The sequence below is a fragment of the Saccopteryx leptura genome, chromosome 2 (genome assembly GCF_036850995.1).
Source record: "Saccopteryx leptura isolate mSacLep1 chromosome 2, mSacLep1_pri_phased_curated, whole genome shotgun sequence".
In the NCBI taxonomy this organism is placed as follows: domain Eukaryota; kingdom Metazoa; phylum Chordata; class Mammalia; order Chiroptera; family Emballonuridae; genus Saccopteryx; species Saccopteryx leptura.
The window spans coordinates 96,039,696-96,183,874 of record NC_089504.1 but is presented as its reverse complement, the minus strand read 5'-3'; the positions used below and the strand labels follow the sequence as shown (position 1 = coordinate 96,183,874).

The 144,179-nt window shown below is 42.8% G+C and overlaps 3 protein-coding genes and 1 pseudogene across 3 annotated transcripts; 1 reads left to right on the top strand and 3 right to left on the bottom strand.

The window, feature by feature from the left end:
* Nucleotides 1-46,197: 46,197 nt before the first annotated feature.
* LOC136394734 (procathepsin L-like) lies at nucleotides 46,198-51,021 on the top strand. The gene is made up of 8 exons (XM_066368346.1): nucleotides 46,198-46,263; nucleotides 46,718-46,853; nucleotides 47,163-47,285; nucleotides 47,747-47,893; nucleotides 48,082-48,306; nucleotides 48,748-48,910; nucleotides 50,137-50,254; nucleotides 50,679-51,021. Exons 2-8 carry the CDS (start codon nucleotides 46,728-46,730, stop codon nucleotides 50,776-50,778), a joined length of 1,002 nt encoding a protein of 333 aa, XP_066224443.1. The 5' UTR covers nucleotides 46,198-46,263; nucleotides 46,718-46,727; the 3' UTR covers nucleotides 50,779-51,021.
* Nucleotides 51,022-62,355: 11,334 nt separating this feature from the next.
* Nucleotides 62,356-94,448, bottom strand: FBP2 (fructose-bisphosphatase 2). The gene is made up of 7 exons (XM_066365721.1): nucleotides 94,188-94,448; nucleotides 89,530-89,692; nucleotides 87,631-87,723; nucleotides 76,702-76,842; nucleotides 74,277-74,414; nucleotides 66,125-66,244; nucleotides 62,356-62,835 (listed from the first exon to the last, which is right to left on the bottom strand). The coding sequence occupies exons 1-7, from the start codon at nucleotides 94,355-94,357 to the stop codon at nucleotides 62,638-62,640; spliced, it is 1,023 nt and encodes a 340-aa protein (XP_066221818.1). The 5' UTR covers nucleotides 94,358-94,448; the 3' UTR covers nucleotides 62,356-62,637.
* A 17,716-nt stretch (nucleotides 94,449-112,164) lies between these two features.
* Nucleotides 112,165-113,448, bottom strand: LOC136393056 (ras-related protein Rap-1A-like; annotated as a pseudogene).
* Nucleotides 113,449-117,641: 4,193 nt separating this feature from the next.
* FBP1 (fructose-bisphosphatase 1) lies at nucleotides 117,642-143,574 on the bottom strand. The gene is made up of 7 exons (XM_066368344.1): nucleotides 143,291-143,574; nucleotides 131,906-132,068; nucleotides 129,940-130,032; nucleotides 124,477-124,617; nucleotides 120,969-121,106; nucleotides 119,775-119,894; nucleotides 117,642-118,128 (listed from the first exon to the last, which is right to left on the bottom strand). The coding sequence occupies exons 1-7, from the start codon at nucleotides 143,458-143,460 to the stop codon at nucleotides 117,937-117,939; spliced, it is 1,017 nt and encodes a 338-aa protein (XP_066224441.1). The 5' UTR covers nucleotides 143,461-143,574; the 3' UTR covers nucleotides 117,642-117,936.
* Between the last annotated feature and the right edge of the window lie 605 nt (nucleotides 143,575-144,179).

The window sequence follows — 144,179 nt, the reverse complement described above, 5'->3', positions numbered from 1 at the left end:
AGCCTTGAGTTTCACTCCACATTCAGCACTCCTGGTTCTGCCCTGGGGCAAATGTGTAGACTTACAGGTAGCCACGGATATGTCCTATCTAGCTCTCCTGTAAGTCTATCGTTCAGGATCACTCCATGAAAATTCCCATTTCATCCCTTTCTGTCTGTGGCCTCAGTTGTGGGTCGTCAAACTTTTTATAAAAACCGCCCACTTTTGCAGTGCTGGTAGACCTGGTCCCTACCGCCCACTAGTGGGCGTTCCAGCTTTCATGATGGGCCAATCGCGGCGCTGTTTGGTTGCACGGTAGGGACCAGGTTGACCAGCACTGCAAAAGTGGGCGGTTTTTATAAAAAGTTTGACAACCCTTTTGCTACTTTTGCTGACAAATCTGCAGGTGTCAGATTTTGCCCTCAGCACCAAATCATGCCTGTCCTTCTAGCAGCAAGGTTATTGATTTTCAGGACCAATCCCACTGTGCCCATGATCAATGTATTACTCTTTGCTTCATATTCATTCTTCATTGTGTGATCTGTAAACAAGATTAGGCCTTTAAAATAGTTTTCCGTTGTCTTTTGGCATGATGTTGCAACTTCGTCAGTAGAGGGCATCAGCGACACATTGCAGAAGGAAAGGGTTTTCCCTCCAGGTTCCCCATTCAGCTAGCAGGATACCACCAGCATGCAGCCCCTAAAGCAGTGGTCCCCAACCTTTTTTGGGCCATGGACCAGTTTAATGTCAGAAAATATTTTCACGGATCGGCCTTTAGGGTGGGACGGATAAATGCACAAAATAAAAATTATGTGACCGGTGTAAAAACTGTGGTATTTTTAAATATAATTGTCGAACTTACGAGACAAGTGTCAAGAATGAGTCTTAGACGGATGTAACAGAGGGAGTCTGGTAATTTTTTTAAAGATAAAACATCGTTCAGACTTAAATATAAATAAAACGGAAATAATGTAAGTTATTTATTCTTTCTCTGCGGACTGGTACCATGTGGCCCATGGACCGGTACCGGTCTGCGGCCCGGGGGTTGGGGACCACTGCCCTAAAGTATTCATAGCTTCTCCAGCACTCATACCTGCAACGTATGCATCTTCCACAGAGCCAGACACCTGTAGCAGGGGCGGCTTCTCCAGCATCCAGCGTCTGCAGTGTAGAGCGGCAGCAGCACCCAGGGACCAGCAGCTTCTCCTGGCACCTCTACAGGATGATCTATGATCAGTGCCTCTTCATAAATAGCTGCCCCCCACTCTTTAAATAGGCAGATTTTCAGAAAGTTCCAGAGGGTAGACTTTTATCCCAGCAAGTTCCATTGGTGTGGCACCACTGTGATTTCTCTGTCATTAATTCGGCTGTAGCTGTGCTGTCTCCAGCAAGTTTGGATTTTAGCCTGGGGGACCGTGGTAGAAAGGTATTAACTGGAAACTTTGTTCTGACAGACTTTAGAATTCTCTTAATTTTTCATTAGCCAACACCTTGTTACCTCAATCATTTCTTATAGCTAATAATTCTTTTTAATAAAGTTTTCCTGATCAAATTACTGTGTGGCTTTTCTCTCCTGACCAGATCCTAAGTTGTACATCCATTCTGGAAAAACAACAGTTCCTTCTGACAGCACTGGAAGTAATGATGGGAGCAGCCCCAAACAAAAACCTCAGAATTTATAGCACTTTACCTGAATTTCTAGCACTTTTTCATGAATAAAGACTTCTCACGTACTGTTTTCCTTTGCTCAGGTTCTAGAGGCCTCTTAATGCTTGCGTTTGACAATTCTGTCCACTTTTATACTTGTTTTTTGTTTTTTTGTTTTCTTTTTTTTTTCTGTATTTTTCTGAAGCTGGAAACGGGGAGAGACAGTCAGACAGACTCCCGCATGCGCTGACCCCGACCGGGATCCACCCGGCACGCCCACCAGGGGCGATGCTCTGCCCACCAGGGGGCGATGCTCTGCCCCTCCCGGGCGTCGCTCTGCCGCGACCAGAGCCACTCTAGCGCCTGGGGCAGAGGCCAAGAAGCCATCCCCAGCGCCCGGGCTATACTTGTTTTTGGTGAGAGAATTCACTCACCTCTTCACATTGTCAGAGTCCTAAGTCTCTCTGATCTTGAAAATTAATTTTAAGAATGTATTTTACTGTATTAAAACTAATTTAATATAACACCATCAAACTTTTATAAGCTTATATTGTATTTTATTCATTTAATAATTTTAAAAATTATAGATATTATTTTTAAAAAGGCAAACATCATATGGACATTGGAATCCAAGATAACACAAAAATTCGTTGAAACAATAAGACAATTCAGCAAGAAAAATGTTAGTGTATTGAAAGGAACAGTTCTCTTACATGCAAATAAGAATTGTTTTGGTTTTTTTTTTTCTTTTTTTTTGTATTTTTCTGAAGCTGGAAACGGGGAGAGACAGTCAGACAGACTCCCGCATGCGCCCCACCGGGATCCACCCGGCACGCCCACCAGGGGCGAGGCTCTGCCCACCAGGGGGGCGGTGCTCTGCCCCTCCCGGGCGTTGCTGTGCTGCGACCAGAGCCACTCTAGCGCCTGGGACAGAGGCCAAGGAGCCATCCCCAGCGCCCGGGCCATCTTTGCTCCAATGGAGCCTTGGCTGCGGGAGAGGAAGAGAGAGAGAGGAAGGGGGGGGGGTGGAGAAGCAAATGGGCGCTTCTCCTATGTGCCCTGGCCGAGAATCGAACCCGGGTCCCCCGCACGCCAGGCCGACGCTCTACCGCTGAGCCAACCGGCCAGGGCCAAGAATTGTTTTAAAATTCTATTGATAACAGTAAGAATCAAATTGAATAGAAGAAACCTAACAATAAATGTTCTCTACATGTGAATCTGTATGTAGAACATGATTAACTTGTATGGAAAGATTTAATGAAGACCTGAGTAAGTGGAGGCACCATGTAGTTCTTAGAAAAATGTCTTTACTTCTCTAAAGACATCATTTCTCACCAATTAGTATTAAGTTAATAGAATGCTAATCAGAATCTAGCAATTATCTTATGGATTGTACCCTAAAAACTTATTCTAAAGTTTATCTTGATTGATAGCACATCAGAATATATCCAGGAAAAACTCAGAAAATAAAGAAATGTTGCAATGATAGACAGATCAAGGAACAAGATTACAGAGCCCACAAACAGATCCAAGTTCATATGGACTTTGGTATGTAATAAAAATGAGTTTTCAAGTTAATAAAGAAATAATTATGGATTATTAAATTATGACACTGTATTAACATTAATTTTGGAGGGGAAAACATGCATTATTCCTTCAATTCGTATTCCAAAATAAATTAAATCTATCCAAAGACATAAACAGAACACTAATACTAGAAAAAATAATAGATGAAATTGTATATATCTTGAATCTGGATGGCCTTTCAACACATCACAATAGTGAAAAAGACTCACTATTTAAAAACTTTACACTTTTACTTGGCCAACAACAACCCCAGTGAGAAGTTATAAATAATGTCCCAAGACAAAGGTCAAAGATAGAGTGCAGACCAACTGCAACCCGTATGAGGAAGAGTTCATTTATAAAGTAAAGAGTGCCCTGACTGGATAGCTCTGTTGGTTGGAGCATCGTCCCAATGTACAAAGGTTGTGGGTCCAATCCCCGATCAGGGCACCTACAGGAACGGATTGATGTTTCTGTCTCTCTATCTCTCTCCCTCCCTCTGTCTAAAATTAATTTAAATTTTTTTTCTTAAGTAAAAAGTGATACAACCCAATAGAAATAGGAATGTACAACATAAGTAGTAAGTTTATTTAGCCTCTCCAATGACATCCAGTGTTGGAAGGGATGATGGGAACAACACAAACTAGCACATCCTCTTTAAAGGCCGTTTGTTAACACTTTCCCAATTTTTATATCTGTACACATTTCAATGGGAAAATCCTATATTTTTGGCATTTGTACCACAGAAATCACACAAATATGCAAAGATATATGGACAAAGGTACTCATTGCATGTTGTTTTTACGATGATAATCGCAAAGGAATTAAGTATTCATCAAAAAGTGTTTAGTTAGATAAATATGACACACACACCTCTACATGAAATAATATGCAGCTCGGGAAAAAAAATGTTCCACAAAGCATGACCAGACATCTGGACCACAAAACAATGTGAAATGTGGAATAAGAGACTACGTAGGCACAGTGCTTTTTGGTAAATGTGGTTATTAGAGTCTACCCTGAACAAAGTGTAGTTGATATTGGTTATGTTTGGGAAGAGGGATGGAGAGTGGGGTTGGGGGAGCTTCCATTATCCCATTTTGCCTTGAAGGACTTTGATCAACTGAGCATGTTTTATAATTTTAAAATAAAATTTTTGCATTGATTTGAGAGAGAGAGAGAAGAAGAGAGGAGGGAGGAGAGAGAAAAAGAGAGAGAGAGAGTCATCAATTTCTTGTTCCCCTTAGTCGTGCATTCATTGGTTGCTTCTCCTATGTGTCCTAACCCGGGATCAACCAGCGACCTGCCAGGAGGACGTTCTATTCACTGAGTCACCAGGCCAGGGCCTAAAAATAAATGTTTAAATGTATTTACATAAAATAAGGGAAACCGGAAACATCTACCAAGTGTTTAAGGAGTAACGGGTCATTAACAGACTTGTTCAGCATAGAATTTCAAGGGGGATGGGAAAGAACCAAATTGCAAAATTTACTCTTGCTTTTCTGAGAGTACATAAAATCGAAGAGCACCCCTTCTGCATAAAATGAGTAAGTGCAGCCGGATTGAAGGTTTATTAAACTACCACCACGGTCAGTCACATTTACCTTTTACGTGAAAAGTTCATGCTTTTGTCTTTCCTAAAGGAAGCGCACATTTTACCGAATAGGGTCCATATTTGCAAACACGGAAGATTCAACCCTATTAAGCGGGCAAATCCACGACTTTCGGGATTCCCCTGGCACAGAGGACACGGTTCCCAGCTGGGTTTGACCGAGACTCCATTCACCGAGGCGCGGGAAGCGGCCTCGGAGTCACCCGCTCCGGGTCGGGTCCGCGGGGACGCTTTCGGAGATGCTTGGGCACTCGCTCGGTCCCAACGGAGCGAGGCAGCACCGCGAGCAGGGAGGGAGGCGGCCGCCTTGGTCGCCGCCCCCACCCTCCTGATTTGCCTTTGGCGGGGGAGGCTGAGGCCCCGCCGCTCTCTGCACCCCTAGGCCGGGCCCCTGGGCGCCCAAAGCAGCTTAGGGGCGAGGTCCCAAGCGCAGGCAGGGGCCAGCGTCTCCTAGGAAAGCTGCCGAGTGTAGGTTTTAAGCTTGTATTCACAAAGATGACACTACCTTCTTGATCTCTCAATTCCTTTCTAACCCCAGTGTGGATAGGATCCAGTTTTGTTTTGTTTTTAAATCTGTCATCGTCATAAAAGAAGTGATTAATGTTGAAAAACAGCATTGTCACAACATATTCAATGTATGAAATTTAGTAAGAAGATGTTCTTATATTTATATATATAAATATCCACCTGTGGAAGATGCGTGGTTTACACAATCATTTTCTTATTTTCACTGCATGTATTTTTGCTTATTCTTTATCTCTGAAAAGCTGTCTTGCTTTTTTCTTTCTTCCTGGAGGCAGACGTGTTGCTCACAGACACCATTCCCTTAGCATAATGTAGTGCTTCATTTTCTACCACTTCATACCCAAGAGATGTGCACCGTGACTTCCCTTGATGGTTTGGAGTTTAGGGGAGTTCTAGGGACGGAGGAAAATCCTTTCTTTTTTTTTTTTTTTTTAATTTTGAAAGACAATTTGTAGTACAAAATTTTGAAACACTTTTTGTAGAAATGCCAGAAAACGCAGACAGTGAGTCTGCAGCCAGAAAGACCCAGGTAAATCATAAGTCTGTCTCCTGTGAGCAGGGGGACAGAGCTGCAGAGAGAGAAGGAATCGAGGTAAGAGTCAGGTTCATTACCTGAAAATGAGAATTTTATGACTATTTCTTGGCACCTGTAAAGCATGTAGCAGAGTGCCGTCGCTAAGAATAAGCGAGAACTTCTTTTCCTTTTGCTGAGTTGTTGCTAAATCTTTCAAGCATCCAGGACGTAGGTACAATTATCTGTGCTTTTTAAAAATAATGGACTGTTTTAAAATATTCCATTTGGTTGGCTGCCTTTTTGTGTTGCTGATGGTTTCCTTTGCGGTGCGGAAGATTTTTAGTTTGATGTAGTCCCATGTGCTTATTTTTGTTGTTTCCTTTCCATTGGATTCAAATTCCTGCTATGCATATAATAGAATTTACAGATATCAAATTATAATGTTGTACACTGAAATTTATGTAATGTTATTAACTCATGTTATCTCAATAAAAAAAATAAATTAAAAATGCCAAAAGAAAATTTAATTAAAAAAACAATGAATTATTTGAAAAACAGGCCAACCAGATGGTGGCGCGGTGGATACAGTGTCGGCCTGGGACACCAGGTTCAAAACCCCAAAGTCGCCAGCTGGAGCACCAAGTTGCTGACTTGAGCATGGCTTCATAGACATGACCCCATGGTCACTGGCTTGAAGCCCAAGGTCACTGGCTTGAGCAAGAGGGGTCACTGGCTCGGCTAGAGACCTCCAGTCAAGGCACATGTGAGAAAGCAATCAATGAGCAACTAAGGTACCGCAACTATGAGTTGATGCTTCTCATCTCTCTCCCTTCCTGTCAGCCTGTCCATTTTTCTCTCTCTCTCTTTTAATCTCTCACTAAAAAAAAGAAAAGAAAAGAAAAGAAAAACAAAGACTCAGGTTGGGGAAACAATATGGTAGGTCAAAGGCTAGCCAACAATGAAACTTACTTTATTTTCAGACTAGTGTGTTTTGCTCCCAAACTCAATCTCTTTCTAGTATCTTCACAGCATTGAGTAGACTGAACTATCCCCAGATGCCCAGGGGTAAAATTCTAAGTGACTGGATGGAATCTTACACATGACAACTGTATTCTGGAACTTCCCATGTCTCTTCAGATCCCTTTCAGTTGCACAGAGAATCCTGACCCTTGCTGCTGCAGGCTGTTTCTGTTTTAAGTCTGGTATTCCGAGAGTTTTCCAGGCCCAGGTCTAGCTCCCATGAAACAAAGCCATGCTTTGTGAGGTTAGAAGAAGGGGCCTCTGTAAACAGGAGTCTTACCATGAAGAGATCACCCCTCCCCTCTGACCTTTGACCTCTTTGCAGAGCTTTACAACAGAGCAATAAGAGCCCAGAAAGCAGACCCCAGATTTTCATGGCCACATGCAGCTCTTGTGCCCCTGCCCACTGTGTGACATTGGAGGGTTTGAGCCAGCCTTGAGAAGAGTAAAGTGAGGTGGTGATCCAGGGCCAGGCTGCTCAGGAAAGGCCACGTGATTGGAGAGCTTGTGAGGGTAAGGTCTGGGAGTAAGGGGTAACCAGAGGGAGGAAGTTCCATCTCCATTCTCCTAAATGGTCCCCAGTCTCCTTGTTCTCCACTCTACAGATTTTATTGGCCAACCTTATAGCCATAGCTGAGCTCTTGAATGGCTAACCTTAGTCTACAGAGATCAAACTGATAGCTCATGACCCAAGGCCCCCACCATAAATCACACTGTTAACATAGACTATCTGGCATAGACCAAGGCCCTCCAGGCAAAGAGAGTCTTAGCAGGCAGGACATTCCAAGGGCCATCCCTCCCTTCATCTATCCCAGTATCCTCTGCCTCCTGTAGGAAACCACTTTCTTTGTAAGTGTTTTCTATATCCATCCATTGTGTAATTATAAATAGGCAAGCAAATATGGATACTTTTATTCTTATTCCTAGCCAACAGTTTGTACAGTATATATCCTGTTTTATTCATTGGTTTTTATTCATTTAATAATATATTCTAGATGTTTTTCCATATTAGTACTTGGTAAACTTCCTCATTTCTTTTGTAGCTGTATTGTATTCCATTATGTGAAAGTACTATTGATTTTTTCAATCAATTTCTTTTAAGTTTTCTTTTCAATTTCAATTGACATACAATATTGTTACCAAACTCAAGGGGTTCACCCCTTGGGGTTGCTTAGCCATTGCTTTTATATGTATTTGGTCAAATACATGTTTATTTCTTCTGTGACTACACTTATCAGGTTGGGTTCCTGTCAGCTCATCCTGTTTACTGCTGATCTGCAAAATACTGCCCTACATTTTAACATTTAGCAAGAACAGCATTTAATGAGAATTGCCAGACCTTGAGACCCTTGTCCTACCTTAACAACATGATATTATTAGTTTCAGTAGTACAACAGTGATTAGACATTGATACAACTTACAAAATGATCACCTCAATAAGTCTGGTACCCATCTGACACCATACATAGTTATTACAGTATTATTGACTATATTCCCTATGCTGTGCTTTACATCCCCATGATTATTTTTATAACTGGTAATTTGTGCTTCTTATTCAATCAATTTCTTAGGAAAGGCACTTAAGTTATTTATAACAAATGACTTTATATAAATATAAGGGGAATTTTTAGTTAAATGTTAGAAATTAACTCATTTAGATATTAATTGCATTTTTAATTTTGATAAATATTGCACAATTGTCCTATAGTGGTTGTAACATTTTGCATTTATGCATACAAGTGTTTGTTCATTAAAATTAAAAATAAATAAATAAAAGCACCTGACCTGTGGTGACGCAGTGGATAAAACATCTACCTGGAATGCTGAGGTCACCAGTTCAAAACCCTGGGCTTGCCTGGTCAAGGCACATATACGAGTTGATGCTTCCTGCTCCTCCTCTTTTCTCTCTCTCCTCTCTCTAAAATCAATAAATAAAATCTTAAAAAAAGAAATCAGGGCCCGGGCCAGTTTGCTCAGTGAATTGAGCATCAGCCCAGCATGCGGATATTGGGTTCAATCCCTGGTCAGGGCACACATGAATAAAAAGCGACCTTCTCTTCTCTCCCCCTTCCTCTCCCTCTTCTGTCTCTCTTCCCCTCTCTCAGCCAGTGGCTCAATTGGTTTGAGCCTGGCCCTGTGCACTGAGAATAGGTCGGTTGATTAGAGCATTGGCCCCAGAAGGGGCTTGCTGGGTGGATCCCAGATCAGGGCACATGCAGGAGTCTGTCTCTATCTTCCCTCCTCTCACTAAAAAAAATATTCGGTAGGTTGGAGTGAGGTCCTGGAGCATGGAAGTTGCCGGTTCAATTCCCCAGTCAGCGCACACACAGGAGCAGCTTGATGTTCCTGTCTCTTTTACAAAAAAAATAAAATAAAATAATGAAATCTTTACAAAAAATTAACAAAGTGTTCACTCATCATTCATTTACTTGAGCATCTACTATGCACCAGTTACCTTTAAGTCAATGGTGAGACAGTAGTGAATACAATAGACACTTGTTGGGTCTGACCTGTGGTGGCGCAGTGGATAAAGCGTCGACCTGGAAATGCTGAGATTGCCGGTTCGAAACCCTGGGCTTGCCTGGTCAAAGCACATATGGGAGTTGATGCTTCCAGCTCCTCTCCCTTCTCTCTGTCTCTCTCTCCTCTCTCTCTCTCTCTCTGTCTCTCTCTCTGTCTCTCTCTCTCCTCTCTAAAAATGAATAAAATTTAAAAAATTTAAAAAAAAGTTAAAAAAAAATTAAACAACAACAACAACAAAAAAACAATAGACACTTGTCTTCATTTAGCATGCTTTGAGGTAAGGAAAAGCAAACAAGATGAACTTTTTATTTTATTTAATTTAAGTAATTAATTGGGTGACATTGATCAACTAGAGTACATAGATTCAGAGAAAACATCTCCAGATCATTTTGACATTTGATTAAAGAAAAGCAAACAATATGAACTTTTAAAAATATATCATGCCGCCCTGGCCAGTTGACTCAGTGGTAGAGCGTTGGCCTGGCGTGCGCAAGTCCCGGGTTCGATTCCCGGCCAGGGCACACAGGAGAAGCGCCCATCTGCTTCTCCACCCCTCCCCCTCTCCTTCCTCTCTGTCTCTCTCTTCCCCTCCTACAGCCAGGGCTCCATTGGAGCAAAAGATGGCCTGGGTGCTGGGGATGGCTCCTTGGCCTCTGCCCCAGGCGCTAGAGTGGTTCTGGTCGCGACAGAGCGACGCCCCAGATAGGCAGAGCATGCCCCCTGGTGGGCGTGCCGAGTGGATCCCGGTTGGGCGCATGCGGGAGTCTGTCTGACTGCCTCCCCATTTCCAGCTTCAGAAAAATACAATATATATATATATATATATATATCATGGTATATCAGAAGTTTAAGAACTGCTGAAAAAAAAGTAAGGCTACATACATAGTTAAATGTTGAGGGTTTGGAAAGACAGCTTTTAATTTTAAATAAAGTAGTCGGAAAGGCTTCCATTAGAATATATTTGAGACAAACTTTAAAGAAAATGAAGGAGTAAGCTGCTTAGATATCTAGAGAATATTTTAGCTTGAGGAAGTAACCAGTGCAAATGACCTGAGACAGGGTAGTTTTAAAAGGGTTCCAGGACAGAATGCAGGACTAGGGCAGAATAAGTGAGGGGAAAGTAACAAAACAGATCTAAAGAGATGGGACATGTAGGGCCTTGAAGGTCATTGAAAGAAGCTTGGTTTCAGCTGGTGTGAAGTCTTGCACCAGTCATTGTGGAAGGTGACGTGACATGGATTTCCTAGACCCTGAGACCATAACTTGAGTGCAAGTGGTTTATGTTGGAACAAATGCTCAGAAAAGAGGCCTGAGAGTACAAGGAATATTGAAACAAGAAAGAAGAGAGAATAGTTAGACTAAGAGCAGTGTATGGAGCCCATGATCCCAGTGGGTTGTTTCTCTGAAAACCCTCCATGGAAGTTCAGGACATGTCCCACAGAGGGTTCCAACGGCAGAGGAGGTAGACTATTTGTCCTACTGTTTCTGTCCTTAGTTGAAAGCTGTCCTTGGGCACACTTGCTGTTGCATTAATCAGTAGTAGCTTTTTTGGGCTAGTCAGCTCCCAGAGTGGCATAAGTGGTCTGGGCACAATGTACAGTGACACTTAGCAGGTGCTTGAGGTGGGTGCTGGAATGGGGAGTTAGGCTGACATGGGCACCTCTGTGAGGATGGTATAGGTGCCTGATTCAGGAGTGTTTTGTTTATTATTAAGATTTTAAAAAATTTATTCATTTTAAAGAGAACAGAGAGAGACAGAGAGAGAGAAGGGGGAGGAGCAGGAAACATCAAATCCCATATGTGCCTTGACCAGGTAATCCCAGGGTTTCTATCCAGCGACCTCAGCATTCCAGGCTGACGCTTTATCCACTGAGCCACCACAGGTCAGGCAAGAAGAATATTTCTTCTTCATCAGTCTGGGTCTGGCATATGCTAATATCATACTGTTGCTTCACATTAACTTTTGAAATCAGGTAATGTTAGTCTAATTTTGTACTGCTCTTTACATTTTTTTTTTATGTTTAGTCTCTTTCATCTTCTTTAAATTTTGCAATCCATTTCCATCACCCAAGAACCTTGCCTCGTGCTCCTTTTTCCTTATTTCCTTCTTCCTTCCTTCATAACTACTGCAGACACTGGTTTGTGTCTCTATCATTTTGTCTTCTCTAGAATGTTTTCTAAATGGAGTCATACAGTCTGTAACGTTTTGTGTCTGGCTATTTCACTGAGCTTCTGAGAGTCCCGCTTTGTTGCAGGTATCAGTGGTTCATCCCAACAAAAGTTGCTGATTAGTGTTCTATTGTAGGGATAAGCCATAATTTTAATATTTACCAACTGATAGACATTTGGGTTATTTCCGATTTTGGGCAATTATGCATAAAGCTACTATAAACATCCAAGGTTCCCTTCTTTGTGTAACTCTACATCTGTAGGATGTACATAAAATGTGGACCTGCCAAAGTAGTCTAGCTGTTCTTTTTTTTTTTTTAAGTGAGAAGAGGGGAGATAGAGAGACTCCCACATGCACCCCAACTGGGATTCACCTGGCAACCCCCATCTGGGGTGATACTTGAATCAATCAAACTATATTTAGTGCCTGAGGTTGATGCACTTGGACCGATCAAGCTATCCTCAGAGCCCAGGGCTGACGCTTGAACCAATCAAGCCATTGGCTGCAGGAGGAAAAGAGGGAGAAAAGAGAAAGAGGGAGGGGAGAGAGAAGCAGATGGTTGCTTCTCTTGTGTCCACTGACTGGGAATCGAACCCAGGACTTCTGTAGGCTGGGCTGATGTTCTATCCACTGAGCCAACCAGCCAGGGCCCATGATAAACCTCCTGAGGTAAAGGATAAGCTTTTACACCTGGCCTTTTCTACAAGCAAAAACAAGGCAAAACACCCTCTGGATAGTTTTAGATGTAGGAAGCGATGTGTCTCACTTGTGTGTACTACTCTGGCCAGGCCCACTTAACAAGTGACGTAAAAAGCTGTTAGTTTTGAGTGAGGCCCAGAACAAGAAAAGGCTCTGCAACAGGTCCAGCCTACTGTTCAAGCTGCTCTACCATATGATCTAGTTGATCCAATGGCGTTTGAAATGGCAGTGGCAGATACAGATGCTCTCTGGAGTTTTGGGCGGCCCTTACAGCACAGACCCTCAGGATTTCCAAGTAAAGCCCTTTCATTCTCTATGGATAACAACTCTCTTTTTGAGTGGTTTGCTACTGTGCTTTCGTAGAGACTGAACATCTAATCATGAGCCAAGAGATCTGAGCTGCCCATCAGGACCTGGATGTGACCTGGTAAGGAAGACTTGGAAGGAACATGACTGGAAAATTAGTGACAAGGAGTTCTGGAGAATGGTATGTGAATAGATGGGAGCAAAGCTGTAGAGATAGTTAAGATCCATGTGAATGCTCCCTAAACAATAACCTCAGCAAAGGAGGATTTTCATAATCAAGGGGACTGATGACCTGTTCTGTGGATACCAGCCAGCCTCTTACTCCAGCAAGTCCTGTCACTGCTCAGCAGGCAATGAACAAATATCCGTGATGGCAGGGAAAGTGGTCAGGCACTTGCTCTGCAATGTGAACTTCCAGTCACCAAGTCCTACCTGGCCATTGCTGAGTCCAGGTATGATACCATTTCCAGGGGTGATCAGCCAACTGCACAAAGGCAGGTTGATTAAACTGAACTGCTTCCATTATGGAAGAGACAATTACACTGAAATAGACACTCCATATACAAATTTGCCTGCATGCAGCCTTCTTAAAGAATGCAACATCTACCATCACCATATTGCTTCTATGGATCAAGGAACTCACCTTACATCAGGGGAAGTATGGCAATAGGCCCATGTTCAGGGAATTCACAGTTCTTACCATATGCCCTACCATCCTGCATCAGCTGGCTTGTTATAACAGTGGAACAGCTCTTTGAATAATCTGTTACAGCACCAAATAGCTGGCAATAACCATGCAGGGCTGGAACAAGGCTCTTCAAGCAGCTGTGTATGCTCTGAGTCAGTGTATATATGGAATCCAAGAGATCCTTTAGGTTGTCTTTTAGTACGACTATGCCTTGTGATTAAAGTCAGAGGAAGACTACAGCAACCCAATTCAGGCAGGACTACTCATCACCCAGACCTTTCAGGAATTAAGGTTTGGGTCACCCTAGAAAGTAAGGATCCACAACCAACTGAGGTACTTTCTGTGGGCAAAGAGAATGAAAACTGGGTGGTAATCTAGTTTACAAATACGAGCTACTGAAATAAGGACTATATTATAAAGAGTATTTTTTCCTTATTTTGTTATGAATATGTGTATATGTATATGTGTGTGTGTTTTGTTTTCTAACCTCTCTCATCCCTAATCAAGTAAGATGCAAAATAATAGTATTGTAGTTATAGGATATCAAAGAGAAGAGTGAACATCACCCAAGGACTTTGTATTTGTTTCTAGGGAAAGGGTTAGTGCATTTTTGGTTGGATGTAGGACAGTTATGTTAGCAGAAGTATGACCTTATTATTGTTTTTATTTGGAGATTAAGCATAGTTTAAAGAGATGTATATGGGTGCCAAGTTTATAAGAGGTAGACAATGATGATTAATTTTATGTGTCAACTTGTCTAAGCTATAGTGCCCAGTTGCTAGGTCAAACATTAGTCTAGATGTTGTGCGAAGATATTTTTTTGAACATGTGATTGACATTTAAATCAGCAGATTTTGAGTAAAGCAGATTACTCTCCATAATGTGTGTGGATTTCATCAATCCATACTGTCCTCAGACACAAGACTGAGCATTCACTCTTGACAGAATTTCTAGTCTTCCACCCAGCCCTACAAATTTCAGATTTACCAACCCCTATAATCACATGTCCCAGTTCCTTAAAATATACACTTTGTTTCTTTTGAGAACCCTGACTAATACAGCACCCCTCTCTTAGTAATACATAGAACAACTAGATAAAAAGTCCATAAAGATATTAAAGATTAAAAAAAATACTTTCGGGTAAGTTGATCTAAACATTCTTTTCAAATGCATGTAGAACATTTACAAAGACTATACATATAGACCATAGGAAATCTGAAAATTTTTTTTTTTTTCTTTTTAGCAAGAGAGAGAAAGAGAGAGGGACAGATAGGGACAGACAGACAGGAAGAAGAGAGATGAGAAGCATCACTTCTTTGTTGTAACACCTTAGTCGTTCATTGATTGCTTTCCCATACATGCCTTGACCAGGAGCTCTAGTTGAGCCAATGACTCCTTGCTCAAGCCAGTGACCTTGGGCTTCAAGCCAGTAATCATGGAGTCATGTCTATGATCCCATGCTCAAGCTGACGACCTCACAGTTTGAAACCTGGGTCCTCAGCATCCCAGGCCAATGCTCTATCCACAGCACAACCACATGGTCAAGCTAAAAACTTTTCTAAAGATTAAAATTTTAGAGACTCTTGACTACAGTGTAATTAATTTCAAGATGTATATTCTTGTATTATTGGCCTCTGGGTTTTGGATATTCAAATATACTCTCATATGCTGTTTTATGGCACATTTCACTGACAGTTTCTTAATCAATAGCCAGTAAAACAATGAAATTGTGTTCAACAGTGTTTATTCTATGAAGGCAAAGCTACTATGTAGATTGGCTGTTTATGGGGTGACCCAACCACATCTGCTAGTTCGCACTTCTCTCTCCCCAGAAACAGTCTCCGCCTGTCTCTTGGGAAGTAACAGTGCTAAGTGTATGTAAAGAAGCCTTATTATCAGTGATGACATTTTGTCTCAAATAATATACTGAGAAAGACAGAGTAGACCACTTCATATACACGGGCCTTAATTCTGAGGACCACACCGATCCCATCTCCCAAGTCTATTTTTAGATGCAGAAGACTTTATGGGAGGGCCTTCTATGTATCAGCCTCCTGTTCTGCTTATAGGGCCACAGAAAAGCCAAGGACCCTTCAGTATCTTGGAGGTATAACTTCCTAATATCCCTTGTATTTTCTTTTCTTTAAAAAATTTTTATTTATTGATTTTTGAGAGTGAGAGGAAGGAAAAGAGAGAATGAGAGAGAAACACACACACACACACACAAACACAGAAACAATGACTTGTTGTTCCACCCACTTATGCATTTGTTGGTTGATTTCTGTATGTGTCCTGACCCAGGATTGAACCTGCAACCTTGGCATATTGGGACGATGTTCTAACCAACTGAGCTACCTAGCCAGGGCCAGAACTTACATTTTATAGTAAGTCACATATTTGCTTATACAACAGGTGAGATTTGCTACTCTATTCCAAAGAAGAAGGAGAACACTGACCAGGACTAGACACGATAGTATCACTTTCTGAATTAAAATGAACCAAACTTCTCAGCTGAGCTGTGGAAAAGAAAGTCCACACTATATTCTAGTAGACATATAAGAGAAGGGCCCTCTTATTGGCCCTTACTGTGGAGTGCCTGGTAAAACACTGAAACATTTAAGTATGATTTTAACAACTGAAGGACATACCAAATGAAAATACACAAAAAACATAAAGAAAGAGGAAAGAATCAGTTTCAAGACATGGCATGATGGGGGTGCTCTGGATCCTGCAGGCCAAATTCATTTGAGCCCCCATTCAGGTTCTATGCAGTGAAGACCAACTTAGCATTTGCCCCTGGAGACTACAGCTAGATATCTTCTCTTCCCAACAGCTAACCCCAGAGATCTGGGCCCAGAGAGAAATGTCCTGGAGAGAGAGCTGCAGTGACCTGCTTGTAGACCCCCCGATGAACCCCAGCTTCCTTTCCTGACTGACTCCTGCTCCCTTGGGAGATGGACACTGGAAGTGTCTACTTGCCATGTGGGCCACAGCAAATGAGTGGCACCTGAAGACAATCACCATATTAAACACAGCACAATATGTTTTCATCCACAAGACACACCCACAACTTAGATTTTAGTTCTGTCTGTGGTCATGGTCCCTGGGCTCAGCCTACAGCTCTCACTGTGGTGGAAGTCAGCATCATATTAGGGGCAGGCCAGGAATTAGATGGTAATTTTCCATCCCCTTTAGAATTGCTGTTTCAAAACCTGCTTTTTTGAATTCTGTTGTTGTTTTGATTTGGATTTGGTGGGTGGGGGTTATAAGTTTTTATTAATGGCAGCACTTTGGGGCTTAAAACATCACAGTGGTCTTTGACTCTTCCCGAATACCTGCATCGAACATAGTTCCGGGTTTATCCCCATATCAATCTGTGACCCCTTTTTCCTTCTTATCTATTTCAACTACTTATACCTAGTCAAGGGCCTTATTACCACCTGCCTCGGTTGTTGCAGTTGCCTTCTAATTAACCTCCAGTATGTTGTTTCTCCAAATCAGTGTTTACTTTGCTAAGATAAGAACCTATTTAAATACAAGTTTTACCATTTTTTTTATTAAAATCTTTTATTTTATTTTTATTTATTCATTTTTAGAGAGGAGAGAGAGAGGGAGAGAGAGAGACAGAGAGGGAGAGAGAGGAGAGAGAGACAGAGAAGAGAGAGACAGAGAGAGAGAAGGGGGGAGGAGCTGGAAGCATCAATTCCATATGTGCCTTGACCAGGCAAGCCCAGGGTTTTGAACTGGTGACCTCAGCATTTCCAGGTCGATGCTTTATCCACTGTGCCACCACAGGTCAGGAAGTTTTACCATTTTAAGTACAGCTTCTCCAATTCTCTTATAGCTCCTTATGCACATGCCTTGTCACTACCCTTGGTTGGCCCAACCTACATTTTTCAGCTCTGTCTTATGCACTGTCCTACTACCTGAAACATGTTTGATTTCAAAAGAGAATATTTTCCCTGGGGTGTTCCTAGAAATTACAGCAGCCATATGAGAAAGTCAGATGAGTGAAAATTCTATTTGTGGGCTTCTAATAGAATTAGATTTAGGAGCTTCTCTTGAGTTGAATGGTATACCTCAAAAAAAATCAAAGTCCTAACTACCAGCACCTCAAAATGTGACCATATTTTGAAATAGGGTCTTTATCAAGTTAATCAAGTTAAAATGAGGTTACAACTGGTATTGTTATAAGGAAGTAAAAATTTGGACACAGTGACAAATACACTAAGGAAACAATATGAAGACACGCAGGGAGAAGGTGGCCATGTGACTGTAGTGATATATCTATGAGTCAAAGAATGCCAAGGGTTGCCCACAAAAACCAAAAGCTAGAAGACTCAAAGAGAGATTCTACCCAGAGCCTTCAGAGGGAACATGGTCCTGCTGACACCTTAATTTGGAAGAGATAGGGATATCCTCTTCAGGTATTTATGAGATCACGAAAGCACGATATTATTGAAAGATATTTTAAATGCTTTGGGAACATCACAAAGTCCCTGTATTTCCCCAAAAGGAATAGGTTTAGAGCAAGGCCTCTGTGTCAGAGTTCCCAAGATCATGTTCAAGCTCAATGATTCACTCACAGCAGTGGTTTTCAACTGCCAGTCCACCGGTCTACCAGAAATTTTGTGCTGGTCCATGAGAAGCACCCTGATGTTTTATGAGTATTATACAGTCTGTAATCATTGGGTCTATAATCTCCATACAATATCAGGGTGGTTAACTCTTGCACACTGGTATGAAATTTCTGGAGAACTGGCATTGGTCTATGATTGAAAACACTGACTTAAAGGACACACAGGCCCCAGAAGTTATTATACTCCATGATTACTGTTTATTACAGTGAATGGCTCCAGAGGAAAATGAGCCAAAGGAAAAAGCACATGGGGAGAAGTCTGGAGGAATCTAGGTGCAAGCTTCCAAGAGTTCTCTCCAAGTGCAGTTGCACAGGACATGCTCATTTTCTTTTGCACTGATGAGTGACAACATGTGCAGAGTGTTGCCAACCAAGGTAGCTCATTAGAAACTCAGTGCTCAAGGTCAGGTGCTGGTCACATAGTTACCCTCAGCCTACCATGTACCAAAAGTCCAGACTCCCAGTGGGAAAGCAGGAATTCAGCATAAACCACTGTTGAGCAAATAAGTTTGTAAAATGTGATTTTTATGTTGACCACTTTTATTGTTAAAAATGGCTACTGCTCAGGTATGTGGTCTGTGAAACTACTAATTACCTTCCAGCTTGGCAAGGGCCATTGTTATGCTAATATTTGCAGGAGGAGGGGTTTTCATGCCAAGAAAAGTTTGTAAAGAAGAAGAAGAAGCCAAGATGGAAGGGAAGGAGAGAAAAGCCAGTTTTGCAGAGTAAGAAGCCATGTTGGCAGATGGGGAACCAGAGGTGACTTAGACTGGTGGGGGCCTTTGATTCTAGGAAAACACAGAAAAGAGTCTACTGGTTGTGGAACCGAAGAATGTGTGAGTGGGTTTTGGTGCCCTGTGTGTTTTTACTCGCCTGCCGGTGCGAGGCTAGAATAAAGGAATGGCCCACCAGTTTTTGGCTCTGCAGTTTCTTTACCGTCTGCTCGAATTTAATGGGAACCTGCACTTGCCTGGCAGCGACAGTGGTCGCGACTGCTGGCCTTACAAACACATATTTCTTTTGTTTGTTTTTCGTTTTTGAGAGAGAGAGAAAGAGAAAGGGAGAGAAAGGGTGAGAAGCATCAACTCATGTTGCTTTCACTTTAGTTGTGCGTTAATTGCTTTTTGTATGTGCCTTGACCAGGGCTGAGCCAGCGTCCCCTTGCTTAAGCCAGCAACCTTGGGCTTTTCATACCAGTGACCTTTGAGCTCAAGCTGGCAAGTTTTGGGATCATATGGAAGCTCTCTGGCTCAAGCCAGTGATCCTGTGCTGACGAGCCCATGCTCAGAGCCAGTAACTTGGAAGTTTTGAGCCAGCAACCTCAGCCTTCAAGGTTATTGGAAAACAACTGTTTTAGGCTTGCTCTCTTGCACTTTGCATGATTAGTGCATGAGCACAAGCACCTGGCAGAGCCACGTGTGCATAGCCTATGTAAAGCTATGGGTGCTTCTCCTTGGCACAGTTTGCTGGCCCGCCACTGTGAGGGAGTGTTTTCCTGATTGCTTCCCCGCTGCTGCTGCTGCTGCTGCTGCTGCTGCTGCTGCGAGAAGAGGTTTCCCCCTGCCTCTTTGCTCACCCGCTGTTGGGAGAATCTAATAAATGGGAATGGCCCACTGCTTTCCAGCTCCGCAGTTCCTCTACCATCTGCCTGAATCCAACATGAGCCTGCCTGGCCATGGCCACTGGCGTTACACAGACCAGTGTTTTCTGCACTATGCCACCACTGGTTAGGCTAAACCACATTGTTTTTACAAAGAGTTTGGGAACAGTGAGCCACCAGTTAGATTTAGGAAGAACTGCTGCAAAATCTAAATTCTCAGATGCCAACTGAAGGGCCATCCTTGCGAGTAGAGCTTTCTAAGGATGATGTCTCAAGCCTGATATATTAGCTCTTTTTATCATAGTCCATCCTGTTAGCCCTTGGACAAACTGTCTTTATAAGAAAATAATTATCAGCTAAGATCCCATTGCCTGACCTGTGATGACCCAGGAAATAAAGCATTGACCTGAAACGCTGAGATTGCTGGTTCAAATTCCCAGGCTTCCCCAGTTAAGGCACATACTAGAAGCAACTATTACTACGAGTTGATGCTCTGGCTTCACCCCCTCCCCCTTCTCTCTTTCTCCTTTCTCTGAAAATCAGTAAATAAAATACTTTTAAAAAACAATTCTAGTCGCCCTGGCTGGTTGGCTCAGTGGTAGAGCGTCGGCCTGGCGTGCAGAAGTCCCGGGTTCGATTTCTGGCCAGGGCACACAGGAGAAGCGCCCAGCTGCTTCTCCACCCCTCCCCCTCTCCTTCCTCTCTGTCTCTCTCTTCCCCTCCCACAGCGAGGCTCCATTGGAGCAAAGATGGCCCGGGCGCTGGGGATGGCTCCTTGGCCTCTGCCCCAGGCACTGGAGTGGCTCTGGTTGCAACAGAGCGATGCCCCGGATAGGCAGAGCATCGCCCCCTGGTGGGTAGAGCATCGCCCCCTGGTGGGCGTGCTGGGTGGATCCCGGTCAGGTGCATGCGGGAGTCTGTCTGACTGTCTCTCCCCGTTTCCAGCTTCAGAAAAATACAATAAATAAATAAATAAATAAATAAATAAATAAAATAAAATAAAAAAAAACAATTCTATACAGCAGGATAATACCAACCTGCCTTAGTGATCTCAGTCATGCCCCTTGAGATTTAAAACAAATCCCATTAATTATAAAGCTCTAAGGAAGCCAGATGTTTTCCGTATGAATCTTTTTTATATGACCTGAGACATCAGGTTAGGCACAGAATAGCCCTGGCCAGTCAGTTGAAACTAACCTGAACACCTTCCAGCTGAGGCAGTGTCATAATGGTCAGAGGACCATTAGGAAAGAAGTACTGTCCTCAAGGGCACACACCCATTGTTAGTGCACCCCAAGCAGGGCGCCCAGCAGGCCTCAGGCTAACAGAGCCCCCGACAAGATCGCCAGCTCAGTTGGAAAAACCAAGTCAAGTCCTTGGTTTCTGAGGGACTGCGAGAAGTCAGTCCAGTTTAGTTTGGCTGTCACAGCAGTTCACCCACCTTGTGAGTCGTGAGTGTGTTTTGCATGATGAGTGCAAGAGCTGGGACGGGCCGCCCAGGCTTTCCCAGCACTGTGCGTGTGATAAGCCTCAGCAGTCAGTCTGAATCAGAGCTTCGCAACAGCTCAAAAAGGAAGCTCAGGAAGTTTTCTTTTCCGGAGAAGGGGAAGCTTCCAGGAACAGCTTTGCAAAGCAACAATCATTCATTCCCCCGCCCCATGCATTTCGGATACTGGGGTTTTGTCATCACCCTTCCTCCTGCCCCATTGTTGCAAAATCAGCTCGTCCTTTTCAGCGATCATAACTCTAACTTTCAAAACCATCCCCTGCTATCATACAGACTTTTGTCAGGAAGGATTGTATGCAAGAGGAATACAATATTTTCACAGAAAAAAACATATTTATATAACTTAACTGGCAAGACACCTCGTGTTCAAGATTCTGTCCAGAGAAAATCTGAATTTTTAAAAAATTTCAAAATGGGTTTTCATAACCACCAACAGCTTTCATCCTGAAGATGTATCCAGTGAGCACCTAGAAAAGATTAATTCCTTGTTGTGGGTAGCTCCACTTAATAATCAACTTGCTTCTTCTGAAGTGTAGGTACCGGGAGAAACGGGAGGAAAGTCGTGACCGTTCATCAATCTATTGTTGCAAACTGCAACTAATCAGAAAACCAAAAACTGTAATCATCAACAGCAGTGAGACGCCCCTGGTGGAAGAGGTCAAGAGTCCACTCCGCCAGAAATAGGCACTGAGTTCACAGTGCCTGTTTTAGGTTCTCTGGGAACTTGTAGTAGAGGGCAGAAATCACAAGTTAGGAATGCAATCAGTTTTTGTGTCAGAAATATAAAGCTGATCAGCAGCCCAGTGTCAGATGACCTCCTCAGAGAACAAGCGCTTTCCTGCAGATGTCCTTCTGTGACCCAAGCAGTCCAGCTGGCATCTGTATGTTCAGAGCCAGTGGCCCCACCCAGGGGTGTCCTGAATCTGCCATGACAACACAGTCTGAATCCTGTGTGGGTTTTTTTCCAGCACTACTTGCACCGAGGGTGAAAGAGCTCACAGCTGATAGTATCAGATTTCAGTTTAGAGTCCAGCGCAGGCAACTAAGATCTGTAAATCAGTATTCCAGGAAAAACAGCACTTTTGTTCAGCTGTGGCAAAACAAAATCCCTACACAGCCAGGAGCAGTGTTCTAAGTCCAAGCGGCAAGCCAGACTTTCCTAAACCCTGTTAATCTTGTTATTATTAGGGTCCAAGTTGACCTAAGTTCAAAAATATGCAGAGGCCAAAATATTTATCAGCCTCTATCAAATGTCTGATTTTATAAGAGCTCATTAGTATCTAAACACTGCTTTTCAAAACTCCAAAAGTAGAGATCACCTCCCTTGTCATGCTGTTTCCCTTGTTTTCAGAGGCTCCAATAGGTAAAAAAGTTATAGTAAAAAGCATCGCTTATGGAAACTTATTTTTAATATTCATAACTTTACTTTGCAATTGACTCACCAGCAACAAAAAGCAAGGAGGTTGTGTAACATTTGAGGTGTTTTTTTTTCTCTTTTTTTTTTTTTAGGTAAGAGGAGGGGAGATAGTGAGACAGACTCCCCCATGTGCCCCATCAGGATAGGGATTCCGGTAACCCTGACAGGGGGCTGATGCTCAAATCAACCAAACTATTCTCAGCGCCCGCCCCGGGCCACACTGGAACCAATTGAGCCACTGGCTGCAGGAGGGGAAGCGGGAGAGAAGCAGATGGTCGCTTCTCCTGTGGGCCCTGACAGGAATTGAACCTGGACATCCATACACCCGGTTGATGCTCTATCCACTGAGTCACTGGCCAGGGCCTCAGTTTTTTTGTTTTGTTTTTAGTTTTATTAATCAGAAAATCATTTATGAAATTATGAACATAAAATATTTTATATTAGTTTTTATCATGTATCCAGATACAACAGCCATAAGACACAAAATACAAAGTCATTGTAAAAATTCTCCTTTTCTCCTCATTGTAAATTCTTAGTTAAACGTCTAAAGGTTAGCATATACAGGGTTAACATGCTAACTGCTAGGTAATGCTAGGAATGGGGAGGGTGTTGAAGTAGCACCTGAAGTGGGATCCCTGCCTTATCCCCCCCCCCCCCCCAGTTTATCTAAAGCTTTGGTCCAGCCTTGAAACCTGATTAAATTTTCTTATAGGAGAGAGCAACACAAACTTTTAACATTTTTGGCCCACATAGAGCTCAATCTTCAGGAATGTTGGGCCCTTTCTCCTCCCACCTGGAGGAAAGAATAAAAAACAAAGGCAATACCAGGGCTGTGTTTTTTATCTAGTTTTGTTTTGTTTTGGGCCCTACTGAAAGGTTTTACCAACTTATCCTTGTACCAGCAGTATTTGAGAGAACTGAATCTTTTAGGCAAGCGTTCCTGACCAGTTGGAGACTAGGCTGTAGGGATAGTGAACCGGCCCCCTGTGTAATAAGTTTGGGGACCCCTGGTTTAGACTCTCCCCTGACCTTTCTTCCCCTGGCATGTTGCTAATCATGTGGTTAGATCACCCAGAAGAGGAAATAACAGAGGTCGGAGAACAGCCGTTCAGCATTAAGCCGCCAGGATAATACGGTTCTGATCCACATCCAGACCTCAGTTGTGTTTTAGCTCTTTGAGAATTTGACTCTACACTGCGTAATATTTTATGTTTTTAAAAAACTGTGGTAAAATAGACATAACATCAGTTTGCCATTTCCATCATTTGTAAGTATATATAATTCAGTGACGTTAACTACATTCACAATGTTGGGCAACCATCACCACTATCTACTTCCAAAATTTTTTCATCATCCCGAATAGAAACTCTGTACCCATTAGGCAGTAATTCCCATTCTTTCTTTCCCTGAGTCCCTGGTAACCTCTATTCAACTATGTTCTGTCTCTATGACTCATCCATTCTAGGTATTTCATATAAGCAGAATCATATATTATGTGACTTTTCACGTATGTTTAGCATAATGCTTTCAGGTTCATCCATTTGTAGCATGTGTCAGAACGTCAGTCTTTTTTTAAGTGAAAATATCCCATTTGTTGACGGCAGTGAGAACAAAAACGGCACCAGGTGTTAGACTGGTGGGACCTCAGTTCAGCAAGCTCAGTACTTGAATGCTGGCTAAAAAGAATTCAGAGGCAAGACCCAAACTATAAAACAAAGTCTACTTAGAAAGTCACAGAGTTAGAAGAAATGAGCTCAGGAAACAAGTTTCAGAGGCAAAAGAAGGGCTCTTGCAGCAGCTTAGGAGAGTGAAGGTAACAAGCCTGGGGGCAGGAAGCAGAGGGGAGGGGAAAGGCGTGGAAGTTCTCCCAGGCAGGAAAGCTCCATGGGTCCACGGGCCAAAGGACCCCAACAGAATACGGATTAGCTTTCCAGGTGTGTTCTTTCACTGATGGGTTGGTGCCGGGAGCAGGGGGTCATTAGTCAATGCAGCTGGTCACTGCTTGTCTGGTTTTGCTGCTTTACTGGACCTGGAGCTAAAACACAACTGAGGTCTGGATGTGGATCAGAACCGTATTATCCTGGCAGCTTAATGCTGAACGGCTGTTCTCCGGACCTCTGTTATTTTCTCTTCTGGGTGATCTAGCCACATGATTAGCAACTTGCCAGGGGAAGAAAGGTCAGGGGAGAGTCTAAACCAGGGGTCCCCAAACTTATTACACAGGGGGCCGGTTCACTGTCCTTCAGACCGTTGGAAGGCTGGACTATAAAAAAAACTATGAACAAATCCCTATGCACACTGCACATATCTTATTTTAAAGTAAAAACAAAACAAAACGGGAACAAATACAATATTTCAAATAAAGAACAAGTAAATTTAAATCAACAAACTGACCAGTATTTCAATGGGAACTATGCTCCTCTCACTGACCACCAATGAAAGAGGTGCCCCTTCCAGAAGTGCTGCAGGGGCCGGATAAATGGCCTCAGGGGGCCGCATGCTGCCCGTGGGCCGTAGTTTGGGGAGCCCTGGTCTAAACCCACATAACTAGCAATATGCTAATGGAAGGAAGGTTATCCTAGGGGCGATGTCCTTGTTTTCCCACTTTTGCCCATTGCTGTGCACCCCGGGCTTTCAGCCCTGCGGGCCTTCGGTACCTGGCCCTTCATCCTTGCTCTGCTCATGTCTGTCTAACTGCCTATCACACGTTTTGTTTATCCATTCTTGTGATGATGGACACTTGGTTTGTTTCCACATTTTTCCTATTGTGAATAATGCTACCATGTACATCTCTGTAATAGTGTCTGAGTTACTAGTTTCAGTTCTTTTGGCTATATAACTAAGAGTGTAATTCTTGGGTTCCCAACACTGTTCTCAGGTGTAAATATACCCTACAAGGACTCCCAGGACATAGAAATTATTGTACTCATGCTTAGGAAAATGGCAAAGGGGAAAAGCACATAGGGAAAGGCTGAAGGATGCAGCTGCAAGCTTCCAACAGCTCTCAAAGGGCAGTTGCACAGGACATGCTCAATTCCTCCTGCACTGGTGAGTGACAGAACACTCAGGGTGTTGCCAGCCAGGGTAGCTCATTAGAGATTCAGTTCCTGCTATGGACTGAATGTTTGAGTTCCCCTCCAAATTCATATGTTGAAACACTAACCCCCAATATGATAGTATTTGGAGATGACTTAATTAGATTTGAGGAAGGGGCCCTTATGATGGGATTAGTATGCATACAATAAGAGACATGATAGAACTTGCTTCTGCTCTCTACATCAGCAGACAGTAGGAAGATGGCCATCTGCAAATAGGAGGCAGAAGCCCACTAGTCACCAGATCTGCTGGCACCCTGATCATAGACTTCCCAGCCTCCAGACTGTGAGAAATAAATATTTGCTGTTTAAGCCAGGAAGCTTATGGTAACTTGTTGCCAGCCAAGGGACAATCTTATAAGCAGACCTTTCTAAATTCCAATCGTCTATTGCTGTTCTATACAAATAGAGTAGACTTTCGTATGTGTACCTATGTCATCTAATTTCGGAAAAAAAACTTATTAGTTCTACGAGCTGTTTTGTAGAGATGTGTTGGGGTTTTCTCTGTAGGCAATTAAGTCTATAGAGAGCTATCTTTCTAATCTGTATGATTATCTTTCTTTCCTTTTTCTTGCCTTCTTATACTAGCCAGGGCTTCCAGTGCAATGTTAAATAAGAGTTGCTTGCTTATTTAATAATCTTATGGGATTGTGATATTAGCTATAGATATTTATGAGAGTAAGTTAAAGAGATTTCTGTTATATTTGTAGTTTTCTGAGAGTTATTTTTATCATGAATGAATATTGAATTCTGTCAAATGTTTTTTCTTTATCTATTGAGATGATCTTATCCTTTTTATTATTTAATCTCTTACTGTGGTGAATCACATTGATTTTCAAATGTTAAATCAGCCTTGAATTCTTCAGATGAGCTTGATTCAGTCACCATGTACTATTCTTTTATATATATATATGTCTGTATTCCACTTGCTAATATTTGGTTGAGAATTCTTGTATATATCACAGTGGGTTTTGGTCTTGAGTTTTATTTCTTGTAATATCTTTGTCTGGTTTTATTAGAGGTAATGTTAGCCTCCTAAAATGAATAGACTATGTAACCATAAAAGGAGTAGCATATAGCAATAAAAAGGAACTATTAATACACATAACAGTATTGATAAAAATCTCAATAAGATTATGTTGAGAAAAAGAAGCCAGACGTAAGAGAGTGCAACTCTGTGTTCTACTTATATGAAATTCTAGGAAAGACAAATCTAATCTAGAGCAGGGGTCAGGAACCTGTGGCTCGGGAGTCAGATGTGGCTCTTTTGATGGCTGCATCTGGCTTACAGACAAATCTTTAATAAATAAATAAAAAAAGTTTAAAATATAAAACATTCTCATGTATTACAATCCATTCATTTTCTACTGCTCATGTTCATGGTTGCGAGTGGCTGGAGCCAATCACAGCTGTTCTCTGGGACAACACCAAATTTTTATTGGATAATGTATAATGTACACGGGTCATTGTGAGGTCAGGAAGTAAACTTCCCTTCTTTTAATCAAGTAGTCAGCTAGCTAATTGCAGAAACCCTTTTGACAAAGAAGATGGCTAAAAAAAAAAAAGATGAGGAGGATCGTACTTTTCAGCAGAAATGGACAGGAATTCGCCTTTGTGGAGAGAGCAGGTTCTGCCTTATGTCTAATATGCAATTATAAAATTGCATCAATGAAATGGTCAAATATAAAGCGGCACTTCGACACACGCCATACTACATTTGCATCGAAATATCCAGTGAGGGACAGCAGGAAGAAAGCATGTCAAGAGCTACTGTGCAGAGTGCAAGCTAGTCAGCAGCAACTCCGTGTTTGGACCCAACAATGTGACTGGAATTTGGCTAGCTTTGCTGGTGCTTTAGCAATTGTGAGAAACGGAAAGCCATTCACAGATGGGGAGTATGCCAAAACATTCATGCTTGACGTTGCCAATAAACTTTTTGACAACTTTTTGGATAAAGACAAGATAATCAAACGAATAAAAGACATGCCTCTGTCAGCAAGAACTGTTCACGATCGTACCATCATGATGGCAAATCAAACTGAGGCAACACAAGTGAAGGACATAAATGCAGCACCATTTTTTTCTCTCACTTTGGATGAGTCAACAGATGTAAGCCATTTATCCCAGTTCAGCGTGATTGCAAGGTATGCCGTTGGTGACACACTACGTGAAGAAAGTCTTGCTGTTTTGCCTATGAAAGAGACAACAAGAGGGGAGGATTTATTCAAGTCTTTCACTGAGTTCGTTAAAGAAAAAATCTACCGGCAGATAAACTTATTTTGGTGTGTACTAATGGTGCTCCGAGCATGGTGGGGAAAAACAGAGCATTAGTAGTGCTTCTTCATGAACATGATAAAAGATCCATCTTAAATTTTCACTACATCCTACATCAGGAGGCGCTTTGTGCTCAGATGTGTGGCGAGCATCTTGGTGAGGTGATGTCGCTGGTCATTCAGGTGGTCAACTTTATTGTTGCCCAAGCTTTAAATGATCGCCAGTTTAAAACACTGCTGGATGAAGTTGGGAATAATTATCCTGGTCTGCTTCTGCACAGCAATGTGCATTGGTTGTCAAGAGGGAAGGTGCTCAGCCATTTCGCAGCTTGTCTGAGCAAAATCCGGACTTTTCTTGAAATGAAAACTTCGAGTATCTTGAGTTAGCTAACACTGAGTGGCTCTTGAAGTTCTACTATCTCGTGGACATGAGTGGAGATCTGAACCAGCTCAAGTGAGAATGCAAGGCATTGGAAATACAGTCTTATCCCTTTAAAAAGCAGTGTTTGCATTTGAAAACAAACTGGAACTCTTCATCACTGACATTGAAAACAGGTCATTTGCTACACTTTGAAATACTGGGAGAGTTTAAAGATGCATGTACAGCAAGTGACCCTGCTCAACATCTTGATCTCCAGCAGCTAGCGGGCTTCACATCTAATCTGCAGTCATTCAAAGCACGCTTTGGAGAATTTCGTGAGCTCATTCGTCTTTTTAAGTTCATCACCCATCCACACGAGTGTGCAGTAGACAGCGCTGACCTGAGTTACAGCCCCAGTGTCTCTGTCAGAGATTTTGAGCTACAAGCTGCTGACCTGAAGGCCTCAGACATGTGGGTGAATAAGTTCAAGTCACTGAATAAAGATTTGGAAAGACTTGCAAGACAGCAAGCAGAGTTGGTGAGCAAACACAAGTGGGGAGAAATGAAAAATCTTTAATCCACAGACCAGTTGATTGTCAAAACTTGGAATGCACTTCTCGTCACATACCACACACTGCAGCATGTGAGTATTGCTGTACTGACAATGTTTGGCTCTATGTATGCATGTGAGCAGTCTTTCTCACATCTAAAGAATGTTAAGACCAACCTATGATCACGTTTAACGATGGAAGTCTCATTGCCTGCATGAAGCTTAACCTTACCACGTATCAACCAGACTACAAAGCCATCAGCAAAACCATGCAGCACCAGAAGTTGCATTAATGGTAAGAAGTACCTTATTCATCGTTGGTTAGCAACTGCATAACAACGTTATTAAAAAGAATTCAGAGACTTATTGTACTTTAAAAGTGTTGGTCTTACATAAAATGCACACATTTACTTGTATTTAGTATTATATTGTATGGCTCTCACGGAATTACATTTTAAAATATGTAGCGTTCATGGCTCTCCCACCCCAAAAGGTTCCTGACCCCTGACCTAGAGGGTTCAAAAACAGAAGTGGCTTCCTGGGGGTTGGGGAAGATTGACCAAATAGGGAAATAGGAAGTCCTTTAGGATGATGGGAAGGTCTAAATCTAGATTGCAGTGAAGATTACACAGCTGTATATATTTTCAAAACTCATTAAAGTATATGGAAAATGTTTAAAATTAAAAAAAAAAAATGACATAGATAAATTTTAGGACTTCATTTTGTCCTAAATGAAGCAGAATCAATTCTGAATTTACTAAATTGCTCGTTGACCTCATGTGGCTGCTTATTCCTGGTCTCCTTCCCATAAGGGCTGTGTGGTCGTGCATCGGTCACATCGTACCCGTAAACTTGTTTCCTCCTCTGTGAAATGGTAGATAATGAGTGTTATTAACTGTAGTTCTTTTTAGGGAATGTTTCCAGAAGTAATCTCTGTCAGTCAGTTAAAACAATGCCTGATGCTGAGTTAGTGATCAGAAAGTAATAACTATCATTGTTATCTATTTTATTAGTGCTTTTTTTGGGGAAAGCCCCAAAAGTCTAAATTCATGATTGATTCTGAAGAACTGGCATGTTGCCTTACCCAAATTTATAAGAGCTTTAGTAGGAGAAACTTACATACACGGGGGAGGCAGCTGCTCCAGTGGTGGCAGGCCAGGTAAAATCCACACCCCTCTCAGAATGGGGTCCCTTGTTATAGGGAGCTCATAGCAAGACCATGTGCTGAGTAGTCACATAGACCACCAGAAAGAACAACGCATTTCCAAGGCAAAAGACCAGGCTGTTGTTACACTCTCTACACTCATTCACCTCCTTCCTGGGACATGATGTTTGTCTTCGGGCGGCAGCATCCCAGCGTTCTGAGCAGTCAGCCCAGCGTGAGGTTGCAGAGAGTGACAGGGCTTCCCAGCCACCTCTGCTGCTGGAGTCATATTGCATCTCTACCGTGAGTTCCCCTACAGTACTACTAAAAGTCAAAGTAGTGATCTGTGTTCCTGAAACAAGACATGGCTCATAATAAAACAAGATAGTAACTTAGGGTTAAAGGAGACACCCTCAGTGTGACAGCTGTGTGGGAGGTCCTCCTCCCACCACAGAGACATCAGGTTTTTGCAAGCACTTTTTATCAGACAATACATTACAAAAATCACACACCATCAGGCTTTCATTGTTCCTGTCTGTTTGACATGATTCATCTCAGAATACTTTCAATGTGTCCAATTCCTAGGAAACTAATTTTCCACCAGGACAATAGAAGCTTCCTCTGCAAGGTTTTAGAAACCTAAATGATCTGGGCGGATCATCACCCCTGGGATCCCTGCCATAGTCCAGAATAAAGGCAAAGATACAGTAACAAAAAGCAGATTGATGATTGCCAGGCCAGGCCTGGGGGCGCGCAGGGCTGCAGAGGGGCAGCAGAGGACTCTGTGAAGAGACGGTGGTGGTGACACCACTGAGTGCATTTTTCAGAATTCACTCGCCTGTATACTTAAAGTACACTTAAACTTAGTGAATTCTATTTTATCTAAAGGATACTGCAATAAAGCTGACAATAAAAATGACTTTGAAGCCTAATTGTGGACTTAAGCAAACTAATAATTCTAAATAGTTTGTCAATGTAAAACAACTTTCAAACCTGTAAGAATTTTTTATGCTTTCATTTGAGCCAAACCGTTGACAATTGCCAGGAAGCAAAGTCTCAGCAGATTGAGAAAGTGCTCCAGAGAATGGTGCTCCACTTATTTTGTACATTAGAATCAAAGAGGCAGTTACATGAGATTGATTGGTGATAGATTATGGAGGCGGGAGAAAGCAAAGGGGGGGAGCTCTGGGATTGGGTAAAAAGTGAAAATGTGCAAGGTGTTGAAACTCTTACATGGGTAGGAACAAGACAGTTAACAGCTAATGGTTCACATAACAATAACAATGAGGGGGTTTGTTGGTTCCTATTCTGGTGGGATGTCTGTCTTGATGGAGGAAACAAAATGACCCTTACATTTCAAAGGCATGTTATCAGGTACCACATCGAAGATGCAAAAGACAAAAGACAGGGGTGAGTAAAAGTAAGCACTGATCTTTGTTTAGAGAGCCTACCTCCTTAGGGCATGACTACCCACCAGAACTACTTTTAGTTAGAAAGATTTAGACCATCCTGTGTGTTTACTTTAGGTCCCTGAGTTTGTAAGGTCACCATGCAGCAGGGCTCATCTGAGCTTGTCAGATTTAGTTCATGGCTCCATCTTTTAGTTTTTTTGTCCACAAGTTTAACACTGATAGGGTTGAGCCCCATCTGGTCCAATTATTCCTTTTATATTTGACCTTTTAGAAATGAAGAAAAAGAGCCCAGAGAGCAATTATGTGACTTACTGAAAATCTCGCAGCTTGCTGGTGGTCAATCTGCATTCAAGCACCCAGACCTTGTGACCTTTAGTTTCCTTTCTATTCTGTCATCTTTTTAGAACATTTAAGTCATAAATGTATCATGTCTTATGTTATCATTCTAATAATTCACAGGCCTTATAAAATATCTTGCAGATACATGGTACTTTTTTGGCACATCCTTATCTACATTATTTTTATTTTTCTATTGAAATGAGGAAGCACAGAGAATCAAATTACTTGCCTAACGGCACACAATAAACTCACATTTTGTTTTTCGATTGTACAGTCAATGAGTAATTTTTACCTCATAGGGTTCTTGTGAGGAGTGAGTTAAATTAAATCATTCTGTATGTAAAGTAGTTGGTGCATGGCTTCTCAACACATGGTAAATACTGTTCACATCACTTATTTATGGTAATAATTATGACAATGATAAACATGATGGTGAACATAATACTTTGGCTTCATAATAACTAACTTGAAATGAAGACATCCAAAAGATGTGCAAATTAAATCACATTTTACCTATGAGTTGATTTATGAGTTTGTGAAGAAATGGAAATTCTCATTCACTGGAGGTGGGAGTACAATTTTGAGTAACATTTTCAGAAAGTAGTTCCATTTCCAGGAATTAATTTTACAATAAAGTTTATAAACATTTATAAAGATACATATACCAACATGTTCACTGCAGTGTTGCAGATGAAAAAAATAATAATCTGCCTGACCAGGCGGTGGCGCAGTGAATAGAGTGTCGGATTGGGATGCGGAGGACCCAGGTTCGAGACCTCAACGTCACCAGCTTGAGCGTGGGCTCATCTGGCTTAGCAAAAAGCTCACCAGCTTGGATCCAAGGTCACTGGCTTGAGCAAGGGGTTACTTGGTCTGCTGAAGGCCCGTGGTCAAGGCACATATGAGAAAGCAATCAATGAACAACTAAGGGGTTGCAATGAAAAACTGATGATTGATGCTTCTCATCTCTCTCTGTTCCTGTCTGTCTATCCTTATCTATCTCTCTCTCTGACTTTCTCTCTGTCCCTGTAAAAAAAAAAAAGAAAAGAAAAGAAAATAATAATCTAAATATCCATCAGTAGGTAAAAAGAAGATTGTTAATGTTAAAGGAATTATGAAATGGTTGAACAATGAAATGTTATATGTATTGACAAGGAAAGATGTTTATTATTAGTGTTGGATCTAAATACAAGAATTTGTATTATTTGATGACATTTATAATCCTAGACACTTAAAAAATTTATTGATTGATTTTAGAGAGACGAAGTGAGAGCGAGACAGAAACATCAACCTGTTCCTGTATGTACCCTGATCGGGGACCAAACCAGCAAACTTTGAGTAGCAGAACAATGCTCTAACCAACTGAGCTCTCCAGCCAGGGCTACAATCCTAGACATTTTGCTAATAATTTGCTGGTGTACAGGTGATGGATTCTGTACTTACTCTTACACTGAGCAAGAACTCTAAGGTGTTGAAGATGTTTTGGTTAAACTTCAGAGGGTGCTCAATTCTGCCAGTACCTGACTTCTCTGATCAGAATATCTGCCTTTGATTTTTCTGTTAACACAAGGGACCTGCAAAATTTAATGGTGAGGTCAGCATAGGGATTTGTGGGGGGAAACTAAGGTCAATGGTACAGTGAGACAAGCCCTTGAAGACTGAGACCAACACAGGTCACAGCTGGGTGAGCTGGAGCAGAGCCAGTCAGCAGACTTTGGACTTGTTATTAGGGCAGAAAAACCCGAATCAACGGGGCATGTTTGGTCCATGAGGAAGGGCACTAAGTAGCCTTGGTTGGAATGCCTTTTATTTAATATCCTTCGGGACTTCTCCGTTTCCTGATAAAATCTGAAGAAGAGGAGGCTGCTTATTATCTGAGGCTCCCTTTGTCAGGGGGATGGGATGGCTACATGTGAACCTCACCACTTGGGGGACATCCAAACTGAGAAACTGCCAAGACTGTTAGGTCAGTGGGGAAGGAGGAAGCACTAGTCTACATGTCTTCGAAAAGGAATATTTGATGATTGCTCCATTGGATGTAAGCTCCCAGCACAGGGCCTATATCAGTGTTAGTTCATCAATGATTCCTCAGCACAGGGTCTGCCTTAAAAGGGACTCAGTGCAGATCTGTAGAATGAATGAATGACAAAACATCATTCCTTGAGTCAGGCCATTGTGCTGTCATTATCCCAAGCCCCCTGCCCTTCCCACTCCAATGCCTCACCCAGTATTGTCAGAGGAAGATAGTGGATATCATTTGCAAAGAAAGAAATGGAGCAAACCCATCCCCACAGATGTGGCCAACAGCTGGTAGGGAGGGCAGGGCCCAGTCACCCCTATCACTCTGGGCTCAGACCTGGCACTCAGGGCCAGGGCTGTGTGAATTAGGCCTAAATTCCACAAGACCTTTTGTCTCACACCCACCAATTTTCCTCAAAGGGAATTGACAGCAAATTGTACAATGCCATTGCCCTTCTTAGAAGTTTTCAAATTCATTCATAGGTCCAAGAGAATCCCTGCAGGGGAAACCGTCCTAGGACATTAGGTGAAGCAATAGAAGAAATTCGGCAAAAGACTATCCTGAAAGGGAGGGATGCTGCTCCCGTGGTTTTAAGATCATTGAGGGATGCTTTCTCTCAATCAACTTAAAATCTTCTTTAATGCCTGACAGTTGGATTCTAGAATCTAGATGAATGGTAAATGCAATAAATGTGGTCAGTAGGCAATATCTCAATGGCCTCAGGAGTCCCTGCAATATTGGTCTGCCTTTGGATTAATTGTCATTTAATCAAAGACATGTCTATTTTCAAGGGAGAAATTCTGGAGATGGCTGGTTCTATCAACACTGGTGTTACATTAATTTTAACACAACCATATGAGGTTATTTGAATTATCTACACTTATAGTGAGTGAAACTGAGACTTCAAGAGTGTAAGTTATCGGCCAAAACTTTATCCCTACAAAGCATGAGATTGAATACATACATTTCAAAGCCAGCACAATTGGGTGGTAAAAGCATGAAGTCAAGGTACAAAAATTGTATCTCTTGGTTTGTCATTTTCCCACTGTTTAAATGCACACATGGTAATATCATAGAAAAAAATTTAAATGGAAACTTTCAGTATTCTGTAATTTTGGTAATCATGTTTAATTGTAGCAAAACATAATTGTTTATTAGTGCTCTCTTCTACCTGAATCAAAATAAATGGGAAAAAGAAAAAGCATACATTATCTTCACTGCTTCTGCAATCCAAAAGGAAAACCAAAAACATGAAACAGAAATGACAGTTCACAGTTCAGAAAAGCCCTCATTTGTGGGTAGAGCACAGAGTGCATTCTTAGCAGCTGTGGCTGATACAATGCTGTAAGAATACTCCAGCTCCTGAAACCCTCCTAGGCACACCCAGGAGGGAGCTCGTCCGCTGTAAGGAAGTAACTCAGCGCTAACCAGGCAGCTCCCTGATCTTTTTAGCCATTGGCTTTGAAGAACATGCTGAACCTGTGTATATAAGCCAGCCTGCTTCCTGAATAAAGCAGATCTACGTCACTGAACCTGGTCCCTGGAGTTGGGTCTCTGCGTCTCCATCGTCCTCACCCCCGGGTGGGCCTTGTCCACATTCTGGGGCCTGAACAGGGACCCAACCAACATCCAAGGGATGGGTGAGTGACCCTCTGAAATAGAAAACCTTCTCCCTCACTCCCGAGCCCTGCAAGCTCGAGCCCTGCATGCCCTATTGCAGAGTAGGCAAGTTAAAGTTAGTGAGAAGGATCTTTGTACCTACTGGGAAATCCTCTCAGGTTTCAACCTTTGGCTCCAGGACGCGCCTCTTTGGGACCCTGATACTTGGGCCCGAGCTTTCCGGCACGTCCGTTTGGCCAAAGTACATGAAAGACAAACCTTCCCTCTTGCCCTCATTCCTGCCCTGCTAGCGATACATGCCTGCCAGACTGGTGCTCCTGCTGGGGACCCTCCACCGGTGCCAAAAATATTACAGGCTACCCACCTCTCTGGGGAGCCCCTACCTTCCTATTTGCCCCCCTCCACTGAGGAGGAAAGTAGTTTAGCCTCCGAGTTTGACAAAATTGCAGCTGAGCATGCAGAAACAAAACCAACCGAATTGCTAACTGCGCCATCAGCTCTGCCGCCTGAGAAAGTGGAAGCCGCCACTTCCACAGTCCCTGTTGGGGCTCAAGGCCCCGCCCCAATTCCTCAGACTATAAACCTAACCCATGTCCCCACTGTAGACCCATGGGCCAGCCTATACACCCCCATGTGTCTTTTTCTTTTCCCCTCTCGTTTGTCTATTTTTCTATATCTCTCGCTCTCTCTCTCTCTCCCTCCCCTCTCTCTGAAATGACACTGGAAGGACCCAACCATGGCACAGTGGCAGGGATCACACCCTCTTCTAATGCAAGGGAGAGGTTATGCTTGTGTTTTTCAGCCAATTTGGATCCCAGGAATCCCCCAACCTGCTTGACAGAGTTTCTTGGGCACCCACTAAGTGGTTCAGTCTTCACCCGTCCAAAGCCACAGCCCTGGCCTCCTCCACTCCAACTATGCCTGAGGGGAGGAGGTCCTCTGTGCTTCAGAAGAAGACCTCACAGCTGGCATGCATGCCCCATCACCTGGGGGGATGTGGAGGCTTTGGTGGGGCAGGCCCAGAGAATGGCCCCTAATGGGCCCCCAGGCCCTGGTGTTCTGTTCCTGCTTGTGTGTGCTATAGTGACTGCTGACTCCCAGACGCAGGTGGAACCCACATCTGGGTTGCTTTTCCCCACCTGGGCATTGCCCTGCCTGTAGAGACAACAGCAGTAAGCTATCATTCATCAAGTCCAATTGGCCCTAATTAAAAGAGAAGGGGGAAATGTGGGTGGAGTGAAGAGCGCATTCCTAGCAGCTGTGGCTGATGCAATGGCAGGTGTCCCCAAACTACGGCCCGCGGGCCACAATTTGGCCCCCTAAGGCCATTTATCCAGCTCCCGCCGCACTTCCAGAAGGGGCAACTCTCTCATTGGTGGTCAGTGAGAGGAGCACTGTATGTGGGAGCCCTCCAATAGTCTGAGGGACAGTGAACTGGCCCCTTGTGTAAAAATTTTGGGGACCCCTGGCTGTGAGAATACTCCACACTGAAACCCTCCTAGGCACACCCAGGAGGGAGCTCGCCCGCTATAAGGAAGTGACTCAGCGCCAACCAGGCAGCTCCCTGATATTTTTAGCCATTAGTTTTAAAGAACATGCTGTAACACCCTATAGGCTGAACCTGTGTATATAAGCTAGATTACTTCCTGAATAAAGCAGATGTGTCACTGAACCTGGTCCCTGGAGTTGGATCTCTGCGTCTCCATCATCCTCACCCCCAGCAGGCCTTGTCCACACTCATTTCCTCCCCTTTCATCAATTGGGCAAAATGACCAAACTATCCTTGCCGAGGTGCCAACTCCCCACTGTGTGAAAACTTACAGAAAGGTTTTGTTGCCTGTCGGGTGCAATGCTGAGGTCCTCAGAGTGCTCAACAGGGGGAAATGCAAGACTATTACCCCATGTGATTCTGTTGTGCTGGTACTCTTGGAAATGACCATATGAGACACTTGGTTGAGTCTTTACCCCATGTTACCATTTTTCCACAACTCTTTCTCTTTCTCCTGAATTTTCCTGGAAGTCTTTTTTGGTGAAGAGTCAGACATTTGTTATCAACCTGTGGGACTACAGCACTGTTATGAGACATCCTAGAATAGCCAATGACTTGAATCAATCCCCCCCCCTCTCCTTTTTTTAAAAAAGATTTTATTTATTGATTTTATAGAAAGGAGAGAGAGAGAGAGAAAGGCATAGGGGAGGAGTGGGAAGCATCAACTTGTAAATGCTTCTAAAATGTGCCCTGACCAGGCAAGTCCAGGGTTTTGACTATTGATTCCACCACCATGGGTCAGGCCCCTTCTCTCTTCTTTGTTGAGAATCATGTATCAGAAATTTCACCATATTAAAATGTACAATTCAGTGGTTTTCAGTACATTCACAGAACATGGAATAAAGGTTGCCAGTGGCTGGGGGCAGGGAGGAATGGAGAGTTATCCTTTAAGGGGTACAAAGTTTCAGTTTTGTAAAATGAGAAGAAATCTGGAGACTGATGGTGGTGATGGGTACAAAAAAATGCGAGTGTAATTGACACTGAACTGTACACTTAAAATGGTTAAATGGTAAATTTTATGTTGTGTATTTCAACACAATTTATATAACAATACTACTAAAAGAGTGAAAAGCCAACCAACAGAGTGGGGGGAAAATTGCAATCATATATCTCATAAATATAAAACATCCAGAATATAAAGAACTCTTACAACTCAACAATAAAAGGACAAATAACGCAATTTACAAATAGATTATTTGAATAGATATTTCTCCAAACGACTTATACACATAGCCAATAAACACATGAAAAGGTATGCAACATCATCATTCATTAGGAAAACGCAAATCAAATCCACAATGAGATGTCACTGTTGTAAAGTAGTGTACCTTAATTCCACGGGTTATGTAGAGACACCAAGGCAGGATACAGAAGAATTTTTAAGAGGAGATTTATTAATAAGCCAGCTGTATATGACTTACATGGGGTATAGCTGACCCAAATTGTGCAGCCTTGAATATAGCTCTGAAGCTAGTTATATACACTTGATCACAAACAGGTTAGGGGAAAAGGAGGGGCCTTGCATGATGTCAGAGGATAAGCGTTTTTAAATTGCCTAAGGAGAAAGAAAGGGGAGAGGAAAGGGCTACTTAAATCTTTCTTCCTTCTCCCTCACCTGGCTAGCTGTTTACCTTCTTCCTCACAGGTGTGGGGAAGAGAGAGGGTCCAAGTCTCCTTCCTCCTTCCATTCAAAACCTAGTACAAAAATGTCTCTATTTACAATATAATAGCCCTTTCTAAGCATGAATGTGATCGGCCATCTTGAGCTGGTGTAAATCACACACAAGTATAAAAATCATATTTACAAAATCTCTCTGAATGCTTGGCCTAAATCATAAAATGCCTTTTAAATCTCTTATCTCAATACATAGTATGTCCTTGTAAGCCAGGAAGCTCCCACTTTCTTCTCCCTCCATTCTCCTCAGAAAGGAGGGGGCAAGAAACCTGACCCTTCCTTCTAAAATATTAATATTAATTTTTGCAATTCTTTGGTACCTTATCACATCACTTCTACCTATTAGCACAAGCACAATTTTTAAATGGACAATAAGATGCATTAGTGAGGATGTGCAGAAATCACAACTCTTGTAATGTGCTGACATATGGTGTAGCCGTGTGGAAACCATTCTGCTTTTTCCTCCCGAAGTGCTACATACCAATTCCTTTGGGCATATGTTTATGCCCAAAGAAATAAAAACATTCCTTCATGCAAAAAACTTGTACACAGATGTTCATAGCAGTCAAAATATTATTTATATTAGCCAAAATAGTGGAAGCAAAACAAATGTCCATTAATTAATGAATGAGTAAGAAATGGTGATTCATGCATTGAAATATTACTCAGAAATAAAAAGAAACAAAGTGCTGGTATGTGCTATGATACGAATAAAGCCTGAGGACATTATGCAAAGTGACAGAAACCAGACAGAAACAGTCACATATTTTATGATTGCATTTATATGAAATACCAGAATAGATTAATCTAGTGGTAGTCAACCTGGTCCCTACCGCCCACTAGTGGGCATTCCAGCTTTCATGGTGGGCGGTAGCGGAGCAACCAAAGTATAAATAAAAAGATAGATTTAACTATAGTAAGTTGCTTTATAAAGATTTATTCTGCCAAACTTAGCGAAAATCTGACATAAAGTACTTGGTAAGTAATTATTATTATATGCTTTAACTTGCTGTAACTCTGCTTTATAAATTTTATAAAGTAAAGTTACCTCCCTGCTTTATAAATCACCATTACTGTGGAACCAGTGGGCGGTTAGAAATTTTTACTACTAACAGAGATACAAAAGTGGGCGGTAGGTATAAAAAGGTTGACTTCCCCTGGATTAATCCATAGAGAAAGAAAGTGGGTTATGGGAATGGAGGCAGGAAAGAATTGGGACTAACTGGGACAAATGAGTACAAGGTTTCTTTCGAGGACAAAAGCTTTGTCTCCTACCTATGGAAATGTTTTGTACTTAGTGCTGATGGTTGCATAAAATACTGAAAAAAAACCCCACTAAAATATTTGTTTAAAATGGTGAATTTAATGTGATGTAAAGTATATGTCAATAACAATAATTCCATATCTATATATATGTAAGAAGCATGGTAAAAGTAAAAATCAGTCTCTATTATGGCAGATGGTCAACAAAGGAAAGCCCTTTGTGCTGTTAAGAAAGGCGCTTGCATGTATATGTGCCAGCAAGTGTGTGCCAGAGGAAGGCATTTCCATCCGTGGGTACCTGGTACTATGGAAATTATAGCAATATTAGAAGGATTTCTGTGATGATGATGGTGATGGAGAAGATGGTGATGATGATGATGATACTAGTAGCTAAGTAACACTCAGGTGCCAGGCACTATTCTGAGCACGTTACACACGGTTCTTCATTTACTCTCCACAACAACCCTACGACCACAGTTCTCAGACTTGAGGGTACATCAGGACCACTGGAAGGCTCATGGGAAGAGATTGCTGACCTGTATCCACAGAGTGTCTGGTGCAGTGTGTCTGGGATAGCGTTCCTGAACTGGCTTTTCTAACAAGTTCCCAAGAGTTGCTGGTGCTACTGGAGACCCCACTTTGAGAACCACACCCCTAGGAAATGGGTACTCCTGTATGCCCATTCTACAGATCAGGATGGTCCTAGCTGTGGGGCCTTAAAAAAAAAACATGAGGGTGGTGCCAGGTTCCTCTCTCCAGTGAAGAAGTAACTTACACGTGCTTTAGGCCAGCAGGGCTTACTTGGAAAGCAGGACTCTGGGTGCCAGAGGGCACCAGGAGGGATGAAATGTGAGCACTGAGACCATCCTGAGATAAAGCACCAAAGCTCCACAAGGCCAGGCTCTCGACTTCGATGCCTGTGTACCTGGTGTCATGCTGAAAGGAGGAAGACAGGTGAGCCACACAGAAGGCACACTGCCACCACAGGGCAGGGCCTCCTCGTCTTCCCCCCCTCCCACCATTACCGGCTTCCAGGAGGGCGGTTAGCACCTGCTTGATCATTTCTCAGAGACAAAGACTGCAGATCATTTAAAGTCACACTGCAAGCCTCCTTCCAGTGGTTTTGCCTCAATGACTATCTCAGGTATAAAAAATGAGGTTCACTCATCCACCAATCCTAAAGACACATATAAACATTCTTTTAAAAAATATGAGAACACACAAAGGAAATAGAACTGTATCAACAAGCATCCCCATTCCCTACCTGATCACCTCAAAAAGTAAAACCAGGAAATCTTCTCAATATAAACTTTGAAATTTTACTGATTCTACTCTGGTGAGTTTTGTTTCTTTTTCCCCTCATGTTCTTTGTGTCCCCACAGCCCCCAGTGGTGCTGCCTCTCTATCCTGGTTTCATTGTCCTCACAGAAGACCTGTAGCTGTGGGTCAAACACATCTACATGTTATCCTCAAACCCATAGGCTCCACTTCCACTTTTGAGAGTGACCCACCCTCTGAATACGGAATCTGATCTGTCTTCGGGATCCCTGCCAACACGGCCAGATGAAATAGCATGTGAGAGCTCAGTATAGGACACAGTTCTGATCCAAGGAAGCAACAACTATTCCCTGAAATGACTTCATTACTAACAGCATCCTGGGCCCGGATGGTGGCCTCCACTCTGGGAGGAGAAGACAAGAGGACGGCAGAATGCACAGGTCAGATTCGCAGAAGAGATGGTCCGGCCTCCAAAGGAGAATTTGTGGATTATAGACTTAAGGGTGGGGGTGAGGAATGTGGGGGAAGTGCCACAGGTCGGCTCCCTCTCCCTTGTTACCTACTGCTCCAAGATGCTTGCCTTGATTTTAATGGCACAAATCTATAATGTTCTGTGTCCATTGCTATAAAATCAATATTACTGTGGTAAGCTTAGATTTTAAATGGAAAAGCTGAGCCCGAGTAACCATTAGGAAAGGGACATGTAGATGTTTTCTAAAGAATACTGAAAGAACACCATGCAGAGGATAATGAGCACAACTCAGAGCTTAATTAAGTCTTGTTGATTGATTTACTTAATGAATGGGCTGACTGTTCAATCCTACAGAAAAAGTACAATTTTATTTTTGTAAATGAAAAAAGATAAATTGTACAAAGTTTCTGGTTTGTGTTCCTTAAATTCTTAATTAGGTACATTAATATTTAATATGTAAATATATTTTATTCCATTTAAAACACTTCACGAACTGTCATTTGAACCCTGACATTAAAGTAAAAATCATTGACGTAAATGTCACTAATGCAATTTTCTTAAATTAAATCTCAAGAAAAGCACTTTGAGGAAGATATAATCTGTAACTCAAGAGTGGGGAGGTAAAAGCAGTTTCTACTTTCCTCCTGTTATTAAACCACATGTTTCTGTAAATAACTCAGAAAAGTCAGTTATTTTATAAGTGACTTCATACAAACATCAAGATTCCATTATTTTTAATTAAAATTTAGTTATTTATTTATTAACTTTAGTGAGAGAGGAACTGAGAGAGGTAGAGAGACAGGAACATCAAGCTGCTCCTGTATGTACCCTGACCAGGAATCAAACTGGCAACCTCTGTGCTTTGGGATGATGCTCTAACCAATCGAGCTATCCAGCCAGGGCACATCGAGGCTCTTTTCCACAAAATTATAAATGGTAATAAACCACTTTACAAATGGATAACTTTAAAATAGTAATTCTTGGTTCAATGAATTTAAACAAATTGGAGGGTAGTGTTATATTGAGAAGAGGTGTTAAGTGGCCTTGGGCTCTTGAACACCACCACACTAGATTTATGCATTCACCTACACTTCAAAACTTCCAGAGATGGGGTAAAGAATTATGTCCTGTGTTCCTAGTAAGCAAAAGAAATCTAGATGGATACAAGCAAGAATATACTTTCACAGATGTTACATTTTAAATAGGAATTGGAAGTCTGCCAACTGCATTTTATCAAAGGCAGAGCTAAGAATTGGTCATTTGACTAAAATGTGTCCGTTTTAATAATAGTGCTCATCTAAGTTATCTGACAAAGAAATGTAGATAGAAGAGTAGAAATAAGAACAAAGTGAATGACTTCGCCTGACCTGTGATGGCACAGTGGATAAAGCATGTCGATCGCTAGTTCAAAAGCCTGGGCTTGCCGGGTCAAGGCACATATGAGAAGCAATCAATGAATCACTAAAGTGATGCAAATATGAGTTGATACTTCTCACTCTCCCCTTCCTCTCTCTGTAAAATCAATCAATAAAAATAAATAAATAAAAAGAACAGAATGATTAGCTACCATGTCTTTCTGTAAAATGCTATTTAGTAGATTTTGTATAAACAGTTGATACAATTTCTTGCCTAAATGGTCTTTTCCTGTGTTTTTCAGGCATTTAGATAGTTCTTGGTGTCCTACATTTGGGACACATTTGGTATGAAAAGAGTCCATGCTTCCTCCCGTGCATTATACCACATTCCAGAAATAGAGGGATGCCATTCTTTGGAGCGGCACCTGTAGCACAGTCTCCTGTCAGGCTATTGCCTAAGGTGCAGGCATTCTCCTCCCCACCCCCGTGTAATCTTACCAATCTGTGACCCAAGGGCGAGTGTAAACCATATATTAGAATATGTACTTAGATTTCTTGAATGATTGTGTTGAACTCCATGGTGTATTAAAATTCTTGACATGAGCAGTGATGGCGCAGTGGATAGAGTGTCAACCTGGTCCACTGAGGTTCCAGTTTTGAAACCCTGAGGTTGCTGGCTTGAGCACAGGCTTGCCAGTTTGAGCATGGGGTCTCTGGCTTGAGTGTGGGATCATAGGCATGATCCTATGGTCTCTGGCTTGAAGCCCAAGGTCACTGGTTTGAGCCCAACGTCACTGGTTTGAACAAGGGGTCACTGGTTCAGCTGAAGGCCTCCCCACCAGTCAAGGCACATATGAGAAGTAATCAATGAACAACGAAATGCTGCAACAACAAGTTGATACTTCTCATTTCTATCCCTTCTTCTCTTTCTCGCAAAAACAAAACAAAACAAAACTTTTTTAACCTCCAGTCATTTACAATACAACATAATTTTGTAATCATCTAAAAGCTTCAACCTCCAGTTGTGTTTGAGCTTCTGTTTCCTCAAAGGCCTTAAAATAAAAAATTTAATGAATTGAATTTAAAAATTGTATGGCATTGTCAGGACAATTCAAAAGGAAAGGATGGGCAATTTCAATAAATGATGCTGGAAAAATGGGAACTCCACATTCAAAAGAATACAATTGGACCCTTACCGGCTTACACCATATACAAACATTAACACAAAATGGACCAAAGATCCAAACATAAAAGTTAAAACTATGAAACTCTAGATGAAAATGCTAAAAAATAACATCATAATATTGAGCCTAGGATAATTTTTTGGTTATGACACCAAAAGAACAGGCAGCCAAATAAAAAAATAGACAAATCAAACTTCAAAATTAGAAACTTTTGTGCATCAAAGGACACTATCAGCTTAATGAAAAACAACTCACAAAATCCGAGAAAATGCTTGCAAATCATATCAGATTGTAACCCTCCCTGTACAATTCTGGAAGAAATGTAAAGTGGTGCAGCTACTGTGGAAAACACAGAAAACAATCAAACATAGAATTTCCATATTCAGCAAATCTACCTCTGTGTATATACCCTAAAAATTGAAACCAGGGACTCAAACAGTTATGCAACTATGTAAAGCAGCTGTTTTTAAATAGCCCACTTGTCCATCCAGGGATGACTGAAGAAACAAAAAGTGGTACAATCACACAATAGAATACTTTTCACCTTATCACACAATAGACTATTATTCACCTTTCAAAAAGGGAAATTCTGACACATGCTACAACATGGATGAACCTTAAAGATGCTCTATGTTAAGTGAAAACAGCCAGGCACAAAAGGACAAAAATTACATGATTCCACCTGTGGGAGGTGGCTAGAATAGTCAAATTCATAGATTGAGAAGATAGAATAGTGGTTGCCAGGGGCTTGAGGGAGAGAAAAATGCAGAGTTATTGTGTAGTAGTTACCAAGTTTCAGTCTGAGAAGATGAAAAAGTTCTTAAGACGGATGGTGGCGATGGTTGCACAACAATATGAATGGATTTAATGCCACGAACTGTACACTTAAAAATGGTTAAAACACACATTTTTGTGTTATGTACACATCAAGACAGTAAAAAATAAAAAAGAAACCTATGCGTCTGACAGTGCTTCAGGAAAGTTTATCATTTTAGTCCTAAGTAGGAATTAGTTTACAAGTCCACATGAAACATGACACCATTTTAATCAAAATATTCAAAATATACATAGAAAATGGTGAAGTAGGAAAGGAAATGAGGTACTGGTAATATTTTTTTCTAGAAATTTTCAAAAATGATTTTTTTTGTAATTAAAAAGGACAGATGTACAATGTTTCCAGTTTGCGTTCCTTAAAGTCTTAATTATGTACATTACTATTTAATATATAAATATATTTTTCCTTCATTTAAAACGTTTTCACAAGTTGTCATTTAAATCCTGACATTAAATCTAACTGGAATCTATGTACTCTTATTGATCAATGTCATTCAATTAAATTTAATTTTCTAAATAAAATTAAAAAAATCATTGAAGTAAAATTCACTTAAGCAAATTTCTTGAATTAAATCTCAAGAAAAGAATGTTGAAGAAGACATAATCTGTAACGCAGACAGCGGGGTGGTAAAAGAAGTTTCTACTTTCCTCCTTTTATTAAACCACATTTTTTCTGTAAATAACTCCCTCTGTTGGTTTTGAGAATGGCTTAAGAGGGAAAACGACTCTGCCTGGGGCATACAGGAAAGGAGCAGTACAAATGCCAGCCCTCCCTGGACACCCACCTACGTTGTCCCCTTGCCTTGCAGGGATTTGGGCCTCGACCATCACGCCCTGTTCTGGGCATTGTCATTTCACTCCAGGTTCCGCCCAGCTACAGCTGCCCGGAAACAGCTAGCACACATCTGTCTGGGATCTCTTCCTTCTTGCGGCCAGCCCCACAGTTTGCTGCTGAATAAACTAGACTAGATTTTAATGCTCGCAGTGTTTCGGAGATTTCAACCCAAACTCTAGGACAGGCAGGTTACACGGAAAATCCACTCGGGGCGTCCAGTCAATTTTTTCCGGTAAACCACACGTCAAGCGCATGCATTCGGGGTACTGAGTTGCTCCAGGTCCCAGGGAGGCGCGGGCCCCTCCTCAGCGCCGACCAAGGCCTCCAGTTCGGTGCCCCCAGTATCCACTCGGATAGGTACCACCCGCCCGGGGACAAGTTGGGACCCAGCCTCGTTACTCACCAGCAGTTCACGCACCCGAAGACCCCGCCCACATGCCGGCGCAGCCAATGTTGGCGCGGGGTGGCGGTGGGGGCGGGGCCAGGACGGGCCCCTTCGGAGCTATAGATAGGCAGCCTGGGGGCAGAGCCTGGCCTTGGAAACCCCTGGACCCGCGGAGCAGACAGTGTTTGTGCAGCCGCGCGCTCCGCGGTGAGCTCCGCACCCTGCGCCCCTGGCCGGTCTGGCACGGCCGGACTACCCCGGGAACTAGGGCGGCCGCCAGTTGGGAGTTGAGGATTCGCGGGTCCTAGTACCCAGGTCTGACGGAGCCGACCGCTGGGCTGTCGGGGGCGCCCCCCTGCGGCGCGCCCACATCCTCCCGGAGCGGCCGGCGGGGGCCGGAGCGGGCGGCGCGCCTCGGCCGGTCCGGCCTGCAGCACCCGCGTCGCCTGGCCCCGCGCTGGTTCTCTGATCCCTGGGAGCCTGACCCTGTCTCGGCGTTGGGATGGGGGTCTCGGGGCTGTTTTCTTAGCTTTTCTCTACAGTCTTTGGGAGAATAAATTGAATGTTGACTCCACGGTGGCTGTAACGTCTCGGGAGAAAGTAGGATGACTTTTTGAAATGATTGCTCTAATCAGAGACTCCTTCCTTTTCTCTTCCTAGGTTTTTGAAACATGAATCCTTTACTCTTGCTGACCGCCCTTTGGTTGGGAATAGCCTCGGCTGCTCCAAAACTTGATCACAGTTTAGGTGCACAATGGAACCAGTGGAAGACAACGCACAAGAAACTATATAATGAGGTTGATAGCATCTGAAACTATCCAGAACCCTCCCCCTCACCCCCGAAAATGGTCCTTGCTGTTGGGAGTTTATAGCAGAGAGTAGCTTCTTGAGGCTGGCTTTTACCAAGGCGTAACTTCCTGGCCCCCATCACTGACACAGTGTAGGGCATCCATCCTTGCTGTGTGGATGCTGGGGAACAGCTCCCAGAAGTGTAAAGCCACCCCTGACAGTGGTTTGTCTTCCTCTCTGTTTGCAAATCCACCTGGTGAAGGTGAGTTGGTTTAAATAGAAATAAAGAAGACAATAACTTATCTCTTTGCCTCTAGAATGAAGAAGAATGGAGGAGAGCAGTGTGGGAGAAGAATATGAAAATGATTGAACTGCACAATCAGGAACACAGCCAAGGGAAACATAGCTTCACCATGGCAATGAATGCCTTTGGTGACATGGTGAGTGTGGTATGGGAGGCTTCACCTTTTGTGCTTCATTCCCTAGTACTTTACTAGAATAATCTCTTCCTTTACAACAGGGGTAGTCAACCTTTTTATACCTACTGCCCACTTTTGTATCTCTGTTAGTAGTAAAATTTTCTAACAGCCCACCAGTTCCACTGTAATGGTGATTTATAAAGTAGGGAAGTAACTTTACTTTATGAAATTTATAAAGCAGAGTTATAGCAAGTTAAAGCATATAATAACAATTACTTACCAAGTACTTTATGTTGAATTTTCGCTAAGTTTGGCAGAATAAATCTTTATAAAACAACTTACTATAGTTAAATCTATCTTTTTATTTATACTTTGGTTGCTCCACTACCGCCCAACATGAAAGCTGGAACACCCATTAGTGGGTGGTAGGGACCAGGTTGACTACCACTGCTTTACAACATTCTCTTTTCTTTTCCTTGAAGACCAATGAAGAATTCAGGCAGGTGATGAACGGTCTTCAATACCAGAAGCATAGGAAGGGGAAAGTGTTCCAGGAACCTCTCTTTGCTGAGATCCCTCGTTTTGTGGATTGGAGAAAGAAAGGCTATGTAACTCCTGTGAAGGATCAGGTATGACAGAACTCAGCAGGTCTCTCTCCAAGACTAAAGCCATAAAGCAGTAGCTCTGTGTGAATTGGTAGACCATGGAACAATGTGCAGTTTGTTGCTGATTTTTTTTTTAAGAGTTTCCAGATATATTGGCTGTTGTCAAAGTCTTACTATTTGTTTTGCAGACTAAGCACTTTTGAATTTTTCAGGGTCAGTGTGGTTCTTGTTGGGCTTTTAGTGCAACTGGTGCCCTTGAAGGACAGATGTTCCGGAAAACTGGCAAACTTGTTTCCCTGAGTGAGCAGAACCTGGTGGACTGCTCTCAGCCTCAAGGCAATGACGGCTGCAATGGTGGCCTAATGGATAATGCCTTCCAGTATGTTGAGGACAATGGAGGCCTGGACTCAGAGAAATCTTATCCCTATCATGCAAAGGTAAAAGGTGCTTGTTATCTTATCATTCTGGCTCTGCTTTTAAACACTTAAAACAGATACATATTGATATCATATTTAGAGTTCACATTTAGACTGTAGAATCTATATCTGCAAAGGATCATAACTGTACAATTCTCTTGTTTAGATGGTTAACAGAGCAATTTCTGCTTCTACGTTACATGGAAGTTTACATACCATTCTATATATAGTACATATTTTTTCAAAGGAAAAAATTTCTTATGGACAGGTAGACCCAAGGAGTACTGCATTGAGTAGACACACCAGCTAGTTCTTCCGTTTCAAAGCAACCAGCAGCACTTCACTTCTTGGGATGCTTTATAAAAAACTTGACTCAGATATCCTTAAACTGAAAACTGTCTTGAACTCATGTTCCCGAGAAGGTAGGTTATAATCAAGTCTCTCCCCTTTCACCTTTAAAAGGATGAATCTTGCAAATACAAGTCCGAGTTTTCTGCTGCCAATGACACTGGTTTTGTGGACATCCGTAAGCAGGAAAAGTCTCTCATGAAGGCAGTGGCAAGTGTGGGGCCCATTTCTGTTGCTATAGATGCAAGCCGTGCATCCTTCCAGTTCTATAAAAAAGGTAAGCGTTTGTCTTTCTGTGCATTTAGGCAGAAAAATTATAAAACCACCCTGACATACAGCAAGACTGACTATTCGGTATGTGGAATTCAGTGTAGAATTTCTGGATGTGTGGATTGAGCATCCTTGTGCTCTCTGAACATAGACTATTTGTGCCAGATGTAGTCTATTTGACATTAATTAAACTGTATCACCATGACTTTTAAGTACATTGGAAATGTATCAGATGGCTACATAATTTGATTGATACAGCTTAATTTACTTTTTAAAACTTGTTAGACCTTTAAAGCGTTCAGAGAATTTTACTACTGAAATTAAAACTGGAAAAAACCCTTGGTTCAAGTAATTTTGTGTTCTGTACTGTTCTCTTAGACTGACATCCTAAAAGTAGAATAAGGTTTCAATGAGTGGTCTTTTATGCTTTTTGACCAGTTTTTTAAAAAAGTGATTGTGGCTCTGGCCAGATAGCGTTAGAGCATCGTCCCAAAGTGCAGATTCCCGATCAGGACACGTAGAGGAACAGCTCAATGTTTCTCTCTCTTCCTCTCTCTTCCTCTCTCTTCCTTTCTCTTCCTCTCTCTCTCTCTCTCTCTCTCTCTCTCTCTCTCTCTCTCCCTCCCCCCTCTTCCTCTCTTTCCTCCCTCGCTGAAATCAATCAATTAAAAAAAAAAGCGATAGTGGCAATTTATATTTCTGTTAGTATTACAGGAGGGCCTGACTCATTAGATTAGATTTAAAAACAAAATCATATTTTTTAATCTTACCTGGGCCCTGGCTGATTGGCTCAGTGGTAGAGCGTCACCCCAGCGTGTGGAAGTCCCGGGTTTGATTCCTGGTCAGTGCACATAGGAAAAGCGCCCACTTGCTTCTCCACCCTTCCCCCTCGCCTTCCTCTCTATCTCTCTCTTTCTCTCCCACAAACAAGGCTCCATTGGAGCAAAGTTGGCTCAGGCACTGAGGATGGCTCCATGGCCTCCACTTCAGTTGCTTGAATGGCTCCTGTGGCAACAGAGCAACGCTCCTGGTTGGGCACACGTGGGAGTCGGTCTGACTGCCTCCCTGCTTCTAACTTTGGGGAAAACAAAACAAAACAAAACAATAAATCTTACCTGGATTTATGTCATCTAATTGAATTTTGAGATGCCTTCCTTACTGTGACTGATAGCTGCATTATTGTCATGTCTTACTTGGAGGTCTTTACCCCAGCATTGACTTTTATTTTCCAAGGCATTTATTATGAGCCAGACTGCAGCAGCAAAGACCTAGATCACGGCGTTCTGGTGGTTGGTTACGGCTCTGAAGGAGCAGAATTGGATAACAATAAATACTGGCTTGTCAAGAACAGGTAAAAAAGGCCAAAAATATTGGAAAGGGAATCCTTTTTGAAATCAGTATTTGGATACAGGTCCTCAAACTTTAGAGCACACAGAGATGAATGTTTGATTATAACATTCAGACACTGTCTCAGCTTGCTAAGGCATTGATAGAGTTATTGCATTTCTGAGTTTGAAAATGTTCTTAATTCTGAAACACATGTGACCCCCAAGAGTTTTATTTTTCAAACTCTAATTTTGAAGTTCTGTGAAAGATTTGTGGATAGAAGTTGTGGGCAGGTTTGGACCTCAGCCAAGAGCAAGAACAACTGACTCTCCTGATTCTTTCTGAAACTGTCTGGGCCTCAGGTGCACTGTTTCAGCATCAGGTGTTATTGTGAATAAACAGAAATGTGTTTGATTGCTTGTATGAAATGGAAAATCCTCTCTTTTCAGCTGGGGTCCAGCTTGGGGCATGGATGGCTACATAAAGATGGCCAAAGACCGGAACAACCACTGTGGTATCGCCACCGCGGCCAGCTATCCTATTGTGTGAGACGCTGACAGAGAGACTTGAAAGAGACAGAATATCCAGAGGAGGAATTCTATCCTAAAACTGACTAGACTTTATTGTGTCGGATAAAACACTTCAGTCACTGAAGATCTAAGCTGTGCTTTGAATTGTGTGACATTTTATACTTCTTTAATTATTGTATAAAGTTTTGTATGATTGACTTGTTTAATAACTTGCGTTTTTGTATTTTAAAAGGATGTATAAAGTTTTATCTTTTAAAAACAATTTCAAAATAGAGGTGGATGTCTCTCTGTTTTGAAAACATTCACTTTTTGTATAGTGAAAAATGTAATTGGGCTCTAAAGACCAGTGGTTCATGGGAGAATGGCTCTTCTGCTGATAAATATGCAGATCTTCTGTTAGTTGCCCATCGGCTATATCTGACCAAACCCTTTTTATAATGTTTTTTAAATTTTATTGACTTTAGAGAGGAAGGACAAGAGATAGAGAGAAATATTGATTTGTTGTCCCACTTATATATGCATTCATTGGTTAATTCTTGTATGTGTCCTGGGGATTGAACTCACAACCTTGGAGTATGGGGATGATGATCTAAGCAACTGAGCTACATAGCCAGGGCCTGACCCAACCCTTGAATGAAACAAAATTTGACAAATGATCCTTAAGGACAAAGGTAAATTATTTTAATAAGGAAAAATTTACATAAAATAAATGATTATACATACATAGGATTTCCAGCCTAGGAAGGGGCCTAGAGTTCATGGTCATTTGACTGAAGATGGTTACAACCCAGCTGAGTTTCAGGACAAATGTCTCAGTGCCAGTTTCTGAAGCATCTTCTCTTAACTGCTCATGAAGACCATGTAGCTATTTTGCAGTTGAGAAAGGACCAGATATAGTGGATTGTTCCATTCTGTGTGTTTAAAATTCTAATGTTGCCTCTCAAGGAAATAGAGGAGGTGAAAGATTTAGTTAATAGACCCTGTAATTCCTTATGAGGAGTGAAGGGTAGCACAGCTGGGCTCTCAGCCCCCAAAGCCTCCAGCAGCCTCTGGTCGAGTCCCTCTGTCCTGGACTGTGTGCCATGCTGCACCCTCAACGTGGCCTTTTGTCATAGGTCCTTAAATACACAACCTTTTGACCTAAAATGACAAATGTGTTCTGTGATTGTACTATCAAGTGTCGCCACAGGAAGGTTTGGGCGGCTCCTGAGAGGAATCAGTTTTGTCAGTTTGGACCTATACTGAAACATCTAAGATTGATGTACCTCCCCCCCAGACACACACATACACTGTCACCGTGTAGAGAGACACTCCCACCCTCAGGTAGGAGCTGGTGCTGTTAGGGAGAGGGAGGTAGCTGGAAACACCAGGAGGCAGAGAAATCTGACATGAACCCAGGGGAGCCAGTCAATTAGTATAAAAGGTGGTGTCTGAGCAGAGACTCGAGGTCAGAATCCCTGAGAAAGGAGAAACCACATTTAGAGAAAGTAGGAATTGAGTGAGCTGACATGTGGGACATGAGGCTGGGTCTACAAGTGGGCATTTAGGATATACTGGGGAACCACTAGGGGGTGCAGTGTCACTGGGCTCATGTCCGAGTGGACTTGCTCACATGGCTGTCCTAGGTGCTACTGTGGACAGAGAATTCAGCCTGTGCAGCCGACCACAACACCTGCTTGGGCCTCTCCATGGCTTGGGATCCCACAGCATGAGGACTGGCTCTAAGAGGAATGTCCCTAGAGACAGTGTGCCATAATGAGGCATCCATGACCTTGTCTTAGTCCCGTGAAATCGCTGCTGCTGTATCATATTTAGAAGATATCACTGGAGAGAGCCCAGTTCCAGGGAAGGGAACTGAGAGTCCACCTTGTGACTAGAAGAGGCAAGGTCACTTAGTGGAAGAGCATGTGACAGAAGATATGGTTGTGGCCATCTTTGGAAAATTGCAAACTTACATTTTGTCTTTGAAAATCCACAGAAAGAATTTCTTTGTGACTGTCACCTTGCTTCACTATAGCAGGCCTGCTCAGGCTGCTGTCCGTGGAACCTGGAAGTCGGGAGAGACGCTGAGAGATTGCCCAGGTGCTAACGTGAACGGAAGTGTGAAGAGCTCTCAGATGTCTAAATGATTAAACACATTAAAAGTTTTCATAATTTTTAAAGACATTTATTTTTAAACTTGGGAAAAGCTTTAAGTTAAATGATTTCTAAACGATTGGACACGTATTAGAAGTCTCTGTAACTTTCAAAGACATAATAATCTTAAGCTTGTGAAAAATTCCAAGCCATAGCTATCATTTTAAAAATAAGCCAATGAGCCCTGGCCAGTTGGCTCAGTGGTAGAGTGTTGGCCTGGTGTGCAGGAGTCCCGGGTTCGATTCCCAGCCAGGGCACACAGGAGAAGCTCCCATCTGCTTCTCCACCCCTCCCCCTCTCCTTCCTCTCTGTCTCTCTTTTCCCCTCCCTCAGCCAAGGCTCCATTGGAGCAAAGTTGGCCCGGGTGCTGAAGATGGCTCTGTGGCCTCTGCCTCAGACGCTAGAATGGTTCTGGTTGCAACAGAGCGATGCCCCAGATGGGCAGAGCATCGCCCCCTGGTGGGCGTGCCAGGTGGATCCAGGTCTGGCGCATGAGGGAGTCTGTCTGACTGTCTCCCCGTTTCCAACTTCAAAAAAATACCAAAAAAAAAAAAAAAATAAGCCAATGAACATAAATGAAATAAAGCTGAAAGCCCGAATTTCAATTCTACTAGTCTTGTCTGAAACATTAATTCACTGTCAGAAGCTGGAAGAGGCAACAAAAGACTCAGCCCCCACAGCCCTCAGGGGGAATATCACCCAGCAGACACTCTGGCTTGGAATCTAGTCTCCAGACTGATAATTAAGCAAATAATTTTGTGGGAATATGGAATGCCAGCTGTGGGGTACTAATTCACCTGTTCTACACAACTAGCCTCATGTTCTCCTGAGCACCCCAGAGGGCATAACTGGACCCATCTGGTCAAGACCAGCAAGACAGGTCAGACTTGCTGAACATCCAAGCAGGACAAATAAGAAATCTGTCAACTCTAAATGGGTCTCACTCATTCATTATATGCAAGACCAAGTTTTATTTTCAGAAGTTTTCATCTAGTTTCTTAGGATTCCGCTGAGCTCCACAAAATGCTATACAATCCACAAAGGAATCAGCTACCTAAGAAAGAAGTTTAAGCGACTCAGTGTGGTTTAGCATGGGCATCACTGGTAGCAGTGAATTTAGGGATTTGCTAAGCAGAGAAAAGCCACAGGAAGGTTTGGGAATCTTTTGCCTCCTCACATGTCTTCTCTCATCTAAATCCAGCACTGGCCAGTGGTCCGTACCAGAGGCCATAGATACCTTATATAAAAGCATTCTCACACATCAAAATGCATTTAAAACACACTTTGCTTCCTTCCTTTTTTATTTAACTTGATAATAATTCATGTGTTCTGTACTCTCTGGTGCCATGTTCACTGAATGGCAATCAAATGTGTTCTTTCTTTGTGAGGGAGAAAAGATCACAAGAAAGATATGAAGGAAACATGGGAAATGATGGAAATAAAACTTATTCTATATGCTCCTCAAAAAGCAGTTGTGACCCAAGATGGCCTACCTCATAACAGAGAATATTGCTGTTCTTTTTTTTTTTTAAGTGAAAAGCAGAAAGATAGACTCCCGCATACACCCCGACCGGGATTCACCTGGCAACCACCTGTCCGGGGACAATGCTCGAATCAGCTGAACTACCCTCAGCGCCTGGAGCCAATGTTCAGACCAACTGAGCCACTGGCTGTGTGAAGGAAAGAGGAAAAGAAGGGGGAGAAGGAGTGGAAGAGAAGCAGATAGTCACTTCTCTTGTGTGCCCTGACGGTGGATCAAACCTGGGATGTCCGCACACCTGGCTAATGCTCTATCCACTAAGCAAACTGGCCAAGGCAATTGTTAGTCATTTTGACACTGAAGTCCTGTCCTCCGACAACAAGTCCTCTTCTGAAAACGCTGCCTCTGAGATTTTATGCTCTGCCCCTGAGTGAATTTTGGGTTTTTCAGAGCTCAACTGCATGGAGATAGGAATCCAGGTCTGCCCTTCCGAGCTTACACCACCATTCTCCCTGGAAGTCTTGGAAGCCTTTGTCACATGATTGTCATACTGTCCTGAGTGCCAATCTAACTTCCAAAGAAGAAGGATAGCTTCCTGGACTGAGCTGCATTTCCCAACAGAAAGCCCTCTTGTGCCCGAGAAACTCCTTTGTTAAGGAGCAGGCCAGAAAACACAGTCTCTGGTAGAGTTAACCATTTCCCTACTGGGACCCTTCATTTCTTTTCTTCCCACTCACCTTCCCAGCTATCAGATGTGGATGAGGCCAGTCCTGAGAGGTGGTGAGAGGGACATCATGGAATAAAGATGCCTAAAAACTTGATACAGTAATTTTTTAATGTTTTGAAATATTCTCTTAGTTTGTCTTTGTGTGTGTTTTCTGTTCCCTTCCCTATAGGCCAGGGGTCGGGAACCTTTTTGGCTGAGAGAGCCATGAGCACCACATATTTTAAAATGTAACTCCATGAGAGCCATACAATATGTTTAACACTAAATACAAGTAAATGTGTGCATTTTATGTAAGACCAACACTTTTAAAGTACAATAAGTCTCTGAATTCTTTTAAATAACGTTGTTATGCTGTTGCTAATCAATGATGAATAAAGTACTTCTTACCATTAATGCAACTTCTGGTGCTGCATGGTTTTGCTGATGGCTTTGTAGTCTGGTTGATACGTGGTGAGGTTAAGCTTCATGCAGGCGTTGAGAATTCCATCCGTTAAATGTGATCGTAGGTTGGTCTTAACATTCTTTAGATGTGAGAAAGACTGCTCACATGCATACGTAGAGCCAAACATTGTCAGTACAGCAATACTCACATGCTGCAGTGTATGGTATGTGACGGGAAGCGCGTTCCAAGTTTTGACAATCAGCTGGTCCACGGGTTGAAGTTTTTTCATTTCTCCCCACTAGTGTTTGCTTGCCAACTCTGCTTGCTGTCGTGCAAGTCTTTCCAAATCTTTATTCAGTGACTTGAACTTATACACCCACATGTCTGAGGCCTTCAGGTCAGCAGCTTGTAGCTCAAAATCTCTGACAGAGACACCGGGGATGTAACTCAGGTTGACACTGTCCACTGCATGCTCGTGGATGGGTGATGAACTTAAAAAGATGAGTGCGCTCACAAAATTCTCCAAAGCGCGCTTTGAATGACTGTAGGAGATTAGATGTGAAGCCTGCTAGCTGCTGGAGATCAAGATGTTGAGCAGGGTCACTTGCTGTGCATGCATCTTTAAATTCTCCCAGTATTTTAAAGTGTAGTAAATGACCTGTTTCAATGTCGGTGATGAAGAGTTCCAGCTTGTTTTCAAATGCAAACACTGTTTGTTGAAGGGATAAGATTGTATTTTCAATGCCTTGCATTTTCACATTGAGCTGGTTCAGATGTTCAGTCATGTCCACGAGATAGTAGAACTTCAGGAGCCACTCAGTGTTAGTGGAACTCAGGATGCTCGACGTTTTTCATTTCAAGAAAAGTTCGGATTTCACTCAGACAAGCCATGAAACAGCTGAGCACCTTCCCTCTTGACAACCAATGCACATTGCTGTGCAGAAGCAGACCAGGATAATTATTCCCAACTTCATCCAGCAGTGTTTTAAACTGGTGATCATTTAAAGCTCAGACAACAATAAAGTTGACCACCCGAATGACCAGTGACATCACCTCACCAAGCTGCTCACCACACATCTGAGCACAAAGCGTCTTCTGATGTAGGATGCAGTGAAAACTTAGGATGGGTCTCTTTTCATGTTCACAAAGAAGCACTATGAATCCTCTGTTTTTCGCCACCATGCATGGAGCACCATCAGTACACACCGAAATAAGTTTATCCATCGGTAGATTTTTTTCTTTAGCAAATTCAGTGAAAGACTTGAATAAATCCTCCCCTCTTGTTGTCTCTTTCATAGGCAAAACAGCAAGACTTTCCTCACATAGTGTGTCACTAACAGCATACCTTGCTATCATGCAGAACTGGAATAAATGGCTTACGTCTGTTAACTCATCCAAAGTAAGAGAAAAGAATGGTGCTGCATTTATGTCCTTCACTTATGTTGCCTCAATTTGATTTGCCATCATGATGGTATGATCGTGAACAGTTCTTTCCGACAGAGGCATATCTTTTTTTTTTAAAGATTTTATTTATTTATTTTAGAGAGAAGAGTCATGAGAGAGAGAGAAAGAGAAGGGGGATAAGGAGCAGGAAGCATCAACTGCCATATGTGCCTTGACCAGGCAAGCCCATGGTCTAGAACTGGCGACCTCAGCATTTCAGGTCAACGCTTTATCCACTGTGCCACCATAGGTCAGGCGGCATGTCTTTTATTCATTTGATTATCTTGTCTTTATCTAAAAAGTCATCAAAAAGTTCATTGGCAACATCAAGTATGAATGTTTTGACATACTCCCCATCTGTGAATGGTTTTCCGTTTCTCACAATTGCTAAAGCACCAGCAAAGCTAGCTGAATTCTGGTCACCTCATTGGGTCCAAACATGGAGTTGCTGCTGACTAGCTTGCATTCTGCACAGTAGCTCTTGACATGCTTTCTCCCTGCTGTCCCCCACTGGATATTTTGATGCAAATGTAGTATGGTGTGTGTCAAAGTGCCGCTTTATATTTGACCATTTCATCGATGCAATTTTATCATTGCATATTAGACATAAGGCAGAACATGCTCTCTCCACAAAGGCGAATTCCTCTTTCCATTCCTGCTGAAAAGTACAATCCTCCTCATCTTTTTTTCTTTTAGCCATCTTCTTTGTCAAAAGGGTTTCTGCAATTAGCTAGCTGAGTACTTGATTAAAAGGAGGGGAGTTAGCCCTGGCCGGTTGGCTCAGCAGTAGAGCGTCGGCCTGGCGTGCGGGGGACCCGGGTTCGATTCCCAGCCAGGGCACAAAGGAGAAGCGCCCATTTGCTTCTCCACCCCCCACTCCTTCCTCTCTGTCTCTCTCTTCCCCTCCCGCAGCCAAGGCTCCATTGGAGCAAAGATGGCCCGGGCGCTGGGGATGGCTCCTTGGCCTCTGCCCCAGGCGCTAGAGTGGCTCTGGTCGCAGCACAGCAATGCCCGGGAGGGGCAGAGCATCGCCCCCTGGTGAGCAGAGCATCGCCCCTGGTGGGCATGCTGAGTAGATCCCGGTCGGGCGCATGAGGGAGTCTGTCTGACTGTCTCTCCCCATTTCCAGCTTCAGAAAAATAAAAATAAATAAATAAATAAAGGAGGGAAGTTTACTTCCTGACCTCACAACCCATGTATATTATGCATTATCCAATAAAAATTTGGTGTTGTCTCAGAGAACAGCTGTGATTGGCTCCAGCCACTCGCAACTATGAACATGAGCGGTAGGAAATGAATGGATTGTAATACATGAGAATGTTTTATATTTTTAACGTTATTATTTTTTTATTAAAGATTTGTCTGCAAGCCAGATGCAGCCATCAAAAGAGCCACATCTGGCTCGTGAGCCATAGGTTCCTTACCCCTGCTATAGGTTTTCTCCCAGGTGTGTACAAGGCTTCTCCCTCTCATCTGAATGTGGCTGGAGTTTCACCCTTTCCACAAAGTCTGTCACTGCCTGCAACTAAAATTAATTTTTCCTAGCACAGCTCTCACCTTCCCTGCTTTATTTTTCCCATAGTATTTATATCATCTGACATACTATTTCATTTTATTTGTTGGGGTTTTTTAAAAGAAGATTTTATTTATTGATCTTAGAGAGGATAGAGAGAGAGAGAGGTGGGGTGAGGAACAGGAAGCATCAACTCCTAGTAGTTGTTTCCTGTATGTGCTTTGACCAGGCAAGCCCAGGGTTTCTAACCAGCAACCTCAGCGTTCCAGGTCGATGCTTTATCCACTGCACCACCACAGTTCAGGCTATTTGTTGGGTTTTTATTGTGTCTCTGCACACCGACTAGCATTGAATACATTCAGAGATCAAAAGAGTTTTGTTTTATTCAGCTCTCTATCCTTGGCACTAAGGACAGGACCTGGCAAACAGTAGGCATATAATGAAATCCACTATCCAAATGAAATGATACACCTAAGTTATATATGAATATACTATCACAGTTTTTCTTTTAAAGATTTTATTGGCGGGGGAGAGACAGAGACAGAGAATGGTGGAGGAAGAGTGGGAAGCATCAACTCACAGTACTCACTTCTCATATGTGCCTTGACTAGGCAAGCCCAGGGTTTTGAATTGGTGACCTCAAGATTCCAGGTAGCCTTATCCACTGCACTACCACAGGTGAGGCAACTGTCATAGTTTTAAGAATCAAGTGATAAACATAAAGCATAGACCCTTTTTAGTATTCTCTTTCCCAAACACACATTTCTCTTTCTTAAAAAGTAACCATAATTATTAATTCAGCAATTTAAAAATTTTTTATTTCTTTTAATTAAAAATGTTTTTAATTATTATTATTATTATTTTTTTTTTAGCAAGAGAAACAGAGAAAGAGATGGACAGACAGAAGGGAAAAAGATGAGAAGCATCAACTCATAGTTGCATCACTTTAGTTGATCATTGATTGCTTCTCATACCTGCCTTGACCAGGTGGCTCCAGCCGAGCCAGTGACCTTGGGCTTCAAACCAATGACCTTAGGGCTTAAGCCAGTGATCCCAGGATCATGTCCGTGGTCCCATGCTCAAGCCGGTGACCTCAGGGTTTTGAATCTGGGTCCTCAGCATTCCAGATTGATGCCATTGTGCCCCCACCTGTCAGGCTAATTCAGTGATATTAATTTTTTTTCTTTGTCTTTGCCCCCAAACACATGTAGTTTTGTTATATGCTTTTTAAAAAATTTATAAAAATGGCGTTGTATCATATCTATTTGCAAAATGCCCTTATCACCTACCATTATAGCTTGGTCATCTATCCTTGTTTGTACTTCAGACTGAGATGGTAAATTTTAAGTGTCAACTTGGCTAGGCTATCATGCCCAGTTCCTTGGTCAAACACCACTCTAGAGGTTGCTATGAAGTGATAAACATTTACAATCACTTGTTTTCAAGGAAAGAGGGAAACAGGACACCCAAAAACAACAACAAAAAAAAAATGAAACACTACCACTATCTTACACCATACACAAAAATTAACTCAAATGGATACCAAGGAGGCTACCACCTTTTCAGAGGTTATTTTTATTTATTTGTTTTTCGTGAGAGAAACAGAGAAAGAGATGAACAGACAGAAGGGAAAAAGATGAGAAGTATCAACTTGTAGTTGCATCACTTTAGTTGATCATTGATTGCTTCTCATACATGCCTTGACCAGGTGGCTCAGAGGTTATTGACTATTTGTGTTTTCTCTTCTGCAAGTTGATTGCAGTTTTAGAGCTTTATTTTATGTCTCTATAGGTAATTTATATTTTTCCTCTTAATATGTATGATTCTTAATACATAATATTCTTGATATTCACTTTTGTTATATGTTACAAATATTTTCTCCTAAACTATCAGTTGTTTTTTAACTTTGAGGTGTGTGATTTTGTTTTGATGTTATCACATCTATCTTTCCTTTATACCTTTTGCTTTGTCTTTTGATCCCATTTAAAGTAATAAATATAATCCCCTTTATCTTTTTGTGATACCTTTATATATATATATAATTATATATACTTATTTATATATATACACACATATATTATATATATATATATAATTTTTTATATATTTAATTCTGAAATTCATCTGTAACATGTTTTGGGGAATCTGGTTCTATCTTTTTTCCCCAAATGGTAGCTAATTACTTAAACACCAGTCATTCTTTCCCCACTAGTTTGAAACAGCATGTTTTCTACTTATTTTTAAAAAAACCTCTTTTAAAATGACCACATGACTTTTCTCTTTTTGAGGTGTTAATGTGTCTACTTCTCTGTTGCCAAAACTTATCTGTCCAAAGTATAATGGAAACCGATAAAAGGTCCCACCTTCCCCAAGTGGGGAATATACACCCACCTATATGGTGTACTTATGAGAGTGCTTAAAAATGGAAAGAACGGTGGGTTTCCTCATGAGACAGACACATGCATCTCCCCTGAGAAGCCAATCAAGAGGAAATGAGGAACCGAGAGTGCAAGGGGGTTCTCAACTCACGCCACAGAGCCCGATCAGTGGTCTTTCTGGACCCTGTCTGTGGAAGCACCAGTCACCCAGGCGCCATTACCCCATGGTCCTGGCATCTTTGATCTGTAGCCTCTGAGAATGGAATGAGAGCCCCACATTCTTCCCTCGTTCTCTGTTCTTGGATTTGATGTGAAGGGACCCAGAGTCTCAGATTGAATAAGGATGCATATGAATGGCGAGTAGATGTTTCCCTGAATGTCCACTACCACTCAGCGAAACAACATTTACCATGACTGAAAGTGCTCTTAGCTTTGGAAAACCTCTTCCTGGCTCCTTAGTCCTTAGACTATGTGCTGTAAACTCAGGAAATCAACGTATTCATGAGAGATTTCAAAGTGAAGATTCCAGTGTGAATCTTTGAGACAGACATTTTAAATGGAGTGGAGTGTCTAATAAAGCATTTGCAGCTCATTGATTAGAATCAAGATTTTTTTTTTAGAGAAAAAAATTCTTTGTTCCTTTTCAGAAAAATAAAATATTTTTTATTTACGTATTAAAATTTGACTGCCTCTATTACTGCAGCCAAGCCATAGTGGACTGAAGAACAAAGTTGAGTCTTGAATCAGAGTCAAGTAGAAATCTGCCTTTGAATTGTATGCAACACATGCCAAACTAAAGTGGGAAAAAGAGCCTTGCTTCTCCTGGTCCCCACCTCCACACTGCTGCATTTTACCTTCACCTATTGCATTACTTTAATAAATTTTCTAATGTGAATCAGTCTTGATTTTCTGAGTTAAGCCTGACATCATCCTAATGCATCTTTGTTTTACTTCAGGGTTTGATTTGTCAATATTCTATTAAGGAGTTTTGGCCTCCAAGTTCATACACATATATAGCAATTCTTCCTAAAATGAGCTTAGATTTCTGGTGCATCGCCATCCCATCCCAATGTTGACGTAATTTGGACAGAGAGTCCTTTACTCAGTGCACACTAGGGTAGCCCTAGGATTGATTAAAATACTTTTCCTAAAAAACACAAAACTGCAAAGTCAAGGGGTTGGAAAAACTAGGTTTTAATTTTAAGTATTAACTTTGCTTAAGATGTTTTTTCAATAGGTGACCTCATTTTTCCATTCAAACTGTTACTAGTCATCCAAGTTACTGTTCCCAAAAAAGAATCAATCTGAAATTTTAGAATTTAATAGCCATGAGGTTTCTAACTTAAAACTGATCAAAAATAAGACAAAAAGCTCTGCTAAGAAATCAAGTCATCCATTTAAATGTATACATCAAGTATGCATATATTCAATATATGTATTAATGGATCACTCTGGGATAAGACACTAGGTTCTAATTTTAAGCCAGCCAAGACAAATTCTTAACAGATCTCTGTACTTTTTTGCCCTCAAGTACATAGCTGCTGATTGCTTGAGCTGACAGACTTAGAATAACAACCCTTTTTGCCACTGTTCATGACAAAAGACAAATCAAAATTGTTCATTTCAACGTGGGTTTTTATTTTTAAACCAGAGTGCCTCTGGCCTCTAGACCTGTCACGAGCTGTTTGCTGCTGCCCTGCTGTTTGTCATTGGATGGATTGGCCTTTTGTTACTCATCACTACTGTCTCTACTTAACTTTCATTTAGTATCCTTAATACAAGGTACAAAACAAAAAGAAGAGGGCTTGCAGGGTTAAGCTCACTTCTTGCCTGTCTGGGTTTTCTGTACACAGGTGAGATATTCTTGCACATCATCTGGGGACCCCAGAATAAGGGGGACTCGTTGGTGAAGGCTCTCAGGCTTCACGTCCAGCACGGGCTGGGTGCCTGTGGTCGCCAAGCCTCCCGCCTGCTCAATGATGTAGGCCACGGGATTGCACTCATACAGGAGCCGGAGCTGCAGAAAAAGAGTCAGGCAGACGAGTTTGCAAGTTGCCAAAAATCTCAAACCATGCCCTTGAAGCTCGGCAAGGAATTCCTACTGCTGAACTTCTATCCCGTTAGTGCGAGCAGGCTGTGTGCCTTGGCAGATGGAGCTCCCAAGATGCAGATCCCCAGAGGCTGGGAGCATCAGTGGGGGAAACACCACATTTGCCTTTGCAGGCACCTCTGGTCAGTAGCTGCCTGACCTGTGACCTTTCTGGGAGACCTGCCTTCTTGCTTAGGAGGATGAGATCGTGGTGCCCTTTTCTTGCTGGTTTCATAATGAGGAAAACTGAAAATGCAGACCTAGGTAGGGGTTCTGTCCGTGAGGAGTGAAGCTAGTTGGTCTCTCAGGACAACTAGTGTCCCAGATAGTGGCAAAGAAGTTCACATCTCAAGTGTCAAGTTGGCTAAGTAGTTTAAGGTATTTAATTCCCTCCCTCCGCCCCTGCCGCCGTTAGACTGTCAATTCCCATTGCATCTTGCACTTCTGTTTTCATACAGTTGTGGGGGTGCGGTTTATTTAACATATGCTTTCCCTCTCAAGGTCGATGACAGTGTCTACCTTGGTTGGTCAGTGTGGCATCTCCATCCCCAGTACTGCCTGACACAAAGAAAGTGTCCAAACACGGCCACCATGTCCCTTGCGCAAGGGCTCCAAGCAGAGGGCAGAAACGGGGACTAAAACTGGCCCATGCCTACTTGCCACGCTGTGCACACGGGCCAGGGCTGAGCCTGTTTTGAAGAAGGAATGCCTTTTATGGAAGGCACTATGCGACTAGCAGGCAGCCTCCCCCTGTGAGTATGCGTATGGTGAACTGAACTGAGATGGGCTGGAATGAATGTCCTTTTGGATCTACTTCTGTGATTATGTTGTGAATCCGCCCCCAGATTCCACCCCCCAGACACTCACACACATTACATTGCCTTAGATCCAAGGTGGCAGACATTCTAGCTGCAATCTGACTCAATATCCTACTATTTTCTCCTTCCTGCCCCCATAGGTGCAAAATCTGTATTTTTTTAAAAGTCTGTTTTCTGTAATCAGCTCAGAAAGTGGTTGACCCAGCTCTGTGCGACCTTTTCTTTTCTTCTTCTTCTTCTTCAAATGCATTTTGGAGACATAATGAAACTACTTAGAGAAACAGTCATATGTGGGGCTGATTTTTTTTAAATTAATTAATTAATTATTTACATTTTATTCATTCATTTTTTTAGAGAGAGGAGTCACACAGAGAGAAAGAGACACAGAGAGGAAAGGAATAGAAAGAACAGAGAGAGGAGCAGGAAGCATCAACTCCCATATGTACCTTGACCATGCAAGCCGGGGGTTTCGAACCGGCAATCTCAATGTTCCAGGTTGCCGCTTTTATCCACTGCGCCACCACAGGTGGGGCTGATTTTTAAATGTTGTTATTGCATGGAGAGGAATAAAGATCTCTGGTCTTGGCAGGAGAGCCAGGCACCCAGGAGAGAGTAAGTTAGGACTCCGGGGCATTTACTTGCCATTTTGGTAAAACAGTGTACAATGCCCTCACCCTAGACCTCTTGCCCTTAGAGTGATGGGCAGCCAGGCGAGGCACAAAGAAGCCCGGTGCATGTGGACATACTTGAGTCAGCCAGTTTGGTCCCTGCTTGTCCAGAGGAGGGACAGTGGAGGCCACACTGTCCCAGACAAGTCTCCAGGTAAACTCTGACCTGGCAACATGGAAATTAAACTGGAAAAAACCTGGAAATTAAAACTGGAAAAAACCCTTGGTTCAAGTAATTTTGTGTTCTGTACTGTTCTCTTAGACTGACATCCTAAAAGTAGAATAAGGTTTCAGTGAATGGTCTTTTATGCTTTTTGACCAATTTTTAAAAAAAGTGATTGTGGCTCTGGCCAGATAGCTTGGTTGGTTAAAGCATTGTCCCACAGTGCAGATTCCCGATCAGAGCACATACGTAGACCTTGGTTCCTCTTTCCAAGGCCCTGGAGGTGTGAGGGTGGGGGGTTGGGGCTGCCAGACAAAAATGTCTCAGGTTATATCCAACTGACCTTTGTTTGTGCCATGTTGATTCAGCTGCTTCAAAAAAAGTAAAATAAAAAGAGCACAGTATCCTCACATAAAGTGTGTCTTGGGGCCAAGGCTTGTTCTAACCTTAAGATCCCACTGTTATAGTAAGCTCTTCTTAAAATGCAATACCCAGGTCTTCATGGTGCCTTGGCCTGCAGGCCACGTAATCTATTTTTTTCCTGTAGTTAAAATCTACATGCTTCATAGAGACAAACACACATAGAAGAAAAGTCACTCCTGCCCCCACCCACACAGAGATGTGGTCACAGAGACCATGAAAGCTAAACCATGGAGGTCAGAAACCAGTGGTACTTTATATATGGGTGGTGGTTATGGTGCTGTTAATATAGGTCTACGTATAGAATTATACCTCCTTCTGATAATGTTTATATAATTATACGTGGGTATTTTCTGACTAATTTTAAATCATTTTAATAATTAGTAATTACTAGTCTTAATGTTCTCCCTGTTGGAACTAAGTAGGTGAGGAGAATAGTTCTATTTAAGAGTTTCCTCTTAAGAATAAGACGGTTCTTTGTTCTGACTTGCCTACTTAGCTATGCTTTCTGTGGTTGGCTAGAAATCAGACACTTTTCCATGGAAGGATTTATTCAAGATAGATGCATTTGGATCATAAGATTCTTACTTGACAATACCAATATTTTCAGTTTTGTGTCATAAAATTGCTTAAGCTCTTTCAGGAGCTACATTTCCAGAAATACTGAATGAGTTCCAAGCAGAAGTTCTTATTCTAGAGTTTGGCAACTTTCTAGGGGATCGTGGATGGCCTTCAGGTCATCTGTGAATCCCCTGAATGTATGTATCGTCTATGTTTACATGCATTTATTTTTCTGGGAAGTAGGTCCATAGAGTCTCAAAGGAGTCTGTGACTTGCAATCAGTTGGTGCTGAAACTAAAAGTCAGACCCAGCATTTGAAAAGTGGGAGATGGACACAGCTGACTCCTGGAGAAGGACGGGCCTGAGACCAGAGGAAGGGAGGGCTAGAAAAATCACCGATAACAACTTTAGCTTTCTCCTCCAAATCTACAATACCCTCCAAATTCACTAATGGCAAATATGCCTCATTTCTTTTCTACCTGCCCACTCACAGAAAGATATGCCAAGGACAAGGCACTAGTCGAAAAGCAGGTGTAAAGAAGAAAGGAACTCCGACTGGACACAGCCAATGGACAAAGGAGAATTACCTTGCCCTTAGGATTTTTCTGGTTCGCTGGGTATAGGAAAATCCCTCCATAGACCAGGGTGCGGTGCACATCGGCCACCATGGAGCCCACGTACCTGGCCCCGTAGGGAGCACTGTCGTCCTAGATAAAGCAGAGAGGGAAGAGACAAGATGCAGTGAGTTCTGCGATTAGCCAGCACCAGCTCAGGGTCATGTGTCCAGTTGTTGTGGCCTCTGAGTTCCAGGTCCTTCACCCAGGAGCTTAGGAATTGAAAACATTATATAATTAAGCATTTCATTTATTAGGAACCCCTGTATCTCTACCAGTGATTAACTTTTTTTTATAGCAAGAGAAACAGACAGAGAGAGGGATAGACAGGGACAGACAGGCAGAAGGGAGAGAGATGAGAAGCATCAATTCTTCATTGCGGCACCTTAGTTGTTCATTGATTGCTTTCTCGTATGTGCCTTGACCGGGGAGCTACAGCAAAGCAAGTGACCCCTTGCTCAAGCCAGCAACCTTGGGTTTCAAGCCGGTGCCCTTTGGGCTCAAGCCAGTGACCATGGGGTCATGTCTATGATCCCACACTCAAGCCAGCAACCTTGGGGTTTTGAACCTGGGTCTTCTGCAACCCAGGCTGATGCTCTATTTACTGCACCACTGCCTGGTCAGGCTGATTAACTTGTTAAATGTAGGACTACTTAAAGATACTATAGCCTGAAACAAACTTAAGAGAGCAGTATGCTGTCCTACATACTGAAGGAGAGCAGAATATGCCCCCCCAATTATGTCACTTTAGTATTTTGATTATTTTAAATTAAAGTTACTTGAGAAATAGCCGGTGCGAGAAGGACACTCTGACCCTCCTCTGTTCCCCTGGAAGCAGAAAATAAATCTCCCAGGTGAAAGGTAACCTACCTAGACCGGGAGACAGGGAATTTAGGACTCAGAAGGCTGTATCAACAAAGCTTATTATTTCCTCACTAATTTACTATCCCTAGACTTAACTTCATCTTGTCAATTCTTCACATTTATGATTTCTTTGTCTAAAAGTTATAAAATCTGCCTACTTTAGTCACTTCTTTTGAGTCTCATGTGTTTAATGGGGCTCTATAATTACAAAATGAAATTGTTTTTCCCTTGTTAGCCTGTCTCTTGTCTATTAAATTATTAGACCAGCCAAATAACCTAGAAGGGAAGAAGAGAAAAGTTTTCCTCCTCTAAAATTCAAACCAGTGCTTGGGAATGCCTTGTAACTCCAAGTTTCAGAGTCCTTTTTAGCTTTTTGAGATCCAGATCTCCGTGAACAATGACAACATTTGCACTTACTCCAAGCAGTGTTTACCAATGGCAAAATTTTAGACAGCTTTAAAAGACATTTTTCATTCAAAATAACATATCCAAATGTTATAATTTCAATGTGTAATTTATAGGAAAGATAATTCAAGAGTTATTTCACATTCACTTCTTCCACTAAGCTTTCAAAATTACAGCACATTTTCGTTCAGACCAGCCACAGTTCACATATTCAATATCCCCATGTGGCTAGTGGCTGATTTAACTATAACCTATTTCTTCTCATATTTCAAAGGCTGTTAAAATGCATACTATTCTGTACTGTCTTTTTATAACTAAAAATAAATCAATAGAGTTAAAAAAATTTCAAATGAAAGAAGTAGAAATAATGTATAAAAACTATTTTTTCAAGAGAACTTAGGTGCTAAGTGTAGGAGAGAGTGGTTAACTACGGTGACACAGGAAAAAAATGGAGGATTGTTTGTTTTCTGATTTTTAATAAGAGACACTTAAATGTATTTATAGGCCAAGGAAAGAAGACAAAAAATTGGATGAGATAAAAAAATACAGAAAGGGGATGTTAAAAATTTGAGAGCAGTCCATCCTAACCCATTGGTTTGGCTCTCTCCTTATCACAGACAAATTCCCATGTATATTTGTATTTGCTCCCAGACTTCCCATCTGACCCATTACTCTGACCAGTCACATACTCGTGCCCTGTTGTTGTAATTGAGGCTTTATAACATGATTGTAACAACTGATAGCACCTCTATTTCTACCATGTTGTTGTCCCTCCCTTTTCTTTCTTTGTATTTTTCTTAAGTTAGAAGCAGGGAGGCAGTCAGACAAACTCCTTCATGTGCCCGACGGGGATCCACCCTGCATGCCCACTGGGGATGATGCTTTGAGCATCTGGGGTACCACTCTGCTGTGGCCGGAGCCATTCTAGTGCCTGAGGTGGAGGCTATGAAGCTGTCCTCAGTGCCCAGGCCAACTTTGCTCCATTGGAACCTTGCCTGTGGGCGGGGAAAAGAGAGAGAGAGAGGAAGGAGAGGGGGAAGGGTGGAGAAGCTGATGGGTGCTTCTCCTGTGTGCCCTGGCCGGGAATCGAACCTGGGATTTCCACACGCCAGGCCATGCTCTACCACTGAGCCAATCAGCCAGGGCTGTTGTCCCCTTTTTAAAGATTTTCTTGTATAACTTATTCTTATTTATTCATTTTTATTCCATATAAGAATAGCTTGTCTAGCTGACAAAAAAAATCTTGATAATATTTTTTACTGAGAAAACTTAACTTTTCATTGGTCAGTTCAACACGCATGAGTTATTGCCTTCCATTTTCAAACTAAATGACACTTCAAACTTTACTTTTGAAGTATTCTTAACAGTAGGAAACTAATGATGAAGAAAAATCTCTGAGATGAGAGGCAAAAAAAAAAAAAAAAGAGAGAGAAGAGTCGAGTCACAGAAGTTAGAGAAGATTGAAGACAATGGCGGTGATCAATAATTCCAAATGTTCAGAAAGAATGAATACTACATAGAAAAGTTTCAATGGACTTGGGCATAAGGAAGTCATTGGTAACCTTGATAAGAACAATTTCCATGGAATTGTAAGGGTAAAAGGCCAATCTCAGAGGACTGAGTGATAGAAAGAAAGAGATTGAATGAATCATGTGTGTGTGTGTGTGTGTGTGTGTGTGTGTGTGTGTGTGTGTGTGTGTGTGTGAGAGAGAGAGAGGGAGAGAGAGTGAGAGTGCATTCAATGCAATATAATGGAGAAGGTTTGAGCATTGGCTGTAGCTGCAAAATTAGGTGAGACAGGGAGTTTTTGGATGAAAAAGACATATGTTCATAAGCTGAAAGGAAATAACTAGTAGTGAGCAACAGGATGAAAATGCAGGAGAAGGAAGGAGCAAGGACAAAAGGTGGGGCTGAGAGCACAGGTGGGAGGATGAAGCTTGGGCCTGAGGTTATTTAAAAAGAAAGAGATTGTCCTGTGTCTGCAGGTATGAGAGGGAGAGCTGATGGAAGGTGTTTTCTTTGTCAGGAGCAAGGTCTGATGTAAGATGCTGAGGGGCACTAACAGACCAGTAAACGTGGTGACTGCATTTGCAGTGCCACTGCTGCTTTGGTGCATGCATTGGAGTGGAGGGTCAACTGGAGATCGACCCAGGGACAGGAGAGTGTAGATGGAGGTAAAAGAGTAGAGTATCCAGATAGAAGAGAAGTTTCTATTAACCATTGGATATAGGCTTTTGGGGTGTCAATGAGGTTAGAAGAGGAACAAAGGACAGAGACAACCGGACACAAACAATACATAAGGACAAGGGAAGAATCAAGGGACATGATAAACTCCAAATCAAACTGGGGACAGTACACTTTGCTATGGACCAAGCATTTGTGTCCCCCACAAAATTCATATGTTGAAATCCTAACCCCAATGTTACAGTGATAGGAAGTGGGCCTTCGAGAAGTGATTACATCATGAGGGTGGAGCCCTCATAAACAGTACTAGCTCCTTCTAAAAGAAACCCCAGAGAGCTCCCTCACTCCCTCCACCATGTGAGGACACAGTGTGAAGATGGCCATCAGTGACCAAGGAAGATATCTCTCACCAGACCCCTGATCTGCCAGCACCTTGATCTTGAACTTCTAGCCTCCAGAACTTCTGTTGCTTATAAGCTGCATTAATGGTATTCCGTTACAGCAACCCAAATGGACTAAGACACAGTGTAAGAAGTATGAAAGGCTAAGGGCCTGTTTGAAGAATAAACATAGTTTACAGTTTCATAATTGAGCAGTTCCTAAGAACTGATAATCCCTAGGATATAGCCATAGACCCAGCTAGGTGAATTGAAATGGAGATGGATAAATCTGGAATAAAGGCGCTATAAAAACCAGCTACTGGATGGACCCATGGACCCTACAACCACTCCAGATGGTGGCAGAAGTCAGAGTGGAGAGAGCTACTGAGTCACATGTTACAGTTTTGATGAAAGTCATGGAGAGGCCACATAGCACAGCAGTTTTCAACCTTTTTTAAAAGAAGAAATTAATTTTATGGCAAAATACAGTGTGCACTCAAACACACATACATGGCTGAAATTAAACAAGTATTTTGCAAAAATAATTATTTTATTTACTAATTTTATTATGTTCTATTCTACTCATTCCATTCTGTTTCATTTGGTTCTGTGATGTTCTATTTCATCTAAAAATAAGCTTGACCTGTGGTGGTGCAGTGCATAAAGCCTCAACCTGGAATGCTGAGGTTGCCAGTTTGAAACCCCAGGCTTGCCTGGTCAAGGCACCTATAAGAAGCAACTACTGTTGAGTTGGGGCTTCCCACTCGTTACCCTCCTTCTCTTTTTCTCCATCTTCTCTCTAAGGTCAATAAATAAAATCTTTTTTTGTGTGTATTTTTCTGAAGCTAGAAATGGGGAGAGATAGTCAGACAGACTCCCGCATGCGCCCCACCGGGATCCACCCGGCACGCCCACCAGGGGGCGACGCTCTGCCCACCAGGGGGCGATGCTCTGCCCCTCCGGGGCGTCGCTCTGCCGCGACCAGAGCCACTCTAGCACCTGGGGCAGAGGCCAAGGAGCCATCCCCAGCGCCCGGGCCATCTTTGCTCCAATGGAGCCTTGGCTGTGGGAGGGGAAGAGAGAGACAGAGAGGAAGGAGGGGGGGGGGTGGAGAAGCAAATGGGCGCTTCTCCTATGTGCCCTGGCCGGGAATTGAACCCAAGTCCCCCGCACGCCAGGCCGATGCTCTACCGCTGAGCCAACTGGCCAGGGCCAATAAATAAAATCTTTAAAAAAAATAAAGATAAATGCTGGTCACAACTCTGCACACTAATCTCATCCCACTAATGGGTTGCACAGCAACCATGGGCTCTGAGTCCAGGCAGTCTAGATTTTAATCCTGGTTCTATCAGCATTTATTTTAAAATAGAAAAATAAATTACAACATATTACAAATATTTAAAAGCTATATTATATTATATCAAGTTATATTAAACATCATAAAATCCCCCAAAAGACCTGCTAAACCTTTTCCCTTTAACTTCTTAAAACTAAATTTTATTGGGGTGACACTAGTTAATCTCCTTTGACTTTTTTTGGTCACATACTCTTTGGCCTCTTCAAATGACATGGTTTTATAATCATTTCTATAGAGAGAATTGCTATTCAGTAGCACATAATCATTGCACATAATCACACAGTACAGAACCCTATAATCTCAACTTCCAGAAACCTCTATTAACAAAATGGCACATTCTTTAAAGACATTTTATACACACAGTATATACATACTATCTATGTGTATTTGTATGCATAAATAAGTATACACACATATATGCTTATATACAAGAAATTATATTTAGTTCTATACCTCATCTCTTTTACTGAATATTTTGTGGACATATTTCAACATCAATGTATAAAGCATAGCTTACCTACTAATGGATGAATAGATGTGTCACAAAATATTCACCAGGATACTGTGGATGCCCGTAATATATTAACCCACCCCAACGAACGGATGCTTTGGTTATTTCTTTTGTTGTTGTTATGAACAATGCTGCAATGAGATATCTTTCTGTATGTATCTCCTTTCATTTATCTCTTTTAGTTTCTTCAAATAAACTACTGGGGGAGTTTAGGATAAACTGCTGAGTCAAACTATATAGATAGTTAGTATTCAAAACCATATTGCTGGACTGACCTCCAGAAGGGCTGTGATGTTTGTTTTCATTAACAATGTATGAGAGGCTTATTTGTCCACATCACTGAACACTATTCATCTTTGTAAGTCTTTGCCAGTCTCATATGTAAAAATGATATCATTTTTACTTTGCATTTTTTATTAACACGTTCCCATTTGTTGACCGGACATTTATGTGTCTTCTATGACTACTTGGAGCTTGCTTATCTTTATGTTATGATTTACAGGGTCCTCATATAGTCAGACTATTCCCTGTTGTCGGTCATACATGGGGTGATTTTTTTTTCAGTTTAAAATTTTTCCTTCAAAAAGATTTATGGGGTTTTTTTTTGTTTTGTTTTTTTACAGAGAGAGAGAGAGAGTCAGAGAGAGGGATAGACAGGGACAGACAGACAGACAGGAACAGAGAGCTGAGAAGCATCAATCATTAGTTTTTCGTTGCGCGTTGCAACACCTTAGTTGTTCATTGATTGCTTTCTCATATATGCCTTGACCACGGGCCTTCAGCAGACCGAGTAACCCCTTGCTTGAGCCAGTGATCTTGGGCTCAAGCTGGTGAGCTTTTGCTCAAACCAGATGAGCCCTCGCTCAAGCTGGAGACCTTGGGGTCTTGAACCTAGGTCTTTCACATCCCAGTCCGACACTCTATCCACTGCGCCACCGCCTGGTCAGGCAGATTTATGGTTTTATTTGTTTGTTTTATTTTGCCTAGAAGTTTTATTGTTTTGGTGGTAAAATAACATTTTTCCTTATGTCCTAAAAAAGGCACTTTTTATAGAGTGGCCAGTTGGCTCCATGGTAGAGCATTGGCCCTGCATGTGAATGTCTTGAGTTCAATTCTCCATCAAGGCACACAGAAGAAGAGCCCATCTGCTTCACCATCTCCCTCTTCCTTCTCCTCCCATAGCCATGGCTCAATTGGAGTGAGTTAGCCCCAGGCATTAACGATGGCTCCATGGCCTTGCCTCAGGTGCTAAGCTCTGTGGCTGAGCAATAGAGCAATGCCCCAGATGGGCAGAGCATCGCCCATCTGTGGGCTTGCCAGGTTAATCCTGGTCTGGGCCATGTGGGAGTCTGGCTCTGGCTCCCCTCATTGCACTGAATTTTTTTTTTTAAAGGCACTTTTTAGCTTACAATTGGAATCACTATGATACCATCTCTAAGACTGGGAACTTGTAAATAAGTTTGAGTTTATCAACCTCACAGTTCATGTTCTGTTATTTTGCCCTGGAGACATGACGGGTTTGTGTGGGCAAAACACTGCCTCACAGAGGAGAGGTCCAGGGAACTGCACTTTTGAGAATATCACTTAAAAAAAACAGACACAAAAAAGAGAAGACAAATCTCTAACATTTCATTCTGAGGCAGCAAAGTGAGGTGCCAGCATCCTGTTGACCAAGTGCCACCTGGTCCCATGGAATCCCACAAGGACCTTCCAGGGACAACCAGGTTAGCATCCCATACGAACGCCTTTCCACTGTGTGGAGAGGAACCACTCTTACCCCCCCACCCCCCCACCCGAGTTTAAAGAGAGAGGGTCCCACTTGTAAACCAGCTTTTGTCCTACTCCCAATTTAGGACAAACTTTACACTTGATCTGGAAATTCTTTGATTATGTTCTCATTCTTGCCTAAAAGCTCTCTCTGTATGATGAGCATGCTTAAAGATTGTTTGGGCTGTATGAATAGCCACGTGATGTCCAGAACTTGCTGATCACATCGAGAATCCAAGAGCTTCTGAAATCTTGAGTTAAACACAAGACCTCACTACCAGAGCATATGAGTGGGACTTTCCAATAGAGTTATTTCATCTAACAGTAAATATAACTGAGTGACCAGAGCCTATACAGGTAGTAGTCCAGAAAACAAGTAACTCAAGAGAGGTTCTGGTCAGAATCTCTAAATTTTGACAATGTGGGCTCATTATAAACAATTTCTTCTGGGAAAACTCAACTGGGGAGTATTTATTGTCTTTAGCAGGTGAACTTCAGCTGTACCAGGCACTGATTGCTCATGAAGGCAGAGTCTGCCACTGTCATACTGATCAGAGCCACGGGCAGTGGCGCCAGCTGCTTTCAGGCAGCCCTCAGAGCCACCACCAAAACAGGAACCCACTGAGACTGCGTCTGCCTTAGGCTTTCTTCACTCACCTCAGGAAATTTCTTTTTCTGCACATATTCCTTGGTGGCAGCATCAAAATACTTGGCATAACCCTCATTGAGGCTATAAATCTTTCCTTTCTTTTTAATTTTGACATCTTTTTCTACCAGCACAAATTCACCAAGAGCCTGGAAAGTTGAAGGAAAATACCAATAAGGAGAGAGATACCAGGAAACAAGCCAACAGCCCACTCCCCAACCTTCAGACAACATTCAAAGGTATGGGCCTCCTGGAAGGACCCCAGGATTGCCAAGTTCTTCGGCAACCTGCCCCGTGACATTTTTATGAGTTGTATAAAGAACAGTGGCAATATTAAGCCTGCCCAGGAAGCATAATCAGTTATTTAACAGGAGATAAAATAATTCAAAGGGAAGAGGGAAAGTTTCCTTTGTAACTTTTACTGTCAGCTAGGCTACTCACTTATAAGGAACCCAGCTGTATTGATCCCCCAAGTTATCACCCTCAGTTAATTCCTAATGTTTTCTGGAAGACGTGGGTCACCAACAAACAGAGAAAGTTATACAGATGGGCTTTAATTTATAAAGGTGGGTGATGTACTTCAACCACTAATTTATGGTCCAATTATTTTATCTTAATGATTCAATTTTGAAAACCATTAGAAGTTCATAAATACAACTCTGAGACAAAAAATAAAATAAAATGAAAAGTAAAAAAATACCTTTTCTAAAATTGTTCTGGAATAATAGCTAACAGTTATACAGTGCTTATTAGGTGGTGAGCAGACATCTGTTCCAAGAAATTTATATGTATGAATGCATTTGCACCTCACAGCTGCCCTGTAAGGTAGGTTCTACTTTTATTCCCATTTTCAGATGAGGAAATTGAGGCACAGAGAAGGTAAGTAACTTGCCCAAGGTCATATTCATAGCCCCGGAGTCAAGAGTTACACTCAGGCTGCAATATTGTGGTTTATAATTAAAAAATATATTTGGTCATTCAGATGACCAAGGTTGTAGGTTTGGTCTCTCGTCAGGGCACATACAAGAGTCAACCAATGAATGCATAAATAAGTGGGAAAAAACATCAATGTTTCTCTCTTCCTTCCTCTCTCTCTAAGTCTAAAATTCAATAAATTAAAAAAAAAAAAAGGAAAGAGATACTCGGTTTCCATACTATAAAGTTTAGTTTAACTCTGGTTTGAAACTTTGTGACTGCCTGCCCTCCACGCACATATATCAACATATAAACTTCAACAGGACTGGAGTGTTTGTTGGCTAGATCAGGGTTGTTCTCTACCTAGAACTGTGCTTTGGGACATATCAGATGCTCAGTAAATATTTGTAAGTTCAAATTAAATTGAAATACTGAATAAGTACTCTTGACTTACTGAATACTAGAAACTTTGAAATAACCTTCAGTCAGAATTATTTGAACTTTCACAAAACATGATTATATTTGGCAAAGTAGTTCACAAGTGACAGGCAAGCCACCCAGCATTTTAAAGAGAAATTCTGTAAGGTACAAATATTTTCCAATATTTCTGCTGAACATTGTTAATGTACACTTGCCAGGAAAACTAGCTTTAATTTTTGAACTCTTGCATCCCTATCCAATTATATCATGTTTTTCATCTACCCTGAGGCTGTGCTTCATCTCCTATCTACTACTGAGCATTTTCTCATTGTGAGAAATATGGAGCACAGCACAGAGCCTAATTACAGTTTCCTATCAGTTGATTGTCCTATTGGGAAGGACATGTAGATTAGGGGAAGTCCTCCAAGCCTGTGCTGTCCAGTAGGGTAGTCATGTGTGGCTGTTTCATTAGCTTCATCACAAGTGTTCAATAGTCACATGAGGCTAGTGGCTACCATGTTAGTGCAGAACATATCCACCGCCACAGAAAGTTCTGTTGGCTCGTGCTGCTCTAAAGAGTTCATGTATCTGTCTGGAAATTGGCAGCATTGGGATACTTAAATCACGGTGTTTCTATAAACCAAAGAGGAATACACTCTTTAAGGACAGGGACTGAGTTGACTGAACCTGCAGAAGCCCTCAAGTTCCCTTACTTTGACAAAAGTCCTTCATATTTTGCCTGACCTGTGGTGGCACAGTGGATAAAGCGTCGACCTGGAAATGCTGAGGTCGCCGGTTCGAAACCCTGGGCTTGCCTGGTCAAGGCACATATGGGAGTTGATGCTTCCAGCTCCTCCCCCCTTCTCTCTTTCTCTCTCTCTCTCTCTCCCCCCCACCCCCGTCTCCTCTCTAAAAATAAATAAATAAATAAATAAATAAGTCCTTCATATTTTTTGATGATGCTGCTGGCTCCCTAAACTAGACTCTCTGGCTCCAGAAGCTAGTATTAAGAATGACCAGGAAGTTATCCCAGGGGAATAGAATTGAAGTACAGAGCCTCATGGAGGCCCAAGCGCTGATACTGCCATACTGGATACTTACTGGGTCAAGCATGAAGAGGTCCACTCCTTGTCCAGTGGAAAGAGCCACCAGGGTTGCGCTGCCATAGAGGGCATAGCCCGCTGCCACGATACTGCGGCCTGGCTGCAGGGCGTCCTTTTCAGAAGGCTCGTCCTCTGAGGTCTGAGGAAGAGGGGAGAGAAACATGGTGCATTAACGTCTCTGGAGAGGACCCTCTGCCAAGGTGTGGGTTTTGTAACCCTCCTGAAAAAGAACTTTGAAGGGTAAAATAATAATTTGCGTTGAGATGGGACTCTATATTTTTCAAGATGCTTTCACATTATGTTTTTGTAAAACAATAGAGAGGCTTGATAACCCTCCTTTGAAAGAGAAGAGGTCAGAAAGGTGCTCACACAACATTTTGAAGTCAGTGAGCGATGAAGTTGGCTCCTGGGGCTAAGCCAGCGTCGTTCTCAACAACTAATGAAACATGGGCATTTTGGCCTCTGCTAGTAACAACCTAACTATTTATTTATTTATTTGTTATTTTGAGAGACAGGCACACAGACATTGAGCTGCTTCAGTATGTGCCCTGACCAGGGAATCGAACTAGCAACCTCCGTGCTCTGGGATGACGCTCCAACCAACCGAGCTATCTGGCCAAGGCTTAATTTTTGTGGGTTTTTAGAGAGACTGAAAAAGGAAAGGAGATAAAGGGGAGGGAGAAGGGAAGCATTCATTTGTTGTTCCACTCAGCCGTGTATTCCCTGGTTGTTTCCCATGTGTGCCCTGACCAGGGATCGAACCCACACCTTGTCATTTTGGGTTGACGCTCTTAGCCAACTGAGCTAACTGGCCAGGGCCCTAACAACTTATTTTAAAACCAAATCTTATCCTTATTTAAAGATATCTTTAAAATGTTACTTTCCTTTTAATATTTTTATTATTTTTATATTTTTTTTAGGGCTACAAGTTAATTTACTTAAAAATGGCCCATTCTGATACTTCGATCAAAGATGGTAGTGGGGTAGGTAGACAGATGTTCCACTTGCCTCCTCCCAGGACTAAATTGGAGTTATAACTAAATTTAAGAACAATCATCCTGAAAAACAAAAATAAGTCTAAATGAAGAGAAGTCAATAACCAAGGAAGCCACACTTAGACTGGTAGGAAGGGCAGAGATGTGGAAAGGGCTGCCCCACTCTTAGGAGTGAGCAGTGGCCGAGGGTCTGGAGAGACTCTCACTTGTGGGGAGGTTTGCCCCGAGAGGTGGGGGTCTTAAGCCCCAGGCCAGTCACCCCAGCCTAGAGCACCAGATGCTAAAGGAGGGGTCCATGTAGCATTTGGCAGTGAAAAGAGGTGAGGGTGCTGTCTGCAAGAAAGAGACAGGAGCTCTTGGAGATGTAGGTACCATCTTAAAGGGCTAATGCAGAAAATCTCATTCATAGCCACTTACCTGGGGGCTCCTGCAAAGGGAAGGCTGAGATGACTAAAGTCATATGAGGAGAGTGTGAAATTGGCAGCCTGGGGAAGGACATGGTAGGGAATCCCTGTGCTGAGTCATTCTCCAATACCACAGTCTCCATCTTTCTTGGGTGGAGCAGTCCCCTCCACACAACATCAGCCTGGGGGAAGGCAACTGCCCCACCCTCGAGAATCTCTCTTGCTCTACCTTATGGAGATTGGGCCCTGTTGAAAGTAAGCAGCCTTAGCCAGAAATCAGGGAGTATGACAGTGACCCAGCTGTCTGGCATTGAGGCCAGAGCTCTTCCCCTTACATTCCCTAGAATATGACTGGTGGTTCTGCCTCATGGGAGATATAGTAGATACTGTCTGGACTGTGGGAAGACTAAATCTCTGGGTTTCAGAGGCCCACTGAACTCCTAGTGGCCACACCCTACTGAGGGCTGAGAAAAAAATCAGGACAGACAACTGGGACCTTGAGTTGGGAGCCACACTCATCACCTTTCCTGATGCCTCATTAGTCCCAACTTCTATAATCTACCAGGGTTGCTTCAGGTGCCAAGCCTAACAAGCAACTAGTAGACGGAGGCAGCAAAAGGCAAATCTCAGGAAACCTTGAGTCTTTTGCTGACTTGACCCCAGGCCCAGTTCTGGCAAAAGAGTGCCAAGATGTGCAGCTTGGTCCTTCATGTGCACCTAAGCCTAGCAGAAGCAACCACAAACTCAGGATACCTCCAAAACTGTTGCAGAGGGGCAGTTACAATCAGTGTTTTACACTGGTATGCACCAGGTTCCCTCCTAAGAGCCCAGAACCAACATATCCAGTGGCCAGCTACGGTCATTAGAAAAGGATTCAACTAACATCACTAGCAGCATATCCAAAGGGAGAGCTTGCCAGTCACCAAACCCAGCTGAGGCAAATTCCACTTTCTTTGCTTAGCACCTGCACAGCTGCCTGCATGCAGTTGATGAGGTAGAGCCTCACACTCAGCCAGCCCAAGTCCCAGATACACTGACCTACTGGGCTAAGTTCCACAGGGGGAAGGGAAAGAGGCTTAGAGAATCAGACATTCAAAGACTGAGTTCACTGGAGCCTGTTGTTGAGACAGGTTGAGGGGCTTAGCCACCTCCTGGGGGTAAGGTCCCAAACAGCACCCATGGAAGACTCTTTCAGTCTTCCTCCCTGAGACTAGGAGCTCCCCAGCTGAAAGAACTTCTGCAGAGGGGACTGTTGGCCCCACCCAACCTGAAACTGCAACTCACCTCTCTAGGGAGAAATAGAATTGGAATATCAAGCAGTGATTGAGGGATTAGGCTGTGAAGTAAGGGTCACTTTCCCCATACTGAGCTCCTGACCAAAAGACCCCCCAAGTAGGGGGTCCCACTAATGTTGTACTTCCCAATTCAGTTGCTCTAACCCACTAAGCTTGAAACTTGTGGAGGGGATGGTGGAGTGAGGCCAGTCTGAGCCCACTCTACAGTCTTTCTACAGGAAAACTCTAGGAAGACCAGGCAGCTGCAAGAGGAGGTGGAGCACCTAAAAAATGGAGGCAAATCTTGGAACTTGGGCCCTTTTATGAAGCTGTTTAGCTCTAACCCAGAGGAAGTTGATCCTTATACACAGGTTGGCCCCTCCCACACACACCCAGGCACAGAAAACACAGACACAGTGAACAGAGTGGTAGCTCCAGAAAGGTAGCCTGTGGCGAGTTACAAACAATGTCTCACATCAACTCGTACCTGAATCCTGCCCTAGAGGTCCCAGAACCAACACAACAGTAGTGGGTTGCAGACCACACCAATGCTAGACTCAAATAACCACACAAGTGGCACACTCAAAGGAGGAGTCCAACAGGCACCAGACCCTGCTGAGAATAACTCTGCTCCAGAGGGCAGACACTATACAGTGTCTAATACATATGTTCAAGGTTTACCCTTAGAGCCAACCAGCCTGAGAGTTAACTCTACTCATGAAAGGGCCAACAGTATTCAAGACTCACGTACAATAGAAGGGTAAATATAACCTTCAAGAAACATTCCTAGAACAAGGAGTTCAGGTGGCTTGGAGGTTTATACCCCTGAGCCCACCTTCCTTTTAAAGACATCACAACAAAATTGAGAGTCAGAGCAGAGCTACCTAATACACAGACAAAATGGGCTGACTAAGAAACTGCTGATAACTGTTCCCAGTTTATCAACAAGAGAAAACCCCAGAAAAGGAATTAAATGAAATAGAACTAACCAAACTACCAGAAGCAGAGTTTAAAATAATGGTTATTAGGATGTTCATGGATCTTAGAGTAGAAATGGATGAACTCAGTGAGAACTTAAACAAAGAGATAGGAAGCATTGAAAAGGACAATGAAACCACAAAAAAAAAAAAAAAAAAAAAAAAACCAGTGAAAATGGCAACTAAAATATCTGAAATGAAGCCTGCAGTAGAAAGAATCAACAGCAGGCTGGAAGAAGTAGAGGATCGAATCAGCAATTTAGAGGACAAGATAAATGAAAGCACAGAAGCAGAGCAGCAAAGTGGAAAGAGGCTCAAGAAGGCTGAGGAAATTCTAAGAGATCTCTGCAACAACATAAAGTGAAACGGCATTCACATCATAGGGGTTCCTGAGGGAGAACAGAATAGACAAGGGGTAGAGAACTTATTTGAAGAAATTGTAACTGAAAAGTTCCCTAAATTGATAAAGGAAAAAGTTATAAAAGTTTAAGAAGCACAGAGAGTCCCATTAAAGATGAACCTAAAGAGACCCACACCAAGACACATCATAATTAAAATGCCAAAGATAAGAGACAAAGAAAGAATACTAAAAGCTGCAAGACAAAAGCAGTTAATTACCTACAAAGGAGCTCCCATCAGTCTGACATTCTGACTTCTCAACAGAAACACTTCAGACCAGAAGGAATTGGCAAGAAATATTCAAAATGATGCAAAACAAGAACCTACAACCAAAATTACTCTATCCAGCAAAGCCGTCATTTAAAATTGAGTGAGAAACAAAGCATTTCCCAGACCAAAAAAGAAGAAGAAAAAAAGGCTCAAGGAGTTCATTACCATCAAACCAGTGCTGCAAGAAATACTAAAGGGTCTACTATAAGAGAGGAAGAAGGAAATAGAGATAAAGAAGATTATAGGTTTAAAGAATAAAATGGCAATACATAAGTACATATCAATAATAATCTTAAATGTAAGTAGATTAATTACTCCAATCAAAAGACACAGGGTAGTTGAATGGATAAGAAAACATGACCCATATATATACTGTCTATAAAAGATCCACCTCAGAACAAAAGCTACATAAACTAAAGGAATGGAAAAAAAATACTCCTTGCAAATGGAAATGAAAAAAAAATGCTAGAGTAACAATACTCATATCCGACAAAATAGTCTTTAAAACAAAGGCTATATAATGATCAAAAGAGCAACCCAACAAGAGGCTATAACCATTGTAAATATTTATGCATCCTACATTGGAACACTTGAATATATAAGGCAGATTTTGATGGACATTAAGGGAGAGATCAACAGCAATACAGTTATACACTAATATCAATGGATAGATCCTCCAGACAGAAAATTAACAAGAAACAGTGGCCTTAAATGACACACTAGATCAACTGGATTTAACTGATATCTTCAGAACATTTCATCCCAAAGCAGCAAAATATATAATTTTTCCAAGTGCACATGGTACATTTTTTAGGTTAGACCACATGTTAGGACACAAAACAAATCTCAATAAATTTAAGAAGATTGAAATCACATCAAGCATCTTCTCTGACCACAATGGCATAAAACTAGAAATCAACTACAATAGAAAAACTGGAAAACATTCAAACACCTGCAGCCTAAATAGCATGTTATTAAATAACAAATGAATTAACAATTATATCAAGGAAGAAATAAAAAATTTTCTTGAAATTAAAATAAACATACAACAACCCCAAATCTATGGAACACAGCCAAAGCAGTACTGAGAGGGAAGTTCATAACATTAAAGGCATACCTCAATAAGCAAGAAAAATCTCAAATAAACAATCTAGTCCTGCACTAAAACAGCTAGAAAAAGAACAAACAAAGCCCAGAAGAAGTAGAAGGAAGGTAATAATAAAGAACAAAGCAGAAATAAATGACATAGAAGCTAAAAAATAATAAAAAGATCAATAAAACCAAGAGCTGGTTCTTTGAAAAGGTAAACAAAATTGATGAGCCTTTAACCAGATTCATCAAGAAAAAAAGAGAGAGAACCGAAATACAGCGATACCTCAGCTTTCATAGATAATCCATCCGAAAACAATTGGTGAAATCTGAAACCCATAAAACTGAGGCAATTATTTCCATATGAGTCAATGTAAATTTAATTACTGTACACAGTAATCGCTTGCATGTAATTGTAGTATTAGCACCCGCAATCAATAAAAGAAAGCACAAAAACACTGGGAAGCAATAGAATTGTTTGGCTAGATGCGCAGGGTGATGCTCACACGAGAAACAATGCCACACTGAGCAGGAGAACGTGTGGGTCACCCTTTGTTTTTGCAAAATTAGCAGTGATGTCACGTGGGCATGCCAACAAAATTTGTGACAAATTTTTTGCAGAAAAAATTGACAAAAAACCTAAACCTACAATAACGGAAGTCAACGAAAACTGAGGTATGACTGTAAATAAAATTAGAAGTAAAAGAGGAGAAATAACAACTGACATCACAGAAATACAAGTATTATAAAAATATACTATGAAGAACTATATGCCAAAAATTGGACAACCTGGGTGAAATGGATAAACATACAACCTTCCAAAACTGAATCTGGAAGAATCAGAAAACCTGAGCAGATCAGTTACAACAAATGAAATGGAAACAGTTATCAAAAAACTTCCAGCAAACAGAAGTCCTGGACCAGATGGCTTCACAGGTGAATTTTACCAAACATTCAAAGAAGTAACACTTATCCTTCTCAAGCTATTTCAAAAAATTCAAGAGGAGGGAAGACATCCAAGCTCATTTTACAAGGCATGCATTTTCCTAATTCCAAAACCAGGTAAAGACACTACAAAGATAGAAAACTATAGGTTGATATCCCTGATGAACAAACATGCAAAAATTCTCAATAAAATATTAGCAAACTACATCCAGCAATACATTAAAAAGAACTGCCCTGGCCAGTAGCTCAGTGGATAGAGCTTTGGCCTGACAAATAATGTCCCAGGTTTGATTCCTGGTCAGGGCACACGGAGAGGGGACCATCTGCTTTTCCCCCCACCCCCTTCTCTACCTCTTCTCCTCCTACAGCCAGTAGCTCAATTGGTTCAAGGGTGGTCCCGGGTGCTGAGGATAGCTCCCTTGGAGCGCATCAGCCTCAGGCACTGAAAAAGAGCTTGGTGTTTGAGAATTGACCCCAGATGGGGTTCCGGGTGGATCCTGGTCAGGGCACATGCAGGAGTCTGCCTCAACTATCTCTCCTCCTCTAACCTAAAAAAGAAAAAGAAAGAAAAAAAGGATCATACACCATGATTAAATAGGATTATTCTTGGGAGGCAAGGCTAGTATACTTGCAAATCAATAAACGTGACTCAGCACATAAAAAAATGGATAAAAATCACATGATCATATCAATACAGGAAATCCTCAGGTTATGACAATCTTGACCTATGAAGTTTTGAGTTTACAACACTCACTCCCATAAAAACTTTTAAAAATTGAGACGTGAGTTTTTCAGTTTATGAGGTAGTCAACCTTTATATACCTACCACCCACTTTTGTATCTCTGTTAGTAGTAAAAATTTCTAACCGCCCACTGGTTCCACAGTAATGGTGATTTATACAGTAGGGAAGTAACTTTACTTTATAAAATTTATAAAGCAGAGTTACAGCAAGTTAAAGCATATAATAATAATTACTTACCAAGTACTTTATGTCGGGTTTTTGCTAAGTTTGGCAGAATAAATCTTTATAAAACAACTTACTATAGTTAAATCTATCTTTTTATTTATACTTTGGTTGCTCCGCTACCGCCCACCATGAAAGCTGGAACGCCCACTAGTGGGCGGTAGGGACCAGGTTGACTACCACTAGTTTACGCCATTGGCATTGTATTTATGGATTACGTGGGTGAACTAGTTTGGTGAACATTGCTTTTGCCTGGGATGAAGTGAGGCAAACAAACTTAAATTATGTGTGGAAAAACTGTGTCCCCAGTTTGTGTATGACTTCCATGGCTTTGAGGAATCAGTGGAGGCTGTAACAGAGAAGGTTGTTGCCATGAGTAAACAGCTTAATTTGGAGGTGGAGGCTGAGGATGTCACAGAGCTACCGGCGTCACATGGAGAGGAGCTGTCTGCTGAGGACCTCATTCAGCTGGAGAAGCAGTTGATTGAAGAGGAAGAGATAGGAACCCCAGAGCCCAAGAGATTTACTACCAAGGATTTGGCAGAAGGTTTTCCTATGGTAGAGGATGAGTTGGCAAAATTTCAGGCTGAGGACCCCAGCGAAGACAGATTCAGTAAGATCTACAGAGCTGGTATGGATGCTTTGCAATGCTATAGGCAGATTTTGGAAGAGAAGTCATCAACCTTCCAGACTAGCCTGGAACAATTCTTTAAGAAGGTAGAGAGGCCTGCAGCAGATCCTGTACCCTCTACATCAGCTGCTTCTTGAGATGAAACACCTGTAGTATAGGTAGAATCATCTCCAGCATCTCTTGCATGTTCCTTAGGCAATCCTGATTCACCTGACCCAGTATCTCCAGAACCTTCTGCAGGTTCTCCTGCCTCTCCAGCTTCCTCCTCCCAATAAATAGGTCACTCTCTCTCATCTTGCAATGCCCCTTCCAGTGTGCAAGCCAACCGCAGGAATAAAGGTAAGGACTTTTTTTATACTCATTTTTTGTCCTGTTTTCTGTTAATACAGTACAGTGTACAGTACAGTATATTTATGTCCTTTTCCTTTTTCTGTGGCTTAGTTGTGTTTTTATGTTCTAGATTATAATTTTACAACTGTGTTAGGATAGGTAATTGACTTAGGCTAGGGTGTGTTTTCGACTTACACCAAAATTTGGGTTATGTCACTGTCATAGGAACGAAACTATGTCATAACCCAAGGACCCCCTGTATATAGATATACCAAATCGTTATGTTGCACACCTAAAATGAATACAATGTTATATGTCAATTATACTTCACAAAAACTAGAAAAAGGGAGCCATTCAGAGCTGTGATGGTGAAGTCAGGATGCCCATTTGAATCCTTGTACCTTCTCTGAGTATCAATTTGTTCATTAGTAAAAAAATAAGTGACTATAGCATGTGTACCTGTCTTGGGGGCTGAGGTGAGGATAGACCCAGGAGCTCTGTGCTGGTGGATATGTAGAGTGACAGCTGACTTGTTCTCAGCAGTCAAGAACAATAGCATGATGAAAACACCAATATTAATCACCTCAAAGATACAACTAGGTGTCTTTTTTTCAGAATCTCATTAATGTCACTTCAGCTCTCTCTCTTTTTCATTCAGTGAGAGGAGGGGAGGCAGAGACAGATTCCTCCTGTGCCCCAACTGGGATCCACTTGGCAAGACCACTAGGGGGAAATGCTCTGCCTATCTGGGGCATTGCTCTGTTGCTCAGCAACCGAGCTCTTCTTAGTGCCTGAGGCGGAAGCCATGGAGCCATCCTCAATGCCAGGGGCCAACTTGCTCCAATTGAGCCATGGCTGCATGAAGGGAAGAGAGAGAGAGAGAGAGAGAAGCGAGAGGGGGAGGGGTGGAGAAGCAGATAGGCACTTTCCCTGTGTGCCCTGACCAGGAATTGAACTCAGGACATCCACACACTGGGCTGATGCTCTACCACTAAGCCAACTGGGCAGGGCTCCAGCCCAGCTGTATCTGTAAGCTGTACCTCAGTAGGAGAAACAAAGATCCTTTACTCACATAGCTCATTTTGGCTTAAATTTGAAGTATAATTTTAGTCTTTAACTTTCTCAGATACCAGAGAAAGTGCTTTGTGGCCTTCTCTCCTGCTCCCTCAACAAAATTGTCTCATCTCTCTTCAGAAAAAAAGTGGGGATACACACCAACTGGGAAAGCAACATCCTCAGAAGTCTCCTCTAGCCCAAGCCAGCTTGGCTTCCATTTTGTTCTCCAGGATGGGGGGAATAGACCACTTATTTGCTTCTTGCTTTTCTTCTCAGAAAGAAAATTTAAGCTAATACATATATTCTGCTAAGTTTAGTTTTCTGCTAAGCTTTTGCTCTGAAAATCAAACTCTTGCCCCTCCTTTTTTGATAATGGAATAGATTTCAGCCAAGCAGAAATATCTATTCCATTATCAATATCTATAGACAGCATATTAGAGACACAGGCATATCCAATCTTCCTCCATATTTGTTTGATCATAAGTAGTTTAGTGGGAGGAGTGTGTACTGTGGAGCCAGAGATGGGCCTTAAAAACTGGTGTGGATTATCTGGTTTGTCATGAAGTTTCTGAATGGTCACAAACCAAACCATGTGATCCTGTCTATTGTTAGGTATGTGGGGTACATGAAATTACCCCAAGGTACCTTAACCCCCCAAATCTGTGACTATTTAGCATTACATGGCAAAAGGGACTTTGTAGATGTAATTAGATGTATTTAGAATAGGCAGTTTATCCTGGATTATCCAGTGAGCCCAAATCTAATTAGATTAACCCTTCAATGCAGAGAACTTCCTGTGGCTGGAGGGCAATGAGGTAAAGTGGATGTTATCAAAGACCAGAAGTGTGAGAATGACTTGTCCTGCCTTTGCAGGCTGTAAGGACATAAGAGTCACCAGCCAGAGAATTCAGGAAGCCTATAGAAACTGAGAATGATCCCAAGCACTGGCCAGCCAAGAAGCAGGGACCTCCACCCCACAACAGAATGGAACTGAATTCTGCCAGCAACCTAAATGAGCCTGCAAGCTAATTCTACACACATAGCCCTGCCTCTCAAGAGGAGGCCGGCTGGCCGACCCCTAGAGCTGGCCGACCCCCAGAGCTGGCTGACCCCCCAGGCTTTAGGAGACCCTAAGCAGAGGACCCAGCCATGGCCACCACACTTCTGACCTGGAGAACCAGGAGCTCGTCTTCGAGTGTCATTTTAAGCTCTCAGTGTGTGGTAAATTGTTATGGCAGTGGGAGAAGTGCGATGCAGTTATATCTGAGATACAAAATTAGAAACAGATGCCGCCTGGAACCTAACACCATGTCTGACATTTGTGTCTCATCCAGGTTTTCAAAACAAGGTGCCCCATCTGGTCCAGTCACTTTCCCTTCCCACCAGTGCAGTGAAGCAGGCACAGGGGAAATGATAGATTCAGTTCCTTCAATAAGGAGTCCGTGGCAGAATGAGGCTCACGATTTGCCTACAGTGACCTGTCTGCTTAGTAAGAGGACAGAGATTAGGACTCCAGACTTGTGGCTCCCAGGCAGGAACTTTCTGGAACCTACCAGAGGAAAGAGACATTAAAGATCAGACTGTCTACTCACTTTTCTGTAGATGGCAAATATGGTTCCAATGGAAGCCAGACAGTCGATGTTGGAAGATCCATCCAGTGGGTCAAAGCAGACCACATATTTCCCCTAAATGCACAGAGGGAAGAACCACTTCTGATCAACACAGTCTGTGTCAGTAGCTGGGCAGGGGCAGATAACACACCAAAAAGAGATAGAGAGCAAAGGGATAATCTTATCAAAAAATTCAATTGCTTAATGAGGGCAGCATCATGAATTGTGCGGTTCAGGGCCAACTTGCCCAGAACAGATTAGTTGAGACCACATAGGGTGATAGAAGTCCCTCCCCTTCCTAAAAGCTTTCCCCCTGCCTACTCTGGCTCCACCCTGCCCTCCTAGCAGGGGCCCTTGCAGGGAGGAGGGGGGGATTTGGAGCTGCTGAGGGTGTGAGAGGAAACAAGGTCTGAAACGGGCATCTTGCAGGGAAGAGGTAGGGAAGCTGAAGGTAAACTTGGACACTCCACCCACACCCACAATAAAGTCAGTTATGGGTTTATTGATGATTCTGATTCTCTCCCAGAAAAGCTTTTATCATTTTGGAAAATTCTTCCCTCCCTTCCAAAAAAATCAGTAAATCTCAGAACAGTGTTCCAGGGCCTCTGGGTAAGAGAGCTGGTATGCACAGATATACCTCAGAAGAATAAAAATACTATTCTGCATTTTGCTGCATCTGATCCACCTGTCCGATGTGAAGGCTAGAGGTCAGAGCAGATGGAGTCTTGGGATACTGTGTCCTTTACACCTCACACCGTTGTCACAAGCAGCTTCAGCCAACATTACAAGTCTCCTCTGTGCAAGGACCTATGGGAGCCTTAGTGATGGGGACTGGAGTCTCCTAGCTAATTAATCATGGTGATAAAACTTGAAGTAAAATGGGAGTCCCTTCTACCATCACTAAATTATTTTTCCCTGACTCTCTGATGGATGATGCTTAAGTTGAGCTTTACTTTATTCCCCCCCCCCTTGCTCAACAGGGATGGCCAGAGGTGGGGGGGGCAAAGGCAAAAAATAGGGGGTAATTCATAAACTTGGAAATTTGCCGTCCTCCCTGTGGATAATCTAACCTAGCCTGTTCATCCATTCATATATTCACTCAACGGATATTTGTTGGGCATCTAGCATGTGTTGGAAAGTATTTAAGGAATTTATATGGGAACAGGCAAGGAGTACTGAAGAAGTAGCATAAGGACCTGTGTATCTCAGACAAGCCAGGGAAGAAATATTATAGATAAGATTGGAGAGAGAATGGACGGTCACATCAGTGGAAATTGAAAACTGGGAAGAATAAATGGGATTTATCTAAGTTATGTGAGATACGAAGAGTAAAGTGCTTTGCACAGCTCCAGGCATAGAGTAGGTGCTTAATAAACTTGGTTTTACCTTTTCCATCCTACTGTTTAATCATAAAGAAATGGCACTTTGTCCTCAAAAGCAATGTATAAATCAAGGACCAATAGTCCTAGCATGTATTTTGTATAATTGTATCACAGCTGGACATGTTTGAATTTGGGGGCCACCAGCAAACCTCTCTTTAGTAAACGGTTTCTGAAACCACAGTCCCAGCATGTATTACCTACAGTTACGTTAACCGAAAATCCGGGAACCCCACCACTGAGGCATCTCCGTAAACCATTTTGATTCATTTCCAAAATGAATCACTGCCCTGATGGAGTTGTCTTTCTTTTTTTTTTTTTTTTTAACTATACAGCATAAGACATCCAACTAAAGAAGTATGCAATTGTTTCCGGAAAGCATAGGTTAAAGTAATAAAGGAAAATCCCAGAAACAAAAGAAAGGGAAAGCAACCATCTTCTCAACTTCAGTACCACCATCTAGTGGTGATTAGTGGGACTGCACCCCGCCTCCCGCACGCACCCTCTTGTCCTTGGCGGTGATGATCGCTTCTTTATTCTCTTCTGAGACCAGCACACAGGTGCTGTAGGAGGACTGTAGCATGTTGATCACCAGGGAATTGGATAACACGTCCAGTTTCTTTACCTCATCCCCGGTCACGTTCACGCTTCCCGCAATCCCAAACCTAAGTAGACCAAAAAAAAAAAAAAAAGTTTAATGACATCACTAAAAGGATCCTGAACTCCAACAAATAAGTCCAGACACTAACAAACCACTAGTGTATCTCCCTTCATGGCTCCAGAGTCTCCAAATTATAAACGCAGACATAGTATGTCATGTCTCATAGCAATGACTCTCAACTTTGTTTCTTTACATCTCAGGGAGAACAGCCCCCTGTTCTCCAAACATGCCAACCAGAATTCAGTCTTACTAAATGACAAACCTGCCCTGGGCACCAGGAGGTTAAGAGTTAGCATTATAAAGTCAATGCTATAATTTTTTACTCCCAAAAAAGTAAAGAACCACGACTTCCTAGCCCTAGAATTTCAATATTTGTTATATGTTCTCAAATAGTGGCCTGCTGTGCTGAATTAAAACTACCTTGCTATAGGATGGTGTTACTTGAATAAGAAAAAAATTTGGAGACAGTCTTAACTAATTAATAGGGTTTTTCACTATCTTTTTTCAAGCATTATCAGAAAGAGCATTACTATAAAATACTATCTAGAGTCTTTTTGTTTTAAATTTTTTATTGGTTTTTAGAGAGAGAGGAAGGAGAGAGGAACATTGATTTGTTGTTTCAGTTTATTTACACATTCATTAGTTGATTTCTTTTTAAGTGAGAGGAGAGGAGATACACAGACTCTCACATGCACCCCAACTAGGATCCACCTGGCAATCCCCATCTGGGGCTGATGCTCAAATCAACTGAGCTATCCTCAGAGCCTGAGGTCAATGCTCAAACCAACCATGCCACTGACTATGAGAGGGGAAGAGAGAAAGAAGGGGAGAGAGAAGGGAAGGAAATCAGGTGGTTGCTTCTCATGTGTGCCCTTATCAGGATTTGAACCTGGGATGTCCGCATGCTGGGCTGATGCTTTCTATCCACTGATGCAACTGGCCAGAGCCTCATTGGTTGATTCTTGTATGTGCCCTGACCCAGGGATCAAACATTCAAGCTCGGCATATTAGGACAACAATCTAATTGAGCCCCTTGGCCAGAGCTAGAGTCTTTGTGTTCTAGAGTGCTAATATGCAAAAATCTCACACCTTCCACCCTCATGGGAGGGATCCTTCTAATATTTGAGTCAGATCACTCATCCACCCAGAGCTCCCAAGTCCCCACAGTAGAAGAACACTTCAGGCCCCTCTGGCAATGCCTGTTTCCACACCGGCATCGTGTCTCATGCCTCTCACGTTCACTTGGCCAGTCTCAGCCTCTGGACCCACTAGATACACCCCTGCCTCATGATCAATCCCTGGGTTTGCTGCCCTGCCCCCATGCTCTTCCCTCCAAGAGCCACATGGCTACTACCCACTGGAGCCTTTTGCACTGAGACAGCCGCGCAGGTCTGGTGGCCACCAACACCAGCAAGCAGCTCCTCTCCTTGTCACCTTCACTCGTGGTGCTCCCCCCACAGGAACACTCCCTGCACACGGTCAGCTTTTTCTTACTGGCCCTCCGGACCTGCTCTGGGAGCTTCCCCAATCCCCCTTCACATTCCCACCACACAGCAGTCACACCTCGGCCACCCCATCCCCAGCAGCTCATAGTTTGTTCACGGGAATGTCTTTCTTGCTAGGTTATCTGCCCACTGAGGCAAAGAGTGCAGCTACTATATTTATTTTCCCAGCATCCCGAGACACAGGAGATGCTCAGGACATGTTCACGGAATGATGAAAGGATGGCAAGGCAGTAACTTCTCTTCTTTTCCCCTTTTTAACACTCTCCTCAGGTGGTCTAACAGGTAGCCAGAGCAGAGAAGCTGGGATTTGCCCTCAGCAGGGACAAGTCACTTCCCACCACTTTCCCTGACTCACAGCCCCGCCCCGCCCCTGCAGCCCTCCACCAATCACTTGATATCTGCTGTGATATGATGTTGCTGAGCCAGCTGCCTTGGAAAACAAACCCAGTAGCCTGAGCCCAAAAAGTATAGCTTCTGGTTCAAAATAAAGCAAATAAACAACAGCAATAGCAAAGCTAGGTTATTTTGCATCGGAATATAAAGGCACCACGAACCCAACCTCTTGTTTAAATGTGGATTCTCGGAGAAAGATGAGTTCGGGTTCCCAAGGCCTGTGGTAGGCAGGGTTGAGAAACACGTTCTCTGTCTTCTGCTTGCAAACTGCCCCTTCCAATGCCACACAAACCACACCCTTACCTACCCCTCTACAGGCCCTCTCACCCTCTCTCCAGGTGCTGGGCATCCTGCTGGGTCAACCCACACCCACTCCCCTGCTTCCAGGCCTAACTGCCTGACAGCTGCCTCGAGTCAGAACTCGGGTGAAGGGGTGTTTTAGAATCCACAGGACAGTACCTTCTAGCATTCTAACCAGCACTAAAGCTTTCCTGACCATTTTTAAGTAGGATGTTCAATCATTTGGACAGTAAAAGCCATGGAGAGGTTTTCAAGGAAGGCATTCTAGCATTCCTTTCTTCTTATAGCAAGGAAAACATGAAAATTTCTAATCACTTTATGTTGCATTATTAAAGAGCCTGTGCCCAGAAATGTCTTCCCACAGAGAAGAAGCTAAGGATGAGGGACTTGAGGTCCCTAAATGGGAAGTGGCAGGAACGTTTGAAAGTTCCACTCTCGAGCAGAATTCCCTAGAGACAGAGTGCAAACATTTAGCTCTTTCAGAAACAATTCCAGGGGACTCTTAAAAATAATCTCAGCATCTTGCTAGAAAGAAAAAATTTCCAACTAATTGGCTTCTCCTGCTGCCACTTTAAGTGTCTTTTACAGATAAGATGGGATGGATGCTGTCTGGATGGGCAGAATGTGGAGCCCTGGCCAGAACAAGGAAAATTCAGCCCTTCAGAAAATGTGGAATGCTGACGTCTTGTTTCCATGGGCTGTGCCTGCCACCTAGTGGCAAGTTTGCAACATTGGCCAGCCTGCTGGCAAAGTTCCCTAGGTCTGGGCTTTGAACTAAGGTAATAAAAAGTATTTACAGAGCATTGAGGATTGGCACTGTCAAAATCATCATCACATAAACTTATTAATCCTTATAATAGCCCCTACAGCTTAGGAGCTATTAGTGTCCTCTTCATTTTATATATGGGGAACCTGAGGTCCTAGTGAGACTAAATCATGCCTGTGATCACATGGAAGGAAAAGCCAAGTCAGATGAGCACTTTAATGATCCAATTTCTGAGTCCACTTCATCTGGACGGTCAATGGCCACAGAGTCAGTTCGGCAGCTGCCTAGTCGAGTGTCCTTCCCAGAGCAGAAGTTAATGGACTTGGGTAAATAACACTAAGATGTCAGCAGGAAAGAGCACCCAGCAAGGCAGGGTCCACACACAGGAAGTGGTGGCAGAGTCACTAGTTGGTGTCACTCAGCAGGTGTCCTCACCTGGCAGGAACAGGACAGAGGCAAATGGCTGTACCTCACATTTGTGAAAGTCCTTAAGTAGAGCTTAGCCATTATTTCCAAATGATAGCAAGACACAGAGTGGGGAAAAAGCTGCTTAATGCCTGAATCCCATTACCGGGTCACAAAACCTTGTATAAATAATTCTGTAATTATCTTGTGATAATTATAACTTGTCTTTTAATGCTATTGCATTTTTGTGTTAAACACACTAAATTGTTAATAATAAATATTTGCAATATTAGACTTTGTTATTTCTTCATTTTTGGAGTAATAATGATGATAATAATTATGAATATAGTAATTAGCATCATTATTATAATAATAACAATAGATTCCTTCAACTAAAAGACTGCTCCCTTTTATTACAAACTGAAACGGACACGTAGCTGTGCTGACCAGTGGCCACAGCCTGAACTTGGCTTCGTTCTGGGCTTGGGTAAAGCACCAAAGAGAACCAAGGATAGAACATTCTGCATTCCATCCACTCAGGCTCAGTACCTCCCAGCTTCCTGCCCACTAAGTGGACAAGATGAACAGAGTCACAGAGAAGAAAGTAAAAAGTTGTTTTAAAAGCAAAAGACTCCTTTTAGTGATAAGAAAGGACATGTGGGTTGGGATCCCGGGAAGTTATTTTGTCTATGATTCCTAGCTCCTAATGTACTGGCAAAGATCATGATAATAAAGCGCTCCTGTCTGCCAAAGGCGGAACGAGTCCTCTCAAGTGTCCTGCCTGTTCCCTTTGCTGCTGAGAATGCAAATACAAGACCTGATTATTCAGTATGTTTTCATGTAACAAGCCTCTGAGCTTGTTATCATTATAATACATGGCAACTGGAAAAATAATATGTATATTTTTTTCTCCAGATCATGTCTCCAAGTATTTTGTTCCCTTCTTGAAACAAGTCAGTGTCCCCTTTATCAAAGCACACACGACAGACGTAAGTTTCATCCAGGGCACACAGGCAAAGTGCTTTGACCAGATTTACTGCCGAGTGCCCACAGCTTTGCCCACACCCGACCTTGGCCCTATCCCCGCGTGTCAGGGCGTCTTGGGCCCCGCACCTGCGCCCGGGACTCACAGGTTGGCCAGGCCGGCCTTGCGCACTGCAGAGGAGATGGCTTTGATGGCCGTCAGCATCGAGTTCAGCAGCTGTGTGAGCTCCCCTGTCCCTTTTGCCTGACGCCCCCTTTCCATAACATAGCGGGTCAGCGTGAGCATGTCTGTTTCGAAGGGGCTTCTGTCCGTCATTGTGGCGGGTAATTTTTCAAATCCTTCTTTTCTCCCTGCAGAAAGCCTTGCTTATTTCTAAGGGCTGTCGCTCCGTGGAATCAGGGCTGGCCCAGGACCTTTAAGGAAAAGTGCCGGCCCACGTGACGGAGGTGACTGGGCAAGCCCTCAAGGATCCCTCTCTGTCGTGGCTGGTCTGCGGGCTGCCAAGCCGCCACAGGCAAGCTGTAAATAGACCCGGGAAGCCCAGAGATACATACCTACTTTCTCTAGTGAGCGCCTTGTGTTAAAGATCCTAAGAAGTAGCCATTTAGTACTAGTAGGAGATGAGAAATCCAACCACTAAGAAATGATCCATAAAACCCTCTTATTCAAGGACTGAGAAGGATTCTTCACATTCATCTACTGGAGAACCCAATTCCCCGGTGGTTTGTAGAAAGCATATTGGCAAATATCTTATCTGGGGTGTAGGTGATATAATAAAGTAACGGCAGCCCTGGGACCTCTTAGCCAGGGTTCTTTCATGTAAGTTTGAAGGAAGCTTTTTATTTCCAAAAGGCATGTGTGACCAACTGGATATGAAAATTTGTAAGAAATAAATTCTATTTCTAGCACAGTGCCTAGCATCAAGGTTACTTTTATCAGTTTCTCTAGATTTGCACTTTTATAACAGAAGTAATATCTGCTTATGGAAAAGAAAACAGTGTAGAAGTATGTAAAGAAAAAAGCAGAAGTCCCCACCACCAGCTCATCCCTAGAAATAGCTGCCCTCGCAGCTGGTGGGAGTCTGTACTGGTGATAGACATGAGTGGGGGTCTGCATAGGGTGGTCAAAGCACTTTCTCTAGGGACAGACAGCTAGTTATCTGCTACTTGTACAAAACCTCGGTTTCCTCACCTGTAAAGCACATGATAGGTGCTCAAAGCTTGTTAGCTATTACTGCGCTTCCAATTTTTTGATGTATATATAACTATTATATATACATATACAATTTCATCTTACAAAATAAAATATGCAGGCCCTGGCCCGTTGGCTCAGCGGTAGAGCATCGGCCTAGCGTGCGGAGGACCCGGGTTTGATTCCTGGCCAGGGCACACAGGAGAAGCACACATTTGCTTCTCCACCCCTCCGCCGCGCCTTCCTCTCTATCTCTCTCTTCCCCTCCCGCAGCCGGGCTCCATTGGAGCAAAGATGGCCCGGGCGCTGGGGATGGCTCTGTGGCCTCTGCCCCAGGCGCTAGAGTGGCTCTGGTCGCAACATGGTGACGCCCAGGATGGGCAGAGCATCGCCCCCTGGTGGGCAGAGCGTCGCGCCCTGGTGGGCGTGCCGGGTGGATCCCGGTCGGGCGCATGCGGGAGTCTGTCTGACTGTCTCTACCTGTTTCCAGCTTCAGAAAAATGCAAAAATAAAATAAAATAAAATAAATAAATAAAATAAAATATGCACAGTTGCTCCGTAGTTTGATTTTTTCCTTTGACAGTTATTTAAATCAAAGTGTGTTTAGCTGCAAGTAATAGAAAACTCAGAGTAATTTAAATACGTGGAGATTTTTCTCCCAGTTTTTCAAGTGCGCTTGGAGGTGGCTGCTGGCATTCATTTAATCATTCAAAGGTTTCATTAAGGTCCTCTGTCTCTTCTCTGCCTGTGATCCTCGGTGCTGGTTTTGTTGCCGTGCTTGTCATTTCATGGGGACAGCTCTGAATGTCCAGCCCATCCTAAAGACCTGCGCAGGAGAGAAAGGGCAGCTCCAACTACATCAGTTCCCTTTTATTAGAAAAGAAAAATCCCCCCAGAACATACCCCATGCCCCCATCCCAGTAGACCTCCTTATACATAAGATTGGCCAGAATTGTGTCATACGGTGATCCCCTTGCTGCAAGAGTTGAATCAACCCAACTGAAATGTCTGCTACAGCAAAATGTCTGGAAATACTGCATTCCAGGGCGTGGAGAGTTGGACTGTTTTAGAAGAGTGTGCTCTTCAGGCAGTGCTGCAACAAGCTTCCTCACTTTTGTTCATGAACTTGTGCAAGGGCTTCTAGATACAGCTCTAGAAGAGAAACATCACTGGGATCTAAACCGGAAAATTCTCTTTTTCTTTCCCTAGAGTTTCTGGGAATCGTGAGGACTGTAGAATGGAAAATTCTTTGATCCTGATGAGTCATGTTGCCATGAACAAACAACTAAGTTTTGTCTTTCACATGGAAAATCAACCATGATGCTTTGAACATAATTATAAAAGGAGCTGGGTGTCAGTTCTGGGCAAGTAAATGAATGCCAGATGAAGAGAGTGGCTTGGCTGATTGGTTTCTGGGTTTCCTTTAAAATCTAACATTGTCATCTAATGAAGGGTTTCCTGCATGACTGGTGCAAAGCAACGGCACATCACATCTCCTTTAGAGAAATGAACATGAACATTCCCCACAAAACCCGTTCACCAACATTTATAGCAGCTCTATTTGTAATTGTCAGAAACTGCAACCACACAAATGCTCTTCAAGGGTGAATGGGTATATCTATACAATGGAATACTATTCAGCAATAAAAAGGAACAAGCTATTGTTACATGTAGTACTGGGATGAATCTCAAGGGTAGTGTGCTGGTGAAAGAAGCCAGTCCCAAGAGACTATATGCTGTGGGATTCCATTTGTATGATATTCTGAGAAGACAAAATTATAGAGATAGGCCCTGGTTGGTTGGCTTAGTGGATAGAGTGTAGACCTGGCACATACAGATGTCTCAGGTTCGATATTGGTCAGGACACACAGGAAAAGCGACCATCTGCTTCCCTCTTCCTCACTCTCCCTTTCTTTTCCTCTTCCGCTCCTGTAGCCACAGGCTCACTTGCAAGTGTTGGCCCCAGGCACTGAGGAGAGCTGGGTTGATCCCAGGATGTTAGCTGCAGACACTAAAAATAGCTCGATTGTATCTAGCATCAGCCCCAGACAGGGGTTGCCTGGTGGACCCCAGTTGAGGCACTGCGGAAGCCTGTCTCACTATCTCCCCTACTCTCATGTAAAAAAACAAACAAACAAAAAACTTATAAAGAACAAGTCCATGGTTGCCAGGGGCTAGGAGTGAGGGGATGAAGCAGAAAACAAGAGTATTGTGCCTGATGAAACTGTTCTATATCCTGATTATCGTGATGGCAACTTAAATCCATGTGTTAAAATTCAAAGAATTGTATATATATTTTTAAAAAGTCATTTTATTGTAAAGCAAAATACAAGTGGATCAGGGACAGTCTGAAAACTGTACTGGTCTAGAACCAGGTAAATAGAAAACTTTAAAGTATTTTAAAATTTCTATAGCTCTTTTCATGTCGTGCTTGTTCTGATCATATTTATTAATATATAGTTTAAATTTAACAATAAGATGTAATTTAATTTTAAACAAAATTATAACAACACTAAAAAGCCTATATTTCATAATTATTTTTTACCATTTTAACCACTTTACAGTTCAGTGGCATCAAGTACTTTCATATTATTTTGAAGCCACATTCATCTCCAGAACTTTTTCAATCTTCCCAGTAAATCGCTGTGTCCAATAAACAATTCCTACTCAGTCCCCAGTCCCTGATAATCATCATTCTACTTTCTGTCACTATAAATTTAACTATTCTATGTACTTTATATAGGTAGAATCATATAATAGATGTCCTTTTATGACTAGCTTATTTCACTTAGCATAATATCTCCAATGTCCATCCACATTGTAGCATTTATCTGAGTTTCCTTTCTTTCTCAGGCTAAAATTCCATTATATGAATAGACCACATTTTGTTTAGCCATTCATACATCACTGGACACTTGGGTTGCTTCTGTCTTCTAGCTCTTGTCAATAACGTTCATGAACGTGATGGGACAAATATCTTGTCTCCCTGCTTTCGGTTCTTGTAGGGTGCACACCAGAAGTAGGACTGCTACATCGTATGATAATTCTATATGAAATTTCTTGAGAAACCACTATACCTGTTCCACAGTGGCTACAACATTTTACACTCCCACTAGCAGTGCACAAGTGTTCCAATGTCTCCATGTCTTTGCCAACTGTTGCTATTTTCTGCCTTGTTTTTTTTTTTTTATAACAGTCATCCTGATGAGTTCAGTGAAATGATATTTCACTGTGGCTTGGATGGGCATCTCCCTAATAATTAGTGATGTTAAGCATCTTTTCCTGTGTTTATTGACCTTTCCAGTAAGTCTTTTTATTATGCTTTATAAAAATATTTGTTCACAACAGATTGGAAGTGAAACAAACAAACCAGTGCTTTTCTACAACTGCCAGGCAAAGCACGGATGCCCATTACTCTGTGGCAGTGGAGACTGAGTAAAAGAATGGATCATTTAGGGATCAGGAGGGAGAAATACTGGCTATGTCGTTTATCAGCTGTCAGCGGCTCTTCCATGGAGAACCCGCTGAGGGATCTGTTACTTCCGCCCCCCACCCCAGCCCAAGCTCACAGCTGAGTGCGGCAGTCACACTCTTTGCAGCTACATTTAAAAGTTAGAAGTTCGAGTTACCCAGCGATCTCAAATTGCAGCTGATGACCTTTCAGCAAATGCCAAAGTTCTCTGAGGGCACGCAACAGGGTGCAAACCAGTAGAGCAGCTGCGGTGAAAGCCCAGTGGAAGGGAGAAGTGCTTCCAACTCACATTTATTTCAGTGCCGCTGATGCACTAGTGGCCACAAAGCTATCTGTGGCCTTGTTCTGCCTAGTGAGAGGTGCTCACAGGCCTGAATCCAGGTCCGTAGGGGAAGAGCGGGCCCTTATGACCAGTTGAGGCAATTAACAGAGGGACCAACTTTGCTAATACACTTTACATACACTCTCTCATGTAATCCCAGCAAATGCTTTTTTAAACGTTTTCAATCAGGAAAGGTTTTATTTTTATTTTAATTTTATTTTTTATAGAGACAGAGAGTGAGTCAGAGAGAGGGATAGACAGGGACAGACAGGAACAGAGAGATGAGAAGCATCAATCATTAGTTTTTCATTGCGCATTGCAACACCTTAGTTGTTCATTGATGGCTTTCTCAAATATGCCTTGACTGCGGGCCTTTAGCAGACCGAGTAACCCCTTGCTGGAGCCAGTAACCTTGGGTTCAAGCTGGTGGGCTTTTGCTAAAACCAGATGAGCCCGCGCTCAAGCTGGCGACCTCGGGGTCTCGAACATGGGTCTTCTGCATCCCAGTCCGACGCTCTATCCACTGCACCACCGCCTGGTCAGGCAGGAAAGGTTTTAATATAAGAAACAATGCTGCATATACACTATGGAATACTACTCAGCCATAAGAAATGATGACATCGGATCATTTACAGCAAAATGGTGGGATCTTGATAACATTATACGAAGTGAAATAAGTAAATCAGAAAAAAACCAGGAACTGCATTATTCCATACATAGGTGGGACATAAAAGTGAGACTAAGAGACATTGATAAGAGTATGGTGGTTACGGGGGGAAGGGGGAGAGGGAGAGAGAAAGGGGGAGGGGGAGGGGCACAAAGAAAACTAGATAGAAGGTGACAGAGGACAATCTGACTTTGGGTGATGGGTATGCAACATAATTGAATGACAAGATAACCTGGACATGTTATCTTTGAATATATATATCCTGATTTATTGATGTCGCCCCATTAAAAAAATAAAATTATTAAAAAAAAAAAAAAAGAAACAATGCTGGCCCCAGCCAGTTGGCTCAGTGGATAGAGCTTTGGCCTGGCATATAGACGTCCCAGGTTCAATTCCTCCTCAGGGCACACAGGAGAAGTGACCAACTGCTTCTCTCCCTCTACCACTCCCCCTTCTCTCGCTCTTTCCCTCCAGTAGCCAGTGGCTCGACTGATTTTGGTCCGGCGTCAGCCTGGAAGCTGAGGATAGTTCCGTTGATTGGAGCATCCATCCCAGTCATGGGTTGCCAGGTGGATCCCAGTTGGGGTGCATGTGGGAGTCTATCTCCCCTCCTCTCATTAAAAAAAAAAAAAGAAAAGAAAAAGAAAGAAAAAAGGAACAATGCCATTAGGTAAAAATGTAAAATATATTACACAATTATATCAAAATGTTAAAAACAGATCTGCACTTTGGCCTCCATTGGACTACAGTACTTAGCGCACGCGTGAGCAGTGAACACAGAATGCCAATTCCCATGCCTCAGGTAGGGAAGCTGGTTCCTTGCCGATTGGACCCACTTTTTTTCATGCACTCGTGAAATCAGCTTGATGCTTAAGCATCATCTTTATATGATAACAGAAAAGATGCAAAATAAAGAGCACGATTTCTACTTTCCTATAACATAATTATGCCATGTCAGTTTACAAAGTGTAAAAATATATATATAAGAAAGTGCTACATTCTTCAAATGCAAAAACAAAGTTAAAGTGGGACTGGCCTACGTTAAAACTATATTTTAATTTTGTGGTGCCTATTGTGCCTTTTACTTATCATACTCTGCTTTTTTAAAAAATTTTTTAAAGACATTTTTTGTTTTTTATCTCATTTTATTTAGTTTTACAGCAAAATTGAAAGGAGTCATAGAAATTTCCCATTTCCTTTGCCCCACACATCCGTATCCTCCTATGATCAACATCACCCACAGGATGATTTTTTATATATATATGGGGGATGGGGGGAGGTGTACATATATAAATATACATATACATGTATTTTTACCAAGGATGAACATACATTAAAACATCATTATCATCCAAAGTCTATACTTCACATTACAATTCACTCTGGGTGCTGTACATTCTATAGGTTTGAATAAATGTACAAAGACATATGTTTATCTTTTTTTTTTTTTTTTTTGTATTTTTCTGAAGCTGGAAACGGGGAGAGACAGTCAGACAGACTCCCGCATGCGCCCGACCGGTTTCCACCTGGCATGCCCACCAGGGGCGACGCTCTGCCCACCAGGGGGCGATGCTCTGCCCCTCCGGGGCATCGCTCTGCTGCGACCAGAGCCACTCTAGCGCCTGGGGCAGAGGCCAAGGAGCCATCCCCAGCGCCCAGGCCATCTTTGCTCCAATGGAGCCTTGGCTGCGGGAGGGAAAGAGAAAGACAGAGAGGAAGGAGGGGGTGGGGTTGGAGAAGCAAATGGGCGCTTCTCCTGTGTGCCCTGGCTGGGAATCGAACCCGGGTCCCCCACACGCCAGACCGACGCTCTACCGCTGAGCCAACCGGCCAGGGCCATATGTTTATCTTTATAATATCATACAGAGTTTTCCACTGCACTAAAAATCCTCTGTGCTCTGCCTACTCATCTCTCCCTCCCCAACCTTACCCCTGGAATCCACTGACCGTTTGATTGTCTCCATAGTACTGCCTTTTCCAGATGTCATATCAATATAATTGGAATTATAGTTATGTGGTCTTTTCAGATCAGCTTTTCACTTAGTAATATGCATTTAAGGTTCCTCCATGTTTTTTGCATGGCATAATAGCTCTTCTTTTTTTTTTTTTGTCAGCACTGAACAATTTCCCATTGTCTGGATGTGCCACCGTTTATTTATTCATGCACCTATTGCAGGACACATTGGATTTTCCAAGTTTTGGCAATTCTGAATAAAACTACAATAACCATCCTTCTGCTGGTATTTGTGTGGACATAAGTTTTCAGCTCCTTTGGGTAAATACCAAGGAGTGCGATTGCCAGATCAGGTCATATGGTAAGAGTGTATTTAATTTTGTTAGAAACTGCAAATTGTCTTGGCCCTGGCCGGTTGGCTTAGTGGTAGAGCGTCGGCCTGGCGTGCAGAAGTCCCGGGTTCGATTCCCGGCCAGGGCACACAGGAGAGGCACCCATCTGCTTCTCCACCCCTCCCCTCTCCTTCCTCTCTGTCTCTCTCTTCCCCTCCCGCAGCCGAGGCTCCATTGGAGCAAAGATGGCCCGGGCGCTGGGGATGGCTCCTTGGCCTCTGCCCCAGGCGCTGGAGTGGCTCTGGTCGCAACAGAGCGACGCCCCAGAGGGGCAGAGCGTCGCCCCTGGTGGGCGTGCCGGGTGGATCCCGGTCGGGCGCATGCGGGAGTCTGTCTGACTGTTTCTCCCTGTTTCCAGCTTCAGAAAAATACAAAAAAAAAAACAACAAAAAAAACCCCTGCAAATTGTCTTCCAAAGGGATTGCATCACTTTTCATTCCCATGTTCAATGAATGAGAGTTCCTGTTGCTCCATATCCTTGCCAGCATTTGTTGGTGTCCGTGTTTTGGGCTCTCATTATTCTAATAGGTGTGTAGTAGTATCTCATTATTTTTTAATTTGCATTTCCTTGATGACATAATTTGAAACATCTTTTCATATGCTTATTTGACATCTATATACTTATTTGGTGAGGTGTATGTGAAGGTCATTGGCTCATTTTTTAAATGGGGTTGTTTGTTTTCTTACTGTTGAGTTTTAAGAGTTCTTTGTATATTTTGGATAATAGTCCTTTTTCAGAGGTGTCTTTTGCAAATATTTTATTTCTTTCTTCCCAGCCTATGGCTTTCCTTCTCATTCTCTTTATACTATCTTTCCCAGAGCAGATTTTAATTTTAACAAAGTCTAGCTTATCAATTTTTTTTCATGGATTGTGTCTTTTGATGTTGTATCTAAAAAGCATCACCATACCCAAGGTCATCTAGGTTTTCTCCTATGTTATCTTCCATGAGTATTGTAGTTTTACATTTTACATTTGGGTGTATGATCCATTTTGTGTTAATTTTTGTGAAGGGTGTAAGATCTATGTCAAAATTAATTTCTTTTTTTTGCCTGGGGCTGTCCACTTGTTTAAGCACCATTTTCTAACAGATTGTCTTTGTTCCATTGTATTACCTTTGCTCATTTGTCAAAAGACAGTCGACTATATTTACAGGGGTCTTATTCTGGGCTCTCTGGTCTGTTCCATTGATGTGTTTGTCTACTCTTTCGCCAACACCACACTGTCTTAATTACTGCAGTTTTATAGTAAGTCTTCAAGTTCGGTAGCATAATCCTCAACTTTGTTCCTTTTCTTTCAATATTGTGCTGCCTATTCTGGGTCTTTTGCCTCTCTACATAAACTTTAGAATCAGTGTGTTCATATCTGTAAAATAACTTGCTGGGATTTTGATTAGGAGTGCATTGTATCTATAGATTTGTATCAAGTTGGGAAGAACTGGCATCTTGACAACATTGAGTCTTCCTATTCATGAACATAAAATTGATTTAGTTTTTTTTATTTTATTAATCAGAGTTTTGTGGTTTTCCTTATATTAATCTTGAACACATTTTGTTAGATTTTATTTTGTTGGATGCTAATGTAAATTATGTTGTGTTTTTTATTTCAAATTCCATTGTTCATTGTTGACAGATAGAACTGCAACTGACTTTTTAAATTTTATTTATTTATTTATTTATTTATTTATTTATTTATTTTTTACAGAGACAGAGAGTGAATCAGAGAGAGGGATAGACAGGGACAGACAGACAGGAATGGAGAGAGATGAGAAGCATCAATCATTAGTTTTTCATTGCGCGTTGCAACACCTTAGTTGTTCATTGATTGCTTTCTCATATGTGCCTTGACCACAGGCCTTCAGCAAACCGAGTAACCCCTTGCTGGAGCCAGCGACCTTGGGTTCAAGCTGGTGGGCTTTTGCTAAAACCAGATGAGCCCGCGCTCAAGGTGGCGACCTCGGGGTCTCGAACCTGGGTCCTCCACATCCCAGTCCAACGCTCTATCCACTGCGCCACTGCCTGGTCAGGCTGCAACTGACTATTAATTTAGAAATTAAATTTAATGGAATGACATTGGTCCACAGGAACACACAGGTTTCAGGTGTACATTTCCATAGAATGTGAACAATTCATTGTGATGAGTGCTCATCACCCAAAGTCAAACCACATATTTTTGTCACCACATATTTGGTCCTCCCACTTCCCTCCCCCATCGCCTTCCCTCTGGTAACCACTTCACTCATAGGCCTATGCCTATGAGTCTCAGTTTTATATCCCACCTGTGTGTGAAATCAGAGTTCCTAGTTTTTTCTGATTTACTTGTTTCACTTAGCATAATATTCTTAAGGTCCATCCATGTTATCATAAATGAAAATATGTCATCATTTCTTATAGCTGAGTAGTATTCCATTGTATATATATATACCACATCTTCTTGATCCAATCCTCTATCAAGGGACACTTTGGTTGTTTCCATGTCTTGGCCACTATGAATAATGCTGTGATAAACATGGGGGTGCATATGTCTTTGCATACACGTTTCTAAGTTTTTTGAATAGATACCCAGTAGAGGGGTTGGTGGGTTATATGGTAACTCCATTTTTTATTTTGAAATTAATGGAGTGACATTAGTTAATAAGAGTACCTAGGTTTCAGGTAAACATCTCTATAGCATTTGAACTGTATAGCATTGTGTGACCATCACCCAAAGTCAAGTCATTTTCTGTTACTGTAAATTTGTCCCTCTATTTTTAATTTTTTGAGGAACTGCCATACTGTTTTCCATAGTGGTTGTATCATTTTACATCACCACCAGCAGTGAATGAGGGTTCTTTTTTCTCCACAATCTTTCCAACATTTGTTATTACCTGTCTTGTTGGTATCAGCCAGTCTAACAGGTGTAAACTATCTCATTGTAGTTTTGATTTGCATTTCTTTAATAGGTAGCAAAGATGAGCATCTTTTCATATATCTAATTGTTGTTTGTATATATTCATGAGAGAGGTGTCTGTTCAGGTACTCTTCCCATTTTTTAAATGGATTGTTTATTGTTGAGCTTTGTGAGTTCTTTACATATTTTGGATATTAATCCCTTGTCAAAGCTGTTGTTTGCAAATATCATCTCCCATTTGGTTGACTGCCTTTTTGTTTTGTTGGCAATTTTATTCACTGTGAAGCACTTTTTAGTTTCATAGAGTCCCAATCACTTATTTTTGCCTTTAGTTCTCTTGCCTTTGGGGTCAAATTCTTAAAACGTTCTTTATGGAAAGGTCTATAAACTTAGTACCTATGTTTTTTTCTATGTAATTTATTGTTTCAGATTTTATATTTAGGTCTTTGATCCATTTTGAATTAATTTTTGTGCAGGGGGATAAACTGTAGTCAAGTCTCATTCTTTTGCATGTGGCTTTCCAATTTTCCCAGCGCCGTTTATTGAAGGGGCTTTCTTTTCTCCATTGTGTGTTTTTAGCTACTCTGTCAAAAGTTATTTCCCCATATACATGTGGTTTTATCTCTGGGCTCTTTATTCATTCTGTTCCATTTGTCTCCGTTTCTATTTTTCTGCTAATACCATGCTGTTTTGATTATCATGAGTCTGTAGTATAATTTGAAGTCAGATAGTGTGATACCTCCAGCTTTGTTCTTTTTTCTCAGGATTGTTTTGGTGATTCATTTGGATTTTCTACATAGATGATCATGTCATCTATGAACAAAGACAATTTTATTTCTTCCTTCCCAATATGTATACCTTTTATTTCCTTTTCTTGACTTATTGCATTAGCAAAGACTTTCAGTACGGCATTAGAAAGTAGTGGTGAGAGCAGACACCCTTGTGTTGTACCTGATTTTAGTGGGAAAACTGAGTTTCTCACCATTAAGTATAATATTTTTTGCATGTCTTTGTGGATAGTTCTTATCAAGTTGAAACAGTTTTCCTCTGTTCCTGTTACTGAGAGCTTGCATCATGAATACATTTTGTCAAATGTGTTTTGTGCATTTATTGATATGATCATTGACTTTTTTAGTCTGTTGATGTGATGGATTACATTAATTGATTTTCAAATGTTGAACCAAACTTGAGTTCTCATATAAATCTCACTTGTTTGTGATATATGTTTTGTACTTTAGGTATTTTGATTTGCTAATATTTTGTTGAGGGTTTTTGTATCTGTGTTCATGAAATATTGATCTGTAGGTTTTTTTCTTGTAATGTCTTTGGGTTTCATATTTGGGTAATACCTCATTGGATGAGTTAGGAAGCATTTCTTTTGCTTCTATCCTCTAATAAAGATTTTAGAGAATTGATATCATTTCTCCTTTATATGTTTGGTAGAATTTACCAGAATTCATCTTGACATTGTGATTTTTGTTTTGGAAGGTTTTGATTCAATTTCTTTAATAGTTATAGTCTATTCATAGTGTCAATTTCTTCTGTGTGATCATTGGAAGATTGTATCTTTCAAGAAATTGATCCATTCCATCTAGGTTATCAAATTTGTGGGCACAGAGTTATTCATAGTATTCTTTTATTATCCTTTAATGTCCGTGAGATCTGTAGTGAAATCCCCTTTCCATTTCATTTTTATTGCTTTTTTTATTCTTTCAAATTTTTACTAAATTTATTGGGGTGACAGTGGTTAATAAAATTATATTGGCTTCAAATGTACAATTCTATAACAATCATCTGTATATTGTACTGTGTGTTCACCACCCAAAGTCAAGTCCCCTTCAATCATCATTTATCCCCCCCTTTACTTCCTTCAATCTTCTTCCAACCCCCTTTCCCTCTGGTAATCACCCTACTGTTGTCTGTGTCTGTGAGTTGGCTTTTTTCTTTTTTTGCTTAATCACTTCATTTCTTTCATGCAGCTCCCAACCCCCTACCTTCTGACAGTCAGTCTATTCTCTACATTTATAAATTTGTTTCTGTTTTGTTTGTTTATTTTGTTCATTAGATTCCACATATAAGTGAAATTATATGGTACTTGTCTGTCTCTGACTGGCTTATTTAGCTTAGAATAATACTTTCAAGGTCTGTCTATGCTGTTGCAAGAGATAGTATTTCCTTCCTTTTTTATAGCTGAGTGACATTGTGTAAATATACCACAGCTTTTTTATCCACTCATCTACTGATGGGTACTTGGGCTGCTTCCAAATTTTGGCTTTTGTACATAGCATGGCAATGAACTGGGGTACATATAGTCTTTCAAATTAGTGTTTTCTGTTTCTTTGAATATACAGTGTGTCCATTAAGTCATGGTACATTTTTGACCAGTCACAGGAAAACAACAAAAGATGATAGAAATATGAAATCTGCACCAAATAAAAGGAAAACCCTCCCAGTTTCTGTAGGATGATGTGGCAGCATGTGCGCATGCACAGATGATGACGTAACACCATGTATACAGCGGAGCAGCCCACGGCCATGCCAGTCGAGATGTGGACAGTACAGAGGAAAGTTCAGTGTGTTCTGTGGCTTGCTAAATTCGAATCTGTGACCAAAGTGCAACGTGAATATCGGCGCGTTTATAACAAAGCGCCACCACATAGGAATAACATTATTCAGTGGGATAAGCAGTTGAAGGAAACCAGCAGTTTGCTGGAGAAACCCCATTCTGGTAGCCATCAGTCAGTGACGGGTCTGTAGAGGCTAGACGGGATAGCTACCTAAGGAGCCCTAAAAAATCTGTGCATGAGCCCAAATCAAATTGCACTGAATAAGTATGAAACTGGGAGAGTTTTCCTTTTCTTTGGTGCAGATTTCACATTTCTATCATCTTTTGTTGCTTTCCTGTGACTGGTCAAAAGTGCACCATGACTTTACGGACACACTGTATTCCCAGATGTGGGATAGCTGGGTCATAAGGTAGTTCCATTTTTAATTTTGGGGGCAAACTCCATACCACTTTCTACAGTGGCTGCACCAGTCTGCATTCCCACTAACAGTGCACCAGGGTTTTCTTCAAACCCTCACCAACTCTTGTTGTTTGTTGATTTACTGATGATAGCCATTCTGACAGGTGTGAAGTGATACCTTATTGTGGTTTTAATTTGCATTCCTCTGATGATTAGTGATGTTGAGCATCTATGCATATGCCTATTGCCCATCTGCATGTTCTCCTTGGAGAAGTGTCTATTCAGGTCCTTTGCCCATTTTGTACCTGGATTTTCCATTTTTTTGTTGTTGAGTTATATGAGTTTTTTGTTGTTTGTTTTGTTTTTTTAAGTGAGAGGAAGGGAGATAGAGACACAGACTCCCACGTGCACCCCGGCTAAGATCCACCTGCCAACCCCCATCTATAGCAATGCTCAAATAAACCCAGCTCTCCTTAGAACCTGGGGCTGATGCTTGAACCAATCAAACCACTGGCTGCAAGAGGGAAGAGAAAGAGAAGGAAAGAGGGAAAGGGAGGGAAGCAGATGATTGCTTCTCTTGTGTGCCCTGACTGTGGATCAAACCCAGGACTTCTGCATGCCAGGCTAACACTGTATCCACTGAGCCAACTAGCCAGGGCCTGAGTTCTTTATATATTTTTGGATATTTGTGTTCTCTTCATTTTTATTTAATTATTCTGGCTAAAAGCTTATGATCTTAATAATCTTTTTAAAGAACCAGCTTTGGTTTCATTTATTTTCTCTGTTGACTTCTTGTTTTTAATTTCATTGATTTCAGTTCTAACTCTTATTTATTTTTTATGCTTAATTTGAACTCAATTTGCTCTTCTTTTCTAGTTTCTTATAGTAGAAACCTGTTATTAATTTTAGATTTTTCTTTTTCCTAATATATGCATTGATGCTATAAATTGCCCACTAAGTACTACTTTCACTGCATCCCACAAAGTGTGATAAGTTGTTTTTATTATTATTATTATTATTATTATTATTTTGTATTTTTCCAAAGTTAGAAGCAGGGAGGCAGTCAGACAGATTCCCACATGTGCCTGACAGGGATCCACCCAGCATGCCCACCAGGGGATGCCTGCTCTGCCCACCTGGGATGGAGCTCTGTTGCAGCCAAAGCCATTCTAGTGCTTGAGGCGGAGGCTATGGAGCCATCCTCAGCACCAGGGCCAACTTTGCTCCAGTGGAGCCTTGGCTGCGGGAGGGGAAGAGAGAGAAAGAGAGAAAGGAGAGGGGGACAGGTGGGAAAGCAGATGGGCGCTTCTCCTGTGTGCCCTGGCCAGAAATCAAACCTGGGACTTCCACACGCCAGGCCAACACTCTACTGCTGAGCCAACTGGCCAGGGCAAGTTGTTTTTTATTTTAATTAGCTCAAAATATTTTAAAATTTCTGTTGAGAGCCTGCTTTAATCCATATGTTATTTAGAATGTGATTTGACTCTCCATGTATTTTGGTGTTTTCCAGAAAGTCTTCTATTATTGGTTTCTAATTTATTTCCCTTGTTGTCTGAGAGCAGATATTTCTATTTTTGTAAATTTATTAAGGTATGTTTTATGGCCACAAATGAGATATATCTTGATGAATGTCTTTGTTGTTGAATGAAGTAGTCTGAAGATGCCAATTATATCTTTTTTATTTAATAAAGTTTTATTTTTCAAAATGTTCAGTAGGTGGGACCTGTTGTTTGTGCATTTCCACCAGCAGCTGGAGCATCCCTCCTTTGGTGTTTTTGGTGTACATTACTTGAGCTATGTGCTTTGAAACTAGTTTAATAAGTCCTTCAATAAGGGGCTCCTGAAGGGCTGCCCTGGTCAAGGAGCTGCAGATCTTCAGTCTCTCAGAGACCACAGCTGGGGTTATACTCGTATAGTTGGGAACTTCCTTGTAGAGTTTATCATATGTTGCTTTGTCAAACAAGACTAGGTTATTAAACTTGTCCTGATCTTTGCCTTTGGATCACTTCTTTTTGGCCTTGCCCCCAGGTTTGTTTACTGGGTCTTTGTCTGTCTTGGGAGACTATCTGGTACCTTTCTTCTTGTCAGCCCAGGGCAGCACAGCAAAACTCGAAGAGCAGCTGCTATCTTAGTGATTGATGGTATTGGTAAATTCAACTATATCCTTACTGATTCTTCTGTCTGCTGGATCTATTTCTCAGAGAGAAGAACTGTTGAAGTTTCCAACGATTATTAGTTAATTCATTTATCTCTCCTTGTAAATCCACCAGTTTAGACCAGTGTAGTTTGACTCTGTTGTTAGGTGCATACATGTTAAGGACTTTTATACTGTCTTAGAAAATTAACCGCTTTATCATTATGTAATGCTCTTCTTTATTCCCAATAACTTTATTTACTTTAAAGTGTGTTCTGTCTGAAATCAATAAAGCGATCTCTGCTTTCTTTGGATTAGTGTTAGCATGGTATATTTTTCTATTTTTCTCCTTCCCTTTACTTTTAGTCATGTGTCTACATATATATTTATAATAGATTTCTTATAGAAAACATTTAGTTCAGTTATATTTTTTGATCCACTCTAATAACTTGTCTTTTAAGATGTAAATTTAGACCATTGAAATTCAAAGTGATTATTGATATAATTGGATTAATATTTACCATACTCATTACTGTTTTATATTTGTTGTTTTTGTTCTTTGTTCTTATTTTTGTCTTCCACACTTTTTCTGTTTTAGTTGAGTATTAGATACGATTTCATTTCCCTTTCTAGTATATCACTTACTTTATTTTTTTATGCAGTTCCATTGAAATTTGCAGTATCATTTACAACTAATCGAAGTCTCCTTTTAAACCACTTACAGGTAGTGTGAGTACCTTATAATAATAAAATAATCCTAACTCCTTCCTCTTATCTCTGTATCATTGTCATCATTCACTTTACTTGTATGTAAGTATGTGCAAGCATGTATACATAAGATATATACACACACAGACATAATCCAATACATTGTTATTATTAGTTTGAACAAACTGTTATCTGTTAAATCAATTAAGAGTAAGAAAAGTAAAAGTTTTTATTTTACCTTCTCTTATTCCTTCTTCAGTGTTTTCCCTTTCTTTATGTAGATCCAAGTTTCTAGTCTATATTATTTTCCTTCTCTCTAAAGAACTTTTTTAAAAACATTTCTTGAAAGCCAGGTCTACTGATAACAAATTTCTTCAATTTTTTTGTTTGCTTGAGAGTGTTTCTCCTTCACTCTTTTTGTTGTTGTTGGTTTAGTATGTAATATATCTTAGCTTTGAAAGCCATAGAAATCAGTTATTGCAGTTTTTTTCCTATAAAAGATCCATTTTTCAAAGCATATGCCTAAGTTTAATTAAAATATAATGACAGAATGACATTTCATGATTCTTAAAATGTAAAATGAAGTCAATGACTCAAAAAAGTTGTCTGCTGCAATGAGTTTGATGGGAAATTTCATAATCTATATTGTTACAGATAAAGTATAATGGTTTGACATTTTAGTGGGAGGAATCATGATAAAAAAAGGTCAGTATGGGCCCTGGCCGGTTGTCTCAGTGGTAGAACGTCGGCCTGGCGTGCAGGAGTCCCGGGTTCGATTCCTGGTCAGGGCACACAGGAGAAGTGCCCATCTGCTTCTCCACCCCCCCCTCTCCTTCCTCTCTGTCTCTCTCTTCTCCTCCTGCAGCCAAGGCTCCATTGGAGCAAAGTTGGCCCAGGCGCTGAGGATGGCTCCATGGCCTCTAACTCAGGCACTAGAATGGCTCTGGTTGCAACAGAGCAACGCCCCAGATGGACAGAGCATCGCCCCCTGTTGGGCATGCTGGGTGGATCCCGGTCGGGCGCATGCAGGAGTCTGTCTGACTGCCTCCCCGTTTCCAGCTTCGGGGGAAAAAAAAGGTCAGTATGAAATCATTTGATCATAATAGCAACATTTAACATTTAAAATGCATCCATGCTTTTTTGTAGAAACATATTAGAGTCAAGTATATTTATTTTTACACGTGTTACACTGTTATTGCAAAGGAGAAATAGTATTGTCTATTTCCTAAGAGATATACACAGAACAAAAATTTCCCCTCTCTGGGGAACTTGTGCCAACCGATATAAGATCTAAATTCTTTACATAACATGTAAAACAGGAGAATCCCTTTCAGATTTATTTCTTAAAGTCTGGAATGCTGGCACTTTCCAATCAGGCCATGATTTTTCATTCCTGTAATCTGGCTCAGAGCACCTGCTCGTTGCAGCTCTAAAGCCGCAGACCTGATTTCTTTTCAGGCTTCTTTTCCATTGGTGCTTTTCTATTTATCTGTCTGACCAGGTCATAAAATATCTCATTAACATTTATCTGTGACTTTGCAGAAGGTTCTAAAAATGCACAGTGACACCACTGTCTTGCTAGATTCTGACCCTGTTCTTTGCCAATTTGTCCCAGTAGAGCCTGAGCTCTAAGACAGTCAGGCTTCCCGACTCCACTTCCCTGCACAGTGGGACACTCCTGCTTAACAGCAGGGCTGGCAGCCTCTTTGAGACTACTCTTGAGGCGGCTATGAGGATGCTACTTATCAGTGCCAAGAATAATTGCCACCAGAGGAAAGACACGACCGGCACACAAGTTAGTTGCAAGAATCACACAGGCAGTTTATTACTCACAAATCCTTTTGGCATGCCTGGGCACAGCTTAAGGGGGGCCCGTCAGCATGCTCCTCTCGGCTGTCCTTGGTCAGAGCAGCATGGAGACAGTCTCTCGACTACCGCAGCAAGCAACATTCCCCCCCCAGCCCCCCCACCCCGCTTTAGTACCACCTTCTAACAGGTGTTAATCTACAGGATTAGGATTATCACATCAAACCACCTTTTGGGGAGTTCCACACAGGGAGCCCTTTTTATGTTAATCTACCAAAATGAAACATCAAGCCACTTTTAAGATGTTCCTAGAAAAGCTTCTTGTTTGTGTTAACCTACAGAGTCATGACATCAAGCCACTTTTTATCTATATATAACTTCACACGCACACTAACTGGGCCCTGAGTGAAAGGTCTAGTCTGCCTATCATATCTGTACACACTATATTAGTTCCTGTCCAGACAGCATAGCCTTATTCACTTTCCTTAACGGCTTTTAATATTATATCCTAACTTATTTATTACTGTAACACAATTACTGGTTCATCTTGCAGGTCACATTTATTGACAACCAAAATCATTGGAACATCGTCTTTGTCCTTAACCCATCAATCTATTCCCTCAGGCCCTTCAGTTATTAAATGTAGACTGAGCTGTAATAGAATATACTAGTAAAAACTTTTGTCCTTTTTTCATATACAAACTTCTTATCACTGTAAATTGCTTTGTTCCTGCCAAATCCAAGATTTTGAGCATACACTGTGGACAATCACCTTCAACTTGTTTTCTGTAGGAATCTTTTATCATTTGGTCATAGTTTTCAACAAACATTCCCTGAACACACTAAACCATCAGAACAGACTTCCCTATTCCTCCTCAACCAAGGACCCGAGTTTGTACTCACGCATGGTGTGGTCTATTTGAATACTGACAACCCCCCCAACCTCCACCCCTCCACTTCTGGACCTGATGGAATCTGTGACTTTATTTCTTTTTCACTTTTGAAGGATAATTTCACAGAGTGTACAGAGTTCTAAGTGCATGAGTTTTTTTCTCTCAGCACTTTATTCACTCCATTGTTTTCTTATTTGCATGGTTTCTGAAATATCAGATTTAATTTTATCTTTGTTTCTTGATAGGGAAAATGTTTATTCTCTTTGGCTTCTCCAGGGATATTTTATTTATCTTTTGTGTGTGTGTGTGTGTGTGTGTGTGTGTGTGTGTGTGTGTTTGTAGTTTGAAGGTGTAGTTTTTTTGGCATTTATTCTGCTTGGTGTTCTCTGAATTTCGTGGATTTGTGGTTTGGGGTCTGACATTAATTGGAGGGATATTCAGTCATTATTGTTTCAAATATTTTTTCTGTTCCTTTCTCTCTTTCTTCTCCTTCTAGTTCCCATTTCACATATGTTACACCTTTTGTAGTTGTCCCATGTCTTTGGATATTCTAGGTGTTTTTTTTTCTTCAGTCTTTGTTTTCTTTGTTTTTAATCTTCAGGGAATGTATTTAAAATTTTTTTATTGATTGATTTGAGAGTGAGAAAGAGAAAACATCTATTTGTTGTTCCACTTGTTTATGCATTCTCTAGCTGATTCTTATATGTGCCCTGACTGGGGATTGAACCCATAATCTTGGCAAATGGGAGGCTACTGGCCAGGGCCTGAATTCTATTGATATATTGCCTAGCTCAGAGATTCTTTCTTCAGCCATGTCCAGCTCATAAGAGACATTCTTCTTTTCTTTTCTTCTTCTTTTTTTTAAAATTATTTTTATTTATTTATTCATTTTAGAGAAGAGAGACAGAGAGAGAGAGAGAGAGAGAGATAGAAAGAGAAAGGGGGAGGAGCAGGAACCATCAACTCCCATATGTGCCTTGACCAGGCAAGCCCAGGGTTTTGAACCAGCAACCTCAGCATTCCAGGTCGACGCTTGATCCACTGCGTCACCACAGGTCAGGCTCTTCTTCTTTTTATTAATGTTTATTTTATTGATTTTAGAAAGAGGGAGGAGGAAGCGAAAAAGAGACAGAGACATTGAGCTGTTCCTGTGTGTGTCCTGACCAGGGATCGAACCAGCAACCTCTGTGCTTTGGAATGATACTCTAAACCAGTGGTAGTCAACCTGGTCCCTACCGCCCACTAGTGGGCGTTCCAGCTTTCATGGTAGGCGGTAGTGGAGCAACCAAAGTATAAATAAAAGGATAGATTTAACTATAGTAAGTTGTTTTATAAAGATTTATTCTGCCAAACTTAGCGAAAATCCAACATAAAGTACTTGGTAAGTAATTATTATTATATGCTTTAACTTGCTGTAACTCTGCTTTATAAATTTTATAAAGTAAAGTTACTTCCCTACTTTATAAGTCACCATTACTGTGGAACCGGTGGGCGGTTAGAAAATTTTACTACTAACAGAGATACAAAAGTGGGCGGTAGGTATAAAAAGGTTGACTAACCCTGCTCTAAATGATCGAGCTATCAAGCCAGGGCGGCATTCTTCATTTCTGTTACAGTATTTTAAAATCTCCAGTATTTCTCTTTGTTTCTTTTTTAGACTTTCCATCTCTCTGTTTATATTGTCCATCTGTTTTTGCATGTTGTCTACTTTGTTCATTAAAACCCTTAGCATATTAATCATGATTGTTTTAAATTCCTGGTTTGGTCATTCCAGAGTCTCTGCCTTGTCTTGTTCTGATGCTTGCTCTGCCTCTTCAGTGTGTTCCTTGCCTTTGGTATGCTTTGTAATATTTTACTGATAGATGGGCCGGGTAAGAGGAACTACTTACTGTAAATAGGCTTTTTGTAATGTGATAGTGAAGTGTGGGTGGAGGGGCAGTGTTCTACAGTCCCACGGTCAGGTCTGTTTTTTAGTAAGCCTATGCATCTAGACCGGGGGTCCCCAAAGTACGGCCCACGGGCCACATGCGGCCCCCTGAGGCCATTTATCTGCCTCTGCCGCACTTCTGGAAGGGGCACCTCTTTCATTGGTGGTCAGTGAGAGGTCCTGGAGTACTGTATGTGGCAGCACCGCAAAGTACAGCGTCACTCACGTACAGTACTACTTCGCGTCAGGGCTCCGGAAGCGCTTCATATCACTTGTTACGGCTAGCAGTGACAAATATGGAACCGGACATTAACATCTCATTAGCCAAAAGCAGGACCATAGTTCCCATTGAAATATTGGTCAGTTTGTTGATTTAAATTTACTTGTTCTTTATTTTAAATATTGTATTTGTTCCCGTTTTGTTTTTTTACTTTAAAATAAGATATATGCAGTGTGCATAAGGATTTGTTCATAGTTTTTTTTATAGTCCGGCCCTCCAACGGTCTGAGGGACAGTGAACTGGCCCCCTGTGTAAAAAGTTTGGGGACCCCTGATCTAGACTGTGAACTCCACAAATGTTGCTCAGATTATTTCTCTCCCCGTAGGTGGGACAGGATGGCTAGAGAGGGCTGGAGTTAAGTATTTCCCTCCCCCAGGCTGGTCAGGCTCTGATAAGAACCGGTTAGGTTCTGGTTCATCAGTTTCCCCTGAGGAGAGGCCCTGTTAAAGAGGGACAGAGTGCTCTATGTATGGCAAGATGGTCCCTTTCCCCCTCCACTCTGCCAGAAGCCCCAGGGGACTTTTCTCAGATATTGACTATGGTAATATGGCCAAGCTTTTACAGGGGTATCTCACCTTACTGTGCTTCCTCCCCCCACGACTGAATCTCTGACTCACCGATTCGTCCACACTGAGCTGCGGCAGTTCGTCAGGGGTAGTCCCGGTTCTCCTGATGCTCTCGTTCCCACGGTGGTTTCCCTTTATGAGTCTCTGCTCTGGAAAGCTATGACCCTGTCTCCTGCTGGTCTCTCTAATCTTACAGGCAATGGCTTGCCCTGTGTCTTCCCATATCTTAGGGATCCAAGAAGAGTTGTTGGTTTTTCAGTCTGTTTTTCTATTTGTTAGGATGGAGTTTGATTATGACACTGAGGTGCGGGAGTATCCCTTCCCACTCTGCTCTCAGACTGACACATCGCTCTCATTGAGAACCAGAAGGTACAAGGACTGGCTTACAAGCTGGTAAAAAAAAATCGAAAGGTGCTTTGTGAGTCAGAGGATGCTCCCACGAGGGCCAGCCTCAGTGGAAGGGGGAGAAATGCCGGCCTTGCGTCTGGTAAGTAGGCAGAGCAGATCCAATGCTTAAGATCAAACTGAGTTTCCTGTTGGGAAACCGTGGAATCAATGAGGAGTGTTTGAAGGAAAAGGAGTAGGATTTATTTAAAAAAAACTTGTTCACAAAGTAAAAATAAATAAATCCATTTTTATAAAATCTAGAGATTAACTTTGTAAAGTATATGATCGTCTAACCTTTAGGTTGCACACCTGAAGCTAATACAAAATAATATTAAATGTAAACTGTAATTGAAAAAAATTAAAAAACAAAATCTAGAGCTCAAGAAAAACCACAGGTGTTTCTTAAAACTTGATGTAATTTTCCATGATCTTGGAAATTCTAGTCCAGAAAGAACTCAGCGAAGAGAGCAAATGTTTACACAGAGTCTAGAAAAAAATACACTTATTTGCAACAATACTATTTTTTCATAAATTTTGTTTCTATGATGCATCTTCTTGCTTATGGCAATCAGACCTTAGAAATTATTAGGCTTTTTTAAGTTCAATAAAGTGTTCTGTTTTTATTTTAAAAAGTCACCATTGAGTGATAATGTAAGCCTTCCTTTGCGACTCACATAATTACACCCACATATGGAGGGGCCAAGAGGCTGTAGAGGGCATTGCCACTAACTCGTCCCTCTCCAGCTCCCAGCGGGGCGTGAACAGTCTTGCTCAGGATAGTGCCGCACACCCAGAGAGGCAACAGGCTAACTCTGAGTTTAATTGCCAGATGGGCTGAGTTCACATCTGAGCTCTGTCACTCACTGGCTGCGGACTGTGGCCAGATTACTTTACCTCTCTGTCCCCCATTCCATCGTCATGTAGTGGTGTAATGAGTTATTCATAGCATTTAATTCATGAGGTTGCTGTGAAGATTAAATGTCACCTAATGTTATGTGTATTAACTGTTGTTATTACTGTTATTATTTGACACAAAGCAATGAAAACTATTTTTAGAAAAAGTTTATTTTAGAAAAAGTTTACTTCTCCTCTATCTATTCAAAATATATCTTGACCATCAGTGGCACTATATGGATAGCATTTTGGTTAGGTAGTACAAGGTGTTACACAGCATTTGATGGTGAAGATACCTGTGTTTTTTATTTCTGCTGTCTAGGAATATATAATGCACAGTCAGAAGGGGGTAGCGCCATGTGAGCTAAAAGTCCAGATAAAAGGTTTTTTTGGGGGATTTGGGGTTTTTTTGTGGTATTTATTTTTTGGTGAGGGCAAGGTCAGCTCTTCATTTGGCAGCATGCTTCTTAGAGATCTCCAAGAACTCTCTCACGTCTTCAGGAGACCCCAAGATGATTGGCGCCCTCTGGTGGATGTCAGTGGGAACGATGTCCAGAATAGCTTCCTTCCCAGTGGTAGCCAATCCTCCCGCCTTCTCCATAATGTAGGCCATTGGGTTACATTCGTATAGCAGTCTCAACTGGAAAACAAGAGCCGAGAGCCGCGTCTTCACATCAGAAGGCATTACATAGAAAGCGGATTTATTCCATAGCAAAACAGTGCTGAGCTTGAGCAAGTTTCCAAGGTAACTGATACTCCCCCTTTCCTTCTATGAGGTTGTAAAAGCACCCAAGCACCCCCCCAGCACACATGCACGCGCGCGCGCGCGCACACACACACACACACACACACACCCCCCAAGGTTGCATATAAGACCAAATGGTTAATTTAGCCATTTGGTTAAATTAAGCCATTCATCAAGCCAGAGGCAGGAATAGATTGCTTGAAGCAAATATGAGACAGACCACCTGGACTCAGGACTGAATGACATATTGGCAAAACTGATGGCTCCCTTCTCTTTATAGCTTGGAAACTGGACCTAATGAGTGATTCTATGTGTGTTTTGGATGGAGCTTTGCCTATTCTAAAAGCATACAAAAATTCATGGTTATGTCTGGCTGCAGACATCTGGAAAGCAGACTGGCTCCTCCAAACAGTGTAATATTGTTTGCAACCCTCTACACATTCCTTTTATAATTCTCCCAAGGCTTGAGGGTTGGGATTTACTATATTATATGCATTGGCATTTACTTTTCAATATTCAGTTTTTTATTGTACGTATTTTCATGCAGTCTGCCTACTGCGCAGACAGCTTTCTGCAGGTGTTTCCTGACTTTTCCACACAGGTGTCATGGCCAGATTTGCAAAACTGAAAAAAAAGAAGGAACCTCAGAGTAGTCATGTTAAGGTACAATTTTTTTGAGACATTAGAGGAAAGTGCTGTAAAGCCGGCTAATCACTTAGGTTTGGACACTCGAGGTGCCCGGGACAAGAGTGGTGCTGGAAGTCAGTAAGGACGCCTTCAGGGAGATGGACACCCGATGCTGTAAGCAGAGATCTGAACATATCTGAATATTCAGATTTCTAACTATCTTATGGTGACTGTTGTTCCCACTCATTCTCCCATATTAAAAAAAGGACACTTTGTCTATTGGGAAAAACAAAAGGACAATACCTAGGAAGGAAGCACTGTCCCTCTGTGGGGTGCCGCTTAGCCGGCCTCAGCAGCACAGCCCACCCCGCGGGTGCACAGACACCGGGGGCATTCATGGTGCAGTCTGTGGTAATGGCTTACCTAAAAGCTCTAGGTTTCCCCTGAGACTCTTTCCTTTCCTAGAAAGGTACCATTTTCCTAGCAGCAAATGTCGGCTCGTTAGTTATTTCTATTTTATGCCTTTAGAAAGCAGTCAAAGAAAGCCTCTATTTGGAATACATATTTGATTTGCTGCCTCGGTAATGGGGCTGGACTGTTTCATTTCTCTTTATGAATGGAATTTATTTTGTTCAAGCCAAACCACTGGAACCCCTGAGCACTTTTTGTTTCACCCTTTCCCCACCGACCATAACACTATTTCTTCTCTTTAGCAATGTAAGGCTCTGCAAAGGCCATTTTTAGCTGAAATCACCTGGCTTTAACCAGGACAATCTTTAATCTAGATAAGAATGTGCCACAGACATCCTTAGCATCCACTGCAGAGTCTAACAGCTACCATTACATTTCCTTCTTCCTCGGTCAAATCCCCAGGCTGCAAGTGAAATTTGCCACTTCTCAGAGGATCCGCTTACCTTTCCTTTGGGGCTCTTCTTGTTCGCTGGGTACAGAAAGATCCCTCCATAGACCAGGGTGCGGTGGACATCAGCCACCATGGAGCCCACATACCTAGATCCGTAAGGGGCCGAATTATCCTACAAAGTTAAGATCAGTAATAATTAGGGTTGCAGAAAAGAAAGGGAAGTTCTCTGTGTGTCCTCTGCACTTATTCAATTCAACAACTGTTTAGTGAGCACCTACACGGTATGTGCTTAGGTCTTTGCTAGGAAATGTGATGAAAAATCCTGTTCCCAAGGAGCAGAAAATGGAATAACGGAGACAGCCTCTCATACATCTTACAGTGGGTACGTTACCCTCAGAAGCCCTGAGGAGGCTATAGGGTTGGGGCAGGCATCACAAAAATGGTACCACTTTGCAGAACCTTTCAGGTTCAGAAGGATTTTGCCAAACTGAGAGGCCTGGGCAAGGGCTGGGCTTCCATCCTGGGGAGGGATGTGTGCAGGCAAACAGAGCTCAGAGAAGCAGATGCTTCTACCTGGGGTCAGGGGCTGAGCGGTGGGGGTGGGGCGGGCATGAGGGGAATCCCAGGCAAGGTGGGAGGAGAGGCGACAGGGCTGGAAAGAGAGCCTGGGGCCAGCTCTGAGGGCCCTAATGCCAGGCTAACAACATGTGGACTTCCTTCTCAGACACAGCAGCCATCAGTGGCATTGACGGGGGTATGACAAAATGGGATATTTCCACATAGGACCAGCTCTGCAGAGAGCCATTTCCTGTCTTCCTGTTCAGTAATTTGTAACTCAGAGATACCAAGATGGACACCTTCAATCTTGAGACAACTGATAGAAATTTGTCAGATGCTGTGGGGCTGGTTCCTGGGCGCAAGATCCTAGATTTTGTACAATCTAGAATCATAGACCCCAGAAGTGAACATGTTTTATTGCCATGAATTCACTGATCCAGCTGGCTTAATTATCCTGATTTTATTCTGCCAAGAGAAAGTGGCAAAAGTATGAAACAGACCTTCCTACTGCGACATCCCAGGGCAGGGGTTCCAGTGCCCAGTACCAAGGTGGGAACTTAATCACGGGGTCAGTGCACAGTGGAATTCAAACTGTGTTCACCTCTGCACCTTCCCCTCTGGGGTAAATCAGGAATCAGCAGAGTTCTGCCTAGCTCAGAGGCCCCTCCCCCCCCGGGCCCCAACTTACTGGGGGGAACTTCTTCCTCTGGACATACTCTGTGACAGCAGGGTCAAAGTCCTTGGCATAGCCCTCATTGAGGCTGTAGATATTCCCTTTCTTCTTGATCTTCACATCCTTGTCCACCAGAATGAACTCTCCAATGGCCTGTGAAACAGGATGGAGGGAAGGAGAGGGGATGAGCCCACTCCCCTGGCCTCTGTGAGGGAGCAGCAGGCTGCGCGAGGCTGGGGGCAGGGGGGCAAGGCCTGCACCCACACCCACGCATCGGTACAAGAAGCTTGGTGTTTTGTTCTGTGGGCTTTTCTTACTGAAGTACAACTGACATATAGTATCAGTTTCTGCTGGACAACACAGTGATTTGATATTTGTATACACTGTGAAATGATCACCAGCACAGGATGCTCATGGCCGGGTCACTGGTGACTGCTGCCTGCCTCTCCAAGAACTGTGAGTAGGGCCAGGCGAAGAAGAGTCCTCGGTGAAACTAGTGAAAAGGAACTGGGGGAAAGGACAAAGGATGGAGAAGTTGACAGGGGAGAAGACTTTTGATTTTGTTTTTAAAAGGCTTCAGTAAAAGAAGAAAGATGCTTGACCAAGTGATTGCACAGTAAATAGAGCGTTGGCCTGAGACACTGAGGATCCAGGTTCGAAACCCTGAGGTCGCTAGCTTGGTCCCAAGGTCAATGGGGTCACTAGCTTGGCTGGAGCCCTCCCCACCCCTGCGTCAAGGCACATATGAGAAATTAATGAACAAATAAGGTGCCGCAACTATGAGTTGATGCTTCTCATCTCTCTCTTTTCCTGTCTGTCCCTCTCTCTATCTCCTCTCTTTCTCTCTCTGTCTCTTGCTAAAAGAAAAGAAAATATACAAAACGGAGGGCAGATATATGTAAAACAGCAGCAAACCCTCAGGGGGAATAAGAACTGTGTATCCAAAGCAACGTAAGATACGTAGTCGATGGTGCAGACAGAAGGCAGGGTGTCAGAGAAGGACAGTGGAGCTATGCCCAAGCGCTCTGGACTGCTCCAGCTTTCTGTTTCTACCTGGAGGACATTTCCCTTCTGCTTGCTGCTGTGGAAAAGAGTAGTGTCCTGAGTTCTGACACACAGCATACGTAGTAACTTCAGGTGCCTCTGCGCAGCGACTCACAAGGTGTTCCTCAGAGCATCCTCCCACAGAGTTGGGCTAAGCTGGTGCCTTCAGAGCTGAGGTTCTTCAAAACAGATTGGAATTTGGAGGAAAAGTGTCATATAACTCCTATTGCTCTGGACGGGGGATTGCTTGGGACTCCTGTGTGTCACTGATAAGAAGGTGACTGGGGATCTGCTCACTGGGGGAGGAGGCTGCTCCATAGAGGCAAGAGTTAGGTCTCTCCCCAGCCATCCATTTCCACAGGAAAGATTGGTTCCCGCCAATATGGAGCGCCAGGAGGGACGGAGGAGAGGAGAGCAGAGACTGGAATTAACAGTGGTCCCTGAAATGTGTCATTGTGAGAGATTCTTCTTTTTTTTCCTTTTTTGTATTTCCAACTACTTTGACCACAAATATGTAGAAATATTCTTTTATGATCGGAAAAATAAGTAAATAACTAAATATCTTTACCAAAAAGAGTCTGGAAAATGAAGTGATTGCACACCAGGTGCCACGGAGCTAACGCAGCCGTGCTTTGCAGACACCCACGCAGGTATCTGCCGGAGCGGCCAGAAGGAGGAGGAGGGGCGTCTCCCTTACATGGAGACAAGAGACCCAAAGTTAAAGCCTGCTAACAATGCAAATATAGCTGTTGGGTTTTTTCTTTTTTTTAGAGAAAACTTCAGCCTATCCTTGCAGCAAGCCAAAATGAAAAGAAAAGGCTAAACCGGTCTGAGGCTCAATCCCCCCCCTCGGGAGGGCAGCCAGCAGGGCGATAGGACAGTGGGCCTGCATCGTCCTCCCAAACACAGAGTGGCCCTTAGGCGTGAGGAAGGCAACAGACTATCAGATACACAGAAACTTACTCCCAGAGACACCAGTCTGCAATCTGGAAACAAGAAGAGATTAAATTTTTTTTTTCTACATGTCCGTCCACGCAAAGGTGACAGCAAAGTCACCAGAAGAATGTCAGGGAAGAAGTGTCTAATGAGATGATCAAATCAGTTGGCACTTGTCAGTGGTTGCAGAAACTGCACCCCGGGCTCCGAGTGAACTGTGCTCTGGATCCGCCATGGTTTTCTGTGAGGCCACCTCACTGGGAGGCTTCAACTAGTGCCATGCTCCCACCCTTGTTTATTTATTAAGTCCCGGTGCTTCCAAGGAGGCAAAGTCCAGTTGTGCAAGAGTGCAAGGGACAAAGGCGGCCCACATTGATTCAATGACCTGCCACACACAGAACCCAGGGCCTCGCCACGAGCAACCTGTCCTCTCTGGATTACGGCTGGCTGCCTGTCCTCGTGTGCACCTCGTCAGCAAAACACACCGAACAGACAACGTGTTTCATTAATGTCATCCAACAACATTGTTAAAACTAAAAGGTTTATGAACCCAACTCTTTTCCCCTTGGGACACTGGACCAGATGCATAATGAACAAACTGACCTAGTAAATATTACCCTATGGAGCCTGTATTCAATGGTGGATTTGCTGTAGTTGCACCAGATATTTAAAAAGATTTCTTTCCCTAATTTATTTGTTCTGTTAAAACTGTCATCTAACTCAGTAAATAACCCTAATTAATACATGTGTAGAAGAAATTATCTGCAAATTAAAGCTGCTAATGAGTATTTTTCATGACACCTTGGGCTTCTCTCCATGAGGCTGCTTTTCTCTATAAGGTGGACTAAGGAACTATCTTCATTTATTTATTTATTTTTTAATTTTCACATCCTTGAGTTCATCAAAGCCTTGTCAAAACTGTCGAGGTGAACTGAAGGTCTGCGTGCGTGTGCACATCAAATAAATGTGGTAGCTGTTCGCGTTGGGATACCTGTTCACGTCAGGAAGAGAAGCTGGTCATGAATACGGCGGGTGGTAGACGGACCGTCTATAGGCCCCATTGGGTGCATTAATGTGTTTTAGTTGGCTAGCACAGTGTTTTACAAATCCAGAAACATCACATTTTTATTAAGAAAAAAAAAAAGTGGTGTTTCTTAAACATTGGAAGCTTTGGCAGTTGTTACTGTTCCTTAGTCCAATTCACCACCATCTGCACGGTCACCCCTGACCTGCCTTCCCCGGCACACTGACTCATTTATATGGCTTGCCTGGCCTCGACGGGCATTTGAGTCAACTGAGTAATGTCTGTTCTAAAGATTTCATCTTGAAACAGAGGCCCTCTTTTATGCCCTGGACAGGTATTATTTCTCACCTCAGTAATCTTCTCATGATATGCACATTGTCCTTCATTTCGCTCACTTCTCCACCCCACCTCTGTCCCTCCATAGACTTTGTCTCCCACCTCTATGCAACCCTGCCTCCCATAACAGATGCTCACTCACAGCCATCAGCCCAGCACCCAACCCCTGACAGGGTCTCTCACCGGATCCAGCATGAAGCAGTTGACACCACACGCCATGGCCAGGACCAACATGGTGGCGCTGCCGTAGAGCGCGTAGCCGGCGGCCACCAGGTTCCGGCCCGGCTGCAGCGCGTCCTTCTCAGAAGGCTCATCGGCAGAGGTCTAGGACAAGAAAGAGAACAAAATATTTTTCTTTTTATCAGTTCAATCATTAGCAAGATGCATTATCAAGGTGCTTTCCTGATGAAATAGGGCATCTTCTTCGGGGCACCTTCCCTCACAAGCTGGTGAGACCTGATTATAGGACCACAGCAGCCTTCCCGCACCCCACATGTCTGCAGCTGGGTCCTCCTTCCAGTTACCGCCTCCAGTCTCACTCACTGGACATTCCCTCACTTCTCTATTTTCACTTTCAGAAAAGAGGATGCCTTCTTGCCAGCTCCTGCTAATTTAACATTACTATAGGCATCAATGTCCTTCACCTGCCTGCTCCATATTTCTTTAAACAAATTAAGTCTGGGTTGGAGGGCTGCGAGTCTGGCAAGGAGATCAACTTCAGGAGTCCCTGCCAGTCGCAGCCCGTCCCCCAGTGGGCAGTGTGGTCCACATCACTCACACATCAAAGGATTCTCAGAAATAACAGAACTTGGAACATCTCTCCAGAGTCATTAACAAAGTACGGCAGTTGCTTCCCATTTTTTGACCATGACCCACAGTAAGAAATACATTTTCCATCACAAACCAGTATAACACACACTCACATGCACACACAACTACAGAAATGTACCAAAACAATACTCACACATGATACGCACTCTAATCTTTTCCTTTCGTTAAAAAACACAGCCACTAGGGCATTTGACCCACAGTTTGCCTAACATCAGGGAACTGAACGCTGAAGGAGATGGCTCCTAGCCAGAGATTGCTAACTGATAATTACCTTCTTTATTAACACACAGTTGGCTTCTTCGTTCCTCAGAACCACCCCAAACAAATCTTTCAACTTGAACACTCACTACTTAAATTTAAACAAAAGTGAAAACGGGAAATTTCTGCCAATTTTATTTATTCTTTTCCAACTGGGGATCCCAGCAGCTGAGAGTAAGGGCACCTACACCATGATGTTGAAGAAGGTCATTCCAGCAAAAACATTCAGTGTAATTTCTTCCTGTAACTTTTGAAAGTGTTGCCCAGAGACCATCTGCATTAGATAATGTCCCTGCCTCAAGGAGTTCAGAATCTGTGCTGAAGATGGGCTGGTTTTGCCTGGCCAGCATCCCTAACCCTCCTGCTGATAACTACACCTTAATCATCCTTAAGAGACTACCTCTCTCCCTTTCAGCTCCAAGGGTTGGCACGTGACCTTGGCCTGACCAATGACATGCTTCAGGCCACAGTGATTGGTTGAGGGATGGCACGTAACCTAAGCCAAGCCAATCAGAGCCAGTGAGAGGATATTCTTGTTGGAACTGTTGGAAAAGAGGCTTGAGTTTTCTGTTTGAGCTGCTGGGGGGATTGGGTGTGAGCCTGGAGCTGTTGGCAGCCATCTTGTTACCACAGAGGAGGGAAGCAGTAGAGAAAAACAGGAAGTGTGTCCTGAGTAGGAGGTCTGAGTCCCTGAATGCAGCTGCACCCAAAGCAGGTCTACCCACTGGGCATTTTAGTTATGTGAACCAATTTTCTTTTTCCTCCCTCCTTCCTTCCTTTATTAAGTTAGAGTTGTGATACTGTCCATTGAATATTTTTTTAAAAAATTTCCATTGATTTGAGAGTGAGGGGGAAAAAGGAGAAAGAGAGAGAGAGAGAGAGAGAGAGAGAGAGAGAGAGAAGCATCAACTCGCCATTCCACTTAGTTGTTCCATTTAGTTGTGCACTCATTGATTGCTTTTTTTTTTTTTTTTGGCTTCAGAGACAGAGAGGGACAGAAAAAGACAGACAGATCAGAAGGGAGAGAGATGAGAAGCATCAATTCTTCACTGTGGCACCTTAGTTGTTCATTGATTACTTTCTCATATGTGCCTTGACCCAGGCAGGGGCTACAGCAGACCGAGTGACCCCTTGCTCAAGCCAGTGACCTTGGGCTCAAGCTGGTGAGCCTTGCTCAAAACAGATGAGCCTGTGCTCAAGCTGGCAACCCTGGTGTTTTGAACCTGGGTCTTCCGCATCCTAGTCCGATGCTCTATCCACTGTGCCACTGCCTGATCAGGCTGATAACTTCTTGTATGTACCCTGACTGGGGTTGAACCCACGACCTCTGGTTCGCCAGGTTGACACTTTGTCCACTGAGCCACCTGGCCAGGGTTGTCCATTGAATCTTAATACACAAAATAAACACTAGTAATATTAATAGCTACAATTTATTGAGCACTTTTTATGTGCCAGGCACTATTTTCAGTGTATTATACTTAATTTTTAGTATTTCTCTTTTATGCATATGGAAACAAAAAGCATAGAGTGGTTACCTTGCCCAAAGTCCCACACAGATAGTGTCACTGTCAGGAAGCTATTATTAATAGCAATTATTCCATATAGCTACTATTAATACATCTCCCTGTGCTTAGTTAAGGGAAATAAGTTGAATTCTGAAGCTGCTAGGACACTTTTAAAACTCTGCTTTGAGTTATGGGGACTGGAGGTTTTAAAGAACATTGCAAATTATAATGTGTCCAGTAGAGGGTGACCATGCTTGCGAGATGCCTAAAAATGATCACATATGAAAAATATTTAGCTTAAAGAATTTTTTTAAGGGAGGGCAGGAAAGCCACTTTAAAACATGTAAAAGAGTCTTATTTTCTGATGTTCTAAAAGCCAAATGACAATAAGAAGACTCAATATTTGGACATTCTAACTGTGAAGGTTGCCCAACATCTGAGAGGAAATTACATCCCTTTCTGGTGTGTCACCAGCCAGAAGCTGAATGACCCCTCCTGAGGTGCTGCAGCAGGAACTGCATGGAACACTGGACCACGTGCCCTTCAAGGTCCCTTCAGAGCCCATTTCCAGGCATTGCGTGGGCAAGGCCTGATACTGTTGTCGCAGATGCTGTGCCTCTCAGCAGGGGCCCTGGGAAACTCAATTCTAGCCCAGAACCATCCCAGCAGAAACCAGGAAAGGTAACCTTTGAAACATCAGGCACATCAATATTTATGCCCCGTAAGCCCTCAAATGGTTTCAATCAAAAGGCTTTTGAAACCTGAAGTGACTTAAAGGCAGTATCACAGTCATATTTTTTTCTTTAGCATGTGCAAGAGAGAGAGACAGGAAGGGAGAGAGATGAGAAGCATCAACTCTTAGTTGTGCCACTTTAGTTGTTCATTGATTGCTTCTCATACATGTCTTGACCCAGGGGCTTTATCTGAACCAGTGACCCCTTACTCAAGCCACGACCTTCTGGTCAAACTAACAACCTTGGGCTCAAGCCAAGAACCTTGGGCTTCAAGCCAGTGACCATGGGATTATGTTGATGATTCCACGCTTAAGCTGGCAAGCTCGTGCTCAAATAGGCAACCTTGGGGTTTTGAACCTGGGACCTCAGCATCCCAGGTGGATGCTCTTTCCACTGCGCCACCACTGGTCAGGCTTACACTGCTTTAGTTTTGGTTGCGTTATTAATTAACCAGCAGTCTTCCTTCACATGAAGACTTTTGCTACAAACCTTTTTTGATATACTGTAGATCTGATACTTTGCAGGTACAATTATCTGCCTCCATGCCTGTAACAGGAATGGTATATTTCATGGTTGGCTTGAGAAATAGATAAGTTCTTGCCTTTGCCTTTCTGGTGTGCGCATTAGACTCTTCTGTTACTTAAACTGACTTTGTGTGGATATCCCTCACAGCCAAGACAAAAGCAAAATACATGCCAGTGACAAAAGATAACTACCCCATGGTGGTCCTCACTTCCATATATTTGAAAGAACATTATATGCAATACAAGACAACAAGTCACTTTGAACAGTGAAGTGAAAGTTGGGGTCTCACTACTTAAGTTATGTTCTAAAACAGGGGGATGGGAAGAAACTTCTGTGGTCAGCTCAACCAGCCACCTTGTCCATTAAGATAAAGAAACTGACTCAGCCTCAATGGCATCTGTGAGGTTTTATTTCTAAATTAAGTAAGAAGGGCTGAAGCCAAGATGACATATTTCAGATTTCATGTGTTATGATGGGCCCACAGGTATGCATCCCATTTTGTTTGTATAGTTAAGCACTCGCCCACGACTACATTCTCTCTCTCTCTCTCTCTCTCTCTCTCTCTCTCTCACTCTCACACACACACACACACAGCACCTAAAGAAAAAGAAGGAAAGAGAGGCTCTAGAGGTAGAGTTACCTGCCTAGGTCACACAGGTAAAAGACCCAGGGCAGGGATCCAGGTCCCTACGTTGTAGCAGACTCTTTCCATAAGTGGACAGACAGTAAACCTTGTAGACTTTCCCATCACATGATCTCTACCACGACCACTGAGCCCTGCCATGTAAACAAATGAGCTGAACCTGTGCCATTAAATTTTTATTTAGCAAAAGCAAAAATTAAATTTCATATAAATGTTATGGGCCATGAAATATTCTTTAGTTTTTTTTCCAACCATTAAAAAATGTAGAAGGTTTCCATTTTGCTCATGCGCCATGAAAATCAGGCAATAGGCTGAATTTGGCCTTGGAGAGGGTCATAGTTTGCAGACCTCTGGTTTAGAGGATTTAGAGACAATTTTGACATATACAGTGTCTATTGTTGTCACATTCTCACAATTCTCAGTTCACATAACATCACCACTCTAACTACCCTATACTGTCTCTTTTAATTTTTATTTTATTTTCTATTATAAAAGGAAGCACGATACAGTTGTAAGTAAACTATCTTTCTCTTCCCAACCACACTTTGCTACATTTTCTTTTAACAACTTAATGGGCCCTGGCCTATTGGCTCAGTGGTAGAGTGTCAGCCAGGTGTGTGGATGTCCTGGGTTCGATTCCCAGTCAAGACACACAGGAGAAGCAACTATCTGCTTCTCCACTTCTCCCCCTTCCCTCTCTTTCTCTCTCTCTCTCTTCCCCTCCCACAGACACAGCTTGATTAGTTTGAGAAAGCTGGCCTCGGGCAGGCACTGAGGAAGGCTCCATGGACCGTGGCCCCTGCCTCAGGCACTAAAAAACTGACTCAGTTGCTGAGCAAAGGAGGAGTGGTCCCAGATGGGCAGATCATCACCCCCTAGTGGGCTTGCTGGGTGGATCCTGGTCAGGGTGCATGTGGGAGTCTATCTCTCTGCTTTCCCACATCTCACTAAAAAAACAAACAAACAATTGAATGGATCTTCACTATGCAGCTAATGCCGACAAAGTTAGAACTCAAGACATAAACCCATGCCAAGCCTCACAGAGTTTCACGATATACATCTGGCTGCTCCAATAGTGAAACAGGACTGGACACTCAACCTTAACTTTCCTCTTGACCCCAAGTCAGGAGCTTGAGACACTGCATTTTACCTTTCTGTAGATGCCAAAAATGGTTCCAATGGACACAAGGCAGTCAATGTTGGAAGATCCATCCAGGGGATCAAAACAGACCACATATTTCCCCTGAACAATAAAAGAGATAAAGGAAAATACAACTTTACTTTACAAATAAACACATTATGACAAAATAGAATGTATGCAGTAAGGGGATTAAAAAAAGGAATCTAGGGGAAGTTCAAGAAATGTGAGTCTTATTTATACTCTGTCATGGAAGCTGTGAGTGGCATACAAAATGAAAACAGCAACAGCTATATATATCAAATCATCATTAAGCAGAGAAAATACAACTTAAAATAGGTGTAGACAAAGGTGATAGAATATAGATAAATGTCTTAATTTTGTACACTATTGATATAGCTGAATCATAATTTTGGTGTGAGTTTCCTGGCAGCCAAAGGAAAAAGAGAAACAAAGTTAGCCATTTACTTCTTTTTATTTATTAGGGAAATAAGACGTATAATTCCTTAAATGCAGCAAGGGCAACATGAATTTCTATAACAAACTTCACATGCAGGTCTAATAGATGACACTTGGAGTTGCAGTGCACCGAGTTTTCAACAACATCCCATCTGGAATTCCCAGAGGAAATAATTCTCTGTTGCAGGAAACCACCAAAGATCCGCTCTTTGGATGGGATTGTCAGTGGTACTCTGGAGCTGGCTGGTAACTGTCACGAGAGCTTACTGTGCACATCTCTTCCCAACTCTGCTTTCAGTGATGGTAGTTTGAAACCAACTATGGGTGAGTATTTACAAAGTTGATATTGGCAATTATAACAAATCAGAGATTTTTTTTTTTCAAGATAGAACCAGTTTATCAGCACACCGTTGGGGGTTTTTCATCTCCAAATTAGCTACTTTAGGAGGATGTGGTTTTTAAATTTCTGCATCAAATTAAGACAATTCTAGATTCCCTGACCACCTCTTAACCAATCGCCCTGGGTAATGAAGGAGAAACTATCACCTGGACAGCAAGAACATGCCCATTATTGTAGTCAGAGCAATTGGGCTGACGGATAGGAAATATTGAACAAGAAATTCAATCCACATGTCTGAAACTTCCACATACCTTGAGAAGTTCAACAGAGAACAACATAAACTTTGAATATGACATGTAGTACTTTTTAGGAAGGATGTAAAACAAATTAATTGGATGTTGTTCCCCATGCTCTTCAAAAGATCAAGATTGGGTACTAGGCAGCCTCTTTAAGTTCATCTTCTGATTACTTCTTTCTAATTCTACTCTTCCACGTTCCCAATTCATCTCAAACTGGGAAAGGTAGTACGTAAGCCCATATAACTGCACTCCTCATTTCAAAAGTTTCTTTTTATTATCACATGATTGTTGTTCTATAAAAGCTGGATAGACTCTTTCCATTCCCTTTTGCAACAATAATTTATTACTGAGCTCCCTACAATGGGCCAGATATTATGCTAGATGCCAAGAAACAGAGAAGAATATAATTCATTCTCCACTCTCAAGAAACAATCGGATGAATAGGCTTCCAAATGGATTCCAATGCATAAATCAGTGGCAGGAATTCTTAACAGTTTAGATTGGTTGGGTGTAAAGGTTGAGAGTTCAGTGGATGGAGATGAAGGGAAAGAAGTCGTTAACAGAAGCCAGATTATGAAGAGCCTTGAACATGACCATGAAAAGTTAGGAGTGGAGATGAGTATGAGTATATATGAGTCTCTCCCATGTATGGTCCCACCAGAGAGATGATAATGGCATGGACTAAGATGGTAAGGTATACAAGGGACTGCAGTCTGAGATGTGGTAGTGAGGATGAATCTGTGAAATGATGACTCATAGTTTGAGAGCAGCCTAGGGTGACTCCTAGGAATGCAGCTTGGCTGAACGATTCGAGTAACTTAGGAAGCTAGGAAGAAAAATGTTTACATTAAAACCCCAGATGATAAAAATTCAGACCCACCCTTTTCTCAGGTTCTACAATTATGGCTTCTTTATCTTCTTCTGACACAAGAACACATGTTGCAAAGGATGACCGTAACACGTTGACAACCAGGTCATTGGAGAGGACATCCAGCTTCTTCACTTGATCGCCTGTCACATTGGTAGAACCAGCAATTCCATAGCTGGAGGGAAGAAAAACCACAAAGATATAAGCTGTGACCACCAGATTATGTATCTATGCCTATAAACCCACTGAAGGTGGCCTGTAGTGAGAGTCAGAAGAAAGATGCATGGTTTAGAAGAACAAGAAGGATGACCATCCCTCTGAATGGGAAGGAAACACTGTCATTCATCTATCCAACACCTGTCATGGTACCCAGCACCTTTGTGGTTAGATCTCTGTTTCTCAACCTTTTATTTTTCATTATAGCCTCTAAAAAGGCTCTTAAGACTTTTCCCACTAACACTCCTTTATAAAACTTCAATTTTAATACTGAAGATATGGCACATATCTGTTTACAAATTGTACACTTTTTGTGTTTTACACACAAAAAGATTGATGTTTTTCACCTTTCCCCAGAACCAGTTTTTACCCCTGAATGCATAGGTTAATGTTTAATCGGTTGAGAGACACAGCAAGCAAAGAAACCTTCTGGGTAGGAGAGAGCCTGAGATGTGAGTGAAGCCAAGAGAGTCTATGGTTTTATAGCTGAAAGCATCCTTAAAGAAAAGATACCGACTGGCCCACCACCTCAGTTCACAGAGGCAGAGGCAGACAGGAGCTTACTCCGAGACAGCAACAGGCTTTTCCAAACCAGAGCGGCAGAGCAGAGGAGAGCTCGCTGGGGCCCCCAGGCCAGGGTTCTCTCATTGGCACACCCTGCCTCTGGCTGGCAGGAGACCTAAAAGCTGGAGGGACAAGGACAGGGGTCAGGAACCTTTTTGGCTGAGAGAGCCATGAACGCCACATATTTTAAAATGTAATTCCATGAGAGCCATAAAACAACCCGTGTACTTTACACATTATCCAATTAAAATTTAGTGTTGTCCCAGAGGACAGCTGTGATTGGCTCCAGCCACCCACAACCATGAACATGAGGAGTAGGAAATGAATGGATTGTAATACATGAGAATGTTTTATATTTTTAACATTTTTTTTTATTAAAGATTTGTCTGTGAGCCAGATGCAGCCATCAAAAGAGCCACATCTGGCTCGTGAACCATAGGTTCCCGACCCCTGGACTAGGAAGTCTAGAAATTCTACTTTATTTTCAAGTCAGTAATTGTGGAATTCTCAGAATCCCAGTGACTAGTCCAAAATGCAGCCTGGTTTGTTAGGATGAGGGAAGAAGAGGGTTGTCATAGCCCGGGCTTGGATAGGAACACCGAAGGGAGAGGAAAGGTTGCATTGGGATGGGACAGACGAGAGACTGGATGTGGGACAGAAAGAGCCAGAATGTAGAGTAGTGCGGAACAGCAGGGAGCGGGTGACAAAGGCACAGCCCCACCCTTGGCCACATTTCTGGGAGCACTGGCCTGAAAACTGCCTGTCATGGCATCCATTGCCTCAGCTCCCCAGAATGCATTTTCTCTGAACCTGACTTGTATGTCTCTGGCTGGACACATCTGCACCAATCCCAGAAATCGTCCAAACCCCAGTGTCTCATCTGGCCTGACTCCCTCCGGGTCGTCACTCCATGATCTCACACCCCACGTTCCAGTTTTTCCCAGAGACGCAGGCTAAGCCGCAGGTCTGACTGGTCCTTTGGTCCTTTACTCATGAAATAAGATGAAACGGGAGAAGTAGGAGGAGAGCTGGAGGAACCAGATGCTGTTTCTCCTAAAGGAGTGACTCCATGTCCCTGAGCTTCTTGTTCTTACTCCACATGATCTCTCCCTCGCCTTGCCTGCGAGACTGACATCAGTCGAGAGAGGAGGCAGCCAGACTCTGGGTGGAGCTGGGGGGCTTGGCAGGGCCACTGACAGAAATACCTCTCCCTCACTGGCCCTGCTGGCACTGATCATCAGTCCTTCCTAGCCAAAGGCGTCATTGATCAAAGTCACCGCGAATTCAGGAGGACGGCGGCACTGATCGAAAGAGCATGGATGTCATGACAGAGACCCAGCTTGGACCTGCACTCCGCAAGCCCCTCGCCCTCACTGAGCCTCCTTTGCCCTGCCTTTGCCCACGGAAGCAATGGTTCCCTGTGAAGCTGTCCGAGGACTGCAGGTGCTAACGTGCACTTTGCACAGCTCTGATGCCTCATGTTAGTTCCATCTCCAAAGGGAGCTCTCATTCAGGATCTGAATGTACTGAGAGGAACATGGGTGCAGGCAATCCCTGGCTTCATCCACCTCACGCTGGTGTGGTTGCTTATCCTTTTCTTCCAGGAGGATGAGGACAGAGGCCATGTTTTCCCCCAGTGTTCCAATTTTCAGCACACAGTAAGCCCTCAGTAAGTGTTTGATGACTGAATGAATGGTATTCACTGAGAAGAGAGGAACTGTGTCTGAAGGAATGTGTACAGCAGTGACCAACTCCTAAGGTTGTTCCACACTTTGGGGTGCCGGGGGAAGCCACTGGCATGATCCCCGGAAGGGAAGGCTTGTTGGGAAGGCCCCGGGGAAGGCAGGGGCAGAAGGACAAAGCAGGTACAGGAAGGGACTGTTTCACACTGTGGCCCATGTTCCACCAGCTCGGGCATCTCACTTAGTAAGAAGGGTGAAGGCCAGCTAGCTCCTAGTGGAGCTGTGTGAGTGTTCATTTATGCCACAACTATTTACTGGGTACCCAGCATGCCCCAGAAACTGCCCTGAGTGCTGGGGTTGCAGTGCAGAACAAGGCAGGTGATATCACTGGCCTCGTGGAGCTTATAGTTTACTGAGTGAGACGAACAAGAAACAAATAAGCGCTTTTGAATGAATAAGATAATGTCAGATAGTGACCAGTGCCCTAATAAAATGAAACAAGATGCCTGAGTATAGTGGGGGTGGGGGGGAGGCGGGAGAGAGGGGTTAGATGGGTAAGGAAGGTCTCACTGCAAAGGAGTTCTTCAAACTGAATGATACCTTGAAAGAGGGAGGCATAAAACACCCTAAAGCAACCCAAATAAGTCTAGGAGTAATGACTCCACCAAATAGCTTCATGTAAGAAATTTATACACAGAAAACAGGAATTTTGTTTTTCACACATTTCCAAATGGGAAGGGGTACTCTGTGCATATTTGCATAACTTCTTAAACCTCCTGGTCTTTCCCCCGTGGATCCAGGGAACTCCGAAACGAAGGAAGAGGAAACCCGGAGGAGAGGGCCCTGCAAGGCGGCCCCTCGTTGGTGGTGCTCCTGAGCCAGCAGTTCCCTCCCAGCCCCGTTCCAGGACGGACTGGTTTCCCTATGACTGTGTCCCAAATGCAGAGTCCCCACTGTTTGTTTAGGGGAACTGAATGCAAGTGAGAGAGTCCCTGATGCAGTGGACCATATTTTCTGAGCTTGTATACTCAGCAGTTGGGCAAACAAAAGTGAGAAGAAAGTTCTATAGCCCTAGATCATGCCATGGACTATGAGAGGTTACCGTCAGTGTCAGGGCAGCTGACTTGTCCAGCCAAGACCACACTAGCTGAGTTCTCCACTGCTGCTCCAGAATTCTAAATTGACCCCTGCCCTTGGCTCACAGAGGGTGGTATCACCTGTTTATGATGGGAGTTGGGTGAGGCCACATGAACTGCTGCAGGATGAACACTGTGGGGACACTCCCCATATCCACCCGTTCTTAGATCAGTTCCCAATTGCTGCTCCCCAGAGCCAGAACCAAGCAGCAAATGAGGCTGCAGGGATATGGGGAAATCATCACAAACTCTGACAAAAAGTCTTCCAGAGGTCAACTGTGCCTTACAATTAATATAGAGAAAGAGAAACAAGTCAAAAGGTTGAAGAAATGGCCCTGGCTGGTTGGCTCAGTGGTAGAGGGTTGGCCTGGCATGCAGAAGTCCCAGGTTCGATTCCCGGCCAGGGCACACAGGAGAAGTGCCCATCTGCTTCTCCACCCCTCCCCCTCTCCTTCCTCTCTGTCTCTCTCTTCCCCTCCCGCAGCCGAGGCTCCATTGGAGCAAGGATGGTGAGGGCGCTAGGGATGGCTCCTTGGCCTCTGCCCCAGGCTCTAGAGTGGCTCTGGTCGCAACAGAGCGATGCCCCGGAGGGGCAGAGCGTCGCCCCCTGGTGGGCGTGCCGGGTGGATCCCGGTCAGGCGCATGCGGGAGTCTGTCTGACTGTCTCTCCCCGTTTCCAGCTTCGGAAAAATACAAAAAAAAAAAAAAAAAAGGTTGAAGAAATGGGTTGACCTGAGCAAGCTGTAAACCTCTAGACTTACCTCCTTTCCCCACCCATGCAGAAAAGGAGCCAGGAGCAGGTGGGCACTGCTCAAGCAGCGACAGGGACCTTAGCTGTGACTGAGCCAGTGACTTGATTTGCCCAGGAAGCTTTTTCTAAATGCAAGTTATCACAGACGTGAAGGCATCATCATGGGCAGGGACTCTAGACCACGGAGGTCCAAATCCCAGCTCTGCCCACCAGATGCTAAGCAACCCTGGGCAAGTCACTTAGCATCTCTGACCTTTCGTTCTTCATCTGAAAAATGGGAATTAGGTATATCTACACCACAGTATATATAACAGGGGCAGTAAATGAGCTGATCCAGATAAAAGGCTAGAACAGAGCTTGGCAAGTGAGCAAGAAATGTTCTTGTCCCACGTTCATCCCAAACTCCCCTGGCGGTCATACAACCATGCAAGGCAGGTTCCGGCAAGAACACAGCACCAGAGACCTGAGTCCTAATCCGGCCTTTCTTTTTTACTGATTTTGCATCAAGGTGTCTCAGCTTCCTGATGGATTATTTCTGTTTCCCAGCTTTGTAAGTATGAGGGCTGATCTGTGTGATGCACCTGGTTCACAACAGCTTAACTGCAGCCACCATTGTTCTTAATGGAGCCCCCACCCCCAACCCCCAGGCATCCACCAAATAAATGTTGATGGATGAGGTGGAGCTGAAACGAAGACCTCTAAACCAGTTCCACAGGCAAGTCCTGGGAAGACAGCCAGTGCAGAACTGTGCCACAGGTAACAAGCAACAAAAGAGAGCACTCTAACTCTCACTGCGGGTATTATTTCATTTGAGATGCTTACAACATTTCACTTCCATTTCATTCACATTATCAGCCCTAGTAGCTTGGGGTTGGGAGAATCCTCCTGTCAGGGTTTAAGCCCTTGTGGCTATTCCTTTTTAAATCCCTAGAGATGCAAGTGTGAGGAACAAAAATTGATTAGAAAACTTGTCTAATAGATCCCTTCTTTTACTTTTACTATAAACCTCAGTGAAGAGCTGACAAAAACTTTAAGTCACTTCAGTTAATATGATGGGGAACTCCTTAGAAGAATAGGTTAGTTTGGCCAGTATTTAATATCCTTAGAAATTTGGATTAAATATTCACATTGTCTTTAAATCGTCACATTGTTTCTGGAATGGAGCTAACCATTTCACAGCCAGGGTCTGTGATTTCTAATTTCTGAAGCACAGCCCTAAAGACAACGACCGGAGGCAGCGCCACCCTTAGGGAAGAACTCTCAATAACTTTCTTGATTTGCTAACGTCAGATTACAGTATTTCCTCCTAATGCCACATGGCATCCAACACCCAGGTAGCACTTCAGATAGCACACATACAAAAACCATGTGGGAAAGCACCCAATGGAAGAAAAAGGCAGACAGATTATTATTTAATCCTTATCGCTAAAGTCCAAGGTGACACTGACTTGTTTGTTATTAATTGATTTGAAGGTAAATCACCAACCATTCACCCAGTTGGGAACGTCCAAGGGTCACATCAGTAACACATTGAAGGAGAGGCACCAACCAGAGCAGCTTTTAAAGATCACAACCCCCAGCCTTCGCTGGGGTTCACTCTGAGCAAAGTGGACAAACAGGGTGGAGTGTGGCTGGCTCTGCTTCTGGTATGAAAAGGAAGTTACAGTTCAGTCTTTGGAAATACAAAGACACAAATTCAAAAAATATAAAATAAATGTGATAAAGTATCCCAAAGTTTTATGTCATATACTCTGCAAATTTGAAGATAAACTGAATGTATTATTAAATGACCTGTATGTATGTATGTATTAAATGACCTGTAATCCCAAAAGTAAAACTGAAGTTATTTAATATTTTCTTCCATCAACACTGAGAGGACCCCTTATATTCAAGCAACTGTTCTGGACACCACCTTAGTATGAGGGGAGGAGGTTTCCTGTCACTGATCTGAGCTTGCAACATTGTTTCCACATATAATGGTCTAGCCTGAAATACAGGCCTGTTGCCCTGCATGTGGGCAACCACTAAGGAATGAAAACAACAAAAAAAATATTTCTATTAAAAAAAAAATCTGCCTGACCTGTGGTAGCACAGTGGATAAAGCATCAATCTGGAAACGCTGAGGTTGCTGGTTCAAAACCCTGGGCTTGCCTGGTCAAGGCACATATGGGAGTTGATGCTTCCTGCTCCTCCCCCCTGTCTTTCTCTCCTCTGTCTCACTCTCTCCCTCTCTCTCCTCTCTAAAAATGAATAAATAAAATTTAAAAAAAAATCTTCAGTCTAGAAAAAAAAATATTAGTACCTGTTTAATAAACTTGTTCATCCACACACAACTCTCTGAGGTTAAAAAAGACAGTTGTCTCTATCTTACAAGTGGGGAAACTGAGTCTCGGAGATGTTACATCAGTTGTCTGAATCCTCACAAAAATTAAGTGGCAGAGCCAAGAGTCTGAGCCCAGCTCTAACTGGCTCCGAAATTCATTCTTAAGCTTGACATGTTCTAGGTCTGCTCCATCTGGTCCTGCTTTTCTCCTCTTCCTTTCTGCCTCAGGGCAGAATGGACCGAAACCCAGTGGCCAAATCTTTAGTCAGCGCTTCGTGCCCAAGTTCCAGATGGGCATGTTCAACAGCTGGCTGGACCACATCTCCAGTTGGATAGCCCTCTTATATCTCAAGATCAACATATCTAAAATGTCAGAATCATCTTCCCATCCTCCCCCAGCCTCAAAAATATCAGCTCCTTCTTAGGAATTCTGTCCCTATTTAGTGTTGTTTTTAATGGCAGGCCCTGCTGTCACTTGCTAGGACTCTCTTAGAAGCTGTCCTTCTCCCCCAATCTACACTCAGATTCCTCCTAGGCCCGCCCCCTCCTCTTGCTACTGCTCTGGCTCCGATGGCCACTCTTCTTGCCCCTCCCCTTTTCAATTGTTTCCCCCAAGTATTAGCTTTTTGTCTTCTGGTTCTGTACATCCAATCATGTCTCCCCCAGAATAGTCTCTAATCATAGTACTGCCCTACTCAAAAACCTTTACTCTCTCCCCTCTGCATCCCCATAAAATATAAAATATTCATCCTCACCATTTGGTGTTCCCCAAAGCACCCACAAGGCAATGTCCACAGACATCCCGCTACGCATACACCGTGCTTCCAGGGATGAGCAACTTTTCCAGGGATATTCTCCCACCTGGTAGCTTTCCTCACACAATGGCCTGACCTGCAACGCTCCCCAGCCCTTGAGAGATTCCCATCTAGATGCTCCTTGACTCTTTGCATCTATATTGTATTTTTGACACCTCTAAGAAAACATCTTTCAGAATCTCTACTTTGTTTTAGAACTAATTCTATGTTTGTATTTTTCCTACAGCATAAGCTCTGTGTCAGTCTTATCTCTCAGGCTCTCTAGAACTTTGTACATTGTGGGTGTTCAATAGAATCAGTGAATTCTTCAAACAGTGACTTGGAAACAGGTACAAAGGGAAGTCAACTGACCATGCCTAAAGCAAAAGCCTAAGACACTGGAGGGCCACCTTCACCCAAAGGAATAGTAACAGAGAAATGAGAGGCACTGGAATTTGAACAGTGAACTCATCAGATCCACCTGCAGGCTGCAGACTGGTCTCATGCTAGAACAGAAGGCTGCAGACTGGTTTCAGGGGGAGACCAGACAGCTGGCTGCCCCTCACCTCTACTGACAGTGGGGGGAGGAGCCAGAAGCACAGAGTACTGGCTTCAGAAACAGGCTGGCTCTGAGGCAATGGCTTCTTGAGATACAAGTCATAATTCAAATAAAAAATGTAATTAGCCCTGGCTGGTTGGCTCAGCGGTAGAGCATCGGCCCAGTGTGTGGAAGTTCCAGGTTTGATTACCGGTCAGGGCACACTGGAGAAGCACCCATCTGCTTCTCCACCCCTCCCCCCTTCTTCCTCTCTCTCTCTCTCTCTCCTCCCCTCCTGCAGCCAAGGCTTCATTGGAGCAAAGTTAGCCTGGGCGCTGGGGGATGGCTCCATGGCCACAACGAAGTGACACCCTAGATGGGCAGAGCATCGCCCCCTAGTGGGCGTGCCGGGTGGATCTCAGTCGGATGCATGCGGGAATCTGTCTGACTGCCTCCCGGCTTCTAACTTTGGAAAAATACAAAAAAAAAGTAATTAATGGTTGAGACTTAGAGTTGGGTCAAGTTTAACTGATTTCTAAAATAATAAAAGAAGAAATGTGTGGTTTAGTGAAAAGAGCCCAACCTAGACCACAGGCCAGGGCACCTTGTCATCCCCAGTCTTGGGGTCCTCTTCTGTGCAAAGAAGGGTGGGACCAGGTGATCCTAAGGTTTTCAGGTGAAAACTCTATGACTCTATAAATGTCTTATTAAGAGCAAGAAAAATGGTTAAAGAGCAACTGCTGGTTGACAGAGAGAGAGAGCGCGCTCAAGCAACCTTGTTGGGCTCTGCTGAAACTCCTAAAGTCTCCCTGCTGAGACATCATGACTGAGCTCCAGAAACTGGCTCTTGTGAGGTTCCTGCAAATCAGCAAACATCTGTCATTCTGGGTGCACACCCGTCCAGGGCAAGTCTTCAGCACTAATAAGCTATCTGAAGGCACGCTAACCTTTTCACCCAAGACATCAAAGCCAATGATGAATGTAATTGGGAGCCCTGACTTGAGATCTTGTCTTACTGCCGCTTCCCTGACTGCACATTGTACTGAGACAGCCAAACTCTTATTTTCCCACCAGGGTACTTCAGTATTTAAGTGTCTGGGTGTGGTCCTTGTCGGCTGCCCACATGGCCAGGCATCAACCCCTGTTCCACAAATACAACACTGAAATAATCAAAGAGCAGTGAAGTGTGCTAACATCGGGGAAGAGTAAAACAGCTCATGATGCATCCATGCAATGAAACACTAGCAACGGTTAAAATGAAGGAGGCGGATTTAGATGTCCTGCCACATGGTCATCATATATTGTTGAATGATGAAGGCAAACTGCAGAAATATGTTAACTGTGAGCCCATTTTGTTTTCTATTTACATGTAGACGTATGTAAATCTATATCATATATAAACTTATATGAGTATGAACAAGTATCTGAGAAAATAACCCGTACATTATTAGTGGAGGGCACCCCAGAGAATGAATGGAGGTGGGTTTCATTTTTCTCTTTGTGCTCTTTTGAGTGGTTTGAATTTTTGTCAATGACTGCATCTTATTAAGTAGTTTATAATGATAACAATAACATTTTTAAAACCTAGTAGCCACCACTATTTATTTTTAAAAATATACACATTTCAAAAAGCCAAAATTAGTACCCTTTGTCCAGGTCTCACTGAGGGTTCTATTTATTTATTTATTTGTTTGTTTGTTTATTTATTTATGAGAGAGAGAGAGAGAGGCAGAGAGAGGGACAGACAGACAGGAAGGGAGAGAGAAGAGAAGCATCAATTCTTCATTGTGGCACCTTAGTTGTTTATTGATTGATTTCTCGTATGTGCCTTGACTGGGGGGCTACAGCAGAGCGAGTGACCCCTTGCTCAAGCCAGTGACCATGGGCTCAAGCCAGTGACCTTGGGCACCACGCTGAAGCTTGTGAGCCCGCGTTTAAGCTGGTGACCTCAGGGTTTCAAACCCAGGTCCTCCACATCCCAGTTCGATGCTCTATTCATGCACCACCGCCTGGTCAGGCTATCTGAGGGTTCTTGAAAGGTGGGATATATGCACCTCAAAGCAGATCTTGCATTTCCAAGTTTCTCTGGAAGTTTTAAAGGTATGGACACACTTATAAAATAATATAAGAAATGACAAGTACTCCTTTTTTTTAAAGGCCCTTTTTTCTCAAAGACAGATACAGCTATGAGGCCTTCCCTACCTGTTATAAATTCAATTTGAAGTAGATTTTAACTGAGTATGTTTCCTAAAGCAAAGGCTCCCTGGAAATGTGTTATAAGAGAGCCACAGGTGAAACAGTGATGGAGTCACCACCTTCCTCACATACCTGGCCCAGTCCCTCTCCCAGCCAGGCACATCCTTGCTTGCCACCTGAAAAGAAGGGCGACAACACACACCTTTCTTAAGAGTCAGCAATCTGTACTGTGGGACTGGAGCCAAACGGTTTATCAGAAAGGGAAACCAGGTTGCAGGGGTTATGCTTCTTCAGATCAGCTCTGAACACCCTGCACAGCTTTCATAGTGTCCCTGAGAGTTGAAATGTTAGGAAGGAGTGGGGGCAATCTGAAAACCCAGGTCGCTTTCAGCTAAGTGAAGACCAGATAAATATGAAATACTCCTGCACATCAGAATAAGTCAGAGAGAATTTGTGTAAGCCTTACAAAACTTACAAAAGCCTCACAAGAAAGTGGACTTTGAACCCCCATGTCCTGTGAGTCGTTTGCTGCACACAAGGTAATGTGCAGACCAACAACACGGGCACCACCTAAGATCTTCTTAGAAATGCAGAGTCCAGCCCCCGCGGGACCTGCTGCGTGCACCCTTTGCACACAACCTTGCTGCTCCTGAGAGCGCTGGGCATGCCGGCTTCCTCCCAGCCTGCCTGTGGCTTCCCTGCCTCCTAACAGGACTTATTTAGGCTCCAGGAGATACTGGCTTAGAAACCCAACTTGAGACCCCAATTCCATAGGGAGTGAAGGAGGTCAAAGAAGAGAAGGGAAAAGAAGGCACTGTCCAGCACTTTCCTGTGTGAGGCTAGGATAAGTATGAGCAACCAGTTTCACCCGGAAGAACCTGACAGGTGTCTCAGACAAGACAGGCTGCTCGGCCTTATGAAGGAGCTGCAGGATGGAGACACATATGGTGGGGTGACAGGCTCCCAGGTGGGCACCTACTAGCTGGAGAGAGGAGGAACCAGTGACTGAGTGCAAACCTCTGGAGAGAGGGAAATGGAGAGAGGGAGGCAGGGAAGGAGGGAGAGAGCCTTCCAGCTGTCAGACAGGCTGACAGGCTGACAGCAGGAGAGTCAGAGGACCAGACCTCAGACTGCCAGGCACACCCCCAGCTGGACAGACAGACAGGACAGGGCCTGGCGGCCTGAAGCCTGACTCACAGGTTGGCGATGCCAGCCTTGCGCACCGCCGTGGAGATGGCTTTGACGGCGGTGCAGAGCGCGTTGAGCAGCTGGGTCATCTCGCCCGTGCCACGGGCCTTCCTGCCCTCCTCCATGACGAAGCGGGTCAGGGTAACAATGTCCGTATCGAAGGCCGAGCGGTCCGTCATGCTGAGGCCAGGCTGCTATGCGCTGGGCGGCGGGAGGTCGGGCCACGGTCGCTGAGTGTCCGCGCTCTCGGAGCGTGGCTGGCACAAGGCAGGTCCCGCTGTGAGTCCTGGGGACGCCTATAAGCAACAGGTCCCCGTCCCCGCCCCGGGAACACCTCCGTGCCCCGCCCCGCCCCGGCATCCCCCACGGCGTCCTGTTCCTTGTGGCATCTCCCTCCCCCGTCGGCTTCGCTATCGCCACCGCCCCCGTCCCCGCGGCCACCTCCACTTCCTCCAGTGTCGCCCCGCTAGGCTCCCGCCAGCTGAAAGCGGCTGTTGGCATTGCGAGCGTCTCTCTGAGCCACCTGTGCTACCGCCTTCAGTCCCTGCAAGGACCTGCCGCGGAGGCGCAGTCATGATTTCCCCAAACATAAAACGAAAGTTCAGAAGGTTGTGTCACGTGCTCAGGGCAGCACAGCTGGTCACTGCGGTGTCGTGTCGCAGGCTGCGGGGTTCCCTCGGAGGCCGCCCACCCCTGCTCCCCGCCTTCTGCCCACCGCTGCCCTCGATGGCCCACTTTCGCATCCTTCATTCACAGATTCACCTCTTCTCAAGATTTCTTCATTCATCTCTTCTCAAGATTTCTGTAATTCGAGAGCTTTGAGGGACCTTGGTTTCCATTATCTGTGTTTTGCAGCAAAGACAGTGGCAGACACTGAGAAATGTCTCCAGGATACTGC

Coding starts and splice junctions, on each gene's coding strand:
- FBP1 (XM_066368344.1), bottom strand. CDS start 143,460: ATGACGGACCGCTCGGCCTTCGATACGGACATTGTTACCCTGACCCGC. Junction 124,618..129,939: donor TTTTTGGCATCTACAGAAAG/GTAAAATGCAGT, acceptor TTCTTGTCCTAG/ACCTCTGCCGATGAGCCTTC. Junction 119,895..120,968: donor AGAGGAAGAAGTTCCCCCCA/GTAAGTTGGGGC, acceptor TTAACTTTGTAG/GATAATTCGGCCCCTTACGG.
- LOC136394734 (XM_066368346.1), top strand. CDS start 46,728: ATGAATCCTTTACTCTTGCTGACCGCCCTTTGGTTGGGAATAGCCTCG. Junction 46,854..47,162: donor ACAAGAAACTATATAATGAG/GTTGATAGCATC, acceptor CTTTGCCTCTAG/AATGAAGAAGAATGGAGGAG. Junction 47,286..47,746: donor TGAATGCCTTTGGTGACATG/GTGAGTGTGGTA, acceptor TTTTCCTTGAAG/ACCAATGAAGAATTCAGGCA.
- FBP2 (XM_066365721.1), bottom strand. CDS start 94,357: ATGACGGACAGAAGCCCCTTCGAAACAGACATGCTCACGCTGACCCGC. Junction 87,724..89,529: donor TCACCGCCAAGGACAAGAGG/GTGCGTGCGGGA, acceptor CTGTGCATTTAG/GGGAAATATGTGGTCTGCTT. Junction 62,836..66,124: donor AGAAAAATCCTAAGGGCAAG/GTAATTCTCCTT, acceptor CTTTTTCTGCAG/CTCCGGCTCCTGTATGAGTG.